Below are 144179 nucleotides of genomic sequence, written 5' to 3' on the forward strand. Positions count from 1 at the left end.
GAATGCGGGTTCCACGACCACCACTCCCAAGAGGAGGAGGAGGGTGGTGGTGGTCGGGGACTCCCTCCTCAGGGGGACTGAGTCATCTATCTGCCGCCCTGACCGGGAAAACCGAGAGGTCTGCTGCTTGCCAGGAGCTAGGATACACGATGTGACAGAGAGACTGCCGAGACTCATCAAGCCCTCGGATCGCTACCCCTTCCTGCTTCTCCACGTGGGCACCAATGATACTGCCAAGAATGACCTTGAGCGGATCACTGCAGACTACGTGGCTCTGGGAAGAAGGATAAAGGAGTTTGAGGTGCAAGTGGTGTTCTCGTCCATCCTCCCTGTGCAAGGAAAAGGCCGGGGTAGAGACCGTCGAATCGTGGAAGTCAACGAATGGCTACGCAGGTGGTGTCGGAGAGAAGGCTTTGGATTCTTCAACCATGGGATGGTGTTCCAAGAAGAAGGAGTGCTAGGCAGAGACGGGCTCCACCTAACGAAGAGAGGGAAGAGCATCTTCGCCAGCAGGCTGGCTAACCTAGTGAGGAGGGCTTTAAACTAGGTTCACCGGGAGAAGGAGACCAAAGCCCTGAGGTAAGTGGGGAAATGGGATCCTGGGAGGAAGCACAAGCAGGAGAGCGCAAGAGGGGAGGACTCCTGTCTCATGCTGAGAAAGAGGGACGATCATTGAGTTATCTTAAGTGCCTATACACAAATGCAAGAAGCCTGGGAAACAAGCAGGGAGAACTGGAAGTCCTGGCACAGTCAGGGAACTATGATGTGATTGGAATAACAGAGACTTGGTGGGATAACTCACATGACTGGAGTACTGTCATGGATGGATATAAACTGTTCAGGAAGGACAGGCAGGGCAGAAAAGTTGCATTGTATGTAAGAGAGGAGTATGACTGCTCAGAGCTCCGGTATGATACTGCAGAAAAACCTGAGTGTCTCTGGATAAAGTTGAGAAGTGGGAGCAACAAGGGTGATGTCGTGGTTGGAGTCTGCTATAGACCACCAGACCAGGGGGATGAGGTGGACGAGGCTTTCTTCTGGCAACTAGCAGAAGTTGCTAGATCACAGGCCCTGGTTCTCATGGGAGACTTTAATCACCCTGATATCTGCTGGGAGAGCAATACAGCGGTGCACAGGCAATCCAGGAAATTTTTGGAAAGCGTAGGGGACAATTTCCTGGTGCAAGTGCTGGAGGAACCAACTAGGGGCAAAGCTTTTCTTGACCTGCTGCTCACAAACAGGGAAGAACTAGTAGGGGAAGCAAAAGTGGATGGGAACCTGGGAGGCAGTGACCATGAGATGGTCGAGTTCAGGATCCTGACACAAGGAAGAAAGGAGAGCAGCAGAATATGGACCCTGGACTTCAGAAAAGCAGACTTTGACTCCCTCAGGGAACAGATGGGCAGGATCCCCTGGGAGAATAACATGAAGGGCAAAGGGGTCCAGGAGAGCTGGCTGTATTTTAAAGAATCCTTATTGAGGTTGCAGGAACAAACCATCCCGATGTGTAGAAAGAATAGTAAATATGGCAGGCGACCAGCTTGGCTAAACAGTGAAATCCTTGCTGATCTTAAACGCAAAAAAGAGGCTTATAAGAAGTGGAAGATTGGACAAATGACCAGGGAGGAGTATAAAAATATTGCTCAGGCGTGCAGGAGTGAAATCAGGAAGGCCAAATCACACTTGGAGTTGCAGTTAGCAAGAGATGTTAAGAGTAACAAGAAGGGTTTCTTCAGGTATGTTAGCAACAAGAAGAAAATCAAGGAAAGTGTGGGCCCCTTACTGAATGAGGGAGGCAACCTAGTGACCGAGGATGTGGAAAAAGCTAATGTACTCAATGATTTTTTTGCCTCTGTCTTCACGCACAAGGTCAGCTCCCAGATTGCTGCACTGGGCAGTACAGCATGGGGAGAAGGTGACCAGCCCTCTGTGGAGAAAGAAGTGGTTTGGGACTATTTAGAAAAACTGGACGTGCACAAGTCCATGGGGCCGGATGCGCTGCATCCGAGGGTGCTAAAGGAGTTGGCGGGTGAGATTGCAGAGCCATTAGCCATTATTTTTGAAAACTCATGGCGATTGGGGGAGGTCCCAGATGACTGGAAAAAGGCTAATGTAGTGCCCATCTTTAAAAAAGGGAAGAAGGAGGATCCGGGGAACTACAGGCCAGTCAGCCTCACCTCAGTCCCTGGAAAAATTATGGAGCAGGTCCTCAAGGAATCAATTATGAAACATTTAGAGGAAAGGAAAGTGATCAGGAACAGTCAGCATGGATTCACGAAGGGGAAGTCGTGCCTGACTAACCTAATTGCCTTCTATAATGAGATAACTGGCTCTGTGGATGAGGGGAAAGCAGTGGATGTGTTATTTCTTGACTTTAGCAAAGCTTTTGATACTGTCTCCCACAGTATTCTTGCCACCAAGTTAAAGAAGTATGGGCTGGATGAATGGACTGTAAGGTGGATAGAAAGCTGGCTAGCTCGTCGGGCTCAACGGGTAGTGATCAATGGCTCCATGTCTAGTTGGCAGCTGGTTTCAAGTGGAGTGCCCCAAGGGTCGGTCCTGGGGCCGGTTTTGTTCAATATCTTTATTAATGATTTGGAGGATGGTGTGGACTGCACTCTCAGCAAGTTTGCAGATGACACTAAACTAGGAGGCGTGGTAGATACACTAGAGGGTAGGGATCGGATACAGAGGGACCTAGACAAATTAGAGGATTGGGCAGAAAAAAACCTGATGAGGTTCAACAAGGACAAGTGCAGAGTCCTGCACTTAGGACGGAAGAATCCCATGCACTGCTACAGACTAGGGACTGAATGGCTAGGTAGCAGTTCTGCTGAAAAGGACCTAGGGGTCACAGTGGACGAGAAGCTGGATATGAATCAACAGTGTGCTCTTGTTGCCAAGAAGGCTAACGGCATTTTGGGCTGTATAAGTAGGGGCATTGCCAGCAGATCGAGGAACGTGATCGTTCCCCTTTATTCGACATTGGTGAGGCCTCATCTGGAATACTGTGTCCAGTTTTGGGCCCCACACTACAAGAAGGATGTGGAAAAATTGGAAAGAGTCCAGCGGAGGGCAACAAAAATGATTAGGGGTCTGGAGCATATGACTTATGAGGAGAGGCTGAGAGAACTGGGATTGTTTAGTCTCCAGAAGAGAAGAATGAGGGGGGATTTGATAGCAGCCTTCAACTACCTGAAGGGGGGTTCCAAAGAGGATGGAGCTCGGCTGTTCTCAGTGGTGGCAGATGACAGAACAAGGAGCAATGGTCTCAAGTTGCGGTGGGGGAAGTCCAGGTTGGATATCAGGAAAAACTATTTCACTAGGAGGGTGGTGAAACACTGGAATGCGTTACCTAGGGAGGTGGTGGAGTCTCCTTCCTTGGAGGTTTTTAAGGCCCGGCTTGACAAAGCCCTGGCTGGGATGATTTAGCTGGGAATTGGTCCTGCTTTGAGCAGGGGGTTGGACTAGATGACCTCTTGAGGTCCCTTCCAACTCTGATATTCTATGATTCTATGAAGAAAGCCTCGTCCACCTCATCCCCCTGGTCTGGTGGTCTATAGCAGACTCCAACCACGACATCACCCTTGTTGCTCACACTTCTCAACTTTATCCAGAGACTCTCAGGTTTTTCTGCAGTTTCATACCGGAGCTCTGAGCAGTCATACTCCTCTCTTACATACAACGCAACTCCCCCACCTTTTCTGCCCTGCCTGTCCTTCCTGAACAGTTTATATCCATCCATGACAGTACTCCAGTCATGTGAGTTATCCCATCAAGTCTCTGTTATTCCAATCACATCATAGTTCCCTGACTGTGCCAGGACTTCCAGTTCTCCCTGCTTGTTTCCCAGGCTTCTTGCATTTGTGTATAGGCACTTAAGATAACTCATTGATCGTCCCTCTTTCTCAGCATGAGACAGGAGTCCTCCCCTCTTGCGCTCTCCTGCTTGTGCTTCCTCCCAGGATCCCATTTCCCCACTTACCTCAGGGCTTTGATCTCCTTCTCCCGGTGAACCTAGTTTAAAGCCCTCCTCACTAGGTTAGCCAGCCTGCTGGCGAAGATGCTCTTCCCTCTCTTCGTTAGGTGGAGCCCGTCTCTGCCTAGCACTCCTTCTTCTTGGAACACCATCCCATGGTTGAAGAATCCAAAGCCTTCTCTCCGACACCACCTGCGTAGCCATTCGTTGACTTCCAAAGTGGGGTGTGCAGACCCCAGGGGGTGCGCAAGAGGATCTATTGGGGGACGCGGCAGGAGGAGTGCCACCAGGGCAAAAGGGCAGCAAGGCAGGAGAAGCGCCGCTGGGGGAGGAGGGGGGGGAAGGGTGGCCGGGGGAGCGCCGCCCTAAGATTGGCCAGAATGCCGCCCCTTACAGTGTGCCGCCCCAGGCACGTGCTTCCTACGCTGGTGCCTGGAGCCGGCCCTTCGAGGTATCCTGAGGGAAGAGTGGGAGTTCCACAACGCGGAGGGGTTGACAGTGGCACCCTCACTCATTCGTTCACTTTCAGCGTATTGCGATGTATTGCAATTTACGTGTACCCGTTTAAGTGGATTTACGGATCATATTATCTAGTTTTAACTAAACTAACCCTCACAAAATGGACAAGTGGCTTAAAAAGATTCCTGCAAAAGAAACCGCGGATTGAAGATAATACTAATAACTCGCGCACAAGCGAACAAGAAAATGACAGAGCTGACAGTTCTCCTACTCCTAGTACGAGCTCTTCATCAGCCACATTACGAGGTAAAAACAATGCCGATCTAATCAGATCTGACAAGAAGTTGGCCAAAAAAATTCGAAATGATCAAGAAGACTATTTGAAATATGGTATATTGTGCCTTGAGATATTAGCTAATGATAGAATGAAGCCATCACGATTAGCAAGACATTTAAAAACTAAGCATCTAGAACATGAAGACCTCTACAATTTTTTCAGCGATGTTTAAAGTCATGCAATACTCAATCCAGTACTTTACAAAATTTCAACAGTAAATGACTTCTTTAATAAAAACAATGTTTTATGGAAAAACTGTCTAAGTGTAACCACTGATGGAGCGGCTGCTTTGACTGGAATAAAGAAAGGATTCCAGGGTAAGGTTACAGAGAGAGCACCACACGTGAAATTAATTCACAGCATCATTCATAGGCAAGCTATTGCAGCAAAGAAGTTGGATCCAGAAGTGCACAAGTGCTACAGGATGTCATCGATGTGGTTAATTTTATAAAAACAAGACCTTTAAATAGTAGAATCTTTACAATACTTTGTAATGAGATGGGGAGTGACCATGAAAATGTTTTGTACCACACAGAGGTTCGCTGATGATTTAGTAAGTGAAGCCAACAATGCACTTCTTCCATTTGGATCTACATATCTTTGTGAGGCATCTTTTTCAGTTATGACAGCCATTAAAACCAAGGTGCGAAACCAGAACTAAGAACCAGACCTTAGAATCGCTGTATCACAAAGTGTTAAACTAAGATTTTCAAAAATAACGAAGCATATTCAATCACATTGCTCTCACTTATTATTAATAATAATATTTTTAGTGAGAGCAAAAAGGTTTTTTGTACCGTTAATAATAAAATAAAAAGATATTTTTAAAATATTGTTTATTTCATCTTTATCTCATCCTTTTTTAATGTCTATTTTTTTGTGTATGTTTTATAATGTACATAATATATTAGTACAGTAGTATATGTATATAATTTATACATAAATAAATATACATATATTGGGGGTGCGTGCTCAAAATTTTTTACTGATGGGGTGCGCGGTCAAAAAAGCGTGGAGAACACGGCCCTAGAGCCCCATTGCAATGTATCTGCAGCACCATGTATGGACAAATTCATGGCATCTCTACACTGCTGCTCTGGTTAGGCTGGGATCACTGCCCCAGAATTCTCTCCATTGGTACCATTGTTCAATGCCACTGGAGGGTGCTGTTGCACAGATTGGGGTTAGCCACTTGTGCGCTTCCTGCCATTTGCCATGTTGCACGGGAACACGCCCTTGGGCAGCAGCACGTGGCTGCATAATGGCCAAAACACAGCGCTCACGCGCAACCAGGGAGTGGCTGGTGGAAAGCGCCTTTCAGCTGCTTGCTTGGACTGGACAGAACCAAAGCTACTTAGGCCTGGTCTACACTACGACTTTAATTCGGATTTATCAGCTTTAATTCGAATTTACCCTGCAACCGTCCACACAACGACGCTATTTATTTCGATGTAAAGGGCCCTTTAAATCGATTTCTGTACTCCACCCCGACGAGCGGAGTAGTGCCAAAATCGATTTTAACATTTCGAATTAGGGATAGTGTGGCCGCAATTCGATGGTATTGGCCTCCGGGAGCTATCCCACAGTGCATCATTGTGACCGCTCTGGACAGCAATCTAAACTTGGATGCACTGGCCAGGTAGACAGGAAAAGCCCCGCGAACATTTGAATTTCATTTCCTGTTTGCCCAGCGTGGAGAGCACAGGTGACCACAGATAGCTCATCAGCACAGGTAACCATGCAGGCTGATAATCGAAAAAGAGCACCAGCATGGACCGTGAGGGAGGTACTGGATCTGATCGCTGTATGGGGAGAGGATTCAGTGCTTGCAGAACTTCGTTCTAAAAGACGAAATGCCAAAACTTTTGAAAAAATCTCCAGGGGCATGATGGAGAGAGGCCACAATAGGGACTCAGATCAGTGCTGCGTGAAAGTCAAGGAGCTCAGACAAGCCTATCAAAAAACAAAGGAGGCAAACAGTCGCTCTGGGTCAGAGCCGCGGACATGCTGCTTCTACGCCGAGCTGCATGCAATTTAGGGGGGGCTGCCACCACTACCCCACCTGTGATCGTGGATTCCGGGTCGGGGATAGTCTCATCAGCGACACCTGAGGATTCTGCCGATGGGGGAGAGGAGGAGGAGCTTGCAGAGAGCACACAGCACTCCGTTCTCCCCAACAGCCAGGATCTTTTTCTCACCCTGACTGAAGATATCACTCCTGGTAACCTGGTTGAAATACGGGAACTTAATTAAGGGGACAGAGGTGGCCGTTCCTACTGGGCTGTTTGCCTGTGGCGGAAAATAAATCCTTCCCTGCAGTTAGCCAAGCGCAGATGGGAAATTGGCCCTGAGCTTTTCGCGTTTGGCTAGCAGGGATCTTCCCTGTTACCAGCCACGCGGTGGGGGGAGGGGTACCGTGATCATCCCAGAGAATTCATGGCGGGAGGGGGGCGGCGGCGGGGGGTGGTGGTTAGTTTGGTTCCTGCAGGGATCTTCCCTGATACCAGCCACGCGGTGGGGGGGAGGGGTACAGCGATCATCCCAGAGAATTCATGGCGGGGGGGTGGGTGGTTAGTTTGTTTTCTGCTGCTGCTGCTGAATGTTAACAGAAAAACCGCAGCACTCTACAGGCTATGCTTGGTATGTGGGAAAGGAGGGCGCAGAAGCTGTAAGACAATGGCTTACCATGGCCGCATGCAAGCCGAATTCTGTTGCCCAGACCTGTGATCTCTAGCAGCAAAGCCACAGGCACTCAGCATTAAGAGGCAAAATGCGACCTTGCACAGAAATCACATGTGCTATGTAATGTGAATAGTGTTGGTCACCGTGAAAGAGTATAAGCATTGTTCTGCAAAATGTATCTTTTTAAACAATTCTCTCTTTTTTCCCCTCCCTACAGCAGCTGCAAATTCCTCAAGCCTCCCTCCTCCATCCCGAAGGCTATCACAGATAAGGCGTCGTAAGAAGAGAACGCGAGATGAGATGTTTTCTGAAATTATGGAATCCAGCCGCAGTGACAGAGCTCATCTGAATGAGTGGAAGGAAACAGTTTCAAAGTATAGGAAAGAAGCCAGTGAACGTGAGGACAGGAGGGACCAACGTGAGGACATGAGGGACCAACGTGAGGAGAGGAGAGACGCTCGAGATGAGAGGTGGTGGCAGGAAGATCAGAGGAGGCAGGATGCAACGCTGGGGCTGCTGCGTGAGCAAACAGACATGCTCCGGCGTCTGGTGGAGCTTCAGGAACGGCTGCTGGAAAACAGACTGCCGCTTCAGCCCCTGTTCCACCCTCCCCCCTCCCCATGTTCCGTAACCTCCTCACCCAGACGTGTAAGAACGCGGAGGGGGAGGCTCCGTACACCTTCCCATTCCACCCCAGTAGACAGCCCAAGGAAAAGGCTGTCATTTTTTTAACCTTTTCTTTGTGGCTTTTTCCTTCCCAGCAATCCTCCTCCCAAATATCACCCGGGTTCCCTCCCTCTTTTTCTAATCTATTAATAAAGAATAAATGATTTTTAAATGATAGTGACTTTATTTGGTTTGAAAGAAAGCTGGGGGAAGGGGGAGGGTGGGTTCCTTACATAAAATCAGTCAATAAAGGGGGCGGGTTTTCATGAAGGAGAAACAAACAGATATTTCACACTGTAGCCTGGCCAGTCATGAAACTGGTTTTCAAAGCTTCTCTGATGCACAGCGCTTCCTGGTGTGCTCTTCTAATCGCCCTGGTGTCTGGCTGCGCGTAATCAGCAGCCAGGCGATTTGCCTCAGCCTCCCACCCCGCCATAAAGGTCTCCCCCTTACTTTCACAGAGATTGTGGAGCACGCAGCAAGCAGAAATAACAATGGGGAGATTTCTTTGGCTGAGGTCTGAGCGAGTCAATAATGATCGCCAGCGACCTTTTAAACGGCCAAATGCACATTCTACCACCATTCTGCACTTGCTTAGCCTGTAGTTAAACAGCTCCTGACTCCTGTCCAGGCTGCCTGTGTATGGCTTCATGAGCCATGGCATTAAGGGGTAGGCTGGGTCCCCAAGGATAACTATAGGCATTTCAACATCCCCAACGGTTATTTTCTGGTCCCGGAAGAAAGTCCCTTCCTCCAGCTTTTGAAACAGACCAGAGTTCCTGAAGATGCGAGCATCATGTACCTTTCCCGGCCATCCCACGTTGATGTTAGTGAAACGTCCCTTGTGATCCACCAGGGCTTGCAGCAGCATTGAGAAGTACCCTTTTCGGTTTATGTACTCGGTGGCTTGGTGCTCCAGTGCCAAGATAGGGATATGGGTTCCGTCTATCGCCCCACCACAGTTAGGGAATCCCATTGCAGCAAAACCATCCACTATGGCCTGCACATTTCCCAGAGTCACTAACTTTCGTAGCAGCACCTGAGTGATTGCTTTGGCTACTTGCATCACAGCAGCCCCCACAGTAGATTTGCCCACTCCAAATTGATTCCCGACTGACCGGTAGCTGTCTGGCGTTGCAAGCTTCCACAGGGCTATCGCCACGCGCTTCTCAACTGTGAGGGCTGCTCTCATCTTGGTATTCTGGCGTTTCAGGGCAGGGGACAGCAAGTCACAAAGTTCCATGAAAGTGCCCTTACGCATGCGAAAGTTCCGCAGCCACTGGGAATCATCCCACACTATGCGGTCCCACCAGTCTGTGCTTGTTTCCCTTGCCCAGAATCGGCGTTCCATGGATAGAATCTGCCCCATTAACAACATGATCTCCAAAGCACTGGGACCCGTGGTTTCACAGAATTCTGTATCTGTGTCCGTGTCCATGTCCATGTCAATGTCCTCATCATGCTTGTCGCTGCGCTGCCGCCGCCGCTGCCTCCTCACCTTGTTTTTCTGGTCCTGGCTCAGCATAAACTCCACGAGAACGCGCGAGGTGTTTACAATGTTCATGACTGCTGTCTTGAGCTGAGCGGGCTCCATGCTTGCCGTGGTATGGAGTCTGCAGTGTTCACCCACCCAGGAAAAAAGGCGCGAAATGGTTGTCTGCCGTCCGTTGCTTTCATGCAGGGAGGGAGGGAGGGAGGAGGTGAGGCTGTACCCAGAACCACCTGCGACAATGTTTTTTGTCCCATTCTGGGATCTTAACCCAGAATTCCAATGGGCGCGGGAGACTGCGGGAACTATGGGATAGCTATGGGATAGCTACCCACAGTGCAACGCTGCAGAAATCGATGCTTGCCCCGGTACTTGGACGCACACCGCCGAATTAATGTGCTTAGTGTGGCCGCATACATTTCGACTTTATACAACCTATTTTTCAAATTCGAATTATATAAATTCGGATTAATCCCGTAGTGTAGACATACCCTTAGACAAGGCTCCTGGACTGGGGCAGGTCCTGAGGAGATCTGTCCTGTCCTGTCCAGCCAGGCAGGAGGGACCCCAGGAGAGTCTAGAAGGCGCTCTGAAGGAAGCAGAGCAGCACTGGGGCTAACAGGGTTTCCTTAGCTTAAAGAAGCTCCTTGTTCAGTGTTGGAAGAAAGCTTCACTACAGCCAGGCATAGACTTGTAATCTTGATAATACCAAGAGCCTGGCAAACAATAACAGCGGCAGGAGCTAGAGACAGGTGAAAAAGGGAATTTCCCACAAAAACATTAAGAAGGAAACAAAACTTGTTTTTTTCTGAAATTTTCACTGAATTTTTAAATTTTCAGCAAACCCTCCCCGCCCCCCCAGTAACAGCTTGTGACACCCAAACGTTTTAGAGTTTCCATCAGTAAGTGGGAATATTTTTAAAAAATGAAAATATTTTGCAAAAGTTTTGGAAAACCTATCAAGAAGCTGCAGCAGTCCCAGAGCCCCAGAGCCCTTAATGTGGCCAGACGGAGCTTCACGCTGCCAGGGACGTGCCCAGCTAGAGGAGCACAGGACATTGCTACTACTGGCTATTCAGAACAAAAGCATGGGGCTCTCTGGCTGCCTGCCGCAGACAGGCAGTGCCAAGAGACCAGCCCATGGGAAGGGCAGAGGCTGTAAACAAGGCAACATTAATTCGTTTTGCAGGTTTTAGTCAAAATGTTGTAAAATGCAGGAAATCGCAGCTGGCATTTCAAATATTATTTTCATTGTTTTTATGGCAGAAGCATTCAAGGGCCCCAGCAGTACTTAGGTGGACGCATGGCCTGAGCCACTCAGTCAGGCCTATGTACTCTAGGGCCAGTGACTTCCTTCCGCCCTTTTTGAAAACACCCTTTTCTGAAGCTGGGTGTCCCTATACTATGGAGTGGAGCATTTCCTTCCGCAACAATGTTCTCTTTAATTATAACCCGCAGCTCGACTCTGTGTCCAACTGATTCCTGCATAACTTGGCAGCAGCGAGAGCAGCCCCTGCTGGGCACCAGGGCTAGCTGTTGCAGAAAAGCTGGGCAGGGATATCCAGGACCAGCTCACCAGAGTTTTAAGGTACATATTTAATTCAGAATTTCCCAACTGGTTAATTGCCTAAAAACTCGCAATTCATGAAGAAAAGGCTCAGAATGCTCCTCAGAGAAACTCTCAGCAAGACAAAGTGGCTTGATCATTGGCTTAGGTAGATGATTGCCTCCACCTCTTGTATTGTCTCAGTCCCATCCCTCATTGCTTCCCAAAGCTAGCTCCTCTGGTCCCTCTCCGCTACCCTGAAGACAAGATCCATGCACAGAGGGCTCCGTTGTCTTCAGCAGACAGTGGCTGTTGGGACATACTACACGGAGCTGTATTCTGCAGAGCCTCTCCCCCTCTGTCCTCTCTCTAACTCTAGTAACTCAGCTAAGGGCTCCTATTGGCTTTTATCATTTCACTTCGAACTGTTCAGTGCCTCTTTCCAGGTTCCAAACTTAAGCTCTGCCTCCGCTTCTTGGCGTTTACATTCTAATCTTCCATTTTCTCTTCCTACTCTGTGGCAGACCAGCTCTGTAAATGCTCTAGCCCAGCTTAGAGGGATTTTTACTGCTATTTAACATTACCAGGCTGCACTTCGCCGTTAATGCAGAGTCCTGGACCTACACTTAGGAAATTAGGTTGATATAACTAGATCTAAAGGGTCTGAAAAATCCACACCCCTGAGTGACAGAGTTAAACTGACTGAACTGCCAGCGTCAATGGGAGAATTCTCCTGTCAGTCTAGCTACTGCCTCTCGGGGAGATGGAGCACCTACAGTGACAGGAGAACCCCTCCCATCCGTGCAGGTAATGTCTTCACTAAAGCACTACAGTTACACTGCTGCAGCGTTTCAAGTGTAGACAAGTCCTTTGTCACTTATCGGGAGAGTAGCTAGTGAGCCCCAACAGCAATCAGGACCGCAGGGTGCTAGGCGCTGTACACACCCATACCCACGGCAGTCCCTGCCCTCAGAGACTTCCCATCGAAGATGAGACACAGCAGATGTCTGTAAGACAGAGGCGGGAAACACAAGCTAACAGTGAAATGACTCTGATTTACATGATATACCCTGGTCACAGCACCCCAGCCATTGGCATGGTCCACAAGTACCATGGCAGAGTGGAGCTTTAAGGAGAGAGCTGAATGTAGTGTAATTGGGGGAAAAGTTAATAGTCTGGGGGTGTGTTAACAGGAATGTCATATGTAAGACGCAGGAGGTAATTGTACCGCTGTACACGGCACTGGTCAGGCTTCAGCTGGAGAACTGTGTCCAGTTCTGGGTGCCCCACATTAGGCGAGACGTGGACAAATTGAAGAGAGTCCAGAGGAGAGCAAAAGAATTATTAAAGGTTTAGCAAACCCGAGCTATGAGAAAAGGTTAAAAACCTGGGCACGTTTAGTCTTGAGAAAAGACAACTGAAGGACAACTTGGTAACAGTTTTCAAATACGTTAAGGGCTGTTTTGATAGCAGGCAGCCATTCTTCACGTCCTCTGAATCACAGAATATCAGGGTTGGAAGGGACCTCAGGAGGTCATCTAGTCCAACCCCCTGCTCAAAGCAGGACCAATCCCCAACTAAATCATCCCAGCCACGGCTTTGTCAAGCCTGACCTTAAAAACCTCTAAGGAAGGAGATTCCACCACCTCCCTAGGTAACCCATTCCAGTGCTAGTAACACCACCCTCCTAGTGAAAATTTTTTTCCTAATATCCAACCTAAACCTCCCCCACTGCAACTTGAGACCATTACTCCTTGTTCTGTCATCTGCTACCACTGAGAACAGTCTAGATTCATCCTCTTTGGAACCCCCCTTTCAGGTAGTTGAAAGCAGCTATCAAATCCCCCCTCATTCTTCTCTTCTGCAGACTAAACAATCCCAGTTCCCTCAGCCTCTCCTCATAAGTCATGTGCTCCAGACCCCTAATCATTTTTGTTGCCCTCCGCTGGACTCTTTCCAATTTTTCCACATCCTTCTTGCAGTGTGGGGCCCAAAACTGGACACAGTACTCCAGATGAGGCCTCACCAATGTTGAATAGAGGGGAATGATCATGTCCCTCGATCTGCTGGCAATGCCCTTACTTATATAGCCCAAAATGCTGCTAGCCTTCTTGGCAACAATCATAGAATCATAGAATATCAGAGTTGGAAGGGACCTCAAGAGGTCATCTAGTCCAACCCCCTGCTCAAAGCAGGACCAATTCCCAGCTAAATCATCCCAGCCAGGGCTTTGTCAAGCCGGGCCTTAAAAACCTCCAAGGAAGGAGACTCCACCACCTCCCTAGGTAACGCATTCCAGTGTTTCACCACCCTCCTAGTGAAATAGTTTTTCCTGATATCCAACCTGGACCTCCCCCACCGCAACTTGAGACCATTGCTCCTTGTTCTGTCATCTGCCACCACTGAGAACAGCCGAGCTCCATCCTCTTTGGAACCCCCCTTCAGGTAGTTGAAGGCTGCTATCAAATCCCCCCTCATTCTTCTCTTCTGGAGACTAAACAATCCCAGTTCTCTCAGCCTCTCCTCATAAGTCATGTGCTCCAGACCCCTAATCATTTTTGTTGCCCTCCGCTGGACTCTTTCCAATTTTTCCACATCCTTCTTGTAGTGTGGGGCCCAAAACTGGACACAGTATTCCAGATGAGGCCTCACCAATGTCGAATAAAGGGGAACGATCACGTTCCTCGATCTGCTGGCAATGCCCCTACTTATACAGCCCAAAATGCCGTTAGCCTTCTTGGCAACAAGAGCACACTGTTGACTCATATCCAGCTTCTCGTCCACTGTGACCCCTAGGTCCTTTTCAGCAGAACTGCTACCTAGCCATTCGGTCCCTAGTCTGTAGCAGTGCATGGGATTCTTCCGTCCTAAGTGCAGGACTCTGCACTTGTCCTTGTTGAACCTCATCAGGTTTTTTTCTGCCCAATCCTCTAATTTGTCTAGGTCCCTCTGTATCCGATCCCTACCCTCTAGTGTATCTACCACGCCTCCTAGTTTAGTGTCATCTGCAAACTTGCTGAGAGTGCAGTCCACACCATCCTCCAGATCATTAATAAAGATATTAAACAAAACCGGCCCCAGGACCGACCCTTGGGGCACTCCACTTGAAACCGGCTGCCAACTAGACATGGAGCCATTGATCACTACCCGTTGAGCCCGACGATCTAGCCAGCTTTCTATCCACCTTACAGTCCATTCATCCAGCCCATACTTCTTTAACTTGGTGGCAAGAATACTGTGGGAGACAGTATCAAAAGCTTTGCTAAAGTCAAGAAATAACACATCCACTGCTTTCCCCTCATCCACAGAGCCAGTTATCTCATCATAGAAGGCAATTAGGTTAGTCAGGCACGACTTCCCCTTCGTGAATCCATGCTGACTGTTCCTGATCACTTTCCTCTCCTCTAAATGTTTCATAATTGATTCCTTGAGGACCTGCTCCATAATTTTTCCAGGGACTGAGGTGAGGCTGACTGGCCTGTAGTTCCCCGGATCCTCCTTCTTCCCTTTTTTAAAGATGGGCACTACATTAGCCTTTTTCCAGTCATCTGGGACCTCCCCCGATCGCCATGAGTTTTCAAAAATAATGGCTAATGGCTCTGCAATCTCACCCGCCAACTCCTTTAGCACCCTCGGATGCAGCGCATCCGGCCCCATGGACTTGTGCACGTCCAGTTTTTCTAAATAGTCCCGAACCACTTCTTTCTCCACAGAGGGCTGGTCACCTTCTCCCCATGCTGTACTGCCCAGTGCAGCAATCTGGGAGCTGACCTTGTGCGTGAAGACAGAGGCAAAAAAATCATTGAGTACATTAGCTTTTTCCACATCCTCGGTCACTAGGTTGCCTCCCTCATTCAGTAAGGGGCCCACACTTTCCTTGATTTTCTTCTTGTTGCTAACATACCTGAAGAAACCCTTCTTGTTACTCTTAACATCTCTTGCTAACTGCAACTCCAAGTGTGATTTGGCCTTCCTGATTTCACTCCTGCACGCCTGAGCAATATTTTTATACTCCTCCCTGGTCATTTGTCCAATCTTCCACTTCTTATAAGCCTCTTTTTTGCGTTTAAGATCAGCAAGGATTTCACTGTTTAGCCAAGCTGGTCGCCTGCCATATTTACTATTCTTTCTACACATCGGGATGGTTTGTTCCTGCAACCTCAATAAGGATTCTTTAAAATACAGCCAGCTCTCCTGGACCCCTTTGCCCTTCATGTTATTCTCCCAGGGGATCCTGCCCATCTGTTCCCTGAGGGAGTCAAAGTCTGCTTTTCTGAAGTCCAGGGTCCATATTCTGCTGCTCTCCTTTCTTCCTTGTGTCAGGATCCTGAACTCGACCATCTCATGGTCACTGCCTCCCAGGTTCCCATCCACTTTTGCTTCCCCTACTAGTTCTTCCCTGTTTGTGAGTAGCAGGTCAAGAAAAGCTTTGCCCCTAGTTGGTTCCTCCAGCACTTGCACCAGGAAATTGTCCCCTACGCTTTCCAAAAATTTCCTGGATTGCCTGTGCACCGCTGTATTGCTCTCCCAGCAGATATCAGGGTGATTAAAGTCTCCCATGAGAACCAGGGCCTGCGATCTAGCAACTTCTGCTAGTTGCCAGAAGAAAGCCTCGTCCACCTCATCCCCCTGGTCTGGTGGTCTATAGCAGACTCCAACCACGACATCACCCTTGTTGCTCCCACTTCTCAACTTTATCCAGAGACTCTCAGGTTTTTCTGCAGTATCATACCGGAGCTCTGAGCAGTCATACTCCTCTCTTACATACAATGCAACTTTTCTGCCCTGCCTGTCCTTCCTGAACAGTTTATATCCATCCATGACAGTACTCCAGTCATGTGAGTTATCCCACCAAGTCTCTGTTATTCCAATCACATTATAGTTCCCTGACTGTGCCAGGACTTCCAGTTCTCCCTGCTTGTTTCCCAGGCTTCTTGCATTTGTGTATAGGCACTTTAGATAACTCAATGATCGTCCCTCTTTCTCAGCATGAGACAGGAGTCCTCCCCTCTTGCGCTCTCCTGCTTGTGCTTCCTCCCAGGATCCCATTTCCCCACTTACCTCAGGGCTTTGGTCTCCTTCCCCTGGTGAACCTAGTTTAAAGCCCTCCTCACTAAGTGTAAAGCCCTCCTCACAATGGCACACTGTCGACTCATTTCCAGCTTCTCGTCCACTATAACCCCTAAGTCCTTTTCTGCAGAACTGCTACCTAGCCATTCGGTCCCTAGTCTGTAGCAGCGTATGGGATTCTTCCGTCCTAAGTGCAGGACTCTGCACTTGTCCTTGTTGAACCTCATCAGGTTTCTTTTGGCCCAATCCTCTAATTTGTCTAGGTCACTCTGGACTCTATCCCTACCCTCCAGCGTATCTACCACTCCTCCCAGTTTAGTGTCCTCTGCAAACTTTCTGAGAGTGCAGTCCACGCCATCCTCCAGATCATTAATGAAGATATTGAACAAAACCAGGAGGTAGGACAAGTAATGGGCTTAATCTGCAGCAAGGGAGATTTCAGTGTGATATTAGGAAAAACTCTCAGGGTAGTTAAGCTCTGGAATATGCTTCCCAGGGAGGTTGTGGAATCCCTGTTACGGGAGATTTTTGAAAGCAGGTTGGACAAACAGCTGTCAGGGATGGTCTAGGGTTACTTGGTCCTGCCTCGGGGCTGGATTTGATGACCTCTCGCGCTCCTTTCCAGCATGACATTTCTCTGATTCGAAGAAGGCAGATAGCTCATGGGTGTAGGGATTTTTACACCCGTAAAAGGGTAGCACAGAAAAAAAGCACAAAGGTGGTTGTAGGGAAACAAAGCATAGAATGACTGCCTGTGTGAAGCCCCTATCTCCCCCAGACAGATCAGAACAAAATGCAGCAGGGAATTGCTTCAACATCTGGTTCAACTTGAGAATTGTAAGATGTTTTGCTGACATTTTCTTCCCAGTAAGAAAAAGCACCGTCATCTCCTAGCTGCCAGAACAGACCCCCTTGTCCTGCACAGGACCTAGGACACCATGGGCATGTTTACATAGCAAATAGATACCTGCAGTTGGCCTGTGCCAGCTGGCTCGGGCTGCAGGACTCTCACTCTGTGTTGACTGCCCAGCTCGGGCTGTAGCCCAGGCTCTAGGACCCTGTGGGGTCAGAGGATCCCAGAGCTTGAGCCAGGCAGTCTACACAGTGATGAAACAGCCCTGCAGCCCTAGCTCTGGGAGCCTTTGTCAGCTCGTATGTGAAGTTGCTGTATGGACAACTGTGAACAATCATTGTCCAGGACCTGCTGGTGATTCAAGGAAGAGTGTAGAGCAGCCTGCTGGGGGCAGCTCAAGGCTTTGACCTTGATCTTCAAAGACCAAGATGGTTTCGGTCCCAAAGTGCTGAGAGCACCCAGGCTCCTGAGAACTGATAATGGCCCTGGCAAACATGCAGAGCCGCTGCCCCCCAGCAGCCTACCTAAGCCTGCATTTAGGGCAAAGCCGGACCAACCCACAGTGTTTTTGATGTTAGAGGCTTATTTGGGGGTTGTCTGATTTTATTTTGGGAACTACTTGCATAGAGACAAGCACACTGCAAGACATGAGAGAGCAAGAACTCGTGGGCAGCTGCTCAGCACGGGAGAAGGGGGAGCCCCACTCCCATGGGAAGGTGCTTCTCCGAGTGGGTATAAACAACACTGACAGACTGCAGAACAGTAGCTTCGGAGCCGACAAGGGCAGCAGCCAGTGTGCGCCAGCGGTGGCCTGTGGGGTGTGGGTTTCCCTCAATTAACATAGAAACCTGGTAGTCAGGACAAATGGGTTCCCTTCGCAGCCTCCCTGTGTTATGGTGGCTAAGGCACTGCGCTTCCTCTTCCCTCCGAGTAGCGGTGATGGAGTTAGAGCCCAGCCTTCTGTGCAAGCCCCTGCCGTGCAGCCATAGGCTTACTCTCCAGCCATGCTGGTTACGCCAAGGGAGAGGGCTCATGGGTCAAGCCAAGCAAGGAACGTGCAACATTTCTCAAGGGAATTCAGTCTTTTTCCAACAGCCAAATCCCCAGGCAGACAGCGCTCACATCAGGCAGCTGTCTAATCCATGGCTGGGTAGTTTTAATTCTCTGGATTGGTTACAGACTGTGCCAGGTCCTCAGGTTTGTTGTTATACATTCAAGGTGTGATTGGCTGACTAAAGCATGTGCTATGTCTGTGTTATTGGAGGAGCAGAGCAGCATGTCCAGTGCAAACTCTCAGGTACGCCATGTTGTCACATGGCGACTAAGGCAAATCCTCTGCTTCTCACCTGACAGGTGCAGTGTGTCAGAGTCCAGCAGCAGGCTGGGCCTTTGCTTTTATTTCGTCATACAAGTGCTAGGATGAGAGAGGCTATTAAACCCCAGGCACAGTGCAGAGCTGATGGCTAGGGGCTCCTGGCAGATTACTGATCACCCTCCAACAAGGAAGTGTGGGAAGTTCTGATTGGGGGGGCGGGGGGGGAGACCTCAGGCCCAGAATTTGTGCATGCACCAGGCAATCAGATTTCTCTGGCTATGCCAGTGCTAACAGACACAACGTCCGCCTCACCTTTGCTCTCCCAGCAGTGTCTGCACACAGGGCCCAGCCCCATGGCCGAGATGTGAGTGAATTCCAATCAGTTTGCTGATGAAGGTGAGCAACGCTCAAACATTGAACAAGACCCAAGCCCACCATCTGTCCTCTCACTGCTGGAGCTGGTCACACAGAGGGACTCACCCAATCCATCACTGGGTGCTGCAGTGTGGAATTTATTTTGTTCAGATATTAGGAACCGATACATAAATTCAAGACATTAAATTTAAAAAACTAAAATGACTCCACTGGTAAGAGCACCGGGGTGGAACTGGCTGAACAGCCAGTAAAGCGCACACATTCCCCTGTCCTGAGAGCGGGAAACTCCAGCATAGCAGAGTTGTGCATCATGTGTGGGGGCTTAAGATAATGGGTGCTGTTGAACTTGCCGCATACATCAGACTGTCTGCAACCGCTGCTACAGGAATGATAATGATGTCTGGGCTAGACTTTGATTTCATTTAGATTCATCAAAAGAACTGCTCTGGATACTCACAGGGGGAGGAGGAGGGACAGACAGAATGATTTTCTTTAATTACAAAGCAAAAAACAGCTCTTCTGCTTTGTGCATGTGGAGAATTGGAAAAAGCCAGGGCTCACCATTCCTTTGAATCCCCTATTGGGTAAGTTATCCTCTGCCCAAACAAGTCACACCGTTAAAAGAATCTTCACTCTTTATTGAAGGAGGCAGCAGAATAATCTATGAACATGAGAACATTTCAGCTGAACCTCTGTTTACCCAGCACCAGTTTGGATTCTGTGTCAGTTAACCTCCTCCAAGCTCTGCAACCAGCACACAGGTTCCACTGAGAAGCCAGGTGTGCACCTCCACCTGCAGCAGGAGACTGTACCCGTCAATTCATATAGAGTAGGTAAGTGAATCATACCCTTCGCACTCAGTCTTAACAATAAATAAGTGGGGATGCGTGGGGGGTGGTGGCGGCTATGTTCCAAGTTGGTTTTGCACCTTATTTGCTCTGTTGCACCTACAGCAGATAATGCCAACTGCTTGTGTCTATCCCTCTTGGCCCTGGTCAGTATTCTACAGCTCCGCCCCTTTCTCTGTCACAACTGGCACTCTGCCCAGGTAAGTACAGCTCATGTGACCACCCGTGGATCTGGGGAGATTCAAACACAGACTCTCAAAGCAGTGGGTCCCACCTGCATCAAAAGAGAACTGTACGTAACACAACTGGGAGCACTCCTCACTGCTACAGCCAGGTCTGCAAACCTGCTTGGCCTGTGTTGATATGGCCCCGCAGGACTCTGCGGAAGGTGCATGTGTGGAGGCATGGGTGCATTTGGTTTAGTAAAGTGCATGACACTGCATCAACAGAAGGCTTATTGGTGCAACCTAGTAAGAGAGGAGCTGAGACCTGCATGTCCTGAAAGAACTTTGAGAGCCTTTTGGGGGGGCTGCCTCTGGATTACTATAGATGCTGACATTGCAAACGATACATGTCACTTTGCTACTGCCCAGTACCCACCTGGGTCCATGTCAGGAAGCACTAGGGAATAGGGGGAGGAAAGAGGCCAGCCTCCTCCAACCAAGATTTAAAAAGGAACCAACAGCAGCTGCTAGTGTCTTAAATCAGTTACACTTAAATCTACTGCACATTCTTACAGCGTAAAGCTAGCGCCGTGCCCAGGGTAGTCGTGTGGGTCCCAGGCAGGTCACATCAGGGACTGGTAAAGTGATGGCACACCCAATAGCTACCTCTTCTGAAACAGAACCAACACAGACTGTACCCCACAGCTCCCTCCTTACACTGTAGGTTGCTGCAAGTTCAGACATGGCACTGGTGCAAGTGAGAGGTATAGGAAGCTCTTGGATGGCATTCTTAGAGGGCCTGCTCTGTGCTTGAAAGAGACACGTCCAATAACCTCCAAGCAGCATATGGGTTGAGCTCATCCTGGTCTCTGCAGAGCGCCCACATATACACAGACCGGAGAACTTTGTTCTGAAACAAAAAATCACTTGTTAGAACTGAAACTACACACTGCAGAGAACACAGCATTTCTGTGGGCTACAAGTCACTCCCCTCCTCCTCTCACAGAGAACATAGCACCGCTATCGGGCTAGGAGTCACACACACACACACACACACCCCGCATACAGAGAGAACATAGCACCGCTACTGGGCTAAGAGTCAACACCCAGCACCACCACACACAAAGAACAACATTGCTGTTATGTAAGGCTTACACTGATGTTGTCTTTATCTTTCTTGTTTTTTATCTGCTTTAGTTAAGGTTACCAAAATGCTGGATATCATAAGCTCACTTTCTCTTGTGCAGCCTTTCAAAAACGTAACCTTTTGGGCTGAATATTCCCTGATTAACTTTTGCTCCATAGGGTTGTGATGCTTGAAAATTTGAACCACGCAGCCATTTGAGTTATATGGCAACAAGCACACACCCCCATTTTCCTGTTCTGACAACCAGTTTAACCCAGATAGCCCAGGAGCAGCTGAACTCTACAGGGAATCTCCTGCAGTTAGTGCCTCAGATTTCATAAAGCTGAGAGTATTTGAATATGGACTTGTGTGCATGCAAACACCTAAGTACGCAATCTCCAACAGCCTTGGGCTGACTGGTGCCCATTAGGAAGCATGTTTGCCCTGCTCTTCTGTCATTTTTAGCCTTTTAACTTTTCCCCATGTCTCCCCACCCCCTGCCCTTCCTTCTCTCTTTAGTAACTGAGGAAATTCAATACAAAAACCTCTTAATACAAGTTTAACCTGCACTATGAAAAGTCACAAAACCATTACGTTTCTATCCAAATCAAAGCCCTGCACACATGTAGTACTCACTTGAGTCCTGTTATCCTGGGTCAATATGTATACAGTAGAACCGCAGAGTTGTTTGTAACTCTGAAACACTCATAATACTGAACAAACCCAATGGTGATTCTTTCAAAAGTTTACAATTGAACATTGACTTAATACGGCTTTGAACTTTACTGTGCAGAAGAAAAATGTTGCTTCCCTTTTTATTTTGTTAGTAGTTTACATTAACTCAGTACTATACTGTATTATTATTTTTTAAATCTCTGCTGCTGCCTGATTGTGCACTTCCGGTTCCAAATGAGGTGTGTGGTTGACTGGTCAGTTCGTAACTCTGGGGCTCTACTGTAGTATTTTCTTGAAGAAGTCTGTGCGGTTAAGTGTATAAACATATAAGATGGGTAATGGGGCTGAGTTAATTGCCACTGAAACCTTAATTTGCATTTTCTAGCTATCTGTGACATTCAAACTCCATTTTATTACATTCTGTAATGAAAGAGGCAAACTAAGAAAGGAGAAAATTGGCACCAAAGCTGTGATCTAGCTGGAAAGATTTAGACTCCTGAAAAATAGAGTGTTTTATTGGAAGTGTGGCAGACAACTACAGGGATCTTAAAAAACAAAAACAACAAAAAAACAGGAGTCCTTGTGGCACCTTAGAGACTAATACATTTATTTAGGCATAAGCTTTCATGGGCTAGAACCCACTTCATCAGACGCATGGAGTGAAAAATACAGGAGCAGGTATAAATACATGAAAAGATGGGGGTTGCTTTACCAAGCGCAAGTTCAGTCTTACGAGATAAATCAATTAACAGCAGGATACCAAGAGAGGAAAAATAACTTTGGAAGTGGTAAGAGTGGCCCATTACAGACAGTAATGGGACATCACAGAACAAAAAAACAACAACCACCCGTTACCTGCACTGTGGGAGTTCTGGGTGACTGATTTTGCATGTTTATTAATAGAGCTACATCCTAATCTTGGATGTGCAGTGCATGTTGCTGCATATATTCAAAGAAACTGGGACTGCAACCATCTGTGGACTCCCAGAAGTGGATTTCTAAACTGTAGTTAGAAGAACAGGAGTACTTGTGGCACCTTAGAGACTAACAAATTTATTAGAGCATGTTAGTCTCTAAGGTGCCACAAGTACTCCTGTTCTTTTTGCGGATACAGACTAACACGGCTGCTACTCTGTAAACTGTAGTTATGCATTTAAGATTAAAATTTGTCCCTTATTCCCATGGGATGCTGTGACAGGCACCACAATCTCTCAGGATTAATTTTAAAGAGGATTCCTTGAACCTTTTGAAAGTGCTTTGCTGGATGGTTAAAGGCCTATTTCCCCAGATCATCTGTGCAAAACTCCATAGGCATCTGTCCCCTGCTCTCTTTTTAAAGTGGCGTATTTGCTAGAACACCTGGCATAATCATTTCAGATGCTCCCAAACCTCCTATGTATCCCATTGAGGGTGAGTTTGCAGCACTGTAGTGGGTGAGTGCAAACAGGGCAATACTGCAGCAGGAACAAGCACATGATTTCTATTTAGCGAGTTTACAACTTGAAGCTCCATTTTACCTAGAAGGTTATTTGCTCATGACTCCAAGGCACTGCAGAAGTGCAACAGTAAAACAATCATGGCTGCCAGTCGGCCTGCAGCTGACACTGGATTAAAACTAAGGTTTCATTTCCTTTACAGCATTTTAATGCATCTCCTGGATTTATTGCTGTTCTCAAGGAACCAGACAGAAAACGGGCTTTGATATCCCCTTTAATAAATCAGCCCATCAATACCCATCTTTTACCAATGGGCTAATTCAATACGAGAAATCACAAAATAGACCTCTCTTCCCCCTGAGGTCAATATGACAGGCTGCAAATCAGTCCAGATGGGCCCCATCGTTAAAATTAGTCCTTTTTTCTGTAAACCTACAGTCTGGGCTCAGGAGAATGGCTGAGAAAAGCCAATATTTATTAAACACATGTATTAATTTTAATGGAAGACTCCTGGAAACTGCCAGCTCCAGGCTCCTCACAGTGTCACCTATTATACATCATTAAACTACTTAAACATTGCCCAGCACACCGAGAGCCTGCCACTCAGCCACAAAGAGATTTCCAGAAGATTTCACAAGCTCTTAAACCCATGTGTCATTAACTCCCAAAACGAGCTTGACAGAACTTATCCGCAGATGGTGCTTAGGTGAATGACAGCGATGCTTTCTACAGCTTACATGGACAAATGAAACCACTGCAAGAAGTGATTCACACACAGATTCCAGGACAGGGCATGGTCAGTCAGGCATCCCCAGAGTAGCTTTCAGAGGTCCCAACACAGGACTGTGCCATGTGCAGTGTCTAGCACAGGGGTCTCAAACACACAGCCCGTGGGGCTATTTCCTGCAGCCCGCCAAGCGGCCTGCACCCACTCCCCCGGCCTACCTCCAGGCCAGGGGTGGGCAAACGACACCCGCAGGATTGCCCCCTCAAGCCCCGCGCCGCTCCCTGAAGCGGCTGGCATCACATCCCTGCGGCGGGGAAGAAAAGTCCGTGTGTTGCCCTGGTTTTCAGGCACTGCCCCCTCCCCCCCCACAGCTCCCATTGGCCGGGAACGGGGAACTGCGGCCAATGGGAGCTTTGGGGGAGGTACCTGGAGGCGCGGCAAGCAGCATGCGGAGCCCTGCGTCCCCCTCCCCCAGGGGCTGTAGGGACATGGTTCTAGCTACTTCCCAGAGTGGGGCCAGGGCCGGCTGCCGGCCCCGGTATGCGCCGCTGCAACCCCACCCAACTCCCTGCCCTGAACCCCCTGCCTACACCCCACACCCCAACCCTGTGCCCTGAGCCCCCTGCCTGCACCCCAACTCCCTGCCCTGAACTCCCTGCCTGCACCCCAACCCCCTGCTGCATCCCACACCCCTTCTGCACCCCAATCCCCTGCCCTGAGCCCCCTGCCTGCCCCCCAACTCCCTGCCCTGAGCCCCCTGCCTGAACCTCAACCCCCTGCTGCACCCCAACCTTCTGCCCTGAGCCCCCGCCACATCTCACACCCTTCCTGCACCCCAACACCCTGCCCTGAGACCCCTGCTGCACCCCACACCCCTCCCCTGAGCCCCCTATTGCATCCCACATCCTTTCTGCACCCTGAGCCCCCTGCCTGCACCCCAACCCCCTGCTGCACCTCAACTCCCTTCCCTGAGCCCCTGCCATGCCCCTCATGCACCCTCTGGGGGCAGGGAGGGGGCGGAGTTGGGGTGGAGACTTCAGGGAAGGGGTTGGAATGGGGTAGGGCCTCATGGAAGGGGTGGAGTGGGGGCAGGGCCGGGGGCAGCGAGGCGGGGGTGTGTGTCAGTGATGCGGCCCTTGCGCCAATGAACTAGCCCTCATGTGGCCCTCGTGGTCATTTGAGTTTGAAACCCCTGGTCTAGCACGAGGCGAGGAGAACAGTTTACCTGGTTTGAGCCAAAACCTTAGTACAATTACAGTGGATCCAGAACCTAAACTCACTGGGCTTGAGATTAGTCTCCACCACTCTTGCAATTTATTAATTTTAATTTCTCCCGCTTCAATTCCATTTTGCTAATTTCTGCCCAAGTGCCCAGAACCTCTGGGCTCCTCACACCCAGAGGTCCCGCTCATCAAGGACGGAGAAAGGCAAGAAAGCATGCATCCAAAACATATAAACAAACAAATTAAATAAAAAAACAGGAAACAGCCCCACTGGGAAATGAAGGTCCTAATGTTCCGATTTGTTGTTCCCCCTTTGTGCCTCAGTTTCCCCCATCTTTAAAATGGGGATAATGATACTGACGTCCTTTGCAAAGCGCTTCAAGACCTAATGGTGAGAGCTAGATATTACTTACAGCTGCAGTATAGAGCTACCACCACAGGTAGCTGAGAGCATGTGTGTGGAGCAGCCGTCAGAACGGTTACCACAATATTGCCACTCCCTTTTCATCTCTCCTTCCTCCCAGGTGCTCACAGCAGCTCCTAGCTCGGCACCATTCTCCTACTTAACAAATGGGCTTTCACTGCTCCTTTCAGATGGCCCTACAGGGCCCCAACCAGATGCCGTTATTATTCATAATTATTCTTTCGTGATGGTTTCTCTCTCATGAAGAGTCACATGAGACTCTCCTATCAGACACTTCCATGCAGTCCAGAAACATCAGAAACAACTGATCCAAGACCACCAGGTACACACAAAAGCCAAGTGCATGAAGAACAGACCAAGCATATGAAATTCTGGTATCTATGGGTATGTCTACACTATGAAATTAGGTTGATTTTATAAAAGTCGATTTTTAGGACGTGATTTTATACAGTCGATTGCGCATGTCCACACTAAGCGCATTAAGTCAGTAGAATACGTCCTCACTACCGTGGCTAGCATCGACTGTGGGTAGCTATCCTACAGTTCCTGCAGTCTCCACCGCCCAGCGGGTTAAGCTCCCAATGCCTGATGGTGCAAAAACATTGTCGCGGCTGGTTTTGGGTACATGTCGTCAGTCGCCCCTCCCTCTGTGAAAACAACGGCAGACAATTGTTTTGCGTCTTTTTCCTGGGTTACCCGTGCAGACGCAATACCACGGCAAGCATGGAGCCAGCTCAGCTCACCGTCACCGCAGCTGTTGTGGGCAAGTCTACTGTGGGGGCTGCTGTGATCCAAGTAGCCAATGCAATCACTGACGTTCTGTTATCAAAGGTAGTGACTCTGGGAAATGTGCGGACCTTTTTAGATTTTAGGTGCATCATATTCTTGTCCTTTGTCACTGGTGAAGAAGTCTTGCAGCCGTACATTCCAGTCCAGTCAGCGCTGTAACACTCCATAGCACTTCTGTGGTTGACACATGTAACCGCTCCAGGGCTCTTGCTCTTTTGCCCTGGCACCTTGCCCTACCTGGACCTCCAAGCATTCGACACAGAAGCACCTGTAGCAGCTGGCATTGCTACACAGAAGCAGCTCCTTGCCTTCGCAGCAGACGATGCAGTAGGACTGCTAACCGTCGTCCTCCACCGCTTCCACTGCAACTCTCCTCTCCAGCAACGAGCTCGGGGGATCTGTTCTGGTCCTCCTGGGTGCTGCTGGCAGTAGACGGTGCAGTAGGACTGGTAATCGTCCTCGTTGGACATGTAGCTTGGCCGGGGGTTCTGGGAACGTCTTCCCTGCCTGGCTCCTAGCAACCTCCTGGGCATGGTGTACAGCTCTATCACTTCCCCTGCAACTCTGCTCTCCTGCTCCCCAGCAACGAGCTCGGGGGATCCGTTCATGAAACCTGGACAATAGTAAGGAGCAGTTCAACTACAGGCTGAGCAAGTGCAGAATGGTGGTTGAATGTGCCTTTGGACATTTAAAAGCTTGCTGGCGCTGTTGGTCAGACCTCAGTGCAAGCAACATTCCCATTGTTATTGCTGCTTGCTGTGTGCTCCATAATATCTGAGAGTGTAAGGGGGATACATTTATGGCGGGGTGGGAGCTTGAGGCAAATCGCCTGACTTCCGATTTTGAGCAGCCAGACACCAGGGCGATTAGAAGAGCACAGCAAGGCGTCCTGCGCATCAGAGAGGCTTTGAAAACCAATTTAATGACTGGCCAGGCTTCGGTGTGACACTTGCGTGTGTTTCTCCTTGATGCACACCCGCCCTTTTGTTGATTTTAATTCCCTGTAAGCCAACCACCCTCCCCACTTCGAAATAAAATAACTATTGTTTTGAAACCATGCATTCTTTATTCATTAAAAAAAAAAAAAAGATAACAGACAAGGTATTGTAGCCACACTAAAAATCAAACTGTTTGAATGACAGCCTTTGGGCCATCCTCTAGAGTGGAGTGGCTGGATTCCCGGAGCCTTCCCCCCCGGCATTCTGGGGCATCTGGGTGAGGAGGCTATGGAACATGGGGAGGAGGGTAGGCAGTTATACAGTGGATGCAGCGGGGGTCTGTGCTCTTGTTGGCTTTCCTGCAGCTCCAACAGACACTTCATCGTGTCAGTTTGCTCCCCCATTAGCCTCAGTATCGCGTCCTGCCTCTGCTCTTCGCGCTCACTTAATTCTTTCCTGGCCTCTGCCACTGAATGCCTCCATGCATTAAGCTGTGCCCTATGAATGCAGGAGGACTGCATGAGCTCAGAAAACATGTCATCGTGAGTGCATTTTTTTCGCCGTCTAAACTGCGATAACCTCAGGGACAGAGATGATAGGGGGAGCATAGAAACATTCTACTCTCTACAATTTTGGGGGAACTGCATGGTCACCTGTGCTACTGAGTTCGCCACTCTGACCAAAGAGGAAATGAAATTCAAAAGTTCCCAGGGTTTTTCCTGTGTACCTGGCTAATGCATCGGACTTCAAAGTGCTGTCCAGAGTGGTCACAATGGAGCCCTCTGGGATAGCTCCTGGAGGCCAATCCCATCAATTTGCATCCACACTACACCAAATTCGACCCAGCAAAGTCGATTTTAGCGCTACTCCCCTTGCTGGGGAGGAGTACAGAAGTCGATTTTAAGAGCCCTTTAGGTCGACGGAACGGGGTTGGTTGTGTGGATGCATTCATTTTTAAATCGACCTAATGCGGCTAAATTCGACCTAACCCCGTAGTGTAGACCAGGCCTATGTAAAGCAGCCACATTAAGAAGTGATTAGCTGATTAACTGAGGCATGTTGAGTAAGGCTGACCCTCTAACTTGGGATGGGGGTGTTGTCTTTCCCAAAAGGTTTTTAATATGCAATTTTTTTTTTTTTTTTTGCTCAGAAAGGTCCTACAACATTTCAGCCATGACGTGACAGGATGTATGTGATGGAAGTGAGATTGTTTGTTCAAAATCTACACCACGATGACAGTCCCCAGCAGGGAGATCCATAAAGGTAGCACCCCCTGCTCCTCTCTGCACTCAATCCTGGAAAGATAGTAACAGCCCTGCTTATTTCCAATTTGGCTTGAGCCACTGCTGGGACTTTCCACCCACTAAATTCCCGTTGTCTAGCAGCTGTCATTAGACTTTAAAGCAATGCAATCAAGCAGCATGCTGTGAGTGATTCTGTGTAATCCTCTAGGTGCCTTGCTGCCCATGGCACTCATCTCCTCGGAGATGAGAATTTCACAACCTTCTCTAAACCATAATCCCGTCCTTTGCTACTCCCCACTGCTGCCCAGGATCCCTGGGCCTTTCAAATGCACCAGCACAACGATCTCAGGCAGTGTACCTGCCACCCCCTGCATCTGACCAGGACAGAGCGCTGAGTGGCTGAGCCAGGCCAGGCACAGGAAGGGAGCAGGTGTACCAAGGGGCAGGGACCCACTGTGCTAGATGCAACTGGATGCTCTGCCCTTTCATTATTTGGTTCCATGATTTCACCTGGGATTGAAGTGCAACTTATTGAACCCAATCACCATTTCCCACTATAAAGACCCAAATCCCATTAGCTCTACACCAGCTCATTACACCTTCCTCATTCTGAGCACTTTTTAAGATGGCTGCTAAGGGTCCTACCATCAGATATCTTGTTTTTCCAAGTACTCCCCTCCAGTTTTTTCTGTTGGTGGATTTTTTTAAAATCAATTGCTCCATTTTCTAGACCTCCATTAACAGCAATGAAAGCATCTGAGTTCTGGGACATACAGGAAGTCTGGACATGCTTACAGGGCAAAGGTTTCATGTGTGCTTTGAGTGCAGGACTTGTTACTTCACACTGGTGATACGGAGACCCATTGTGAAGCACTGAACTTCATCTATTAGTAAGTGAGCACCCTAAAGAAAGCCCAGTTCTCCATCACAAAATGAACTTGTTCATTTATTTGACAAGCTTAGTTTTAATTAGTGATGTTCTAGCAAACATACTGAAGTAATGAGAGCTCAGTAATGCCAGACCTGTTGCTAGAGCACTATTTCATCTCTGCTCAGAAGCGGAGAGGGCATGTGTTTGTGGGGGTGAATTATGGATTAGTTAAATGCGCATTAGCCAGGCTCCATGGCAGATATGTGTGTTACACAGCGATGACTGGATTAAAAGTGAATGCACACAATCTCACTAGAACTGACTGCAAAGCACTTCATTTTTCACACACAGTACAGGGCATCTGTGATAAATGAAAGGGGGAGGGGGGCCTAGCTCCCTTTTATGGACCCAGACAGCCAGTTAACTATAAAATCCCTCTTAGTAGCTGTTCTCTACTTGCTTTACCTGTAAAGGGCTAAAAAGTATCACTGCTATGCATAGGTAAAAGGAAGTAAGTGGGGCACCTGGCCAAAAGAACCAATGGGAAGGTTAGAACTTTTTGAAATTGAAACAAGACTCCCCTTTTGTCTGTCTCTGGTTGTTCTCAGAGAGCAGAGACAGGGCTGAAACTATGCTGTAAAAAGCTTGGGGCCAGGTATGAAAAATCATCAGTATCATACCTAGAAACTACTCATTTGAAATCCCAGATATGTAAGCAGATCAGGAAATGTTTAGGAAGACGCGATCAGGTTTATCTCCTTTTATTTCTTTATGGCTTGTGGACACCTCTGTGCTAACCCCAGGTGCTTTTGTTTTGCTTGTAACCTTTAAGATGGACCTCAAGAACTATTCTTGATGCTTAATCATTGTATTTGCTCTTTTTAAATCTAGTAATAGCCTGAGTTTCCAGATGTATTTTCTTTCTTTTTGTTTTAATAAAATTTATCTTTTTTAAGAACAGGACTGGATTTTTGTGTCCTAAGAGGTTTGTGCACATGTTGTTTAATTAGCTGATAGCAACAGCTGATTTCCTTTGTTTTTCTTTCTCAGCTCTTCTCCAGCTGGGGGGGGGTGTGTGTGTGTGTCCTTGAGGGTACACCACAGGAAGGAATTCCCAAGTGTACCTTCCTGGGTTCTCAAAGGGGTTCTGCACTTGGGTGCTGGCAGCATCTACCCATCCAAGGTCAGAGAAAAGCTGTAACTTTAGGAGCTTAATACAAGCCTGGAGTGGCCAGTATTTATTGCTAGAATCATTGCGGGCCCCCACCTTCTGCACTCAAAGTGCTAGAGTGGGGAATCAGCCTTGACAGCATCACTTACCGGATCTCCTTCTACCACCTCTCCTTTCTGATTTTTAATCACCCAAACAAGTTGAGCCTGGAAAGTGATAATTAATACGGGTCCCTGCTCCATCATCTTCCCCACAAGAAGCTGTAACGAGAAAAATTTTCTATTAGAAAGTGGAGATGTCTTTCTGCATGTTAACATCAGGAGAATTTAAAATTACTACTATGACTTGCACAGTAAATCATTAGCCTGTAATCCCTTTCAAGGCTGATTCTGTCTACTATACTGAATTATACCAGTTGTGCTAGTACAATTGCTTGAGTCAATTGTACTAGCACACCGTTCCAAAATGTTTCCACATTGTAATCATGTTTTGAAATACTTATACTACACTTTCGGAAAAAATGGTCCCTTTTGGGCAGAAATTTTCTTATGTGCCTGAGGGCTGAATTTTTTGGAAAATGTGAACAAGAGCTATTCAGCTATTGCTGAGTTATGAGAGGATGATTAAAAAAAGTCCTGCTCTTAAAAAACAGCAGTATACTTTTCCCAGGGGAGTAACTCAAATCCAACTCCAACTTTGACACTTCCCACCTAGTAAGTAAATAGCCCGTAACAAGGTAAGTCCTAATGCACTGGGTAAAGGAACTTTTAAATGGAATAGAAACCATGAAGGCCATATATATATATATATAAAAGTTAAGGCAAGTTGCTGGAAGCCATTTCCCACCTGCGTGTGGCACAGAGGGCAGGCAAGTGACTCACTGTACATGTCCTTCCCCTTAAAACAGCCACTGGCTGACTTCACCCAGGAAAGAGGGCAGAGAACTCTGTCATGCTCTATGGAGTAACAACGTTAGAAAAGGAGTCTCTCTCAGGCTACATCTTCACTACAGGGGGGAGTCAATTTAAGATACGCAAATTCAGCTACGTGAATAGCATAGCTGAATTCGACGTATCGCAGCCGACTTACCCCGCTGTGAGGATGGCGGCAAAATCGACCTCTGCGGCTTCCCGTCGACGGCGCTTACTCTCACCTCCGCTAGTGGAGTAAGAACGTCGATTCGGGGATCGATTGTTGCGTCTAAATCGATCCCCGAGAGGTCGATTTCTACCCGCCGATTCAGGCGGGTAGTGTAGACCCAGCCTTATTCTGCCAAGACCAAGCTCAGCACTTCACCTGCCCGGCAAGTGAAGCTTTCCTAGTTGCACTTGAGCCTAAGAGTATGTCTACACTAGAAAGGTAAGTCAACCTATATTAGGTCAGCTTACAGCCACCACATTAATTCTGCCAGTGGGGTAGATCCACACGACCTTCCTTGGGTCAGTGGTGCACGTCCTTACCAAGAACGCTTCCACTGACCTAACAGGGACAGTGTGGGGAGCAGAGAGCCTGGTCTCAGCTATGCTGGCAGCTCCCTCCCAGGAGTCCAGCTGCCCCACAGGCTCCCGGGCTCCCAGAGGCCGCCCAGGGTTTCTCGCCTCTCCATTCCCCGCTGGAGCGGGGAGGAAGCCATCTGGGGCTTCTTGCCCCTGGAGAGCAGGCCCAGCTTTCTTGTCAATTTCACAGCAAGTGACAAGACACAGAACAGCCGATGTAAGTAAGCCTTACACCTCTCGTGGAGGTGGAGTTATGATGTCGGTGTAGTAGGGCACTTATATCTTCGGGAGGGAGGCTGTGGCGTACACCAGCCCTAAGTTTCTAGCACAGCAATAAATCATATTGCCACCTCTCCACCAGCTCAGCCAGGAAACCAGACTACTCAGTGATAAACATTCAGCTCTGAGCACTTTCATTCCATGTGTCTAAAGCCAGACGTTAGGGCCATGTGCCAGTTCAGGAATTCAATTGGATAGCCATTTTCTGCTAATGCAGACGGTGAGGTATAACTTTTCTGCCTTAACATAAGCCACAGTGCGTGCACTGAATTTCATTATATGTGTATGTAACATCTAAATTTTAATCATAATTCTGTACTAGTATGGCTTTTTGCATTTAATTTTTAGTGTTTTTAGCAAAAAAGAAAACTGTCTCCAGTCAGTTTGTTATGTTACATACTTCTAAGTCAACATTTTGAAACGTGAGTTCCTAAAGTTGCACATCTAAATCCATATTAAGGCACTTAAACAAGAGGTCTTCATTTGAGAGGTGCTAAGCACCAAAAAATCCCATTGAAGTCAAAGGAAGTTGTAGGTGCTCAGCATCTCTGAAAATTAGAATGTTTGTCTAGGTACCTCAAATATGTATTTAGATGTCTACGTTTGAAAGTGTTGGTCTTAAGTTTCACTCTTCTCATGTACATGAGAATTGCATATTCAAATACAGATGGAACATTACTTCACTATGCATGTATAAAACGCTATCTGGAGAATCATTTTGCACACACAATCCTGTTTTGGAAGTGACATGCTGCAGTTTGCTATTTTCATTCTAAATGTTCTTTCCCAACCATAGCAAAGATGCCATTCTGATTTAAAACACTGTCTGTACATGCCAACATAGAACTTTTCCAACAAAATAGTCTGTTTTCGAAGAGTAAAAAAGTATCAAAAGAATGTCTGACAATACCTTTCAGTTCAAAGGTCGCAGAAGAATTTTATTAAATATCCCCTTGCCTATTCACCTTTGGGCTAAGAACAAACAAAGACGACCCCAGGGTAATATTTCAAGAAAGTTGTGAATGGCTGAAAACAGACACATAAAGTGCCTCTTCAGCCAGAACTCCAGCCCTGCTACCGTGACATTGTTCTATTTAGGGATAGCTCAGTGGTTTGAGCATTGGCCTGCTAAACCCAGGGTTGTGAGTTCAATCCTTGAGGGGGCCACTTAGGGATCTGGGGCAAAAATCAGTACTTGGTCCTGCTAGTGAAGGCAGGGGGCTGGACACGATGACCCTTCAGGGTCCCTTCCAGTTCTATGAGACAGGTATATCTCCATAACAGAAGGGGGAGAAAAAAAATCTCAACTTTCCTCCCAGGAGTTATTATTCAGCACACCATGAAGTCATGTCTCTTGGACACAGACTTTAGACTGGACGTTCCTAAATTAAGTGAGATGTTTAGAATAAAGTGATAGTGTTTATTACTTCAATAAAGTTCATTTGATTAGAATGCATTGTTTATTGCTGGAGATAATCAAGGGAATTGCAGCTGTAATGGGCAGACTCCTGCTTGGTTGGCACTCTCATTTAATTCTTCATGTTACAGAAAGGGCAGGAAAGGTTTCCTATTATTTCAGAGGAGTTGGTGTAAGGGAAGGAGACAGTCTGGTATCCCAGGAGGCCCTCAGATTACTATGGCAATATGGTCCTTGGAAGGAGAGGGAGGGGTACAGTTCTTTTATAAGAATTGCCCCACCGACCAATGCAGTTATGGGAGTGATGATGATGATGTTTGGTTCACAGAAAAATATGCTCATTTGAAATCAAGTTAGAGGAACCCGAACATTCTTTCAAAGTACAATCTGCCATGTAGTACTATGGCATCAGTTTCCCACTGCTAGGTTACAACCAATGGCATTATGAGTACTAGAAAAAGGAACACCACGAGCTCCGTTTCTTCCTGTTTTGAAAAGGAATGTGGGGCACTGGCAGTTCGTGTAACATTGAGGTATTATGAGGGACGATAGTTTCCCACATGCAGCTCTGCCAATGAACTTCAACTGCTCCCCTGCTATTCCAGTCCTAGAATGCCACACAGCTCAAAGCCCAGGAGCCTCAAACCTTAGCTCCCTGTGCCGCTCCCATCATAGTCCTCTCAAGAGGTTATTGGCCATCACAAACTGCGCAGCAGTTCAGTGGTTCAAGAAACAGGAGGAAACTACCAAGTTCCTTCCACCAGCTGGCCTCTGTTGCTAGGGAAACTGACTTGCCTGAGGAGTTTTGGATACATCTGTGGTATTTCTAACTTCACATCTCAAACTGAACTGAAAAGAACTGCAGTTATTACCAGTCCTGTATATTGGCTGAGGCCTGGTTTACACTTAAAAGTTAGATCAACCTAACTACGTTGCTCAGAGCTGTGAAAAAATTTGCACCCTAAGCAACATGGGTAGGTTGCCCTTGCCCCTAGTGTAGACAGTCTCAAAATGGCTTTTCAAATTTTGGTCTTTTCAAATGGCTTTGCCCTGTCAAATATACTGCACGGTCAGTTACCTGCTACTGGGTCTCTGTAGCTTAAGTTGTCTTGTAGTGTGGACAGCCGGAGAGTTACAAGTATTACAGCAGCCGAGCCACAGCTACATGACTACAGAACTTGTAGAGTAGACGCGTCCTCTAGCAACAGACGGGGTTCTCCCTAGCGACGTGCACAATCCACCTCACTGAGGAGCAGTAGCTAGGGCAACAGAAGAATTTCACCCAGCTCCTCCAGTACTGAGCCCAATAACTTGTATCTGACCAACGTTTAACTTCCAGAAAGGCATTCTTATTTGAAGACCTCAGGCGATGGAAAAGCCATCATTTCTTTGGTAGTTTGTTCCAATGGTTAATCATCCTCAGAGTTAAACATTTGTACCCAATTTCTAATGTGAATTTGTCTGGTTTCAGCTCCCAGACATTGGTCCATGTTCTGCTTTTCTCTGTTACATTAAAGAGCCCTTTAGTAGCCAATATTTCCTCCCCATGCAGGTACTTATACAGTAACTCCTCACTTAAAGTCGTCCCAGTTAACGTTGTTTCATTGCTGATCAATTAGAGAACATGCTCGTTTAAAGTTGTATAATGTTCCCTTCTAACGTCGTTTGGCAGCCGCCTGCTTTGTCCACTGCTTGCAGGAAGAGCAGCCCGCTGGAGCTAGCTGGTGGGGGCTTGTAATCAGGGTGGACTGGCAGCCTATCAGCTCCCCGCTCCCCTTAGTTCCCTGTGCTGCAGCTGCCCAGCAGGCTAGCAATTGCCAGCATTGAGCTGTCCCTCCCCCACTGCCATGTGCTGCTCCTGCCCTCTGCCTTGGAGATGCTCCCAGAGACTCCTGCTTGCTGTACGGGGAGAGGGGGGAAGTGGGGGCTAATGTCAGGGTGTCCCCTTCCCTCCAGCTCCTGCACTCCGCTTATGCCATTTCCATAGAGCAAGGGGTACACACAACAGGGTTCAGGATGGAGGGAGCTTCCAGGCAGCAGCTGCAGTCTCAGCAAGCTGATCTAATTAACAAGGCAGTGTACTTAAGACTGGGGTCAGCTACTTAAAGGGGAAATGTGCATCTCTCGCTCTCAGACACACGGTGTGTGTCTCTGTCTGCTATGCTCTCTCCCCTCCCTCCATGCCTTGTAGAGTGACGTTACATTAACAACCAGTTAACCCTTGAGGACTCAGCCAAATGCTAGTTCATCATTTAGCAGTAAGGCATTCCCTGCGAAATATCCCACCCTCTGACTTCACCACCTCAACCCAGCTTCACAATCATCATCGCTGTGTACCAGTATTAAATTGTTTGTTTAAAACTTATACTGCGTGTGTACGTACACAGTAAGGTGTGTATATATATATATTACACACACACACACACACACTTACTTCCTTTTGTCTGGTGAAAAAAATTTCCCTGGAACCTAACCCCCTCATTTACATTAAATCTTATGGGGAAATTGGATTAGCTTAACATTGCTTTGCTTAAAGTCTCATTTTTCAGGAACATAACTACAACGTTAAGTGAGGAGTTACTGTACACTGTAATCAAGTCACTTCTCAATCTTCTTTTTGGTACGCTAAACAAATTTAGGGTTACCATACGTCCTCTTTTTCCCGGACATGTCCGGCTTTTCGGCAGTCAAACCCCCGTCCGGGGGGAATTGCCAAAAAGCCGAACATGTCTGGAAAAATGGCGGCTCTGTTTGAGAGCCGGGCTGCCTGAACGCTACCGGCTTCGGGCAGCCCCGTGCCTCCAGACCCTGCGCCCCCAGCCGGGCACTTCCCCTCCCGGGCTCCGGCGGCGCAGGGTCTGGAGGCACGGGGCTGCCCGAAGCCGGTAGCGTTCAGGCAGCCCGGCTCTTAAATAGAGCCGCGAGGGCTGGAGCCGCCGGGGCTGTGTGTAACTGACACAGTGTCAGTTACACAGAGCCCCAGCCGCTGGAGGCTCTGTTTAAGAGCCGGGCTGCCCGAGAGCTACCGGCTTCGGGCAGCCCCGTGCCTGGAGACCCTGCGTCGCCGGAGCCCGGGACGGGAAGTGCCCGGCTGGGGGCGCAGGGTCTGGAGGCATGGGGGCTGCCCGAAGCCGGTAGCGCTTGGGCAGCCCGGCTCTTAAACAGAGCGGTGGCGGCTGGAGCCTCCAGCCGCCGGGGCTCTGTGTAACTGACCCAGTGTCAGTTACACAGAGCCAAAGAGGAGAAAAGCCTCCAGCCTCCTGGGCTCTGTGTAACTGACACAGGGTCAGTTACACAGAGCCCCAGCCGCTGGAGGCTCTGTTTAAGAACCGGGCTGCCCGAGACCTACCGGCTTTGGACAGCCCCCTTGCCTCCGGACCCTGCGCCCCCAGCCGGGCACTTCCCCTCCCGGGCTCTGGCGGCGCAGGGTCCGGAGGCACGGGGGCTGCCCGAAGCCGGTAGCGCTGGGGCAGCCCGGCTCTTAAACAGAGCCTAAGAGGAGCAGAGCCTCCCGCTGCGGGGGCTCTGCTCCTCTTCGGCTCTGTGTAACTTATACAGTGTAAGTTACGCAGAGCCGCCGGAGCCCCGGAGGGGAAGTGCCCGGCTGGGGGCACAGGGGCTGCCCAAAGCCCGAGCGCTACCGGCTTCACGGTTTGCTGGGCAGCCTCCAGACCCTGCGCCCCCGGCTGGGCGCTTCCCCTCCCGGGCTCCAGCTGCGCTGGGGAAGCGCCGGCCGGGGGCGCAGGGTCTGGGGGCTGCCCGGGAAACCGTGATGCTGGTAGCACTGGGGCAGCCCTTTCCCCCTGGCTGGGAGTGGGAGGGAGGAGGGGGCGGAGTTAGGGTGGGGGAAGGGGCGGAGTTGGGGCGGGGCTAGGGGTGGGGGAAAGGGCGGGGCCATGGCCCGTGGAGGGTCCTCTTTTTTTATTTATGAGATACGGTAACCCTAAACAAATTGAGGTCTAAGTTTTCCCAATAAGGTATGTTCGCCAGTCCTCAAATCATTTGTTTTTTTTTCCTGTACCCTCTCCAATTTTTAACATCCTTTACGAACATGGACACTAAAACTGGACGCAATATTCCAGCACTGTTCTCATAATGCCGTATACATAGATAAGAAATGGTTACTGACTGTAACTGTGGTCCTTCGAGATCTGATGCAGGCATGTATTCCACTGGGGTGTGTGCACACCCAGTGTACAGGAGCTGGACAATATTGCCTAGTACTACCCATAAGGTGGTGGCGCTTGCGCCTCATGGCTGTAGCCCCTCTCCTGACTATATGAGGCAGCACCAGCGCAACATCCCTCAGTTTCTTCGCACCCAATGCCAGGAGCACAGACTCCAATGCAGAGTGGGCAGAGGGTGGGTTATGAACACGCGCCTGCATCACATCTCGAAGAACCAGTTACAGTAAGGGACCATTTCTTCCTCTTCGAGGAGATGCAGCTGACTCACAAGCAGCACCTGCAGGAAGCGGGACCCGGAGTCTACTTCAGTGGTTTTCAAACGTTCTGTAGCGGTGACCTTTTTCGCAGAGTAAGCCTCCGAGTGTGACCCCCCGCTTATACATTAAAAATAGGGGGAGGGTAATTTAATGGTGGCTGGGAGCTGTCAGCCCCACAGAGGTGATAGTTCAGGACCACCAGGTAACCGCCTTGCGACCCCAAGGGGTCATGATTCCCAGTTTGAGAACCCCATGTCTAACTTAACCAAGGACTGCTCCTCCAAAGTTCGCATCTGCTCTGGATGCCACGGTAATTGCATAATGGTTGGTAAACAGATGTGCAGATGACCAAGTGGCAGCCCTGCAAATATCCAGTACTGAAAGGTCATTTAAAATACCTTTGAGGGAGCATAGCTTGTGCTATTTCATATGCAGTCTTGATGCAGGAAGCTATCTACCAGGAGATCATCTGCGAAGAGACTGCTTGTCCCTTCATCCGGTCTGCAAACGACACGAACAGACGAGGCTAATCACAAAAGGGTTTAGTCCGGTCCAGGAAAAAGACAGACAGCACCTGACATCCAGCAAATGAAGCTGCTGGTCCTCCAGGGCTGAATGCGGCTTAGGATAGAACACAGGTAGATACACTGCCTGGTTCATATGAAACTAACACCACTTTAGATAAAAGCTTCAGGAGCAACCTCAAGGTCACCTTGTCTTTAGAGAATCGCGTATAAGGAGGCTCTGCCATCTAAACCAGCAACTCTCATACATTCCTTGCAGATGTTAGGGCCATCAGGAATGCAGTTTTTGACACAGAAGATGAAAAGATAATGATGCAAAAGACACAAACTGAGGTCCCGTCAGAGCCATTAAGACTGTACTGAGGTCCAACAAAGGAACTTGTTCTTTTACCGGCAGGTGGCGATGAAGGATTCCATTCAAGAATCTTGTTGTCATGGATTTGAAAATATCAGTCTCCCCTGAATGGGCAGATGAAATACCAAAATTGCAGTCAAGTGGCCTCTCAATGAACTGAGTGCAAGAGCTGAAGTCTGAAGATGCAACAAGTACTCCAAGATGTCCTGCCTCCCTGTCAACCTCGGATGAACCCTATCAGCAGACGACCACACCAAAAAACGTTTCCATTTGGCCAAACAGGCCAATCTAGTAGATGTTTCCTACTATTAAGTAACACCTGTTGAACAGCCTCAGAGTATTTTTCCTCCTCCTCATTTAACCATGGAGCAGCCATGCAGTGAGATGTAGAGAGCTGAGTGCAGGATACAAGATCTGACTGTGGTGCTGAGTCAGTAGGTGGAGATGAAGTGGGAGAGACATGGGATGCTGAATTGATAATGCCAGGTCAGAAAACCAACGCTGCTTCGGCCACACTGGAGCAATGAGGATGACCTTGGCATGGTCCAACTTGAGTTTGATGATTACCTGCAGGATGATTGGAATCAGAGGGAAAGCATACAAGATTGCAGATTCCCAACTTAGATGAAGGGCATTGGCCAGAGAGCCCGGACTAAAGCCCCGCTGAAAGCAAAAGAGACATTTCTTCTTGTCTCTCGTAGCGAACAGATTTATCATAGGAATGCTCCAAATTGTAAAGATGGACTGAAGGACACTGGACTTCAGAGACCACTTGTGAGTCAAGGAGAAATTGCTACTGAGGTGATCTGTGAATTGATTCCAGGCTGCAGGTAAGTGATCAGCCACAGTAGTAATGTTCTCGCTGATGCAAAACTGCCAGGTCGGATTGTTACCTGACACAGCACTTTCAAGTGTGTTCCTCCTTGTCTGTTCACATAATACGTCACAGTGGTATTGTCCATAATAATGTGATCCACTGATTCGATATCAAAAGGCAATATGCGTTGTAAATGGCTCAAAGCTGCAGAATGTTGATATACCTGTTCTGACCATAGACCCTGGACTCTGTGACCACAAATGCACTCCCCAGCCTAGCGAGGAGTCGGTGACAATGGTCCTGGTGAGCGGTGACTGAGCAAAGAGAATGCCCTGGCATACAGTGATGGATAGTCCAGAGCAATGTAAGGAGTCCAGGGATCAGTGGAGGGCACAGGATCAATCTGTCCACGGAGTGCTGGGTTGGACGAGAAATTGTCCTCAGCCACATTTGGAGAGGCAAAGATCGAACCTGGCAAATTAGGCCAGCTGCATGCAAGCAGCCATGTGATCCAACAGCCCCAGGCACATTCAAGCTGCAGGCTCAGAGTGCAGCTCCACACAGAGGACGAACTGCCTGAAAACAGTCTGAAGGCAGAAGCGCTCTCAAACTCTGGTCAGCGTATCTCAGCCGATTGCAAGGATGTCTTGGCCACCAAACAGGCCTTGACTATCAATGCTCAAAATTCCTCCCTGGAGGTTTCAGGTAACTGAAATAACTACAAATTTAGACATAGCTGTCAAATTAATAACCTTGTACTTGGACAGCAATGCCTGCTGGTTCACAATACACATATGCAGGGAAGAGAAAGTATAGATTTTCCAATGCATTAAATCCACCCTCTTGGACTCCCTGGCTTTGGATGCAGACTTACAGGGCCTATCATTCCCGGCAGTCACAACCAGGGAATCAGGGACAGGGAGAGAATAGAAACCTTCAAAACCCTGCACACGTACAAAATAGCGTTTCTCTGAACACTTTGCATCAGGCAGCACTGAAGCCAGAGTACTCCAAAGAACCTTTGCAAGCTCTAGGAGCGCATCGTTAATACAGAGGCCTACCCTCCCTGGGGCAGATGGCTAGAAGCTATCCAGTAGTTTGCAAGTATTCTTGTGCAGGAACTCTGACTGTACCGGGGAGCAGCTTGAAGGACCTCCTCCATCCTGTGTGTCAGCAATAGCACAGTGTCAGTCCATACTACTTTTAGACAAAGAGTAAGAATCTCCATGAGACCGGGAGAGGTCCTGATTGGCCTTATGAGACCTCTTCCACCAGCGCACTTGAGGAGTCAAACAACTTCTCCATCTCTTCAGAGAGATGCCAGTCCTGGAATGCAGACTGCATCAGTCACTGAGCGAGAGGGCGACCTCCAATCCGATGCGGGCCGTGGAGCCGAACCAGGCCTCACGGCTGCTCGAGGAGGTGCTGCTTCAGCTCGAAGGCCTCTAGCCACCTTTTAGTGAACAATTTACAAACTGAACACCGCTCCTTGGTGTGACCCTCACCCAAATAGAGCAAGCACATTGTTTGGGGGATCATTAATGGGGATCGCCTCCTTTCTTTCTCCGCCCCCGAAGATAGTCAGTGTCTGAACCTTGGTGAGGGCATCACCCAGAGCAACTAAGTAGGGTACTAACTATACAACTACATACAGAGAAAAATCTCAGTAACAGAAAAGGAATTGTGAGGAATTGTGTAGTGAAAACCACAGAGCTCTGATTCCAGCCACTGGTGGTGAGAAGAAAGTGAGGGGTGTTTTATTTTAATATGGTATACTAGTATTTTTTAATCAGAATATTGTGCGTACAAATCCTTTAAAAAGTAAGTATATTACATCTACACAGCTATCAAAAAAACTTCCGATTTCATTCTCTGAAGAGATTATAAGACCTATTTTCCATAAAACCATGTTGACTAGTACGAATTATACTGCTATCCTTTAATTCTTGATTCACTGAATCCCGTATCAGTTTCTCTATTTTGTCTGGGATTGATGTCAGGCTAACCAGCCTAAGGTTACTTGAGTCATCCTGCTTGTCCTTTTGAATATTGCCACAGCATTAGCACTCTTCCAGTCTTCTGGAAGTTCCCCAGTATCCCAAGATTTATTAAAAATTAACATCAGCGGGCAACAGATCTCCTCAGTCAGCTCTTTTAGGACTCTTGGTGCTGGTTATCTGGGCCTGCACCCTGGAGAGGTCAATCCATAAATATATTTAACCACTGATTCCATATCTGATACTACATCTAGTAAGAAAACGGCTTCACTCACAACCATAAACCTCCCTCCCCAACAAAAGTCTCTGGGAATTACAGTAATTTCTCTCAGGCAGGTTTTCCTGTACTGCATGAACCTGATCCACTGAAATGTTCACCAAGAATGATCATTCACAATGAGCACCAACATAGCCATCTGCACACATGCACTGGGTCAGTGATATTTGCCTTTATCTTTAGTCTTTCTAAATTGCCGGGGTATAGATTTATACCAAGGTGCCTTTTCAGGAATGGAACAAGCACTCCTGCAGTCTGTAACCAGGTTTTGATCACAATAGGAAAATATTCTTGCAATTCTGTCTCACTGGGCCAGTGGTTAAGCAGAAAAATGGCAAGTGTCAGAACAGAGCTCCCTCTGGGATGTTTCACACAGTGGAACTGCTAACAGAGCAGGATACTGCTGCTAAGAAGCAAACTCAATGATCCTCTCCCACAGCCTCTGTTGGTTGCTGTATTTCTCCATGGTTCTGCATCTTGATGTTAGCAAGATTAATGGCAAATCCTAGAGCAGCTGTGGAAGGGGTGAGTCACACCACCATGTGTGAAATACTTGCTGAAGAGAAGCAGAAAACCCCCTCTACATACACCCAGGGAATCACAAATACCCATGCATCATATAGCTATATTTTAGCTGTAAATAAAGCTGCAGCAATTTTACTGCATACAGCATTTTCTGAGAGAAATGGAAACCCCAAGGACAATAAGACAGCAGTGGTGTAAAACCTAGCATAATCCAGCAGCCTTAAACCATCCCCAAATCCAACAGAATTGTAAAAAAGGGAGCATGAGGAATGGAGTCTCTTCTAGGCAATTTAATAAACTATAAAGCAATGATACCGGGCCACATTCTGAGGTCTTTCATATGCAAACTACTAATGAAGTTCATGAGAGGTACAGTGGTGTGGTACTGATTCTCTTCCTTTTTGTCTGTTACGTCAATTTAGATCATAAACTCTTCAGGTAGGAACAGTTTCTTGCTAATGTGTATGTACAGCACCTAGCACAGTGGAGCACTGATTTCAGATGGAGCCTCTACATACTGCCATAATACCAATATTAATAGGAATTTGCCCATGTGAGAAGGCAAGTCTGAGCCGGAGCTCAGGATTTGACCCACCTCCGAGGAGGAACAGAAAATGGGAAACTTACATCAACGTTGTCAATGTCAAGAATTCTGGAGTTGAAGAGATGACCCATTGCTTTGGCTTGTTGGATTGGATGAGCAAGCTGACTGTAAGTCTAAATAAAGCAATATAAACTTTGGTTACATGTTTGAACTTTTCAGATCCTAGGAAATCCGTGACAAAGGAAAGGAAGAGGGAAGATTCTTTACAGTGAACATTTCAAAAGAAACAAACCAAAATGAACAATCTTGGTTCTTTGAAAATATGCTGATTACCATATTAATGCAAATATCAGGTGGTTTCATTAAATGCTCTGGGAGGTGGGGAGTCCTCAATCCAGCCCTGTCTGGGACTCCCTCTGTCATGCAGCTGGACATAAAATTAATGACATAGAACATATGCATTGAGAGCACCTGCTAGCCAAAGTATTTACAGTTCTGATCTGACAGCAAACATGGAAACAGTCTGGGAAGCAAGTGAACTTTCTAGCCATTTCCCCAGTACACAGAACTTGGAGATTAGCCCAGTTTTTCCTGGCTCCTTTTTGGACGCACATGCTTCATTATTATTTATGCATCAAAAACTGTTGTCCTGGATGCTGACTTGCTATTTGCTTCCAGCAATATACTAGGTGTAGGTCAAACAAAAAGGAAGGCACAGTCTGTGCCTTGAAAAGCTTCTAATCTTCATCACAAATCCTAAAAGTGCAAATAACCTGCAGAAGCTTACTGGTAAGGAGGTTAGACTAAAAGGAGTCAAAGCAGAGGGTTCTGAAGGGAGATTAGACAGGGAAACCTTACTGAACCAAGAACTGCACCCTGAGAGCTAGTGGGTGCTATTTAATTATTCTCAAACCTGATTTGAACATTGGCCAGTTGTTTATCAGAGTTTTTATACACACAGAAGTCTGCACTACATTTATTATACTGGACTTTCACGAAGGATGAATCATTAGCACAACAAATAAGGCAGAGTCAGAAAAGTTTTAGAGGGGGTAATTTGTTCTCTTCCTGTTATACCTCATGAGAGTTTGAGACCATCCCTGGGAATGGCTATTTCCCTAGTTCTCTATAAATTAGCACATGGTGCTGGTTTGCTACAAATAGCGATTTGCACAATTGCATTTGAGACCTCCCCCACCGATGTGCTAGATTCTCCCATCAATGGGACACACTATTCATTTCCTCAGCTGGTTTTGCAGCTGACTCAACTTGGCTAGTTTTATTTTTAAGTTTAAAATAAAACACGTAGGAAACGCTTGCCTCTCAGTATTTCAGGCATGGGGGTAAGCCTGCTGCCTCCTCTACAAACTTTTCAAGAGGGCTGTCCTACAGAGTAAACTAAAGTACTTAAAATCAGTGCTGAAATGCTTGCAGAAGGCTTTAAACATCCCACTCTGTTATACCAAGGTATTGATAGTTTTATTCTGAATAAAGACACAAACAATCAAGAGACTGAAGCCCTATGAAAAGGATCTGCCCAGTTCAAAATGCAGAAGATTCCCTGCACAAGCTTATCTGGTTTATGTGAATTTCCAGCCCTCTTGTGGTGGAAATTGATGCAACTTTAAAACATTAAAAATGATGAGCAATTAAATTTCCTTTTTAAGAAAAAGGATACAATTTTCTGTGCATTGTCAACAGCTCAATTATTCTGGAGCAGGACAGGCAGCAGAAACAGACAGCATTTAAAGGACAAGAATAAATGAATCTCCAGACAAAGGTTGCTTCCACAAATTTAAAAAAATGTGATGATGGAGCTATTGCTGAAGTTACAGATCAGATACAGTTTACATACATTTGTGTTTAGAGAAGTGGACTCAATGCTGAAATTCTATCATACTAGACAGCTGGGAAAACATCTATTTACTATTTTATAGCACACATGATCAAGGTAGATATTTCTCAGAAGACCAAACAAAGGGGACAAACATGAGGGAGGGGCTGGGGAAAGGAAGGACAAGGCACACAGCAGTATCATAATGGGGATGGTGACTGTTTGGCCAAGGTTAGGGCGGCCATGCTGAACCTAATCTTGGGACATTTCAGGCCCAAAATTAACACTAGAGGGGAATCCCAGCCTTTAGAGACTCAATATTAATCTTTATACTTACTGCTTCATAGCACCAATCTTTGAGGACATCCAGGTCTCCAGATGTCATTGCCTAAAAAGGAAGTAATAAATAAGCAATACAAACATGGGAACTTTTAAAACATCTGTCAAACTATCAGCTCTTGAAAAGTGACCTTCTTTAAATTCTATATTATGCCATGACACCTTTCTCCTAACCTGCCTCAACGTGGAGTGAGATGAAATTTCAGACATTAAGGTGATGAGCAGTACAGAAGTACCTATCAATACATACTGCTTGAGATAATCACAGATCTTAGGCTTAAGTAGGTAACATGCACCAAACTGTTAATACCTTCCAGCAATTTTCAAGTTTGGGGAGATGTATTTTAGCAGGAACACAGAAGCAGGTGCAAACAGCAGGAACAAATGGTCAATTTTCAACATGGCAAAAGGTCAACAGTAGCACATTCAGTTAAACTGAAAGGCAATAATACATTTCCAAATAATGAAAGGATTTTTAAAAAAAAATATTGCATAATTAACTTGTGGCACCTACTCCTATAAGATATTATTGAAACCAAGAAATTAGCTGGATTCAAGAGAGAACTGGACATAGATAGATAGATAGAAGGAGTATATGGGGATAGATAGATAGAGAACATCCAGAGTGTCATTAGGCAGGATAACTTTCAATGCAATAGATATAATAAATCTTCAAGCTTCAAGTCATAAGTGAACTTACTGCCTAGAGTTAAAAAGACCCTTCCCCATGGGCAGTCTATTCTATAAGTGTCCATCTAAGGGTTTCTGCACCTTCCTTGTAGCATTTAGCATCGGCCACTGTTAGAAGCAGGATAAAAGGTGGTCCAATCCTGTGTCACAATTCCTATATTCCTTAGTTTTAGGCTCTGTCTACACTACAGATACAGCTATGTGTTTAACCAGTTTGAGAGACACTCAACTGATCAGTTATTACACACAGATGTGACCACACACCTGCTTTCAAAATATACCACCTCCTCACTGTGGATGTCCTGCTTACCCATAAACATCAAATTCTTTTTTGATCATCCTAAGCAACTGGCTCAATGAGCTCTTATGGCCGCGAGCTCCAGACAAACTGTGAAATGTGTTAAGGAGTATTTCCTTTTATCAATTTTAACTACACCTCTTGCACTATAATTGCACATCTCCCTGTTCTTACATCATAAGAAATAAAGAATAGCATTCTTATTTAGTCTAACATCCATGGGTTTATATACCATTCTCATTTTCCTTCTCTAAACAATCCCAATCTTTTCAACTTCTCCTTACAAAGTCATTTCAAGCCGGTAATTCATTTTGCCACCCCGCTTGTCAACACTATATATTGTCTGTCGTACTACCCAGAACGAGGTAATATCTTTTATTGGATAAACTTCTGTTGGTGAAAGACAAGTTTTAGAGCTCACACAGAGCTCTTCTTCAGGTCTGGTCCAGTTCAGATCCAGACTTGCAGAAGAGCTCTGTGTAAGATCGAAAGCTTGTTTCGTTCACCAACAGAAGTTGGTCCAGTAAAAGGTATTATTTCACCCACCTTGTCTCTAATAACCTGGGACCAACACAGCTACAACAACACTGCATACAATACTACCCATTCATCTAACTATGTTAGGTCCCTCTGGAGCTCTTAGCATTCGTCACTCAGAGAGAGAGGCAGTTTGTTTTCCAGTCTGGTCAGGGCCTAAAACCTGCTAGACTGGGTGGGGTTGTTCTCCTGACCTGAGATTCATCACTCCTTACACTAAGTCATTTCTTCCAGTTCGTTAAGCTGGGCTGGAACCCTGAGTTCGAGAGGCAAAAAGCCAGTCACCCAGCACTGATTTTTATCTTTAGCAAAATCAAACAGTCTGAGTTGGAAGCCTTCTGTGAGACTTTAAGGATAGAAATAAGTGCATCATGTCCCTGCCCCTCTAACTCACCTCCAGAATATTGGGGATTATGTCTTTCTCACATTGGTTTAGAAACTGATCCTTGTCAAAAGCTGGGTCCACTTTGAGAATCTCTGTCAAAACCTCTGACATTTCTGTCTTCGAGAACAGCCCACCTGACAAGGCAATTCAATTTAATGAGCCTTTGTTGGCACAAGTGTTGCCAAAAGGTAAGGGAGACACACAGCCTTCACATATCTATCACATAAGTCAATTCTGCCAGGACAGAGCTAAACATTGTGTTTGGGGTTTTAATTTTATCCCCATTTGTCATTACTGCCCACTCCTGAGCCAGTGGCTGGTTGCTACAACATTCCACAAGACACATATATGCAAAATGTCAGGAAGCCCCAAATTCCTTCCCAAAGGCTAGTAATACCCGGAGGGCAGCAGCACTAATACTCCCCCATTGTTAATCCTGAGTCTCAGCTATGTGTCACGTAACCCTCGAGAGACTCTTCTCAACAAAGATGAAATGTTACCTATTAAACCGGTGACTTTGTCTGTAACAGCTCTAGATGCCCGAATGAAGGCGTTATCACTTTCATCATACTTCATCTTCATTTCAAAAAACCCTGAAAGAAGAGGGGAGATCAGCATCATTGCCTTGCCATTTCACTCTTGTGCATCTTAAATTGGAATTAGCATGTTCTAGTTCAAGACTGGACAGGTCTGACTGAGGGGTTTGGACTTTACCTATGAAGTCCTTTCCGGTCGTATGCTGTAATATATTTCAATACTTCAGTGACAAGAGTTTTTTCTGTCATTGCTTTCCCACAATTAGGGATAAATTATCTTAACCATTAATCTTTTTCCATAGCTTTTACAGATTGGTTTCTCCTCTGCATGAGCGTCAGAGCCCAAAGATCATACAGCTGACATTCTTCTGGCCTAGGAGAAATAAAGTATCTGCCAACTCAGCAAATAGTGCTCCTGAATCATCCCAGCAGGTTACAGCATTGGTGCAAGGCCTTCCATCCCTCCCCACAGCACACCACTTGCACCCAGAAAGCCAGTGTCCAGGAACATAATCCAAAACCACGTCAGTGGCAGTGCAGGATACTAACATTAGGCTAATACCTTTCAGCAGGTTCCTGGTCCAAGAGAAAACCTTGCTGATTTAGGTCTGGGAAAGTACAGTAGAACCTCAGAGTTACAAACACCAGAGTTACGAACTGACCAGTCAACCACACACCTCATTTGGAACTGGAAATGCACAATCAGGCAACAGCAGAGATCAAAAGAGAAAGAGGAAAAAATAAAAAAGCAAACAGTACAGTGCTGTGTTAAATGTAAACTACTAAAAAAGAAAAGGAAAGCAGCATTTTTTTTCTGCACAGTAAGAATTTTTTTTCAAAGCTGTATTAAGTCAATGTGCAGTTGTAAACTTTTGAAAGAACCACCGTAATGTTTTGTTCAGCGTTACGAACATTTCAGAGTTACGAATATCCTCCATTCCGGAGGTGTTCATAACTCTGAGGTTCTACTTTAGAGCAAGGACAACAAGGTTCTAAGCAGCAATGCACTCCCAAACCTCGAGGACAAAGATAAGGCCTAAGACAGAAATAAATCTCCTGGGATGAAGGGGCAATATCCACCCCTCTGCTACAGCTCTTTGTAGCTGTTCTTAGGAAACCAGAGATCAGAATTATTTTTGGGGCATTAGTGGAAGGAAGGAGATGAGATCCTGCAAAGCAGAGTCTCCAAGATAGATATAGAAGCGGGTGTTAAAAAAGTAGGGAATTGATAGTGTAATCCCATTGCAAAAACAGATTAAAATTGCCATACCACATATCCCATCTAGTCCAGTATTCTATCGCTGACAGCAGCTAGTTCCAGAAGAAGCTGCATTAGGTAGTTCTGGGAAAGCCTGCCCACAGTGGAGGTTTCTTCCCAAAGCATATTAGTCAATGGTTGGCTTAAGCTCTGAATCTTACTCCTTATAAAAACTAGTTTTACTATCTGATATCTTCACATACACAGTATATAAAGGGAGCAACAACTAGCTTTGCTCTACATAGCCTGGGCACAACCCCACCGCAATACTGTGCGCGGCTCTGGGTCCCACAGTTCAGGAAGGACAGAAAAACTAGAGAAAAGAACAACAATCCTGCATCTTGGTGGGGGTTAGACACCCTTGCAGTCGCTTCTAACTCTACGATTCTAAAGAAGCAATTCATCTTCAATCACTGCACAATCTGTGTAACATGAGGGGAATCTGAAGGAGCTAAATGTATTGTCTAGCAGAGATTATTCTGGGGATTGTCAGGGCGACCAATGAATATTTTCAAGAGAATCCTGTCTCACAAGAGAGTGGGACAAGGAGCAAGTGAGCAAAAAGATAAGGAAATATTCAGGCTAAATATTAGGAAAAAATTCTTAACAGTCAGAGCAATGGAAAGGTTAAAGGATTTTGTGATTTATCTTGGAAAACACAGGGGCAAGCTGGAAACCAGGCAGCCTTCTTTGAACCAGTTATTTCTGATTATTGAAATATGTCTTCAGCATGCTCTCTTTACTCCTTTCAGCCTTACTAACAAGCCAGACTATTATCATGTATTACCCAATAAGCACAGGATGCAACATGGTCAGCTAATGGTGCTGATGGGAAACTGGGATTACAAACAGTCCAAAAGAGAGATGAAACGCCCACAATCCCACAGATGGGACCAATTCAAAAAAAGAACTTGGCTTGCTGCAGGCAAGACTCTGTGGCATACGCTGTGTGTCAGAAAGAAGCCCACAGTCTGCCCACTATCAGATTACATGAGTTACAGGCTTCATGCCACTCTCAGGTTGCATACAGTGCTCTGGCTGCTCCTCAGTGCCAGAATGCATCTGATTAGAAAGACCATGTTCAGAGTTCAGTATTCTTACGGCTGTCAGTCACAGCCATCTACAAGATGGAAATACACAGTGGGGAATTCCGATTTCAAGAACTGGGAGCAGTGGAAAAATATCTTTCTGTTAAAGACTGCGGGGGTGTCCCAACACAAATGGAGCAGCCTGGAATAACTGCAGTGTCAGCAGCTACACCTACTTTCCATCTCACACCGCCTCACAATAACAGCAATGACAAAAGTGGCCAGGATTTGTATTATGTTGAGACTAGTTGCACAGATGGTAAGAGAGCAAAGATAACTGGAAATTAAGTTCTGTCCCTTAAGCTTTGGGAACACTTACTATTGAAGACCACATTGTTGTCTTTGAAATCTTTCCACTGCTGATACCATTTGGAATCCTTGTGCAGCACCACACCCATCGCCTCCCTAGGGAAGAGCAAAAGGCAAGTATTTCATGAATCAACAGCCGAACTCTTAATGAGACTGGAGACAGGGAGAAAGATAGTGATGACCATTCACTGTGCAGACTGCAGCTGACACCTGGGACACACATTGTGTGAGCCTGAGTGAATGGGTGGAGCGGAGAGGGGTTGGAAGGAAAGGTCAGGAGTTCAGATTTGATCCCATTAAGCTAATGTTGACAGTGAGACATCCAGGAAATATCATAGAGACCTGCTCAAATGTCTGAGGTGAGGAAGACAAAAATACTAGAATACCCATATCAAAATTTCAAGTCAGAACAATATATTCTTTGTTAATGCACAAAGCAACAGAGGGTCCTGTGGCACCTTTAAGACTAACAGAAGTATTGGGAGCATAAGCTTTCGTGGGTAAGAACCTCACTTCTTCAGATGCAAGTAATGGAGATCTCCAGATGCATTACTTGCATCTGAAAAAGTGAGGTTCTTACCCACGAAAGCTTATGCTCCCAATACTTCTGTTAGTCTTAAAGGTGCCACAGGACCCTCTGTTGCTTTTTACAGATTCAGACTAACACGGCTACCCCTCTGATATTTGTTAATGCACAGTAACTCAAACATCTGATGCATTTTCTTTCAACTTTGCAGAAATATTGTATTTTGCCTTCAGAATAACCTTGCCAATCTTCAGGTCAAACCAAAGTTATAGGAGGAATAAAATATGGCTTTCCAACAGAAGCTGGCTGCAATCTTGATTAGGGAGAATCTACCAATCACAATAACTGCACCACCCCTCTTACCCATAGAAATGGAGTGCCACTGAGCTTCTATCCCTGCCCAGCTTCTACTCAGAGAAGATCACTCCCTCAAACCATCCCTTATCCCTGCAGCCTGACCTCACCTCTAGACTCCACCTCCCAATCTGTGCCCCAAGTTTGGAAACATTCATCAGATAATGTTCAGCAGATCACATATGGCAACAGTCTCTTTTTATTCAATACATACTCATTAGCTTCAAATATTCTCTCTTCGATCTTCTCTCCAGCAAATTCCGTTCTTTTCCTAAGTCGCTCAGGACGTCTGTAAGGACCCGTCTGCCCTATTTCCTTCTTCATTGTTTCTACTCCCTGAAAGGAAAACCATTCCTGTTAGAGTGGACTTGTTGCAGAAATCCATCACCTCAGTTGAAAAGAAGATAGAGTATGTGGGTCACGTTCAGCCCTGTTATAAGCAAATACACCATCACTTAAAACAAGGTTAAATGTGACCCTGCATTTGGGAAGTTAACAGCAGATATACAATAAAACAGCTGTCTGGATCAGGCTGAGAATAAAACGGTGGAAAGGAAACTGGGGAACTGACCAAACTAACAGACGCTTGGTAAAGAAGTCTCTGCAGAGAGGAGGAGTGGAAACCCTGGCAATTCAGGTGAGAATTCTTACTGAAAGATAGTGCTGACTTGCCTGGCTTTAAGGAAGAATAAGTTCCTAAGTCCTGAATGCTATGATTCCAGTTAGGAAGAAAGGAGCTACAGGACAGCAGAAAATGCAAGAGAGCAGGACTGAAATGACAAATATATCTGATATTAAGGACAGGGAGAGACAGCCAAAATTATAGGAGAGCATATTTTCAAGGTCAGCCAAATCCAGTTCTCAGTCCCAGACCCAAGCAAGAGAAAAAGCTCTGAGTCATCTGAAATGTGCATCTGTAAGCCAAAAAACCAGGCAGGTAAATTATTCACAGCAAACTGGATCACCATTGGTGAGAAAACAGGTTCTGGGACTGAATTCAAGTCATGCTGCTGGACCACATGGAGTTGTGTGGAGAAGTCTCAATAGTGCATCTAAGCCAGAGGAAGAAGTGGTGGATATCAACTCTCTTGGTTGAGTTTCTGTTTAGGGAAGGGACTTTCTAGCCTCAGACACAAGTAAACTTTAGGCAGCCTCTGCCAAGGAGAGGCCTGTTGTGATGACTGGACCTTAAAATTTACCCTCGTTTTGTAAGCTCAAATGTAAAAAGTATGTGCAAGTTTGTAAAATGTCACAATAACTTCACTTTTTGCCTTCTTGAAAATTAACCATAAAAAATAGGTTGAGTTGTTTTCCATAATAAATGCTATAAATAAGTGCAATAAAACAGACAAAAAAATTAAATTAGTCCAAACAAAAAGGGCATGCTAATATGGTTCAAGAACTGTTAAAATCTTGCTTGGTAAAACACAGAAAATGTGGGGTGGATGTTAGGCCTAATTTGTAAAAATAAAAATAAAAATGAGGGGATAAACTATGCCACCCACTTATTCCTTTTGGGGGGCTTTTAAAGAGACTTTAAAGTGCTCTCCCTCCCAACGCATTCCAGCTCATCTCACCTTCCCTGGCCCCAAGACAGAAGAAGAGCAAATGGAAAGACTGTCTTCCTGAGAGGAAGGCCTCTTGTTCAAGGAACTTTGTTTTTCACTTGAGAAAATCATTATATTATTCCGACATCCAGACTTCGGCCCATCAGTGGGAATAGCTAATTGCCAGCACCGTAAAGGCATGCAAGATACTGTTCTGCCTCCCTTTCTTTTGGATTGCTTTCTGTTCCCCCTTCCTTCCTCCTGTTCTATAACTCACTCTCTCAGCTTTTCATCAAATCCTAAAACCAACTGCACTGCATCGGCACAGCGAGATGACATGACCACAACCCTATCCTGTTTAAGGAGAACTCAACCAGACAACATCCAGATTGTGAACCAGGGTCCAAGCAACAGGTGCTTTGATAGACCTGCCAGCCAAAGCAGCCATTCATAAGTGACCAGCCATGCAGTGTTCCGAAGATATTAACAAAAGCTGTATCTCCCCCACCTTTTCTATCCTCTCTCTCCTCCACCTTGCCACTGTTACTCCTGGGGGAATTCTGCATCACTGCGTGTGCACAGAATTCATGTCCCCCAGATTGCTTTGCTTCCCTGCAGAAAAATGACTTCTGATGGGGAAGCCGCAAGACCTGTCACATGCCCCTCCCCAGCAGTATAGGCAGGTTGATTTGGGCGCCCGGAGCAGCCAGTAGAGATATAAATCACCGCCAAGGGAGTGAAGGGGCTCGGCAGTTGTGTGTGTGAGGGACACACACTGTTCTTCTCGCTCACTATTGCGGCAAGTTCCGCATGGAGGGGCAAGACTTCGGGGTGTTTCTGAGGAGGTAGGCATGGTTCAGGCTCCGTCCCCTCAGGCAGAGCAGAATGTAGCAGCCTGCCTGCTTAGTGAATTGTTCCCATTGTCTCTGTGAATTCCCCCAGAAGTATAAAACAGATGTAAAATTTTTAAGGCTCCTTCACATTGCCAGAGTGGTATAAAGGACAGTATGGCCTTAGAAATGCTTATGGTGCTTTAGTGATTAGAACTGGTCTACATTTTTGGACTGAAAAAATTTCCTATCAAACTGTGCTCCATGAACTGTTTGGTACTGACCTTTCTGGAGATGATCAGTAGCCAATATAAATTGTGAGTTTGATTCCTCAGTCCTCACTTGCTCTTCAGCTGCCTATGATGTAACACTGAGCATATGGCTGCATATATTTGTTGAGTAATAACTAGAAATAAACAGTCCAACCTAGCTACAATACTATTGGGTAACGGGGTTTGGAAGTTTCCTCCAGTGCTCCCATTCTCCATCCATTGTACTGTAGTTTAAATAAATTACTGAAATAATTGAAACCAGAGTGATTATATTGCGTTATTTTGACAAATAAAATATGCAGAATTTTAAAATAGTGTGTACAGAATTTTTAATTTTTTGGTGCAGAATTCCACCAGGAGTACACTGTCTGTTAGGGCAGGAGAAATGAACACCCTCTGCACATCAGAACTGACAGTAAAATTAAAAGAAGAACAGGAGGACTTGTGGCACCTTAGAGACTAACAAATTTATTAGAGCATAATTTGTTAGTCTCTAAGGTGCCACAAGTCCTCCTGTTCTTCTTTTTGCGGATACAGACTAACACGGCTGCTACTCTGAAACCTTTCAGTAAAATTAAACCTTTCCTTTTAATCAAAAAAGGTTGTTCCAAAAAAATCAGACTGATACTTTGCTTCCAAAGGGAGAGAGACTTCAAAGTGTTTTGTATAATCAATCAAAACAATCACTCAATTTCAATATACATGCTTGTTTTAATTTCCTGTTTTCTTATGTTTAATCAATAAACTTTCAACTGTAAAGTAAGTGATTTTGGCTATTTGCCAAGAAATTAAGTAAACCATGGTCTCTGTAAAAAAGATCTTTGTATCATTGTTTTAATATTGAACAGTGAAAGTTTGTCACCTTTAACTTTTTTAATCCTTGAAATTAATACAACATTAAATGTCTCAGATCTCAAACAGTTAATACAAACTGGCAATTGGATTGCTTGGCAAACTGAATGGTTTCATAATTGAATGTGAAAAGTAAGAAAATAAAAATTAGTTCAAAGCATGCAAAACCATTTGTTTCACTCAGTGTTACAGGATTTTATTTTTGTTTCAGACATGTTATCTGATTACCTTGTTTTAATTGTGTTTTAATTTATATTCTAGTTTTTCCTTCCACGATCTCTGGTTTTTATTTTTGCATTTTAATTCTGGCCCTGGTTATCTCCTGTTTGGTTGTTTAGGGTCTCTTAGTACTTGTGAGTTAAAATGTTTTCCAAAAAGATCCCTTGAAAGAACAATGTTGGTAATGGAACTTTTCCCATTGCCCCCAGGTGCCACGCCTTTAGATAATTCCAGGAGCTTTAGTTCCAATGAAGCAGTCCCCCAAGAATTAACTATCATAAGGGATGATGGAGTGAATAAGGATTTTTTAGAAAAAAAGATGGAGATTCTAGCTTGGATGTATGAGATCATTCCAAGAAATATACATTCTTTTGAGGTATGGCTCAAGCATAAAAGGAAGTTTGCAGCAGGAGATTTAATTGAAAGGAACTACTGTATGCATATTTGGAAAAGTACAGGTTGTGTAAGAAAGAGAAACATCTAATTTCTGTTTTAACAATATTGTCTGGAAATACCTGTTTTATTAATTTGAAGTAAAGATCAGATACAATCTGTGTCCAGAGTTGAATGGTTTGTTGGGAAAAACATTGCAGGTTCTGAGGAAATGTGGGTACATTGCAAACAGACTTATAAAGGATGTCACAAGCAAGAGATAGAGAAATGAATTCTATGAGAAATATTCTCAAATAGGTACAGAAGGGCCTAGTTTAAAAAAAAAGTATATTAACTTGGAATCTAAAAAGAACATGTTTAAAAGTGAGAGAAAAAAGTATTTTATCTGGAAAAGAATTGGAGTATCAAACTGCAATTCAGGAACATGATGAGTTGCTACAAAACATCGCAGTCAAGGAATCAAACTATTTAAGCTTAATAAAGGAAAGAGATAAACATCAATTAGCGTAACTGCAATTGGAAATAGAAAACAGAGTGCCGAGATTAAATTAATCAGTAAAGAAAATGCAATAATTAAAAGAGTAGAAGCAAGGGAAAAAATTAACTGGTACTAAAAAGAAATTGCAGAATACTTTGCATACTCAAGTGAGACTAAGAGGACAGCTAAGAAATTTAAGAAGGAAGTTACTTTTAAAAGTACAGTGCTGCAAGAACAAGATAACATTGTTAAAGTTCAGCAAAAATTTGAATTTATTTCACCCTTTACATCCTCCTAAAATTGTAACCTGGGAGGTTACAGAACGGATGACATCTTTAACAGAGTGTCAGCAGAGTTTTAAAATAATGTTGCTTGCTTGCAGGAGAGAATACTGTATCTTCAAAAACTCCTTAACAGCTCGACAAATGGCTTATAATTAAGGCTATGATTATGTCACAGAAGTCATGAAATCCATGACTTCCAGAGAACTCCATAACATTTTCTGCTTCAGACTCAGGGCCACAGGGCTGAAGCTGTCAGCCAGGAGGCCCTAGAGCTCTCAGCTGCAGGGGCCCCCACAGCTCCCAGCCCTGAAACTCCCAGCCACGGGACTCCTAGTTCCCAGCTGCCACAGGGAGCTCCCAGCTGCGGGGGGTAGCCCCCAGAACTCCCAAATGGCGCCAACGGAGGGGGGACCCCGAAGTTCCAAGTGGCGGCTAGGGCCCTGCAGCTCCCAGCCACCAATCCTGGAGCTCTGGCCTCCGTGGGCAACAGGGTCCCTGCTGCTCCCAACCGCCCTGAGCGGCAGCAGTAGTGGGTGCTGGATCCCCCATTCTGTCACAGCTATTTTTAGTAAAACTCACGGACAGCTCATGGGCGTCCATGAATTTTTGTTTATTGCCTGTGATCTGTCCGTAACTTTTACTAAAAATAACCGCGGCAAAATCTTAGCCTTACTTATAATATTAAATAGGAAGGACAAAATATTTCTAAGTATATAAGAAATTAAGGCAAGCCTATTTTCTGCAGGACAAACATCCTCAGGGTGAGCAGTGTTATTTTTAGGTGCTTTTTATCAGGGGATTAAATTCTCCAATACAGAGTCCTCTGCTTGGATGGGTAAAACCCTACGACAAACTCAACACATGAAATCCTGAAGCAGGCTAGAGAGCTGTGTGAAACCATCTAAGTAAACTAACCAACAGAATAAAGGGAAGGAGACTGCTCAACTCCACTGTAAAATACACCAATCGCTTCCCAATAGCTGGGAAAAGAATAAGCACTAACTAAAATAAGCAAACTGAACAAAAAGATTTCTGTTGTGGAAAACACAGGACCTGGCCTTTTTCCTGCTCTACCCCTCTTTTTTTCCTCCTTCTCCCCCTCCTTTACTTCCATCCAGGATAAAACACAATTCTGCCCAACCAAACTAATTCTGACTCTCACCTCGGGTTCCACAAAAGAAATGCCTATGAGGGAATAGTGGTACACAAAAAGTTAAAGAAAATAACTTGGTAACAGAAAAAAAGAATTATTTAATTTAACAATCCAAGGTAATAGCCTATAAGCACTATTAGACTGTGGAGCTGAAGAATGTTTAATGAGTTCCTTTGTTTTCAATGCCACTGCAAAATCCTTGACTCCTAATACACCACTCCAGAAAAGGAAATGTACATTGTCACGCAAAATTTTAATACAATCAAGTTTTCAATTAAATTTGTTTGTGATTTAATGTTGTGTTTTCAGGAGTTCAAAGTCTCTCACCCCTTTTATGTCTTTAAAGGTTCTAGAGACAGCATTGTTGTGGGGACAAGTTTCTTTACCCACTTTAAAGCACAAGTGGATTGGGAAGACAGGGTTTTACAATTAAAAGTAAAACCTTCTTCCTATAGAAACAAAAATGGTTTTAAGTCCATTTGATAAGCCAGACATAAAAGTTTAAAAAATGTCTGTCAAGGAAGGAGGAATTTTACCTCCCCAACCAGAGAGGAGAAAGTGTATCCAAAAAGTAAAAGAAATAACTGAATTCTCTCATATAAACTTGCCTCTCCCCCCACAACTGTCCATCACTCCTCTTTTCCATAACCCCTCCCCTGCTTCACCCTTGACCAACCTCATCTCCCAGCCAACCCTTCTTCTTGCAGTCTGTTCAAGGACAAATTTGTTCAGAGTAAAAACAACGTGTAAACTGCAGTTTTTGTATTTTGACAAGAAGTAATTCAGAAGTTTTTTTCTCTCCTTCCTAAAAATTCTTTAATAAATAAGAAAATGTATAAACAGTTATACAGAAGTGACCCAAATTTCTGCCTGGTTAGGAAAGGGTTTTCTTTCATAATCTATTTGGGAAAGCTCAAAATTTTCAGGTTTTGGGAGTAATTTGCTACCCATTCAAGTAGGGGTCACAAAATTCACCCACCGCTCTGGTCTGAGACCTACCATGTATGTAGGAATAGATACTGGTACAAACAGCTACAGTTTTGGGTTTTAAACACACCCAGATTTTCATCTATTTGGAACACAATCCTGTGTCCTTGAAGCCCAAAGACCTGTTAAAATCTGGTCAAACAATTCCTGAGGCATTGTATGTAATTGATTCCTTTTTTTTTTATAGAAATTCCACCTTTTGTAGAGAATTTCCCTGTAAACGTGGTAATTCAGAAAGGACAAGTGTGAAATTACCCTATGGATTACTTCCATCCACGCAACATCTCCAGAAAATTGGTCCAATGTTAGCTAAAGTTGTTCATCTCTTGGATTTTAAGGAGGGTAATTCCTACCTTTGTTTTAGTGCATAATCCATTGTCTAAAACTATTAAAATGTAATTTAGGTACTGGAAAGGACAGGACGTAATCCTGCCAGTCACCACAATTGGGAAAGTCCCAAAATTAAACTCTAAAAATCTGAATAAAGAGGGTATGTTGTATACTGTACCTACCACTCTTTAAACTTGGGATTTATTCTAGAAGGTTATAAAATTCGTTCTACACCTGGCTAATTGTATAGCAAGAACTGGTGTTATATAAAGAAATCACTAACAAAATCCTGTTTAATTCTCATAAAATATCAGTTCAACAATCTCACATACAGAGTAAAGTTGAAGAGAAAACAAATTCCTCCCCCAGAACCTGCAAATGACTTTCCAAAATAGGTAAAGAAAATGACATGGAAAAAATTTTTTGGATTCCCTGATGCAGAGGAGAATTACAAAAAAATGACGTTCTCTGCATAATGCACCACTGTGACCAATTCTAAAACAAGTCTCATTGATAGAGGTTAACAATTGATTATAGACAACTAAATAAAAACTCCTAAACAGGTGGCCCATGCAATGTAGAAATCAAAATTTAGCCATGCTAAGTGGAAAAAAACATTTTACACCCCTTTTGATGTGGTGAAAGGATTTGGACCCTGGACATGGTCCCATGGTCAAACATGTGGACAAGGGGGATCCAGTGGACATAGTGTACTTAGATTTCCAGAAAGCCTTTGACAAGGTCCCTCACCAAAGGCTCTTATGTTGTTATAGGATAAGAGGGAAGATCCTTTCATGGACTGAGAACTGGTTAAAAGACAGGGAACAAAGGGTAGGAATAAATGGAGAGGGGTAACTAATGGTGTTCCCCAAGGGTCAGTCCTAGGACCAATCCTATTCAATTTATTCATAAATGATCTGGAGAAAGGGGTAAACAGTGAGGTGGCAAAGTTTGTAGATGATACTAAACTGCTCAAGATAATTAAGACCAAAGCAGACTGTGAAGAACTTCAAAAAGATCTCACAAAACTAAGTGATTGGGCAAGAAAATGGCAAATTAAATTTAATGTGGATAAATGTAAAGTAATGCACATTGGAAAAAATAACCCCAACTATACATACAATATGATGGAGGCTAATTTAGCTACAACTAATCTGGAAAGAGATCTTGGCGTCATCGTGGATAGTTCTCTGAAGACATCCATGCAGTGTGAAGCAGCAGTCAAAAAAGCAAACAGGATGTTAGGAATCATTAAAAAAGGGATAGAGAATAAGCTGGAGAATATCTTATTGCCCTTATATAAATCCATGGTATGCCCACATCTTGAATACTGCGTACAGATGTGGTCTCATCTCAAAAAAGATATAGTGACATTAGAAAAGGTTCAGAGAAGGGCAACTAAAATGATTAGGGGTTTGGAACGGGTCCCATATGAGGAGAGATTAAGAGGCTAGGACTTTTCAGCTTGGAAAAGAGGAGCGTAAGGGGGGATGTGATAGAGGTATGTAAAATCATGAGTGGTGTGAAGAAAGTGAATAAGCAAAAGTTATTTACTTGTTCCCATAATATAAGAACTAGGGGCCACCAAATGAAATTAATGGGCAGCAGGTTTAAAACAAATAAAAGGAAGGTCTTCTTCACATAGCGCACAGTCAACCTGTGGAACTCCTTGCCTGAGGAGGTTGTGAAGGCTAGGCCTATAACAGTGTTTAAAAGAGAACTAGATAAATTCATGGAGGTTAAGTCCATTAATGGCTATTAGCCAGGATGGGTAAGGAATGGTATCCTTAGCCTCTGTTTGTCAGAGGGTTTGCAGATGGATGGCAGGAGAGAGATCACTTGATCTTTACTTGTTACGTGCACTCCCTCTGGGACACCTGGCATTGGTCAATGTTGGTAGGCAGGATACTGGGCTGGCTGGACCTTTGGTCTGACCCAGTATGGCCGTTCTTATGTTCTTAATAAGAAAACTAAAAAGCTAATAAAGAATTTAAGAAACAAACCAGTACCAGCTTTAAAAATTAAAAAAGCAATTGAATTCCAATATACTGAATTCCAACATTTTAAAATGATCAAAAAAACACTAGGTCAAGCTACTACCAAAAAAATCAAGCTCTATACAACAACTGTAACCTATAGGCTAGGAAACGTAACACCAATTTATGAAAAGAAAGAAAAATTGGAAGTTATCTTTATTGTCAATGTACCTCATGTCAAAGCTAAAAATATTTACTCCCTCCAAGTAGTTCACAAAGTGATGGTGTAGCAAAGTTCTGTGGACATTAAGATGGTTACTCCAGACTTGGTTGCCTACTGTAAAAATGTAACCACCATACAGAACTATCTAGTTTCTGATCTAAAAATTATAAATGGATAAATCCAGTAAACTAAATACGTAAAGGTAATCCATTTGTAAAAAAAACCTGTGGTCTCAACACTCAAGAAACCAAAGAAACGTTGGCCGGACAGAAATGTTAGATGGGTCCACCCCTGCAGTTCCAGTGGGAGCTGTGGAGCCGGCACTGGGGGAGTGGGGGCAGCATGCAGCACGTCCCTGATTGCTCCTCCACCCGGGAGCTGGGGCACACCGAGGCTTGGGGCTTCTGGCCCATGGCGCGGAGACTTGCCGTGGGCCGGATTAAATTAAGCAGTGGGCCGGAGGTTCCCAACCCCTGGTCTAACTAATCACTATATTTGGGGTTGGGAAGAAATTTTCCACCAGGACAGACTAGCTGAGACGCTGGGTTTTTTTTGCCTTCCTCAGAAGCATGGGGCATGGGCCACTTGCTAGTTTGAAGTAGAGTAAATGGTCGATTCTCTGTAACTTGAAGATGTTAAATCAAGATTTGAGGACTTCAATAACTCAACCAGAGCTTATGGCCTACTCCAGGGGTGGATGGGTGAGGTTCTGTGGTCAGCCTCTGCGATGTGCAAGTCAGACTAGATAATTGTGATGGTTCCTCCCTGACTGGAATGTGAACCAGGGTCCAAGGAATAGGTGCTGTGGTCGACCTGCCTGCCAAAGCATCCATTTGTAACTGACCAACACTCCAGTATTCCAAAATCATCATCAAAAGTCATATTTCCCCCACCTTTTCCAGTCTCTCTATTCCAAACTGTGCGTGTCTTAAAAAATAGAGGTAAAATAAGTTAAAATAGAAGCCCCTTTACAAATCAGAACTAAAAGTAAAATTAACCCCTTTCTTTTCATCAAAAATGTTGTTCTAAAAATAAGACTAGTATCTTGTCTCCAAGAATTTAAAGGTTTTGTTTTGCACAATCACATAATTTCCGTTTCAATATAAACGTGTTTTAATTTCTTGTTCTTTCTTATATTTAATCAGTAAACTTTACATTTTAAAATAAGGCCCGGTCTACATTAAGAATTTACACTGATATAGCTATATCTCTCAGAGGTATGAAAAATCCACACCCTGAGAAACATAGCTATATCAACTTAACCCCCAGTGCACACACAGCGTTAGGTCGACAGAAGAATTTTAAGATGCCTCTTGGGGAGGTGGATTACCTACGTGGATGGGAGGGATTCTCCCATTGGCATAGGTAGTGTCTACACTAAAGCACTATAGTGGCACAGCCACAATGGTGCAGCTGCACCACTGTAGTGTTTTAAGTGTAGACAAGCCCTAAATGCTTTTGGGTGTTTGCCAAAAAAACAAAAACCAAGGTCTCAAAAAACAAACAAAAAAAGACCTCTTTGTATGTATCAATATTTCATGTTGAATAGTAAAAGAGTTTATTACATCTTTAATACTATAGACCACACCCTGCTCCCAATGAAGTCAACAGGAATTTTGCAATTGACTTCAATGGAAGCAGGACCAGGTCCTAAGTTTGGCCATTGTAGCCATCACAGAAGAGTGATGGACACGAGCACACATAAAATTCAGTATACAGTAAGACTATCAAATCCTGCAAAATGTCTGCTTGCCTGGAAGGGATGGCCTGGTAGCCTGCTTTGGAGAAAAACAGCAGGCAGGTCTGAAAAGGGAGTTTCTTACTGCAGCAGATGTAGCTAACAGGCTTCATTATAGAAATGCCACTGTATAATATCTGCTACTGCAGCTGAAGCTGACCTTTAGCAGATGACGTCTTATTAGGAACACAAACACAAAAATTGGCATGACTGATGAGATCAACGATCCAGCTCGCCTAGTACCCTGTCCAACAGCCGCTAGGATCAGATGCTTCTCTATTTGCAATACACCTGTAATGAGAAATTTCTTCCAACCCAGTCAGTCAGTGGTTAGCTTATAGACTCAGACTTTAAGGCCAGAAGGGACCACCATGATCATCTAGTCTGGCCTCCTGCCCATTGCAGGACACAGAACCTCACCTACCCTGAAATAGACCCCTACCTCTGGCTGAGTTACTGAACTCCTCAAATCATGATTTAAAGACTTCAGGTTACAGAGAATCCACCGCTAACGTTTATGCCATGACACAGGAGTATTTACATCCCTTCTAGGAAAAAAAAAAAAGAGGGGCCCTGCCTGGTGCTGAAGTAAGGTTCAGTGGTAGGTGGGACAAAGTGAGGCTTTTCTGTAATATTTTTATGGAGCTGGTGTGTGCCTCGGTTGCCCTGTCCTTTGCATTGCTACCCTGGGGGGGGGGGAGGGTTTAAGTCTGCTCTCAGAGCAATGCAGGACATGAGGTGTGGGTGTTGCTTTTTTGTCTGAGCTGTAATGAAACTGATCCAGATCAACAGAGGGCCCAGAGGAATAACGAAAAGCCCCAATGACTCAACAATCGACACTCAACACCGGGAAGCTCCAGCAGACGGGGTTGTGAACATAGGATGGCTTTGCCTGGAGACAAAAGATTGGGAGGTAACCAGCAGGTCAGGAAGAGAGAGAGCCTGAGATGGAATCCACTACAGCTTGGCTGGGGTCTGTGCTGGCTTGGCCAGATGGACTATGTTTTAACCTTCATTTCTTTATCCTAATCTAAGGACATCCAATGCTGTGTTCCAGTTGACTAATAAAGCTTACTCTGTTTTTAAAACACAGCTTGGTGTCACTGCAGATACTTGCTGAGGTGCATTAATCCTTGCAGAGCGTACAAGCATCTGACGAGGAGTCTCATGCAGTGTGGACTCCCACCCCACAGCGAGAAGCAGGAGACCTGATGCTTAAGATTGTTCAGGGCTCTCAAATCATCCAATCCTGGTGATTTACAGCTCTAACTTATCAGTTTATTCCAGCACCTCCTAAGTACCTCCTGTATGTTAGAAGAGTTTTGCTCTCAAAACTACATTCACTTGAAGGTGAAAAAAGCAGCATAATGCTGAAGAGTGCAGCAGAATGACTTGACATTTACGGTTTGGGAGGGGTTTTTTTTGTTTGTTTTTTTCCAAACAGCTTTCTTGTTAGTGAACGTGGTGCTGCATGGCAGGGCACCAAAGAAGACATGTCACCTGCATGTGTACCTGAGAGATTGCTTTAAATGCTGTGGTCTTGCCCAGTTTCTCCCCTCCTTTGGTCACTGATTCTGCAGACTGCTTTGCTGTTTTGGCAGCTTCTTCCACACCTTCTTTTATCTTCCGACCAATATCACTCTTACTTACTTCGTCCAAACTCTGCAATAATATGGAAGGAAAATGATGTGAGAAACATGGATCATCACCTGGATTTGAAAGAGATTCCTCTTTTTGGCTTTTAGAGACTTCCCAAGTCACCACCAGGGAAAATCAGCAAGTTAGTAGGTCAAGGTCTGTAGGACCAATAATTGATTTGTCTTAAGCAATTACAGTTTCAACAAGCCGGACTTTTGTGCTGCAGTGTTAGCAGTAATCCCAGAGCTGTGCTGTGATCATTGGTGATGAAAATATTTTTGGCCAGATATAGAACTACATATGTTGGACTGGCAATTATTTATACACAGTGAATGCCACTTAACAGCAACCTCTCGGTTCCAGCAAAAAGTTGCTATTATCCAAAAATTGCCAATAAGTGGAAGGTAGGTTTGCGGGGCTGCAGTCAGGGAAAGAATCTTTGGGACACAGCAAGCCCAGGGCCCCTTGTGCCAGGGCAGGACACCTCCCGGACAGCACAGGGAGAGATACTGTGCAGCCCTGGAGCCCCTGCTCCCTGTGGAAAACCCCAGTTTCCAGGCTGCAGGTCCTTCCTCCCAGCTGCTGACCTGCCTGCAGCCTCTCCCCACTCCACAGCACCAGGACTCCTGCATTGCCCAGAGGCCGCCACATGCTGCTGACAACATATTGGCTTTTTTTTTTTTGCTGCGCCACCTGGCAGTTAAAATACTCTAGACCTTTCCTTTGAAATACCCACATGCTTGTTAATACTCTAAGAGATAGAAAGAAATGCAGTCCAGGCCAGTGCAACTCTGGCGGAGACAGCTCTGTGCACTAATTTTTGATCCACCAGGAAAGAAGTTCCAAATACTCTCTTTCACTCCAACAAAATAAGCTTTACATACACCTGCGAGTGCCTGGGGGGTGTGGTGCTACACACAGGCTGTGGCAGGCCAGAGGTTAAAACTTCTCCACAAACAGTTGATCACCATTTCACTCCGAACCAGCACGGCTGGCTTAGCAGGTGCTCTTTGTAGGGATGTCAGAGGCTTCACTGGCAGTGGGCAGCTGATTCTGGGATGGGTGGGAAGACAAACCCACACAGAAGGGGTTGCCAGGTGGACAGTACCACTAGGTGTTTTCCCCATCAGCCAGCCGTGCTCCCCTGCCCCCTCAATCAGCACTCCTTGACTTCCTCTCTGCGCCCTGGTTGCCAGGGAGTTGCCATCGCAGCTGGGAGTGGGTAGGAGTGCACAGACCAGGCACCCCTGGCCCAGCAGCAGTGACAGCACAGACTCCTGCCTCCCCCATCCTTTCTGGGCCAGGCTGCTGGAGGCTCATTTCAGCTCTGCCAGCCCTTGGACGCTGGTGCCAGCGGCAGGGACCACCTTCACCACAGTTAGCGCCATGCGCCCAGGGACTCAACCATGAACAGCATCTCCCCACCTAAATGGCGCCCTCAGCCTTCTTTCCCCACCCTCCCTACCAGCTCGAGGCTTCCACAGCACCAAGAGGAGCTGTCACAGGATCCAGCAGGAGGGCCCAGCAGGTAAAACAGGACCCAGGTGCTAGTCGACCCCCTCCAGAAACCCTGCTTCCTCCACCCACTCTGTACCCTTCCTCCCTGCTGCCTCAAAGCTTCCTGCCGGTCTACAGTGCTGAGAGCAGCTGCCTTCCGTTCCAGTAGGTTGGGGACCCAGGTGCCAGCCACATGAGATGTACAGCCAGTCCTAGACTGCTGCATAGCCACACATGTGCACAGCTCAAGCACAACATTGCCCCTAGCCATGTTTCCCAAATGGGTACTTCCATGTTGGTACTGGTATCTGACTTGCCTATGCCCCAATGAAGACAAAGCCTTGAGGCATTTTCTCTTCTGCAGCTATCAGATAGTCAAACCCCCACGTACACACCCATCTACCCTGCAGCAAGGAAGAAACACGGGGTGCTGATACTGCCTGCACATCTGCTGTCACACTAGTCACACCAAAAAATTCTTCAGCAGTTACCACTGCAGGTCTCTTTAGTGACCCTGGCCTGAAAGGGCAGCAATAGTTACCCTCCTTCAACTAGAATAAAGAGATAAAGGACATTAATTCAATGCAGACAAAGTGCAAATCACAAGTAAACTGACAGATTTTTGCAAGGTTATACTGTACCTCTTTGACTGATCCTGTTATTTCTCCAAGCTTCTTTTTAATCACTTCAGAGGTCTTAACTGTTTCAGATTCAATAGTTTTCTGCAGCACAAGCAAAAATTTTATGTTAACAGGAACCAATGCATCAGTCAGAATTATAACCACATGAGGATTGTATAGCACTGCATCAATACAGTCCAGCATACAGCACTCTTTGGGTGACATACTACTGTAGGACAGAAGAACAGCCCCAGTTAAACTCTGTCCTCAATAGGATCCATGGACTCTTCTAACTATCTGAAGTGAAAGGAACAGAAATGGGGATCAGTCACATGGAAAATAAGAATATAATGTTCTATTTTTAGACGTTTAAAATTTGTGCCCAAATCAATGCCGTGTAAACCAATAGCTGCCTTAAATATGAAAGAGAGATAATGAAGGAGGCAAACAAGGTTAAGTGGTGTAAGGGCTTCAAACGGAATAGGAGAAAGGATCTAACAGCCAACCAGTTACAAGTAACTTGAGAGCTCTGAGGTCCCATAACAACCAGATTCAGGAGAGAGAGGCAATGGCAGACCGTAGTGTGAGGGCTGTGGCGGAGGTTCACAACTATGGCCATCAGCATTGTGAAGCGATCCCCCAGAAGGAAAGCACACATTGCAACTGAGTCGAGTTGCACCCCAATGAAGTTGATTGTCGGCATAGGTATAAGCAGAGATTTCTCTTCAATGATGCAGACACCCAAAGAGGTCAGGAGAGCATGAAGGGTAAGGATGGCAGAGGAAAGCTCGTCAGGATAGCGCAACAAGAAGCCAGTCACCTAGGTAGGGGTATACCTACTAGCCGAGACGGCTGCCACCACAGCGAAGACCTTCGTGAAGACTCTCACAGCTGTGGCGTCGCCGAAAGTCAGGACTCAGAATTAGTAGTGGTGCTCTCCCACCTGGAATTGGGAGAAATTTCTGGTGGGCCGGGTGGATGTCTACATGTTCATGTCAAGAGCCACGAACTTGACCCCGATGGATACCACTGAGGGAAAAAATGGTTACTAACCTTTCTGTAACTGTGGCTCTTCGAGATGTGTTGTTCATGCCCATCCCACATTAGGTGTGCGTGCGCACCATGGGCACCATAGCTGGAAATTTTTCCATTAGTGGTATCCGTCAGGGGGGTTCCAGCACTCTCTGATGCTGCGCGCTCATGCGCTGGTATTAGGGGCACAACCAGCCCTGCACCCTCTCAGTTCCTTCTTGCTGGCTAACTCCAACAGGGGGCAGGAGAATGGGTCATGGAATGGACACAAGCAACACGTCTCAAAGAACAGTTACAGAAAGTAACTGTTTTTCTTCAAGTGATTGCTCATGGCCATTCCACATTAGGTGACTCACAAGCGGTACCCAAGGAGGTCGGCTCGGAGTTCATGGACATGAGGATTGCAACACTGCTCATCTGAAATCATTTCTAGCTTGCTGGGTGATGGTGCAGTGGGCAGAGAAGGTATGCACTGACGGCCAGGTAGCAGCCCTGCAGATGTCTTGGATTGGGACCTGGCTAGAAACGCTGCTGACAATGCCTGTGCTTTTGAGGTACAGGTAGACCTGAACACCTCGCCATCTGAGGAAAGACGCTACCACTGCCATGCATTTCGTGAAAACCCTAGGTGCTGATGACAGACCAAAGGGGGGGGATGGTGAACTGGTAATGGGTCTGGTTTACGATAAATCTGAGGAACCTCCTGTGGCCTCAAAAGATGGAGATGTGAAAAATAGGAGTCTTTTAAGTCGAGGGTGGGATTCAGGGAGGGAATGATGGAGCCCAGGGAACCCATGCAGAACCTCAGTTTCTTGAGATAGTTGTTGAGGCAACACAGGTCCAGGATGGACCCAAGACCCCCTTTGGCCTTCGAGATTAGGAAATATTGGGTGTAAAACCCCTTCCCTCTTAGGTTCTGAGGCACCTCGTACACTGCCCCTACCTGCAGCAGGGCTAGCACCTGAAGACGGAGGGGGGGTGGGAGGAGGGATGGAAGAAAACTGAAGGGTGTAACCTTCCTCCACCATACTCAGCACCCAGCAATCCAAGGTTATGAGGGACCACACTGGGCTGAAGTGGGAGAGTCGGTCTGAAAACAAAATGTGGGAACTAATAAGGCCCTTGGGTGCATCTTCAAAAGTTCTCTTTGGGCCTCCCAGGTCTGTGAGAGACCCTGGTGGTGCGGTTGAGGTGACAGGGAGCAGTTGTCTAGGCTTGTAACCCCTGCTCCGTTTCTTGAACAGGTCCTGTTGAATCATAGAATATCAGGGTTGGAAGGGACCTCAGGAGATCATCTAGTCCAATCCCCTGCTCAAAGCAGGATTAATCCTCAGACAGATTTTTGTCCCAGATCCCTAAACAGCCCCCTCAAGGATTGAACTCACAACCCTGGGTTTAGCAGGCCAATGCTCAAACCACTGAACTATCCCTCCCCAGGCAGTGTGGCCGAGAAGCAGGCCGGTTGCTGTAGCCTAAAATGCTTCCTCGGACGGTGAGTAGAGGCCCAGGAATTTGGGGTGGCCCTGGAGTCCTTCACATGCAGCTTTGTGTCTGTTTGCTCCGAGAAGAGGGCAGTACCCTTGAATGTGAGATCCTGGATGGTCTGTTAGACCTCAGGTGGAAATCCCGAGGATTGAAGCCAGGAGCATCGCCTCATGACCACTGCAGAAGTCATTGTTCTGGCCGCTACATCAGCTCCATCCAGGGCCGCTTAGAGTGAGGCCCTGGCTACAATTTTCCCTTCCTCTATCAAAGCGGAAAACTCTTGCCTGAAGTCCTGAAGCAGCAAATCTTTAAACTTTGCCAAGGAGTCCCAAATATTGTAATCATACCTCCCCAACAAGGCTCGTTGGTTGGAAATACAAAGCCATAACGCCCTTGAGGGACAGAGCAACCTTTGACTGGGCTGCTGCAGCCAAAACATCAATGAGACTACATGAGGACTCCTTAAATACCTCACCTCCAGACCCAGGTAAGGCGCATAGAGCCGGGGGCAGAACTGCTGGAGCTGCTGCTTGCGACACGGGGCTGTGGGCTGAATGGCGTCATTATTGGGGAGTGGCACGCTTGATGGTCCCCAAGGGTGGAGGATGTCCAAGAGCTAGTTTTGCTGGTCCTGAACCTCCTCCAGCGATATGCCATGGTCTGCTGCCACCCTCTGTAACATGTCTTGGTATTGCCTTCGATCATCAGGGGGAGATAGGGATGAGCACCTCATCCGGTGATGAGGAACCAGCTCTACATCTGCATCTTCCTCAGAGCCCAACAGTGAAGGAGCCTGGGCCGAGTGGTATGAGGCTTGGGAGGATGGGTATCGCTGGCGATATGGGTCCCAGAATGCCCAGTGTGGCTAACGGGTCGGGACCTGGGGGTGTGGCAAGCCCAAGAGGTACCGGAGCCCAACTGTTGCTGCCGGGCCATAAGCTGGAGGATAAGGCAGCCAGGGATGCAAGTCCGAGCTGTGCCTGAACAAAGGGGAGAAGGAGGGCTCCAGCTCAGAAAAGTATTCCTAGACTGAAGATGGCTCGGATAGTGATGGAACAAACAGAGTGGGCCAGCCACACTGCAGAGTCAGCAGGGGCGGTCCGGAAGGAGCAGGAGCAGTTGTCCTCCAGAGTAGGAACCTCGCAGGTGAGTGGGGAACCTGAGAGAAGCGGAGAAGGCGGGTAAGGTATCTCCAGTTCCTCTGGCAAGAGAAGGGGCTCCACACAACCAGGAGTCCGGGGAGTGCCCGTGGAGATGCCGGAAGACCAAGGCAGGGTCCATGAGGCCAGCTGGACCAAAGGACGTGGAGGTGGCAGCAGGACAGATGGTGTATGCTCCAGGGACTGCTCCAACAGGGTCGGTACCAGGGCGACCAGCTGTACCGCTGGATCCTTCTTGTGCTTTGCTTTACTCTCGATGCGAAGAAGCTTGGGTGCTGGTGCCACAGTGTCTGGGCACGACATCTCACCTGACCTGGCCCGGCTCAGGGAGGAAATGCTGCACTTAGAAGTAGTCCTTAACAGGGACTTGCTCCTATGCCCATGACAGTGCTTCCTACCCTCACATCTGGATTTCTCCTTGACCGCTATATCCAGGGCATGAGAAGTGCTGGAGGAAGCGCTCACCACCAGTGATAGACACTGCACAGATGGTTACAGATCCGAGTGGGTGCACAGTCTCATGGCTTCCCCCATCCAGTATTTTCGGAAGCAGAGCTTCTGCACTTCCCGAGTCTAGGATGGGAAAGACTTGCAAATCATGCAACGAGTGACGATGTGAGACTCCACGAGGCAGTAAAGATGCCACTGGTGCTTGTTGCTCATGGAGAATGAGCATGGGAAAGAATCAGTTTTTAAACCCTGGAACACACGGCATAGACCCCAGCGGGGCAGAGGGAGCGAACCCCAATTGGGGTAGACTAACATTAATTTCTATATACAACTAGCTATCTACAAAAAAAACCAAACAAGAACTATACACAAATGGAGCAGGTCACTCTCTTAGCTAAAAGACTAAGAGCAGGAAGGAACAGAGGTTCTAGCCATGCAGCAGTTAGATCAGTGGTTCCCAAACTTTTAACAACCTGTGAACCCCTTTCACTAAAATGTCAAGTCTTGCGAACCCCCTCATAAAAATGAATATTTCCAGGGATTTTCTCCTTTACCGGAGTATAAATTATAAAAGCAGTGATCTTGGAAATATAAAGTTTGTTTTTATGACATGCTTATTACACACTATTTATGATTAATTATTAGTTATTACAGTATTTTTATTACATTATGAAAATTCACTTTTGCAGCTTGTATCACTTTGAATAAGCCTGTTATAAGACAAGGCTCCTATGTTTCATCACGAGTACCAGATGTGAAACAGCATGAAGGCATTTAAGAAGCCAACTCAAAGAGTTCCTCCTACACAAGCATTCAGGTCTTGAGCAGTCCAGGCAAACAAGGCACGTTACAACAAAGCTTAAAATTGTTCATAATAATTTTAAAAACAATATTAACTCCCTATTTAATTTTAAAAACAGCACAAAATATCCACCTCCCTTTCCATTTCTTACAAGGAGTCTTGAAGTTTAAATCTCCTCAGTGGGATAGCTATGCTTGCTTTGATCTGCTTAGATCTTGGAAGTCCAGGGGCTTCGGGCTGCCCTAGGGACGGCTCTGACAGCCATTAGAGAATTTTTCCCCCCCGAGGACCCCCCGTAAAATTTCACGAACCCCAGTTTGGGAACCACTGAGTTAGAGGGAACAGGAGGCGTCGACATGCACGGCTCCTAGCTAACCTCGGCTAGGAGCACAAGGGGACACATGACACACATGCAGGTCAACAGACACTGCTAGGAAAAACATCTGGCTCCAGCACATGACACACATGTACACCCATATTTGGAATACATATAGGGACCATCACTCGAAGAAGAAAAATGTTAAGAGACAATAATATAAATGTGAAGCAATTCAAGATTATTATTAATTCCCACTTCCCTGGTTCCTTCACTGTACTGAATCTGGCCACTGAAAGAATGTTCAATGCTGTCATAACAGACTTCAGTTCCTCATTAGTGCAATGAAAGCACTTTCTCTCTAGTAAAGTTGTTTTATAATGCATTAAGAATGTGATTATGTCTAATCAATACAATAAAAGTGAAAAAGCCTTAATTGGATCTCCATGTCTATAGATAAGTGACTTTTTACCTGCTTATTATTTATAATTTCTATTAAAATGTCTGTTGGAAAGAAATTCCACTAAACCTGTAGAAATACTTAACTCTCTACACTAGTTCATTGCACCTACTAGTGTTTCCATCAGTCAGTCCAGATCTTTCCTGAATACAGCAAACACAACAGCTCATTTGCACAGAAGCTTAGGTTACAATACTCTAAATTGTAATAGACTACTGACTGGCCAATGAAGGTGTGGACAACGAAATAATTCATGATGAAGACTTACATATTTCCTCCTTGCTTCCTGGAGCGCATCAGATTCTTCTAGCTTTTTAGCTTCATCCCGGAATTTTTTAATATTTTCTTTCATCTCTTTATTTTTTGCTAATTCCTGTTTGAGGTTGTCCACAAAACCTGATATAAAGCCTTTTCTGCCTCGTGAAGAATAGTATCTAGACTAAAAAAAATAATTATTAGCATCTGTGCAATCTAAAGAGACATTAAGTATCATAGCCAGGTAGATTTACACTTCATGTCTGCCATGCAAAAGGATGTGGAAATTAGTCATCTTGAGGATGGCCAAAATACCATGGCCAAGGAACACTGTGCCTTCAGAATAGCAATGAAATCTCACATGCACTGCACAGAGCACTAGAGGTAAATGTACACTCAAGTAAAAAAGTTACTCCCTCAAGTGGTAAAGGAGTCACACTGTTCTGACTGAGCTGCTAGGTTTCAATAACCAGCCAATTTCTTCTGTTGAAGACCTCTGCTTTTGGTGGCTGCACACACGACTGGAGCCTCACTACTGGATTTTATCAACTGGGCTCATTGCTGGCAATCAAATATATGGAGGGAAAGCTGGTATCTTACAAATCCAAAAAAAAAAAAAAAAAAAAAATTGTCACATCTTTGAAAGCCACACTGAAGTCAACAACCTGGGGTGGCCACTTGTCAGAAGCATATCAATTTCTAGTAGACCCCAATACTCTTATCATTACTAAAACATACTTTCAGTCTAATGCATGCATAAAACCCTGCCCATCAACATACCTGCTGTAGCTCTAAAACTGGCATGCCCAATCTATAAACAATGCCACTAGGGAGTACTGGAGCTGGGCATCTTCCATATATAAGCCTTGTGCCACTGACAAGGCATTTCTGCAAACAGAAACAAAGAACAAACACATTTTAGCAAAGAATAAAGAAATAATTAAACCTGCTTGGGTCACTCTCAGTGCCCAAAAAGCCAGTGGAAAAAGGGAAGTAAAGAACACAGCAAAAAGGGGCATTTCTGGCTAACCTTTGTGGAACAGAAGCTGGGAGCTATACCGGAACTTCTCACTCACCAGAGCTTGGATACATAGAACAAACCAGCGCATTGCAACTTTATTATGAATGAAAGCACTGCCGCATCCCTATCACTCACTTGTAGAAAACGTGAGGGTCAGACTGTAAGCTATCCCCAATATGGGTGGGCCTATTTGTCATTATTTTGGGAATTGGGTGGATACAGTACTGCTCTAAGTGCCACCCACCATCCCAGAGTAGCTAGATGTTTCTGCTATTATTAGCAGTTAAAAGCTCATGTGCAATTTAGTTTGCCATCTGTAATCTTCAGAGCTAACATCCATATGGGATGAACAGGGAAGTTCACACCTCAGAATAACTTTTTCTATTTGCAAACTCAGTCACTACTTGTTTAAGTGATATTTGGAACATTTCTTTGCAATTTATAGGGCTAGAAACATTTTTTTAAAAGAAAAACTAATTGTTTCTGCTGAAATGCAGTGGGACAGCCTATTACTGCTTGCAGCTTCAGTCCTACACCCACCACTCCTGGGGAAATTCTGTGCCACTGCGCAAATGCAGAATAAATGGCCTCTGCAAATTTTTTTTTCCCTACAGTATAACTGATTCTGATGGGAAGGTGTAGGGAAGCAACCAGAGGGGTCACATTGCAATAACACCTTTTGCCCACCATGGCCTGATGTGGCACCAGAAGAGAGAGCAGCTGGCTCATGGGCCCGAGCATCCAGCCGTGGAGAGGGAGGGGGCAGAGGATGCCTTCCTCACAGCGCACTGCCTGCGGGGCCAGATGAGGAGGAATGGGGGATGGACATAGTAGGGCACATGAGGCTGCTGGGGGATATCACAGACTGGGGTTCAGAAGGCTAGTGGGGGGACAGACTGGGGTGAGGGCCACATGGGAGTGGGGGTGCAGGGCCACATGGGGACAGAAGGGTGGGGGTGTAGGGCCACATGGAGACGGGGGCAGCTATGCCTGGCTCAGTGTGGGTGCAGGGCCACATGGAGATGGGGGGACAGAGGTACGCGGACACACGAGGAGAGGGGCAGATGTGCCTAACTGAATGGGAAAAGCTAGGGGTCAGCCAGGGTCTGTATGGCGGAGGCTCCCCATCTCCCTAACAATACCTCTCCCAAAAACTTGTTCCATATATTTCTCCTACCCACACCCAACAGCCCTGCAAGTTAACTCCCAGGCCACTGCCCGGCAATAACTTCCCTCTCCCTCAGCTCCTCCGTTACCCTGACTCCCCGAAGCCTTTGCACTGCTTCTGAAGGGTGTGGGAAATAAGTTTCTGTATTGTAGTTTAAATGAATTATTACTCAAAGATCTGTATTAATATTTCCAGTAAGGAATCTATTTGTCGAAAAACATTTCCTGAATCTTTTTTGTTGTCTGTATTGTTACAGACATACTTGCTGACAGGTATTTTGAAATAAATTGCCAAAATAATTGAAACTGGCATGGTTATATCGTGTTATTTTAACAAATAAAATATGCACAATTTTAAAATCTTGTATACAGAATGTTTAATATTTTGGTGCAAAATTCCGCCAGGAGTAATTCCCTTCTTAGACAGACACATGCCAAATTCCTGATTTCAGAAACCAGCCTGTCCCCCTGCTGACATGTGAGAAGGAGCCTTCTACAGCTTTATGCTAGTGGCAGGGAGACAAGGCAGCCTGACCACACGGAAAAAAACATTTTGAGCAGCAATGAACTTGGAGTGGAGGAAACAACAACATGCTTTCTATTCGGAGATTTCACAGCAGTTAAACAAGCCACATTATCTCTACTTCATTCAAATACAGAATAGTGAGAGTCTGTCAGAGCCTGGAACGGAACCCATGTCTCCTGACTCCCAGCACCAGAGTCTCAATACAGTAAGCCTGGGGGAAGACAGGGTCAAGCACTGTCTCCTACCCAAAAGGAAGGATGAGGCCCCCATGAGATAAGTAGTGAGGCCAGGAACAACATCCCACCTCTGTGAGCTCTCTGTTGGTGGAGGCCAGGAACAAACACCTCTTGCTTCCTGAGTTACAGGGAATGGAAGAGAAGCACTTGAAGTATAAATACAGCACATCCCTAGCCCACATAATTAACCCTTTAATTCCGTCATTCCATTTAAGCTGCACACCGGAATCAGCTCAGAGATCAGCATATTGCAAAGCTCTCTCCATGCTATGATTCCCATCCCTGAGCCAACCTTCTTTCCCAAACACCAAGGCATGCTCCTTCACACTCAGCCAGCACAAAGCTGTAGCTTCTCCCCAGACCAGCCAGAAGCTCTTAAGGAGCCCCTACCTGCTCAATTTTCACAGCCAATACTGCTTCTCCACATGACTGCCTCTCTAGAACCAAGTATCAGAGGGGTAGCCGTGTTAGTCTGAATCTGTAAAAAGCAACAGAGGGTCCTGTGGCACCTTTAAGACTAACAGAAGTATTGGGAGCATAAGCTTTCGTGGGTAAGAACCTCACTTCTTCAGATGCAAGTAATGGAAATCTCCAGAGGCAGGTATAAATCAGTGTGGAGATAACGAGGTTAGTTCAATCAGGGAGGGTGAGGTGTTCTGCTAGCAGTTGAGGTGTGAACACCAAGGAGTCCTCCTGAGGGTCGAAATGACAGTCTGGACCTATACATAGAATGCTTCCGCCGACATGCAAAGGCAGAAATTGTGGAAAAACAACATTGCTTGCCTCATAACCTAAGTCATGCAGAACGCAATGCCATCCACAGCCTCAGAAACCACCCTGACATTATCATCAAAGAGGCTGATAAAGGAGGTGCTGTTGTCATCATGAACAGATCTGACTACCAGAAGGAGGCTGCCAGACAAGTCTCCAATACCAAATTCTACAGGCCACTTTCCTCAGATCCCACTGAGGAATACACTAAGAAACTGCACCATCTACTCAGGACACTCCCTATACTAACACAGGAACAAATCAACATACCCTTAGAGCCCCAACGGGGGTTATTCTATCTACTACCTAAGATCCACAAACCTGGAAATCCTGGACACCCCATCATCTCGGGCATTGGCACTCTCACTGAAGGACTGTCTGGATATGTGGACTCCCTACTCAGATCCTATGCCACCAGCACTCCCAGCTATCTCCGTGATACCACAGATTTCCTGAGAAAACTACAATGCCTTGGTGACCTCCCAGAAAATACCATCCTAGCCACCATGGATGTAGAGGCTCTCTACACAAACATCCCACACACAGATGGAATACAAGCTGTCAGGAACAGTATCCCTGATGATGACACAGCACAACTTATTGCTGAGCTCTGTGACTTTATCCTCACGCACAATTACTTCAAATTTGGTGACAATATATACCTCCAGACCAGTGGCACCCGCATGGCCCCACAATATGCCAACATTTTTATGGCTGACCTGGAACAACGCTTCCTCAGCTCTCGTCCACTCATGCCCCTTCTCTACCTACGCTATATTGATGACATCTTCATCATCTGGACCCATGGAAAGGAGACCCTGGAAGAATTCCACCATGATTTCAACAGCTTCCACCCCACCATCAACCTCAGCCTGGACCAATCTACATGGGAGGTCCACTTCCTAGACACCACCGTACAAATAAGCAATGGCCACATTAACACCACCCTATACCGAAAACCCACCGACCGCTACGCCTACCTTCACGCCTCCAGCTTCCACCCCGGTCACACCACACGATCCATCGTCTACAGCCAAGCACTGAGGTACAATCGCATCTGCTCCATCCCCTCAGACAGAGACCAACACCTACAAGATCTTCACCAAGCATTCTCAAAACTACGATACCCACACAAGGAAATAAAGAAACAAATCAACAGAGCCAGACGTGTACCCAGAAGCCTCCTGCTACAAGACAGGCCCAGAAGAGACACCAACAGAACTCCACTGGCCATCACCTACAGTCCTCAGCTTAAACCTCTCCAACGCATCATCAGTGATCTACAACCCATCCTGGACAATGATCCCTCACTTTCACAGACCTTGGGAGGCAGGCCAGTCCTCGCCCACAGACAACCTGCCAACCTTAAGCATATTCTCACCAGCAACCACGCACCGCACCATAACAACTCTAACTCAGGAACCAACCCATGCAACAAACCTCAATGCCAACTCTGCCCACATATCTACACCAGCAACACCATCACAGGACCTAACCAGATCAGCTACATCATCACCGGCTCATTCACCTGCACGTCCACCAATGTTATATATGCCATCATATGCCAGCAATGCCCCTCTGCTATGTACATTGGCCAAACTGGACAGTCACTATGCAAGAGGATAAATGGACACAAGTCAGATATCAGGAATGGCAATATACAAAAACCTGTAGGAGAACACTTCAACCTCCCTGGCCACACAATAGCAGATGTAAAGGTAGCCATCTTACAGCAAAAAAACTTCAGGACCAGACTCCAAAGAGAAACTGCTGAGCTCCAGTTCATTTGCAAATCTGACACCATCAGATCAGGATTAAACAAAGACTGTGAATGGCTATCCAACTACAGAAGCAGTTTCTCCTCCCTTGGTGTTCGCACCTCAACTGCTAGCAGAGCACCTCACCCTCCCTGATTGAACTAACCTCATTATCTCCATACTGATTTATACCTGCCTCTGGAGATTTCCATTACTTGCATCTGAAGAAGTGAGGTTCTTACCCACGAAAGCTTATGCTCCCAATACTTCTGTTAGTCTTAAAGGTGCCACAGGACCCTGTTGTTTTTCTCTAGAACCACTCCACCAAATCACTATGCCCATGCTAAGCCAGACTCCTTTCAGTTAACACAACTCTAATAGACTTTATGGATGGGGAATGTTTGATCTTGCCCTCAAGCCTTGTAGTAGGGGACCTCAAAGGCTCTGGGCTCCCATCTTTTCACCAGGCTCATAAATGCTCAAGATCTGTCTTGAGCAGCCTGATTGTTTTCCCTTGCTGCCGCTGCTGCTATGAAGGAGCCTCATCCCAAATATCACCAACTGAAGGCAAGGCTTATTCCTGAGAAAGGGTACTCCATAACTCCCCAAAAATATCTGTTACAAAGATCCTTGTAACAGGGTGACTGACAATTAGTTTCCATATTTGCAACGAGACATCATCTTTCAACTCAGAACCCTGCTATTTACTTTTTCTATCCAAGCTCAAGAGGACAGCTACAGAAACTGAGAAATAATACATTTAACCCTGATAAAAGGAAATAATTTTCTATGTCTTCTGCCTATGAAACTCACTGCCATAAGATATCACTGAAGAGCCCAGCAGGTTTTAAAAAGCATTAGATATTTATATGGATAATGGAAACATCCACAGTTACATTAAATAGAGGAGATATAAAACTTTATTCTTCAGGGCCTAAGCCAGTGACTCTCAAACTTTTGTACTGGTGACCCCTTTCACATAGCAAGACTCTGAGTGCACTTTTTAATATATTTAACACAATTATAGATGCTGGAGACAAAGCAGGGTTTGGGGTGGAGGCTAACAGCTCACAACCCCCCCATGTAATAACTTTGCGACCCCTTGAGGGGTCCTGACCCCCAGTTTGAGAACCCCTGGCCTAAGCCAACCACAAAAAGCTTGAAGCTTAGAAAAATCTTCCCCTATATGGGCAAGTTATCCCACTGCTGTCCTTAACAAGGTTTCTTGAACTTTCTTCTGAAGCAGATGGTACTGGAAACTGTCTAAGGCCTGGTCTACATTAGCAAATTAATTCAGTTAAAGTATGTCGCCCAGGGGTATGAATACTCCACACCCCTGAGCAGAGTAGTTAAACCGACCTAACCCCCAATGTAGACAGTGCTAGGTTGACAGAAGACTTCTTCACTTGATTTAGCTACCGCCTCTGGAGGATAAGGATTACCTACGCAGAAGGAAAAATCCCTCCAGTCGGTGTAGGTAGGGTCTAATAATAATAATAATATATGGAAATATCCTATCTCCTAGAACTGGAAGGGACCCTGAAAGATCATAGAGACCAGCCCCCTGCCTTCACTAGCAGGACCAAGTACTGATTTTGCCACAGATCCCTAAGTGGCCCCCTCAAGGACTGAACTCACAACCCTGGGTTTAGCAGGCCAGTGCTCAAACCACTGAGCTATCCCTGCCCCTATACAGAATTGGCACTGCTACAGAGGTGCAGCTGTGCCACTGTGGCATTTCAGGTGTAGAGACACCCTGAGACAACCTGGCTACTGTACTATATGACCCATTGGGCTCATCTGAAACAGGGTGAAAAGTCCAATCAGCTCTTTGTATCTGGGGTCACCAAAAGAGTCTCTTGAATGCAATTTCAAACGCCCCAGAGCAATTTGATAAAAGAAACTTGTTTCATTCATTCATTAACTAGCTGAACACAGGGAAAGCCTCAGATTTGGAATGTAACATTTTTATCAAAGGTCATCAAAAATCAGTCTAACAACACGAAAAGTGATATTAATTTCTTCCATGAGATGACACGTGTACACAGCAACCCATTTGGAGAAATAAAGGTAAACCGAGGCAGCCGGTTATATTTATTGGATGACAGCCAAGAATGCTGAGGCAGGTGAAGCAGGGCCACCCAGAGCACAGTGCTGAGCCACTGGGACTGTGACAGCCTCTGACCTTCGCCTTTTGCCTTTGCCTCCCAGGGGGGTCAGGCCGAGCCCAGCCGCTCTCGGGGAAAACACCCTCCGAGCAGAACAGCGCCTCCCCCGCTCCGCTCTGGAGAAACCAGACCTGGAGGTTTTCAGCTCAGCCCCTGCAGCTGGTCTCAGCGCCAAGGGCACCGGCGGGGACTCGGGGCTTCTTGTTCCCGCCTCTGTCTCCTGCCCTCGGGACCCGCCGCCCCCCGACGCGCAGGACAGGCCCCGCCGCACGAATCCCGCCTCCAGCGCGGGCCGCTGCCGGGGACTGGGGCGAGTTACAGCCACTGCTGGTCTCCGCCGCCTCCCGAGGGCCCGGCGAGGAGACCCCGGGGCAGCGCCCCGGCCCGCTCCGCTCGCTCAATCCCCGGCCCGGCCCCTCGGTCAGCCCCCTCCCCGTCCCGGCCCGCTCCCCTCCCCCGGCCCGCTCCCCTCCCTCAGCCCCCTCCCCCGGCCCGGCCCGCTCCCCTCCCTCAACCCCCTCCCCCGGCCCGGCCCGCTCCCCTCCCTCAACCCCCTCCCCCGGCCCGGCCCGCTCCCCTCCCTCAACCCCCTCCCCCGGCCCGGCCCGCTCCCCTCCCTCAACCCCCTCCCCCGGCCCGGCCCGCTCCCCCGGCCCGGCCCGCTCCCCTCGGTCAGCCCCCTCCCCCGGCCCGGCCCGCTCCCCTCGGTCAGCCCCCTCCCCCGGCCCGGCCCGCTCCCCTCGGTCAGCCCCCTCCCCCGGCCCGGCCCGGCCCGCTCCCCTCGGTCAGCCCCCTCCCCCGGCCCGGCCCGGCCCGCTCCCCTCGGTCAGCCCCCTCCCCCGGCCCGGCCCGGCCCGCTCCCCTCGGTCAGCCCCCTCCCCCGGCCCGGCCCGGCCCGCTCCCCTCGGTCAGCCCCCTCCCCCGGCCCGGCCCGGCCCGCTCCCCTCGGTCAGCCCCCTTCCCCGGCCCGCTCCGCTCCCCTTGCTCAACCCCCGGCCCGGCCCGGCCCGCTCCGCTCCCCTCCCTCAATCCCCTCCCGCAGCCTGGCCCGGCCCGGCCCGCTCCACTCAACCCCCTCCCCCGGCCTGGACCGCCCCGACCCACTCCCCTCGCTCGCCGCCCCCGGCCTGGCCCGGACCGCTCCGCTCACCCGGCAACCCCAGGCCGCCGCCGCCATCTTGGGAGCGAAGCGTGTGTGAGACCTGCCCGCCGCGCCGCGTGATGGCGTCACCCGCTCGCGCCGGGGGGCGGGGCGCAAGAGGCCGCTCCAGAGCCGGTAGTATCTTGTGGCAGCGAGTTCCACAGGCTGCCGAAGGCGGGCGGGGGAGCTATGGGCCTGGCCTAGGCATGCAGAGCAGCTGGTAGCGCCCCGATTTTATAGGGACAGTCCCGACTTTTGGGTCTTTTTCTTATATAGGCTCCTATTACCCCCCACCCCCTGTCCCGATTTTTCACATTTGCTGTCTGGTCACCCTAACCCCGGGGCTGGGGCCCACCTACTGCAGGGATAGGTGGGCCCGGAACCGGTCCAGGGTCCCGCACACAAACTGCAGGAACGCAGCATTAGTGCCCTTGCAAAGTCAAGTATGCCAGAATTAATCAACCTTAACTCTGCCTCCTTGAGCACATGCAGCATGGTAAGGGCTGTGCAGCAGAACCTCAGCGGTCCTGACACCTCGGGAATGGAGGGTGTTCAGAGCTCTGAACAAAACATTACAGTGATTCTTTCAAAAGTTTCAGAGTAGCAGCCGTGTTAGTCTGTATCCGCAAAAAGAACAAGCGTACTTGTGGCACCTTAGAGACTAACAAATTTATTAGAGCATAAGCTTTCGTGGACTACAGCCCACCTCTTTGGATGCATATAGAGCATACGAAAGCTTATGCTCTAATAAATGTGTTAGTCTCTAAGGTGCCACAAGGACTCCTGTTCTTTCAAAAGTTTATAACAGAACATTGAAGCTTTACTATGCAGAAGAAAAATGCTGCTTCCCTTTATTTTGTTAGTAGTTTCTGTTTAACACAGTCCCCTTTTTTTTTCCCGTCTCTGCTGCTGTCTCGCTGTGCACTTTCGGTTCCAAAGGAGGTGTGTGGTTAACTGGTCAGTTCGGAACTCCGAGGTTCTACTGTAATTGTTCACATGCTAGCTTTTCCACAGGATGCGTTCATTCAACGCACAGGACAGACGGTGCCCACTTCATGAGCTGTTATTAAATATTGTGTTTTCTCTTCTTCAGTATTTGGCCTCAGGCCTAAGGTACTGAACTTTGCTCTGAAGACACAATTATTAATTTCCTCTGTGGTGCTCATCACTATAATATCTAAGTGCTTTACCAACCTTAATTTCTTTTCACAACACCCCTGTCAGGTGAAGGGGTGGTATTATTCCCATTTTACAGATGGGAACTGAGGAACAGAGGTTATGGTCAAGTTTCCACTAATTATGGGTGTTCAATTTGAGATACCTAGGACCTTTTTATTCAGAGTGCATATCATTTTATATGTTCAAAGCAGAGCTCCCCTTGACTTCAGTTATCGCTGTGAGCACTCAGCATGGCCAGAAAAACAGACTCCATGGTCTCAAGTCTGGCACCCAAAAAATGAGGACAACGCAATGAGTGACCACCTGTGACAAGTCTGGTGACTCGCCCAGCATCAGCTGCAGGGACAGAATCCAATTCTCCAGGGCAGCATTCATTTGACTTGACCAACCTTTCTCTTCCTGCAGTTTACTGCCTCCTGCGCTACACAAACCTGCTCCATCCCAAGAGCAGGTCCATTCTGTGCAATGAACGAGGCAGGGGCCCGATGGAAAAAATAGTGTGTGATCATGCATTTGCAGACTATACCATAATGCATGCACCAAGGGGGGCAAATTAAGGTTTCACAAGGAAAGGACAGTTACCTGTTCCGTAACTGGCGTTCTTCGAGATGTGTTGCTCAGGTGTATTCCGCTATAGGTGTGCGTGCTCACCACATGCACCGGTGCCGGAAGTTTTTCCCTTAGCAGTACCCGGACTGGGGGAGAACCGCTGCGACCCCTGGAGTGGCGCCTATATATCACACCATAAAGGGGGCTGCGTGCTCCCCCCACCCTCAGTTCCTTCTTGACAGACAACTCCGACAGAGGGGAAGGAGGGCGGGACGTGGAATACACCTGAGCAACACATCTCGAAGAACGCCAGTTACGGAACAGATAACTGTCCTTTCTTCTTCAAGTGATTCCTCATGTGTATTCCACTATAGGTGACTCCAAGCTATACCTGATGGAGGTGGGTAGGAGTGTAAGGGTTACCCGAGCGGAGCACCGCCCTACCAAACCCAGCGTCATCCCTCGTTTGGGAGATGATCGCATAATGCGAGGAGAAGGTGTGGACAGAGGACCACATAGCAGCCCTACGTATGTCCTGAATAGGGACATGAGCCACATAGGCCACTGACGAGGCCTGAGCTCTCATCGAATGAGCCTTCACTATAGGAGGCGGGGGCACCCCTGCCAGGTCGTAACACGTGCGAATGCACGAGGTGATCCAGTGGGAGATCCGCTGGATGGACACCAGTCGCCCCCTCATGTGCTCAGCTGATGCAATGAACAGCTGGGGGGACTTCCTAAAAGGCCTGGGTCTGTCTAAGTAAAAGGCCAGCGCTCTACGCACATCTAACATGTGCAGGCATCGTTCCTCATTGGAGGAATGGGGCTTCGGACAGAGGATCGGGAGGAAAATATCCTGATCCATGTGAAAAGCCGAGACTACCTTCGGCAAAAAGGCGGGGTGAGGGCGCAGCTGAACCTTGTCCTTGTGGAAGACCATATACGGTGGTTCAGAGGTCAGGGCCCTGAGCTCAGAGACCTGGCGGGCTGAGGTGATAGCCACTAAGAACGCCACTTTCGACGATAAGTGGGACCACGAACACGTGTCTAGAGGCTCGAAAGGAGGCCCTGTGAGGCATGAGAGCACTAGGTTCAGATCCCAGAGCGGGACCAGGGGTCTGGCGTAAGGAAATGCCTGATCTAATCCCCTTAGAAACCGGGATGTCATGTGATGTCAGAACACCAAAAAGCCTAGCATCGGGGGATGGAAAGCTGAGATGGCTGCTAGGTGTACCCTGATAGAGGAGGGCGCCAGCCCCTGGGTTCTAAGGGACAGGAGGTAATCGAGGACAAGCTGGATAGATACGGAAGAGGGAGAGGAATCTCTATCCCTCGCCCACATGGAGAACCGATACCATTTGGCTAGGTAGGTTCGATGCGTGGAGGGTTTCCTATTCTCCAGCAGGACCTGTCTCACATCCTCAGAACATCTCCCTTCCTCCTCATTCAACCACGGAGCAGCCACGCTGTCAAGTGGAGCGCGGCCAGGTTGGGGTTGAGGAGACGACCTTCCTCCTGGGAGAGGAGGTCCGGGCGGAGCAGCAGCCTACGAGGGGGGGGCCACCAAGAGTTGTAGTAGGGTCCCGTACCAATGCTGACAGACCCAGTCCAGGGCTATGAGGATAACCAGTGTGCCGTCTGACCTCACCTTCTGTAGGACTCTGCCTATCAGGGGGAAGGGCGGGAAGGAGTACAACAGGGGTCCCGACCATGGGAGTGGGCTATACAGAACTCCCACAGGAGCTGGGCTTCAAAAACGCCGTTTCCCTGGCCTCTTGGCGTTCAAGGGCCCAGGTCGTGGGGGTGCTCTCTGCCTCTTAGGTGGGGGCTCGTATCTTCCCCAAGCCGGAGGAGCGGAGGTTGGAGGCCTGGTCTTGTCCTTGGAGGACGGGATATACAGGCCTAGCATCTGCAGGGTCGTACGGGCATCCTTCATCCCATGCAGACGTGTGTCCGTTTGTTCTGCAAACAGAGCCCTGCCGTCGAATGGCAGGTCCTGCATAATGGACTGGGACTCCACTGACAGCCCCGAGAGCGAGAGCCACGACGCCCTTCGCACGGAGACGGCCGCAGCCATCGAACGGGCGGCTGTGTCCGCTGCATCCGAAGCCGCCTGGAGTGCCATCTTTGCCGCCGCCGCACCCTCGTCCACCAAGGCCTGGAACTCCTTCCTGTCCTTGTTTTGAAGGAGGGGTTCAAACTTGGGAAGGGACCCCCAGAGGTTAAAATCATAGCGGCTCAGTAGTGCCTGGTGGTTGGCCACTCTGAGCTGGAAACTTGCGGAGGAATAAACCTTTTTTCCAAAGGCATCGAGTCTCCGACCCTTGGGGGTGGGAGCGGGCTGGCCGTGCCGCTCACGGTGGTGAACAGACTCTACCACCAAAGAGTTCGGAGCTGGGTGGGTGTATAGGTACTCGTGTTCCTTCGTGGGCACAAAATACTTTCTTTTGGCCTTCTTGGAAATGGGCCCCAGGGAGGCGGGGGTCTGCCAGAGGCCAGTGGTGATATTGGCCACCCCTTGATGCAGTGGAAGGGCCACACAACCCGGTGCCGAGGAGGTGAGGACATTAAACAAAGTGTCCGAGGGCTCCTCCATCTCCTCGGCCTGGAGCTGGAGGTTTGCTGCCACCCTCCTAAGCAGCTCCTGGTGCGCCTTAAAGTCCTCCTGAGATGCCGGAGGCGGCACCGCAACTGAATTGCCCAGTGCCAGGGAGGTAGGTGGCACAGTGCCTTCAGCGACCGGCAGCATCTGTGGCTCGAAGTCCGGGCCCTGGCCCGGGGTCGGTGCTGGTGGTTCGGCACCCGTGGCCCGATCATGGTGCCAGAGAGGCGACACCGAGTGGGCCTGAGAGGCTCCCGTCACGGAGTGGGCTCCTGGCTGTGCGGGTGCCTGAGGCCATGGTGTCCACTGGCACCATTGTCCTTGGCAGGGAACCGCCCGGTACTGAGACGTATAGGGGCCTGGCAGAGCCGGTTGCTCCTGTGGTGCGGAGCGGCCCGGGGAGGGATGGCTGCACGCCGATGCTGAAGTCCTGGACGAGTGCACGGTGCCGTATGAACGACTGGAGCGGTCTCTACCATGACATCTCCGGCCCCAAGACTTCGACCTGGATGATGAAGACAGGTAGATGTCAGAGGAGCTGTCTCTGGATTCCCTTCGGCGCCCGTGGCCATGGCGCCTCTGTGCGGGGACTCTCGGGACGCACTCTGAGTACGGTGTCTCTGGCGGCGGGCACTAGAGTACGAGCACCGGTGCCGACAGCGGCGAGACCTGTTCCTCTCAGGCTGGCTCCAGGAGGAACGGCGTCGCCTCTTGTTACCTCCTCCACGGTCCCCGAGACCGGAGGAGTTACACTTGCTCACAGAAGACCCGGCTTGCGGAGTAGAAGTGCGTCGTGGGCCTCGGCTCGGCCCTTCCACCCGGGAAGGCACCTCGACCTCCGATACCTCCGGGGAGGGCTGATGGGCACCCAAGGGCAGCTTCCCACGGAACCGGGTGCCCGACTGAGGTGGCGCTCCTGGCACCGGAAGGGCTAAGATGTCACGCGCGGCCTGGGCTGCCTCTGGCGTCAAAGGCATCCGCGCTTCTGTAGAGGTTCGCGCGGACGGGACTGGACTGTTCCGCTTAACCCGAGTTGGAGGTCTCGGTCCCGACAGGGATCGTGGGCTGCCCAACTCAGGTCTGGCCTCACCCCTCTCCTTCTCTCGGCGCCACTGAGTCTTGCCCTGCTTCTTATTCGGGGAGCGGTGCCAACTCGTCAACGGTGCCTTGCTACGCCCGGCACTGGGTCGGGTCGACGTGCTGGTGCTGGGGCCAATGCCGACTCCATTAGTAGGGCCCGGAGTCGGATCTCACGCTGTCTCTTCGTCTAGGGCTTGAAAGAGTGGCAAATCTTACAACGCTCACTAACGTGCCTCACCCAGACAGCGAAGACACTGAGAGTGAGGATCACTTCTGGGCATACAGTTGCAACAAGAGTCGCACAACTTGAAGCCTGTGCCACGGGGCATGCCCCGAGCCAGGCAAGAACGAAAGAAAAGTTCACCGAACTGGATACTACTAAAGGCTATAAGCGCTGCACTCAAGGCTGGAACAAATTCCGACTACCTTCACTGGCAGCAAGAAGGAACTGAGGGTGCGGTCCCCTTTATGGCGCGATATACAGGCGCCACTCCCGGGGTCGCAGTGGTGCTCCCCCAGTACGGGTACTGCTTAGGGAAAAACTTCTGGCACCGGTGCATGTGGCGAGCATGCACACCTGTAGTGGAATACACATGAGCAATCACTCGAAGAAGAACCCTAATTCTGACATTTCATAGCTTTTGAATACTTGACTTTGCAACACTAAACGTTTTTAATGTAGCTTTTTGTGTCTCCTACGTTTTTAAAAAAGCAAACTGAAAAACCAATTTCTATCATGTGACATGATACTGACACCCACAGGGTCCATCACCAGGGTTGGAACCCTTGGATCTACCACTTGAGCTAACATTGTAAATGATAACAGCAGGTTATCTTCTATGTGGACCAGCACTAGAGGATGAGACACTTTGTCGAAGGGTTTCACAGATATTTGCTGACGGCAGAGCAATGACTAGACTCAGGAATCTTGGATTCCATTCCCAGGTCTAGAGGGGAGTGTGCTCTAGTGGCCACAGACTCATCTGCCCATTTCCCCAAAGCTTGACCTCTTCTTCCCTCCAACCTGTCGTCCCCATGACCGACTCCTCATCCCAGTCCCATTCTCCTCACCTAGCCAGTCCCAGTCCCAACTCAAGTTTATCATCCCAATCTTCCCCTCCAAGCTTGTCATATTTGTTTTTTTTTCTATTATACAGTTCAGCGTTTTGTAGTATTCTCTCATGCACCTTCTTACTCCTTTCTGCACAATTCCAACTTTTTCATTTCCTCATGACATGAATGTCTTTCCAGACCTCTAATCATTTTCCTTGCTCATCTCGACATCCTTATTTCCTTTTTCAGACAGTGTTTGATTTATATAATGGCATAACTTTTTCAGTATTATTTTTCCATTGCATTCCTTATGCAGCCTAATGTAATTCACTTTGACTGTTGTTTCACTTGTTGTTTCAGCAATAATAGACAAGTCTTTTTCTTCAGTATTTAAATTTTGAACCCAGTAATATGTCTCAGTAGTTCAGAGTATTATTTCCAATGTGCATTACCAGGCTTTTATCAGCAATGAATTTCATCTGCCATCATGCTACTCCGCTGAAGTCAGTTCGAGATACTTCTCTGGTCTCAATTAACCTAGAGATGGTTTAGGCTAGATATTTTCCCTATTGTCCTTTGTGGTAATGACTGATGCAAAGAACTGACGTCCTTGCTATGTCCTTCTCTTCCTTAATTTCTCCCTTTATGCCCTTGGCAGTCCAGCAAACTCAGAGCATGTTACCTGCTTCTTATTCTGATATATTTTGCACAAAATTGAATTGCTCTTCAGATTCCTTCTAAATTCTTTTTTATATTCTACTTACCATAGTTTACAATCCTTCATATAAGCTTGCTAGGATTGGACTTCCTTTTCCTGAATACCTGTTTGGCTTGAATAATCTCTTGTACCTTGCTGTTTTTCTTGGTCTTTTTACTTCTTTGGATGAATAGTCATGGCAATTTAAAAATCCTTTATCAGCCTGGAGGGATATGCTTATCTCCTCACTCTCGTCTAGTTTCCTCTTTTGACCTCCTCCTTTCTAAAGTGTTGGGGCACTGTGCTAGTTTGATACAATTCTTCACCATTGCCAATATCAGAGGAGCGAGTGTGGAGACAGCCAAACAAGCATTTAAATTCGTGTTGTCCCTGGGGTGGAGATCCTTTTCTGTAGCTTAAGCTGGTTGTAAAAGTTTTTTTTTTCTATTGCAGAAGGGCAAACCCTTTTTCAAAAGGTGTAACACCATCTCAGTTTATAGTCTGGGATTATTATAGCATTAGTTGGCCACTCAATCCTCACCATAGCTGCTAGCAGCCTTAGTAAGATGTACTCTATCACCTTTGCAGAAGGTAGGATAAAATTAGTGTGCTCTCTGCCTTCAACCCATCCAAAATAAGGTTCCTGTGGAACATGATGCAACTCCAGATGAAGCAGCAGTTACCCAGTCTCTCTCTTCTGCAGGGATTAGTGTGGCAGGAGAAACACTTAAAATTACCTAGTTAAATCTTCGTGGCCAGAGGGAAAAGATGGGCTTAAGTATTTAGAAAGTTAGCAACTAGGGTCCAAGGCCCTATGTGTACTTTTTATGAATGGGGAATTTTGTTAGTAGTTACAAGTCTCTTGACAAAGTTTTATACACCTGGCTGAATTTCCAAGTATAAAAAGCACCCAGAATTCTCTATATCACTTTGACTTTTCCAGCTCAGTACTCAGGGAGACCCTGGATCCACAACGGGACTGGAGCATTGCAATGCCTTACTTTTAGGTGCCGAATACCACTGGACCAGTGTACTCCGGAAGGTACATTAAACATTAACATTAAACATTGTGCCAAAAAATTAAAATTCTGCCCACATTTTAAAATTCTGCAAATTGTATGTGTCAAATGTGGAGGCTCCAGCATGGCACTGGGGAACACAGGCCAATGGCTGCACAGAGGTGGGAGATCACTGTGCAGCTCCCCTGACCCTCCCAGGACACGGACTCAGTGGTGAGGCTGCACCCAACCCTGACACAGCGCAAGGATGGCCTGCCCCAGAAACACCCCAGGGCCCTTCCCCTCCATGCCAGGCACAGCAGGTATGGGTGGGCAGGCTCAGCAAGGCAGGATCCAAGTGTGGAAGGGCTTAGTATGGGGGGATCCAGGTGCAGGTTGGAGGGTTCTGTGTGGGGTGGCTCAGTGGGGGATCTAGATGCACAGGGGCTTGGGGGATTTTGGGTGCAATGGTAATGGGACTTGGTAAGGGGGTCCAGGTAAAGGTGGTTGGGGCTCAGTGAGGGGGGTCCAGATGCTGGGGGACTGGGGATCCAGGTGGTTCATCAGGCTGGTCCAGGTGCAGGGTGTGTGTGAGGCTCATCGGGGGATCTGGATGCACAGGGGAGCAGTTCCCTGTACAGGGATCTCTCCCCTGCAGCTGAGGAGTGATGGGTGCAGGAAGGGAGGCAGGGGGAGCTTGCGGCAGTCGGGGGAAAAGTCTGACCCAGCCCCAGCTGCCATGCAGGGGAAGAGGAAGTCCCATCCTCCCCAGCCCAGCTGGGACTAGCAGCTGAGCCCAGTGCCAGGTAGGAGCCAGCAGTTGGGTCTTCCCCAATCCCACCCCACAGTGATTTACCTCATTGCTGGCTGCCCATGGCACCTGAAACATACTGCTGGGGAGGGTCGTAGGACTGCTCTTGTTGTTTCCCTCTGTTTCCCCACCAGAAAGTCATTTTTCTGCAGGGAACAAGTTCCGCGCATGTGCAATGGCACAGAATTCCCCCAGGCATAAACAGTGGGACAACCAAGCCCAAGTTAGGCACCTAAGCTCCCTGTATAATCAATGGAGTGAGACAGGCACCTAAGATTGGAATCCACAACAGCTTGCATACTAGATGGTGAGCCACTTAAGGTAGTCAGTTTGAGGGCTTATGAAAGGGGTGTGTCCTAGGCCTTGCACCTCTAACAGATGCCAAGTCTGTGCTGCTGGGAGGCACTTATCACTGTTTGCAGTCCACAGTGGAGAACACTGTCCTGGTGTCAGGTGGCTTATGGAGTTTATTCCAGAGGTGGTAGTACAGGGGTTCTCAAACTGGGGGTCAGGACTCCTCATGAGGTTATTACATGGGGGAGTCACAAGCTGTCAGCCTCCACCCCAAACCCCACCTTGCCTCCAGCATTTATAATGGTGTTAAATATGTAAAAAAGTGTTTTTAATTTATAAGGGGGGCACACACAGAGGCTTATTAGGTGAAAGGGGTCATCAGTACAAAAGTTTGAGAACCACTGATAGTACTTCTCTTAACTTTTATCCCAGTGGTCAGATCATTCACCCAGGATGCAGAGACACAGGTTCTGTTTCCCCCTCTGCCTGACAGGGAGAAGAGCCCTGTTCAAACCCTACCTCTCAGGAGAGTGCCCTAACCATTAGCCGATGGGACATTCTGATGGGGGGCTCCCAGTTGAAGCTGTTCCCTGTTCCAAACCTAATTTTTACAAGGTGGAACTGGACCTTAGGTCTCCTACTTCCCAGGCGAATGCGCTAACCACTGGACTGAAAGTTAAAGGAGGCAACACTACATGTCTGGCCAGATGTTGATCAGGGCCTGAGCTGGTAGGCCTGCTCTCAGCATGCCTAAACAGATTGGGTCCTATAGAGAAGCTTGGGGAAAGATAGGCAGAGGAATGCCTCTTTCCCCAGTTTGTGGATCGCAATGGGGAATAGGTAGGAGACAGGCCCTTGGGCACCTAGAGTAAAGCAGCAGTGCGCATGTGCAGAGGCAGGAACTTTTGACAGAAATTTAGGTGCTGAGTGAGTTTAGGCACTTACAAAGTTGCAGCTGCTGAACAGGGGTTTTGTGGATCACAGTGGTACCTAAAACTGGGACTTGGCACCTAAATCCCTTTGTGGATCTGAGCCAAAGAACCAGACAGTAACTATTCGAGTGAGAATCAGTCTCACAATCTATTTCTCCCCACCCCATCTCAGACAAGTTTTCATCTTCACACACTGGGAGACAGCTAATTTGTTGCATTTTACTAGAAGTACCTCCTAGCTTTAGCTGTGCTACTATCACACTTCACTACTTAGTCAATATCTTAGACAGAAATAAAGAATGGTTTCCTTTCTGCTCTGGGTATGGTTGGAACAACAGCATGCTGCAACATGGTCTAACTCCCTTAAGCCTAGGGAATGGCAAGAAACGCTGTTCCCTGCAATGCACTTCTTGGACAGATCATCCGGTTACTAGATGTCTCTTGAAACTATGGCAGTTTCCACTTGGGTTCCTGCTTCCAGCATGAGACAGAGTGAAATCCACTGAGGTGGGGTCACCTGTTCTCCAAAGACATTCAGCTATTGAGGCTAGTGTGCAAAAACCAGGATTATTTTAATGTTCTCATGTTGTGCTCACACATCTTTGAAAGTTTTAAAAGCTAGTTTAAGACATTCCTAGGTGCTTCCAGACATGAGCTATATTTCACAGCACATGCATTCTAGGTTTCTGAACTACCTGCTCTATTTATACCAAGACTTTTTAAGCACAAGATTTGCTGCCAGTAATTGATGGATCAATGATTGACAGCTTTCAGTAACCGGCATTTATTATCAAAGTCATACCGTATACATCTGTAATGTCAACAAGATGCCACAACTACAAAAAAGATTGTGCACATTGCAGTTTCAATGCAAAACAGTAAAATGCAAATCCATTTGTTAAAAAAAGTAATTAAAATTACCCCAGAAAGCAACTGAATTTTTGTAATGTCTTTACATCCAGTCAAATTAAAATGGTTAACAAGAAAAATACAAATTCAAAAGATCTGGTATCGGTGTTTAAAAAGGCAACTAATTTAAGCATTTCTATCAATTCGCACATCAATTTCCCTGCCACGAAGCTGTATCCCATTCATCATCCGGCAAGCTCTCTCAGCCACTTCTGGGGACTCAAATCTAACAACACCACAACCTTTGGACTTCCCATTCTCCATCTTGATGTCTGCGTACAGCACGTGACCTGCAAAAAAAGGGGTTGTGTTTAGTGTAATGAAATTACTGCATGAAGCTCGATACCTAACCAGATTCCTACATGAAATGATCTTGTGATTAAGACTCTGAAAGGTCTCCAATAGAGCATTCCAAATACAGTGATAAAAAGTTGTACATTTAGAACATATTTTGGAGTCAAATGCAGCAGAAACATTTCAGGTGTGATTGATTATAAAGGACTGTTCTCAAAATTAAACAATTTGCCTCACTTAAGATATTTGATTGGAATCTGTTTCTCTTTCCACTGATCTACCCCTTTCAAGCATTTCCCAGTTTTAAGAAGATGCAGCTTGACACTCAGTTTTGAGGGAGCCAGACAAGACTTGCCCCCCTTTTTAAGGAGTTCACAGGAATGGTGCATTGATGCTCCTCTCTATTTTGTAGTGAAGGCCACAGTGCAGTATTATTGTTATTCACTGATGGAACTAACAAGGAGTCAGCATATGGGACTAACTATAGGTAAGTAAAACTCAAACTCAAACAGCTTCATATCTGGCATCCCCCTCCCAAGATATCCTTACAAAGCCATTCCAGCAAAATACATGAGCCACATCATTGTAAGATTAATCTGTTGGATTGATCTACCCACATCCAGAAATCCTTCCAGCACAGCAGGGAAAATGTGACAATTAACTGAATGGTTCTAAACCTAATTTGTGTTCTGAAATATTTCTACATGTAAGGCATATCATCTGTGCCAGCAGTTCTCAATCTTTTCCTCTACATAATAAGAGGAAGAATTTCTGACTCTGCCTCCCATCTAGTCCAAAAGACAAGTTCTTCTGGACGTACTTGAGACCTGCCACCCTCTCCATGTTGAGACCCCATGATGTACATAATGAACTCTTGTAAATGAAGCCATTTCCTCCTTTCACTTTAGTGTTACATTCCTTTAATCTTTAAATCATCTCCAGTAATTTGGTTACATTTCAACAATCTTTTATTGGATGAATCTGGTAAGAGACAGGACTAGAGTTTTAAAGTGAAGAAGAGTCATGGAATGTTGGTATTAACCGATAACCAGCAAGTGGCATGCTGGGCTCATGGCTCAACACTACAGGAGACCGTCTCTATTTTAGTATTGAGAAGGTTTGGGGCTTATTTACACTAAAGTTTCCCATTAGAGGAGTACTTCGAATGGTCTGATCTATTAAACCCCTGTAAGAAACGATTATTTGCAGTTACTGGTAGGGATTGGATTACTAGTAAGGCCTGATGTACCTAGGCAGTCTCCAACTACAGCAAGAAAGATGTACAATTATTGCATGTTACTTTTGGTGGAGAGTATTGCCACTAGAAGGCACAATTATTGGGAAGGATAAAAACCTGACACAGGTGAGGACTGTGCAACAAGCATTTATTCAAAATACAGGTTTTTGCTAATATCTAATATTTTCCTAGGTTTGTATGAAGTTTTGGTTAAGTAGTACAGGCAGCAGTTGAAGTTATGATTCAGAAAGAGAATTTCTGATATGTTACATAATGATTTTGTCGTACAGTAAGTTGTTTGGAGGTTCTTCAGTAGTATAAAGTAACTTACCACACTCATTAAATTTGTCCTTCAGCATTTTCCATGTGAAATCAAAAGGAAGCTGGAGAAAGAAAGCAGTCACTCACTGAGAATCTGTTCCATAGTTAATCAATATAATAATAAAGAGTTGCTAGCACCGAAGTATAAAATGCATAGAACACATAGCATTGCACTGTCCGCACTTACAGGTGTGGAGGGTTGTGTGTCCAGTTAGTAGCAATTAAATGAAAGATTTTTCTACTCAGACCTTATAACTGTCCCATGCAGCATTAATACATTTGATGGAGACTACACAAATACTTAAGATAGTCTAACTGAAGCCATCAAAATGTGCAACAACTTAGTACTAGCATTTCTTCATCCTCTAAGCACCAACACAAGAGTTCTGTGCAGTTATTTAGATTATGAAAGGGTTACTCACATTTCTCACAAATATCTGGCAGGCTTTTCTGGCCACCCCAGCTGCAGGTCCTCCGGTTCCTCCAAGAGTGCCTGCAAAACTGCCTGCGAAGTTTCCACGATCCATGTCCATTGTTCTTTCAAAACTGCTTCCCATTGCAAGTCCCATCCGATCTATACCTGCCCCCATTCCCTGCCCCATGGTAGGCCCCATTCTCTCCATATTAGTGGCCCCCATGCGATCCAATCCCATTCTGTCCATACTAGTGGCCCCCATGCGATCCAATCCCATTCTGTCCATACTTGTGGCCCCCATGCGATCTAGTCCAGTTGGCATTCTATCTATAACTTGACCCATTCCAGTTCCCATTCCAGCAGGTACCATACGATCCATACTTAGACCCATCCTATCCATGCCAGAACCCATGCGATCTACTCCTGAGCCCATTCTGTCCATAGTGGTACTAACACGATCAATAGCAGTACCCATTCTATCAATACCAAAACCTATTCCAGAACCCATTCTTTCTATACCAGAACCCATTCGCTCAATGGTTGGGCCCATTCTGTCAATGCTGGAAGCTATGTGGTCTATGCCCAGAGGGGCCATTCGATCAATTCCTGGGGCCATTCGATCTACATTAGAACCCATGCGATCCAAAACAAGACCCATTCGATCTATTTCAGACCCTACTCTCTCCATCCCATGTCCCATCCCAGAAGGTATTCTTTCTATTCCCGCACCCAGACGATCAATGCCGGGTGCCATCCTCTCAATTCCAGGAATGCTGGCACTTCCACCTAGAACACAATACATTAAGATGTCATTACCTGTGATCGTGTGAAGAGGATATTAAATTTGATGCACCTGGATATTCTTGATGTTTGAAACTGTACAATTTGTTAGTGTACAGTAGTGTGTGTATTCTGTAGTTGCAGATTCTGAAGCAGAACTGTGCTTGAGAACCTAGGGCGGTTTTTTTTTTAATGAGAAGTCAAGTTTCTAGCTCTTACAAATAAAGCTTTCAAATGTGAACCAAGTGTAAAGAGATGCAGCGTTTGAAGCCGGCAAATTCAAGAGAACAGTTGTTGGATTTGTGTTCACAGCTCACATCAACAATTTAAGTGTAATTTCAGCTGTCAAAATGTAAGCCTGCTCAAACACTAGCAGATATTGGGGTTGGGCAGTGAGGTTGCTAGTTGCTGGGAGTAAACTGAGTTCAAGACCCTTCTCCCAAAAGGATCGGAATAGACTCTGCTTCTGCCAGCCAGAAGTGGTAAAGAGATGCAAGCCAAGAGTTTTAGCTTTTTCCTGGTGCCAAAACCAACAGATTCCAGTGCAATTATTCACTGCCAAGGCAAAAGCCTGCAGTATATTTAGCTTTTTAATGTGGAGAGAAGCAAAACAATATTTTAACTATTTCTTTGATTTGAGTGTACTGATCGTATCATTGCCATGCATTCCTCCATTTCTGAACACTCCTAAATCTGCTACAGAATTGTGTCCGTTACAGAAACCAGATCATTTGGGTGTCACTTACTATGGAATACAGGGCCTCATTAGTTGAGTTTATAGAGAACTAAATTACTTTTTAAAGTTCTGTATGTTGCCAAGTGTATATTAGGGTTGCAACCAAGGCCTAGTTTTGTCACCAATAATTTATGCTTGGAAAATCTGTTTGGCCTGAAAAGTGTCAGGTTTATTGTTAACACTAGTGACAAGTTTTCTACAAACAGGAGTATAATTTCAGTTACCATCCATGTCTAAAGTTTCTTTGAGCACATCTAGCCCCAAAAATCAGCTATGCCACTCCAAAACTTTCCCTCATCTCCTTGAAAAGATGTGCTAGAAAGCAAGCTGTGATTAACTTAACAATTGTTTGACTTTTGGCAACTGTCTGAGCAGGATTAGGCACTATCTTATGCATTTGTGTGAGCATGCTGCCATCTATTGAGCAACTGTAGCTTAACAAAGAACATATGGTATTTATACTGCTGACAGCGGACATCTTCAGCTCATGCCTAGGGAGTAGTGTCAGATAGCAGGTGTTTTATTATGAAGGGATAAGCGCTTGGTATTTAAATGTTGCATGCTCATTTGTATCTTAAGACATTTGAACCCCACTGTGACTCAAAAAGGGGAAAAAAGGCATGTTTGGGCTCACGCTCATTTACAACTTCCCAATATTTCTGAAGAATGATTATGTACGAGATGCTGATGTAGTCTGACATTTTTGCAAACAGTGCTGACATCATAGTACACCACAAAATTTGAACAGTAATAAAAGGGCCTGAAGTTTATTTGGACTCGCTTTCTGGGCTTGAGGTGCAAATGTGGTACAGATAGCACAACGTGCCGGGGAATGGTTCTCCCTGAATCATTTTAGACATCCGATAGGTGCGTGAGATGCCAGCTGCACCGCTTGAATTAGTGTTTCTTCACACTGGGATCGTGCATACTGAACAATAAAGCTGCCCTTAAATTTACAATCCAGTCTAAATCTAAACTAAACATTCTAAAAACTGACTACTAACTATAAAACTTCAACTAACATAACCTAAGGTAAAGGCAGTACATAGGTGGATCAGAGTGGTTCAAATCCTTTCACTGATGTGGTTAGCAGGTAGATTTTAAACAACATGAACTAATTTAAAATGAAGATTGGTTACTTGTAACCAGAGTTCTCTGACAGCAGAAAAACTAGGGTATTTTAATTTGGACTCCATAGGAATAGGGAAAGGGTGTTGGGGTGTGAATATGCAGAGTCCATCTCAAAGAACTCCAATTACAAGTAACCTATCTTAATTTCTTCAAGTCTCCTCTGCGTATTCCCACTCTCGGGACAGTCTGGCAACCAACATAGTAAATTGGATGGAGCGATGTGGAGTTCTACTGGCACAAGGATTGGAGTACCGATCTACCACGCTGGGACTGGATGCCATATCCAATGCATAATAGGTTATGAAAGTGTGAAATGATTTCCATATACCAGCTCTGTATATCTCAAAATAAGGGGAATGTGTTTATAAAAAAAAAAAAAAAAAAAAAAGTAGATTCTACTAGAGCCATAACAATGAGCTCTAAATGGACTAGGATGGACACTCTAAATGGACACTCAAAAATCTCATTGTTATATCATTAGAAAATATAGAACGGTTGTCCATGTGAGGATGGAAAGCGGATATTGCTAATAAGTGAGAACTAATTGCCAAACCCTGATGTTTTAGGTGCAGTAAGTTATCCACGAGATGCTGAATTGAAGACTGCATTGGCAAAAGACCAGATGGAAAAACACTTCCACTTCAACATGGTGGAGGACTTTCTACTATTCAACAAGTCATTTGCTTGGAGCAAGTTCACAGGCTTGTCTGGGATTTTAGCCATAGAGCATCCAGGCTGTTAATTTAAGTTCCTGCCCATAGGTTTGGGTGCAACAGCTGACTGTGATCTTACAAGATTAAGTCTAGGTCCAATGGAAACAAAATCAGAGCCTCCAGTGACAGATCCAGGGGAGCGGGGAACCAGTGCTGCCGGGGCCACTCTGGGGCTATTAACATAGACGGCATGATGCAGTTTGATCTTTAGCAACACTAAGTGGAATTGGGAAAACATAGTAGGGTTTATCCAGGGTATCAGGAAAGTGTCTGATGGAAATGGGACTGCCACCTGGTAGATAGAAAATTGATGGCATTTCCTGTTGGGTTTTGGTTGCAAGTAGACCTATATGAGGATTCCTCCACTCTGGAAAATGCGTCTGGCAACATCTGGTCGGAGAGACCACTCGTGAGGACTCGTAAATGATCCACTTTGGCAGTCTGTCCACTCATTCTGTGCCCTAGAAGGTAAGAGGCTTCAAGAATGAATGAACTGGCGTGCCAATATTCCAATGCCGAACTGCCTCGACACAGTGGGGAAGAGCAAGCTTTTCCCTGCCTGTTGAGGTAAAACATTGCCACTGTGTTGTCAGAGAACAGACTTTTCCACTGACAGGCTAGGCAGACAGCCTGTAGGTCCCTGATGCTGATATGTAGAGCGAGGTCCCCTTGAGGGACATAAAACCTGAGTATGGAGGGGAACAGATGAGCCGCTCACCCCAGGGCAGACATGTGCATCAGCAAAGATTGAGGGTGGACAAAGGCAACGCCTGCACAAACACTGACTGGGTTCGTTCACCAGTCTAGAGAAGTCAATACTCAAGAGGGCACATTTAGCGGAGTCCCGATGTTGAAGATTTGATGAATAAACAGAGGTCAGACATCTCTGAAGAGTCCTGAGATGTAGGCTGGCATGCTGGACTATGTATGTGCCATATGCGCCAGCGCCTCATACAGTTTTGAGCTGTTGTGGGTAAGCACTGAGATCAGCAACAAGGGATCGAACCGTTTGGAACCTTATATCGGGAAGGAAAGCTCTGACCTGAGTAGAGTCCAGCACTGCTCCTATGAACTCTATCCTCTGATCTGGGCAAAGTAGCTTTTTCTAAGTTGATCAGCAGACCCAGGGTTTTACAAATTGACTACATGAGAGATAGACTGGACAGTACCTGAACCTTGGACTGGCCTCTGACTAGCCAGTCATCCAGCTCAGGGTAGACTTGTACTCTGAGCATCCTCAGAAAAGCAGCTACCACTATCATACCTTTTCTGTCAAGTATCAAAGGGGTAGCGGTGCTAGTCTGGATCTGTAAAAGCAGCAAAGAGTCTTGTGGCACCTTATAGACTAAGAGACGTATTGGAGCATGAGCTTTCCTGAGTGAATACCCACTTTGTCGGATGCATCATCCGACAAGTGGGTATTCACCCACAAAAGCTCATGCTCCAATACGTCTTAGTCTAGAAGGTGCCACAGGACTCAACAAGCTGCTGAAAGAACAGGAGTACTTGTGGCACCTTAGAGACAAACAAATTTATTTGAGCATAAGCTTTTGTGGGCTACAGCCCACTTCCTACTATATTTTCCACTGCATGCATCCGATGAAGATATATAGATAGATAGACAGAGAGATATACACACACACACACACACCATGAAACAATGGGTGTTACCATACCCACTATAAGGGGATGATCAGTTAAGGTGAGCTATTATCAGCAGGAGAGAAAAAGAACTGTTTGTAGTGGTAATGAAAATGGCCCATTTCCAGCAACTGACAAGAAGATGTGAGGAACTGGGGGGGGGGGGGCGAAGGAGGAGGAAGAGAGAGAGAGAGAGAGAGAGAGAAGCATGGGGAAATAGTTTTACTTTGTGTAATGGCCCATCCACTCCCAGTCTTTATTCAAGCCTAATTTAATGGTGTCCAATTTGCAAATTAATTCCAATTCAGCAGTCTCTTGCTGGAGTCTGTTTTTGAAGGTTTTTTTGTTGTAATATTGCGTCTTTTAGGTCTGTAATCGAGTGGCCAGGGAGATTGAAGTGTTCTCCAACTTGTTTCTGAATGTTATAATTCTTGACATCTGATTTGTGTCCATTTATTCTTTTATGTAGAGACTTTCCGGTTTGGCCAATGTACATGGCAGAGGGGCATTGCTGGCACATATCACACTGGTAGATGTGCAGGTGAATGAGCCTCTGATGGTATGGCTGATGTGATTAAGTCCTATGATGGTATCCCCTGAATAGATATGTGGGCAGAGTTGGCAATGGGCTTTGTTGCAAGGATAGGTTCCTGAGTTAGTGTTTTTGTGTGTGGTTGCTGGTGAGTATTTGCTTCAGGTTCGGGGGCTGTCTGTAAGCAAGGACTGGCCTTTCTCCCAAGATCTGTGAGAGTGATGGATCATCCCTTCAGGATAGGTTGTAGATCCATCCTATGACTGTGTGCAGAATGCACACATGTAATCACTTGAACCACTCAGTTTGGGATACCTCCCATACAGCTCATGAGAACATGTAGTTTCTCAAAAGGCATGGTTTCAAATACATTTTAGGGAGTACTTTTGACTAAATTTTAGTCAAAGTTGCAACTAGATTCTCATACCACAGCAGAAGAGATTATTCCAAACCTTACTTGTCACTATTGTAAGCACAATTCAGATGAATAGCGCATAGCACAAATACAGCCTTTGTTTGCTTACCTATTCCCCTGTCCAGGGCGTCTCCAAAACTACGAGACATTCCCATCTCATTTCTTCCAAAGTCTCTGTCAAATCCTCCACCCATCGCACGATCCATCTCTGCAGAAAGTATTAATTTAGTAGATTTCCAGGACAACTTAGACATCCTGAAGAGAACATGTCTCTTGTAATATTTTAGCAGGTGAACTGTGAAACAAGTGTTTTTGCCATGTATTGCTTCTTTGAGATACAGACCCACACACACACGGAGGCTTTTTGTGTGTGTTTTTACACACACACACACACACACACACACACACACACACACACACACTGAAATTTCAGATCCTTGTACTTCCTTTTCCTAGTGGAGATTGGCAAGGTGTTTGGAGGACCTGTATCTATGGATTACATAGGACTAACCTAAGCTCCTGCTCTGTCCCTTAACAGAACATCAACACTCCTCTCTCAACCTATTTACAATGATGAGGAAGCCAAACCTTTTCAGGTACAACTGTAATATCACTCTATCCAGGTCCTCCCAAGAGCTAGCCAAGATTTCCTCAAAGTTAGGATTTAATATTTCAGTGTTAGAAAGTGGTCAGGAAAAGCTCTGGAAAGTTTAGGCTGTTTTATACCCCATAAGAGCAAACAAGTGTTTATTTTTAAATGTGAATCTGCAAGGGAAAGATTGATTGTGATCATTTTTGCTTCTTCATGATGAATAAAGAAAGGCTGAATCAGTTTTCAAAACTCAAGGGTTTTCCTAATTTTAATTTACATGTGAAGGCAAGGTCTTCTCCATCCCAGAAGACTAGGGAACTGAGTAAAAAGGGCTATCACAAGTGAAACCTGAGCAATTGAGAGGGGAAAGGAATTTTAATCAAGCTGGTTGGAACTGTCTGTTGGCATCTTTAACTGAAATGTTTAACAAGTGGAAAATGAGATCTTTGTTGAAGATGCATCACTCCCATTTAGACAAGAAAAGATTGAGAAAACTCCAGTTTTTTCCAGGGAGACCTACAGCAAAAGTTAAACTTGACACTGCGGTTACGGCTAGTGGTAAAAACAAGCAAAAAAAAATAAAGCTTTCAGGTTCTCTTTACACAATATAAAGGAAATGTGTTCTTTTCCTTTCTTTTGTAGGTAGCCTTAAAGCATATGATGCTCCAACAGGATTACCAATCATTACTAATTCAATTAGACCATCCAAATTGGGGGGGGGGGGGAGGGGGGGGGGAGGGAAGAGTTCCATGACAAGACATTCACTGAGGCTGGGGATCTATAATGTAGGAATCAGTGCCTCACCACTCATTCTGCCCATATTCATTCCAGATGGAAAGCGACCCAGGTTGTCCATGCCACCAAAAGGACCCTCCATCCCTGAAACAAAAGTATAGTATCTCTAAGATAAAGGTGACATTAAAAAGTGCATTTCAAATAAGTCACCACACTAGATCAGAATGTGTTATTCCACCTATTTACTCTTTGGTAATATTGCTAGGAATATTCTAGGAAAAGCAGCCACATGTAAAATGCCATCTCAAAACGGTACACCTTGGAGGCATAAGGGAATGTTTACAAAATTAAAACTAGCATTAACAAAGAAATTCTTTGTAACCGAACAGTTCAATTTAGTCTCAAGATGTAATAAGGCCACAAGCCCATGCTCTAACTTTTGTAAATATCCAGCAGCAGTCGTTAAGAGTCATAAGTGGTTAACATCTTGGTTTATATTTCATCTGAAGATCTCACCCCTCAAGGAGCACAATACCTATTAGCACAACATATGGCAATTTATTACTGCTTTAAAAACAAGCATCACTACTGACTCAGTGACTGCTTCCAAGTAAACAAATGCTTATCTGGCACTATTCTCCCTAAATTAAGATATTTCCAGGGAGATGTCAGCCTACGTAAATGTTAGCTAATACCAAAGACAGATAAAGATATATCTATATATGAAAAAGCTATTTGCATTTCAGAACTGCATGTACAGTAGCTTACCTCCCATTTTATTCATTCCAAAGCCCATGCCTTCCATTCCCATTCCTCAAAATAAAAAAAGAAAGCTTTATTTACAGATGGAATTATACATGCATACAATCAGTCTGATGTTTGAGCTTCTCAAGTTACTTTGCAGGAATGGGGACTTAGATTTTGGTTTAAAAGCTTATACTGAGAAAAGTAGTGAATGAGCGGATCTACTAACAAGAGCTCTTTGGGGGAGTAGATGACATGGAATCCTTTCTAAAAGGACAAAGCAGCAGAAAAATCATGAGCTTACACAAATTGAAAGTTGTTAGATATGCAACTTCTCAATTGGTTCATTCACAGTAGCATGTAATGAATCCAGCATTCATTTTCCAGACAACTTAGAATTATGGATTCTAAATGGAGGTCAAATTAACAGTTACTGATGTTTGGTATCTAGTAGGAAGCCACAAATCACTTATGAATTATGACAATACTTTGAAATGTAACACCTTCAGGTATCTGACTTGGAACTTGTGTGTTCTATTTTGACAAGAAGCATTATAGCCTCAGGTGAAGTGCCACTTCCCTATTGGACATAAAAAGAAAAAGCCTGACCCAAGCACAAACAATCCCACTTCAGAATATTACCATAGAGGAACACTGATAAGAGGGAACACTGTATCAAGTAGTTTGAGGGCTAAATGTAGATTTCTGAAATCAAAAGGCTTTCCAAACTCATTAAGAAGTTTTCAACAGAAGACTACTTTGAAAGTTTAACATCCCCTTGTACTGTTTGCTCCTAGTGTACAAGAACCAGAAAATGAGATATGTACTAGACAAGGGGTTCCCAAAGCGTGGTATATGTACCACGGGTGGTATGTGAGCTTGATGTTCCAGCCATTTATTTAGAATTTAAGGTGGTACATGAACCAATAGAATTTAAGGTGGTACAGAAATCCATTCTAGTTTGGATCATCAAGGAGGAAAAATACTTACTTTAGCGGTTTGGATTTTTTGAAGCATGTTTTGGGTTCTCTTTACTGGAAAGACAGCAACCCTAAGGTCATATGAAAAGCTAGGAAAAAGACTTAATGAAGCGTACACACAGTAAGAAGTGTGATTTTCTTACCTCCAGGTCCCATGTTGGGCATTCCCATGCCTTTGTTTAAATGATTTGCATCAATAGGCTGACCTCCTGGTCCTAATCCCATGCCAATACCACCAAGCCCATCTAGAGAAAAAAGTAATTTATTTTTTTTTGGCACAGATGATAGCAAGCTTTGTTCTTCAAGTGACAAAATTACTATTTTGTTCTGAAGATCTCAGTGGATTCCCACTCTTGGTTCTGTATTTCTAGCACTTAAGTGTGAACTCTCAAAGCTCTGAAGTTGGATCTAAAATAGCAATGATAGGTGGTGTGAAACCACCTCTCTCTACTTCTGCAAGCATCTCCCTCCCTCTCCCCATATAGGTACTTTCAAAGGTCAGCCCTTTAAAGCTGAAAGTCTTCTAAACAACAAGATGGAAAAAAGAATGAACGTTTACTTTTGGATGATGGAGGATAAGAAATGAGTCAATATAAAAGTTAACACCCCTCAGTTTGAGATCAGTGGGAATCCAGTGGGGAACATCTCATCCTTTTTAGAGTATTGTTCTTGATCATTCAATAGCCAAAATAAGGAAACAGCCAACTTCCGTCCCACATACAGATGCACTTACTAGGGATTGTAGATGCATCCCTGTGGATACTTAAATGCTATACAGTCCAAAGCACAAAGCCAGCCTCCTTCCTTTAAGAGGCATGATGTTTCCAGACACCATCTTGACCTTCCCTTGACCCAGAACTGATTGAGGGATCCCCAAACCACAGAGGCTAACCCTTCCTGGTGCCTTGAGTATTAGGGAGTACCTGGAATAAAAGCCCTTCCCCACCTCACCTAGCAACATTAGCTTTATGGCACCATTCCTGCAGTATAGCAAACTGAACTCCTGCAAGCTAAAAATTCAAGGTGTTAGTTTTAAAGAAACTTACGAGGAAGCTGTTGAGGTCGTTCTGGAGGGAAGAAGTCCCCCTTTGGAAAGGCTCGCTCATCCTGAAAACAGTTAAACAGTGTTAAACCCCACACGCGAGATTACTGGCAGCACCTTTTAATGGAACCAACACTCTGAAAGCTATGACAATTCCTGGCAAACAACATCCATAACTGTACTATGGACTTACTGCCAAGTAGGTAATTCATAAATATGGCCATTTCCTGACGTTACATTTTGGGGGATTACCCAAGAAGAGAATTCTCTATGGGCAAGGCACTGGCACTTTGGCCTCCTCAATGCAGCTTGAGAAATAGCAATAGGGGAAACTTGGAAATCTGGATTTAGCTACACTAACAAGATCAAATGTATTTAAATAGTTTAGGTGCTTGCTGATGGCATAAATAAAATTATTTTAACCTGCACTAAAGCATTCTGTTAAAGCAATTGCAGCTGTCCTCAAGAGTGCTCTACAAACAGCGATCCTATCCATAAGACAGATATGTATCAGTAAAAAAAATGTTACTCCAGCTTTGAGTGATGAAACTAGTTCAAAATCCAGATTCATTTGATCCTTTGTCTCTGTTATGCTGCCACACCACCATTCTATGGTAGCTGCTTGTGTTTCCTATATGCTTAGGCTGGGTTTGAAGCAGCAGCACGATTGTGAACAGTTCTGAGTGCTTAACCAGTCTGATGACCTCTCACATTTCATCCTACAAACTAAATGTGATGAAAATGCTCACAGTTGCATTTCCATTTCTCTCCTTGCCTTCCCCTGCCACACCAGATTAACACATTGCTTGGTTCTCAACTTGTGAGTGTTCAATGGACCACAGTTTGAATGCCAGCCATAAGGTATCCAACACAAGTTCTGATATCACATTACACAGTAAGAGAACTGAATATACTTACCATTTTTACATGCATTGGTCTGTCAAAAAGCAGCTGCCCGTTGAACATTGCTAATACTTAAGTTAAGGATGTTTTTTTCAAAATGTTAGTCCAAAAATCTTACTGCTAAAAAGAACTTAAAGTTAACAGCAGTACAGCTTCAAATGTCTGGCAGTGTATCAGCCCCACCCTACAGCAGGGAGGCTCTTAAGCAAAACAGGCAGACATGGAATAAATGACTGGTAACTCGTGTATCAGTAACAGGTTAAGAGATAGGACACAAAGGGTAGGAATAAGTTTTCATAGAGGAGAGAGATAAATACTAGAGTCCCCCGCAAGGATCTGTACTGGGACCAGTGCCGTTCAACAAATTCATAACTGACCTGGAAAAAGGGGTAAACAGTGAGGTGGCAAAGTTTGCAGACAAAAAATTACTCAAGTCCAATACTGACTGTGGAGAGTTACAAAGGGATCTCACTAGACTGGGTGACTGGCAATAAATTGCAGATTAATTCAATGTTGATAAATACGAAGTAATGCCCATTGGAGGTAGCCATCTTACAGCAAAAAAACTTCAGGACCAGACTCCAAAGAGAAACTGCTGAGCTCCAGTTCATTTGCAAATTTGACACCATCAGGTCAGGATTAAACAAAGACTGTGAATGGCTATCCAACTACAGAAGCAGTTTCTCCTCCCTTGGTGTTCACACCTCAACTACTAGCAGAGCACCTCACCCTCCCTGATTGAACTAACCTCGTTATCTCCACACTGATTTATACCTGCCTCTGGAGATTTCCATTACTTGCATCTGAAGAAGTGAGGTTCTTACCCACGAAAGCTTATGCTCCCAATATTTCTGTTAGTCTCAAAGGTGCCACAGGACCCTCTGTTGCCCACTGGAAAACAATCCTAACTACACAAACAAAATGATGACGGGTACATTAGCTTTTATGACTCAAGAAAGATCTTAGAGTCATTGTGGATAGTTCTCTGAAAACACCTGCTTAATGTGCAGCAAAAAGTCAAAATGGTTAATGTTAGGAACCATTAGGAAATGGATAAATAAGACAGAAAATACCTTAATGCCACTATATACATCCACAGTACGCCCACACCTTGAATACTGCATGCAGTTCTGACCGTCCCATCTCAGAAAAAGGTATTAGAATTGGAAGAGTACAGAGAAGGGCGAAAGTGATTAGAGGTATCGAACTACCACATGAGGACAGATTAAAAAGACTGACTGTTCAGTTTAGAAAAGAGTCGACTAATGGAAGAAACAATAGACGTCTATAAAATCATGAGTGTTGTGGAGAAAGTCAATAAGTGTTATTTACCATTTCACATTACACAAGAACCCAAGAGTCACCCAATGAAATTAACAGGCAGCAGGTTTAAACATAAGGAAATACTTCTTCACACAACCTGTGGAACTCATTGCCAGGGGATGCTGTGAAGCGCAAAAATATAGCTGGGTTCATGGAGGATAGGTCCATCAATGGCTATAAGCCAAGATGTTAAGGAGCACACCACTGCTCTCTGGGTGTCTCTAAACTTCTGACTGCCAGAAGCTGGAACTGGATGACAGAAGATGGATCATTCAATTATTGCCACGTTCCGTCCATTCCCTCTGAAGCATTGGTCTGACCCAGGATGGCCATCCTTGGTATCCCTCCCTGGAACTTAAAATCCATCAGTTGAAGCTTCAAAAGTATCTTAATCAGTGGTTTTTGGTTGGGAAATATTAAAGATTATAAACATATTTAATCCTAACCAAAAGAGTCATTAAGACATTATGACAGGTTCAGAGTGGTAACCGTGTTAGTCTGTAGCAGCAAAAAGAACGAGTACTTGTGGCACCTTAAATTTGTAAGACATTACGTATCATTAAAAACTATGCATTTGAAAGGCGAAGACAGTTTAAATTTCTCCAAAATCAACTCTACTCCAGAAACTTTAGCAACTTTGCTCAGTCCTGAAACTCTCAAACTCCGACATGTCCAGTTTGACACATGTACCTCTACTATAAGATGCCATAGTACTTAGTCTTATGTGAACCTCATTCCTGACATACACCCCATTCTAAAAAGGATGAGATGTTCCCCTCTGGAATCCAGTGGTCTCCACACTTTTTTGATCACGCACCCCATAAGTAAAAAATTTTTGAGCACGCATCCCCAATATGTATATTTATGTATAAATTATATACATGTACTACTATACTAATATATTATGTACATTATAAAACAAAAAACATTAAAGGATGAGATAAAAAACAATATTTTAAAAATATGTTTATTTTATTTTATTATTAACGGTACAAAAAAACCTTTTTGCTCTCACTAAAATTTATTATTAATAATTTTTAGTAAGAGCAATGTGATTGAATATGCTTCATTATTTTTGAAAATCTTGGTTTAACACTTGGTGATACAGCGATTCAAAGGTCTGGTTCTAAGTTCAGTTTATTTCACACCTTGGTTTTAATGGCTGTCCTACCTGAAAAAGATGCCTCACAAAGATATGAAGATCCAAATGGAAGAAGTGCATCGTTGACTGCACTTACTAAATTATGATACTCATTTTTCAGTCCCATCCACCAATTATGCAAAGGTTTTTGTTGAAATTCGGCTAGTAAATTTCCATCTTCCCTGATATCAATCAATTGTTCTTGCAAACTAATCAGAAGGTGTTGCATTTTTATATTTTTAACAAATGGGTTCAAAACCCACTGAAACTCTGTTTGGAAGATTTTTAAACAGGTTAGAAAATTCTATTTCCAAGTTTAAGTGTGCAGATATGAGAGTTTTTACAGGTGACACACTTACATCGTTTTCGGCAACAAAATCACATAACGATGGAAACATTTCCAAACATCCGTTTTCAAAATGCTCTCTCCATAGCACGAGTTTCTTTCGAAAAGCAGTTACTTTCTCACTCATTGTTAAAACGTCACCTTTACCTTGAAGGGACAGTTAAGTGTGTTTATTTTTTTGAAAATATCTGCTAAGTAGCATACTACTGACAGCCACTTGTCAACACAGAAAAGGCCAGCAAATTTGGAACACTTGTCTTTTTGTAAAAGAAAAATGCGTAACTCATCTTTAAGTTCGACAACTCTTTTAAGCACTTTGCCACGAGATAACCAATGAACCTCTGTGTGGTACAAAACGTTTTCATGGTCACTCCCCATCTCATTACAAAGTATTGTAAAGATTCTACTATTGTAAAGATTCTACTGGTCTTGTTTTTATAAAATCAACCACATCGATGACATCCTGTAGCACTTGTGCACTTCTGGATCCAATTTCTTTGCTGCAATAGCTTGCCTATGAATGACACAGTGAATTAATTTCACATGTGGTGCTCTCTGTAACCTTACCCTGGAATCCTTTCTTTATTCCAGTCAAAGCAAGCCGCTCCATCAGTGGTTACACTTACACAGTTTTTCCATAAAACATTGTTTTTATTAAAGAAGTCATTTACACAGCTTTCCTTTAGTGGCTCACAAAAAAAGTAGTTCTTCATGTATTTCATTATTGAAACAGAATCTAGCAAATACCATAAGCTGAGACATGTTAGAAACATCTGTATTTTCATCCAACAGTATAGCAAACCTCCCACACTGTGTAATTTGTTCTAATACTTGTTTCTTAGAATCTTCAGCTATGTATTTTATGCGTCTTCCAACAGTATTTGCTGACAAAGGAATGCATTTTAGTTTGTCGCCATATTGTTTTCTGTGTATTATTTCATCCATTTTTACCGTGGCAGGAAGAACAAGTGTTTTCCCCAATGGTATGTGGCTTTTTGTCTTCCGCTATTAAGTAAAAAACCTCAAGAGAGCTTCTAAACATTTATCATTAAGTTTAGTGAAATTTTGTAAAGTACTGGATTGAGTATTGCATGACTTTAAACATCACTGAAAAAATTGTAGGAGGTCTTCATGTTCTGGATGCTTAGTTTTTAAATGTCTTGCTAATCGTGATGGCTTCATTCTATCATTAGCTAATATCTCAAGGCACAATATACACTTAGGGAGAGGTTCATCGTTAACGATAGTGGATGTAAATCCATATTTCAAATAGTCTTCTTGATCATTTCGAATTTTTTTGGCTGACTTCTTGTCAGATCTGATTAGATCGGCATTGTTTTTAACCTCGTAATGTGGCTGATGAAGAGCTCGTACTAGGAGTAGGAGAACTGTCAGCTCTGTCATTTTCTTGTTGTTCGCTTGTGCGCGAGTTATTAGTATTATCTTCAATCCATGGTTTCTTTGCAGGAATCTTTTTAAGCCACTTGTCCATTTTGTGAGGATTAGTTTAGTTAAAACTAGATAATATGATCCATAAATCCACTTAACTGGGCACACGTAAACTGCAATACAACGCAATACGCTGAAAGCAAACGAACGAGTGAGGGTGCCACTGTCAACCCCTCTGCGTTGTGGAACTCCCACTCTTCCCTCAGGACACCTTGAAGGGCCAGCTCCAGGCACCAGCGTAGGAAGCACGTGCCTGGGGCGGCACACTGTAAGGGGCGGCATTCTGGCCAATCTTAGGGCGGCGCTCCCCTGGCCACCCTTCCCCCCCCTCCTCCCCCAGCGGCGCTCCTCCTGCCTTGCTGCCCTTTTGCCCCGGCGGCACTCCTCCAGCCTTATCACCCTTTTGCTCTGGCAGCACTCCTCCTGCCACGCCCCCCCCAATAGATCCTCTTGCACATCCCTTGGGGTGCATGCACCCCACTTTGGAGACCACTGCTCTAATCCACCCTCCCATTGTGAGCCAGCTTCAAAACATCATAGCTATCAAATCTCATCTCTCCCCTTTATCTGGATGCCTGATTTGGAAGACAGTACTCTGAATGCTCAGCCTTTAACTGAAAAGTTGAATTGTAAAATTCTTTCTTCCTTTATTTGTTACAAGTGCTCACAGAGAAAAATATGAATAAAATTTGTTTCCCCTCTGCATCAGGATCACTTGCTTGGCACCTGTGATTATCACATTTATTAGCTGTCTTCCAAGAAAGCAAGGGTAGACAGGACCAGTATAAAAAGCAGGTACCTTTAAAAAGGTCCAGATCTTCATACATCATAAAACAGGGAATGCCACAAACCTTTCTCCCCCAATCTCCCTCACGGGTCATCCATAAAGGGATTTAAAATAAATCCCTCTAGCAAATCCATATTGTGTTTAATTATTAGGTAGACCCAAGAGGCAGCTGTGTATATTCCCAGCCAAAGATATGCAGTATGTTGTTGCAAACTGGAGCCCCTTTCCAATACGTTCTTGTTTCCTCAAGTCAACAGTTTACTTAAGCTAGACAAAAATAAAGTTTCATTTACACCCAGGTTTCTTCACCGATTTTCTCAGTGTCTACGACAGGGTGCCAACGTATTACCACGAGGCAAGAGGATGGTGCTTATTTCAATATGAGAGACAGAAGCACTATCAGAGTTTCTTAACTAATGCCAATTCTACTAGTCTGCCATTTGCTTTCACACAAGAAATCAGATGGTACATGATGGACTGGAAGTCTTGTCTGGTACCTAGAAAAACCTAATTTTAGGGGTCTTTGCTTCACTATTGCAGAATTTCTTCAGAAAGGATACATATAGCCTGAACAGCTTCAATAGATTGTTCAAAAGTAACAGTGCCAATCCCACGACTTTTGCCATCTTTGTCTTCTAGTATGTCAGCTCGAACAACCACGCCAGCCATGCTGAACACTTCCTTCAGTTTCTTCCAGCCAACTTTGTAATCCAACTGAAAGAAAAATACAGTTTGAAACATTCTGTAATGTTTCTCCCAACAAGTAGCTACAAATATTGTTTATTGAAAGCTTCCTGAACTAGGTACTATAGATTTGAGAATAAATTCAATAATCTTTGCAAAAATGGCAGAAAGTGTTAACTCAAAAGATAGTCAGCTATGAGAGTTTCAAACCAGAGCCAAGTGAATACAAGCCGTTCACGCATAGTGAGTACCTTAACTCTAGAAGAATCCCGCTGATCAGTATTAGTGACAGAATACCTTTTAACTGAGTTACTGAGTTTTGCTACAGTGTAAGTGCACAGCAAGAAGTATTCTATAATAAAGTGATAGGTTTCTTTATACAGCTAGATGTCATTTAATTTATACTTCGTAATTCTGGAGATTCAGTGCAGGGTGCAGTACTGAGGTGTCATTATGTGGAATGTGCACTTTTTGGCTGTATGTCACATGAATACTGTATTTCATCTAAGGCATGATACGGTCACCCCTACTCATGTCAGGTATGTAGGCAACATTGTTGTAGCCGTGTTGGTCCCAGGATAGAAGGTGTGTGAGGTCAGATCTTTTATTGGACCAACTTTTGTTGGTGAGAGAGACAAGCTTTCCAGCTTAGACAGAGCTCTTCTTCAGGTCTGGAAATGTACTCAGGGTCACCGCTAAATACAAGGAGGAACAGATTATTTAGAATAAGTAGTTAACACATTTCAAGGGATCATTCAAGGTAAAGTGGTCCCAATAAATGCACTAAATGCCTATGTGGGTGAAACCAAACCAATCACCATGCGAGTCTAGAAATGAACTCACACAGGAAAATGATTAAAAAAAAAAAAAAAGACAAAAACACCATGTTACCTGTGGGCGAACGCTTTTCACAAAGCGATCACTATCTCTGACCTATTAGTCTACATCCTCAAAGGAAACCTGCACAAGACTTTCAAAAGATGAGCCTAGGAGCTTAAATTCATAAATTTGCTAGACCCTAAAAATCAGGGGCAGAATAGACACTGGTTTTATGGCTTATTACAACAATCTATATTCCACTAACTATATTCCCTCCCTTACCTCCAATGACTGGAGGGGTGTTAACGGACCATTTCACCTTGAATGGTACCTTGAAATGTGTCAACTACTTATTCTAAATAATCTTTTCCTCCTTTTATTTAGCGGTGACCCTGAGTTTCCCACACCTCAAGAGCTCTCTGTAAGCTCAAAAGTTTGAATCTCTTGCCAACAGAAGTTGGTCCAATAAAAGATAATACCTCACCCATGTCAAGTAGTACTTTCCTCAGCAAGTAGTCCAACTGAAGACGACAGGACTAGTTACAGAGTAGGACACTAGATGATCGTGATGGTCCCTTCTGACCGTAGTCTATTAATAGTCTGATTACTCAAAGTAAGTAAATTTGCCAGAATAGAGCCTGATCCCTGTCTGAAAGCTCTTCATTTGGAGAGCAGTACCTAATCCAGTTAAATCCCAAATCTTCTGCCCAGACACCACACTGTACTTACATTTGCAACAAATACTGTACTTCCAAGTCTCCCAGCCTGTAAAGCATGGATAATCTCATTGGGTATGTTGGGATTATTGAGGATGCTGGGTGGTATATTGATCATTCCAGGGCCTCCTGGTCCTGGGCCAATACCCATGCCACCAGCTGCTGCCATGGCCTTCTGCATTGCTCTCCTGGCATGCTCGCCATCAGGATCCTGCAAAACGGTAAGAGTAACATGTACAACAAGATGGCAAAACTCACTAAACTCAATATGGACACTACAGAGCCAACACTTTACTCCCAGTAACACAGGGGGGTTTAATGGCAAGACTCCCATGATTCAATAATAAAGTCATCAGTAAAAAGTAGTTCATAAGCCTGTATCAGGGCACCCCCTCACTGCTTGTTTTAGAAAAAAGTTAATAGGTAAGAGGAACAATCTAATAGTGACTCAAGAATCATACTTGAAAAGCTCAAACTGAATTGAACATGGGTTTCACTGAACGCTGTCTGAAGGAGCATGAAGGGCAATAAATGACAGCAGATTCCAGATAGCAAGGAGGGAAAACCTACCTACTCAGATACTTGGGATACAAAATTATAAATGCTTAAATGACCTGGAACATTGGTTAACAGCAAGCTATATGTGCAAAGGATACTAAATTGAGAGCGTGAATATCAGTGTAGATGGATAACAGGGACCCAGAGAGGCAGGAAATTAAGATTCAGTATAGAATAGAGGCCCTGTCTACATTAGTTTTAGCCACTGGAGCAGTTACACCAATATTGTTGTACTGCTGACTGAGCACCTTGTGAAGACAAGCCAAAGAAAGCTTCTACTTGAAGAAAATCCAGAAGAGAATCAACATGGGGAAAGCCACAATGAAGAAGATCTATATAGGAGACTGTGGACAGCAAGTTGTAGATACAGGCTTGTGATGCAATATGGAACAAGAGAACTAGTGCACATGTAACCCAAAATTACAGAGGCATAGCAAGCTATGCACCAGAGGAATGAGATGTAGTACATGCAGAAAATAATTAAGTGGATTAGGGGACTGGAAAGGTTAATTTGAGAGGAAATACAGTTTAAAAAAGCCCAAGACATTCAAAGGCATATAAATGCTCAGTTAAGGTCACCCAAAAGAATATAATTCTGTCTCTAACAGTGACAACTAGAAACAGACAACCTTATCCATTGATTCAAAACCCTGATATTCTATGATTCTAACTGTGCTTTAGTATTCGTGGTAATATTGGTCTTTCACTGGTTTTGAAAGGACTCTTCGGCTTGTAAAATATTACAGAGATGTAGCTAAATCTGTTCCTGAGATATGAAGAGCCAGAAGCACATTGGGAAATTTAATAAAAATGAATCTTAGCTGAGATTTGGAACCCTCAGAGCTATAAAATACCTTGTCTGTTCAGCATAAAAATCTAACTCAGACAAATATGGTGTGTACAGTTTCAGGTGGACTACTTTGGTTTTAGCATTATTAGGGAAAGGTGGTTAAAAAAGACTTACCAGAATAGCTTCAATGTTAACTATAGAAAAGCTTGTTTGTCTCAATAATGACTTGGCTACCTACTAAAGAATACTTGTACAGTCAGACTTCAAGGAGGGCAAGAACACTTTTCATCTGATGATCTCAAAATGTTTTAGAGGACAAGTATCATTAGCACCATTTTACAGATTTGAAATTAAGGCAGAAATGATTAAGTGATTTGTTCAAGTTCACTTAATAGTTAATAGTAGTTTGGACTCCCAGCTGCCTAAACAATAACTAAATGTAACAAGATGACAGAAAAGAGGTGGGTGAGATATCATATTTTATTGGACCACCAGTGATTTCTGGACCACATTTTAGATTGCACAGAATGTAGGTCTTAAAAAGCTAATACTAATTAAAAATGTTTTGATTATGGAGGTTTTTTTTAAATTCCAATAGCTACTTCCTTGTAGCGAATGGTAATTTGAACACTGCACCATTGCACTAGTGTATTAGAAAGTGAAATTGACAAGGGGGAGTGTTCCACCAAATACAGAACTCAAAATGACAAAGACCCCTCTAGTAATTAAAGGTTAGTTCATTCATTCAGCCTACAAGACTTCCAGTAAGGGGCCCTAATTTATATCAACTGGGAAGGTGGATTTTTCTATGTTAACAACTAATCACTGGTAACTGAAGTGAGACCAGACAGCAGTCAGATGGCAGCAATTTCACCAACTCCTGTGCTGGACCAAATTCAAATATATGGAGATACACCTATCTCATAGAACTGGAAGGGGCCTTTAAGGTCATCGAGTCCAACCCCCTGCCTTCACTAGCAGGATCAAGTTCTGATTTTGCCCCAGATCCCTAAGTGGCCCCCTCAAGGATTGAACTCAATCCTGGGTTTATCAGGCCAATGCTTAAACCACTGAGCTATCCCTCCCCCCAAACAGTCACCCATTTATCCACAGAATGTCAGCTCTGCTTTGGAGGATAGGATTAAAATTCAAAATGATCTGGACAAACTGGAGAAATGGTCTGAAGTAAATAGGATGAAATTCAATAAGGACAAACGCAAAGTACTCCACTTAAGGCAGAACAATCAGCTGCACACATACAAAATGGGAAATGACTGCCTAGGAAAGAGTACTGTGAAAAGGCATCTGGGAGTCATAGTGGACCATAAGCTAAATATGAGTCAACAGTGTAACACTGTTGCAAAAAAAAGCAAACTTCATTCTGGGATGTATTAGCAGTGTTGTAATCAAGAAACGAGAAGTAATTCTTCCGCTCTACTCCGTGCTGATTATGCCTCAACTGGAGTATTGTGTCCACTTCTGGGCACCACATTTCAGGAAAGATGTGGACTAACTGGAGAAAGTCCAGAGAGAAGAGCAACAAAAATGACTAAAGGTCTAGAAAACATGACCTATGAGGGAAGACTGAAAAAACTGGGTTTGTTTAGTTCGGAGAAGAGAAGACAGAGGGGACACCATAAGTTTTCAAGTACATAAAAGGTTGTTACAAAGAGAAAAATTGTTGTCTTTAACCTCTGAGGATAGAACAAGAAGCAATGGGCTTAAATTGCAGCAAGGGAGGTTTAGGTTAGACATTAGGAAAAACTTCCTGTCAGGGTGGTTAAGCACTGGAATAAATTATCTAGGGAGGTTGTGGAATCTCCATCATTGAGGATTTTTAAGAGCAGGTTGAACAAACACCTGTCAGGGATGGTCTAGATCAGTGGTTCCCAAACTTGTCCCGCCGCTTGTGCAGGGAAAGCCCCTGGCGGTCTGGGCCGGCTTGTTTACCAGCCGCGTCCGCAGGTTTGGCCGATCGCGTCTCCCACTGGCCGCGGTTCGCTTCTCCAGGCCAATGGGAGCTACTGGAAGCGGCACGGGCCGAGGGACGTACTGACCGCTGCTTCCAGTGGCTCCCATTGGCCTGGAGCAGCGAACCGCGGCCAGTGGGAGACGCGATCGGCCAAACCTGCGGACGCGGCAGGTAAACAAGCCGGCCCAGACCGCCAGGGGCTTTCCCTGCACAAGCGGCGGAACAAGTTTGGGAACCACTAGTCTAGGTAATACTCAGTCCTGCTATGAGTGCAGAGGACTGGACTAGATGGCCTCTCGAGGTCCCTTCCAGTCCTATGATTCTATACCAGCAAGAAAATAGCAAAGTTTAGACGGCAGAGTTTAACTGAAAGTTAGGAAAAGAGGTAGTCAAAATATGTGTAAGGATGAAGATAGCATTTCCATGAATAGTTATCCAGGGGGCAACTTGATTTCTTACCCCAAGAGTTAGTACTAATGTTGAAGCTACATTCCCATATCTGATTAAATTAGACTCAAAGACAGATTCAGGTTCTGCAATGCTAGAACTATACTAATGGCAAATAACTCATAATTGAATATTAGTTACTGTACCAAAACTCTGAATATCTGTAGTATTATTTTCTAACTGTGAAATTATATTTAAAATGGCAATAAGTCTCCAGTGACCTACAGGAACATGCTTACTCGGTGTTCCGATTCACATGTTTTACAAACACTTCCATAACATTCTCTGGAACAGATTTATGGAAAGATTCAGAGAGTCAAGAAAAGTACATACATGTTTTGCAAGTCAAAACACAGAAGTGTACAGCAACAATGGCCACTTTTGCTTGGTATCTTTTTGTCAATCAGTTCTGAATTGACACATTCAACACCTAGACTTTAAATTTGGCCAATGCGCACATGTTCATTTTTACCTGAATTTCAAAACAATGCCTCAGGTTAAGTAAAGCATATACCTACAACTAAAAATTTTGACAGCCCAGATCTTAGTTGGTAAACTAATTTCATATAGGGGTTTTAGTTTATTATTTTATGTACATACCCTTTCGGTGATTTCATATCCCAATTACCCAAGCATAAAGTTTATTAGATTATGAACAAGCACTTTAAAAACCAAAACAGAGCAGATTTCAATCTTACTTCTTTCACTTTCAGAGGTCTTCCACTGAGACTATGCTTGTTCAGAACCTCGGCAGCCTTCTTCATGCTTTCTTCCATCTTAAATTCAACAACACTGAGGAGACAAGATAAATTATTAAGAAGGTTGCTTGTAATTTGAAATTGCCCATCCCCGTAATAACTGATAAACTTACGCGCATCCCTGGATGTGGTGATTTCATGGACGAGTAAGAAGGAGGGGAGGAGGGAAAGAAAGAGAAGAAAGTAAGTAAAGCACAAAATGCCAAAAGTTAACTTTAAAAAGATTTAAAATTCATTAAAAGCTACTTGGTTTATAATTTAACTCTAAAAAAAAATAGTAAGAACAAAATACAAGCTTACCCAATATAACCTTCGTTACCTGGATTCCAAAAAATATTAACTCCTACACATTATCAGGATTGTACTGTAATTTTTGAAGTTGTAATAAGCAAAACTAAGTCCAGGTTCTCCAAGAAAACACCACACACTTAACATTTCCTGTTCTCTGTAGCCTGTCAAAATCCTCACCATGTTCCTTCATCCTCAATCCATATCCTTTCAGTACACTTAAGTGAGTTCCTATTATGATTTTGCTAAAACATTCCTTCACTTAACAGAAAGTAGCTTGACACCTACTAAAGCTATGCATGTCTTAAGTTTAGAGATTTGCCTTATATTAACTAGCATGGGAAGTGTCATGTTTACAGAACCTGCTTTTGCACACTGAACTTATAAATTCAACAACTACAAATGACGTTTTACGTTAACATACCACTGTAGATACTGCTAGGGTCCATGCATAATTCACTCACAGCCAACACCGACTGAGCACAATGCTGATACTATCTGCACATCCCTTCCCACCTCCTCCCCATCCCACAAGGGGCTTTGGGCAGTGCCTAGATATATAGCCACTATCCATACACACTACCTTCTTGATTTCATTTGGTTCCACGCCACCATACAATTACATTTGTCATGTAGTAAAATCCACAGAAGAAATTCTCTCAATCACTTACCCTTGACTTTCCTTCAGCGTCCATTAAGAGCTCCACGTATGTTACCTCACCAACTACAAATCAGATTCCAGACGACACATATACCAAGGGAGAAAAGCCAAGAAAACAATGGGAATTTAGAACAGTCAACAACCTTGTATGGAGCCTCTGCCTTATAAGAAAGCCCAGAAACACTCCATATTCTCTAAACCACCAAGCTGGACATTACAGGTGTGCAGTAAAGTCTTAAAAAGGTAATTAAACAGGTTCTTGATTTTCCTCCACTCAAAAACAAGCTATTTCCACAATATCAGTTTCCTCAGCCTTTAATACTCAAATCACTTGTGGCAATCCAAATCCATGGGAAATTGTCTGCAATGATAGTTTTCCTTTTTCCACAAAAATAATCAGATTTCTATTGGAGACTGACAGAGTATGTAGCCTTCTGTCAAATATTCCAGACGTTAACCAGCTACAGGTTCATGTTTCACTCTGATTTCTACAAGGGACAGTTAGAGGGGTCTCCAAAACCAAAACTGTACCAGCTATTTAAGTGTCAGTGACTCAACTAGGTGTTTACTTAGGCTAGATTATTAACCTCCCAATTAAATTGAAGGGGAAAGCGGACTTCATTTTTAGATCGGTTACGTGTTTAAATTTGACTAACTTCAAGATAGTCTTCATTAGGAAAGTCGTTGCAATTTTCATTCCCAAGACAAGTAATTAACTGAATGTTTAGAATCTGTAGCAAAGAGTACAATTTGTAGGAAAACTAAATCTGCATTTCTCCACAAAAGATTAGGATTGCCAATTCATGATCACTTTAACCAGACTGTATACCTCCAAAATACCACTACCAAAATGGCTGCTGAGTTTGAAGCAAATGGCATACAGAAGTAGAGCTGAAGAAACCCATTTAGGCTTGCTTTTCTGGCTTATTTATAAAAAAATGAATGTATCCAAACAGACTTTAAATTCCTAGCAAGACTACTTACAGATTAACCCTAAAATGAGACTTTAGTAGGATCTCTAAATCTTGAGAGATGTTATTTCACCCTCTCCTTCATTTGGATTGATCAAAAACTACCAGGATCAGTAGTCAAAATTGAAAGGAAACTAAAAAAAAGATTTTAAATGAATACTGATCCATTACTGATTCTATGATAATGTTAGAAGTGTAGGGCTGGAAGGGACCTCAAGAGGTCATTTAGTCCAGCCTCCCCATGCTGAGGCAGAGCCAAGTAAACCTAGACCATCCCTCACAGGTGTTTGGACTAACCCTGTTCTTAAAAGCCTCCAATGAGGGGGATTCCACAACCTCCCTTGGAAGCCTATTCCACTTCTCAACTGTCATCATTAGAAAGGATTTCCTAACATTTAAGCTAAATTTCCTTACTGCAGATTGTGTGTCGTAACTTGAGTGGACATGGAGAACAATTGATCACCATCCTCTATAACAGCCCTGAAGATATTTGAAGACTTATCAGGTCTTCCCCTCAGTCGTCTTTTCTCAGGACTAAACATCTCCAGTTTAAAGACTAACAGATTTATTTGGACATAAGCTTTAATGGGTAAAAAACCCACTTCTGCAGATGCAGATTTTTTTTACCCATGAAAGCTTATGCCCAAATAAATCTGTTAGTCTTTAAGTTGCCACTGGACTCCTTGTTGTTTTTTGTGGATAAAGACTAACATGGCTAGCCCTCTGATACTCCTCTCCAGTTTGTTTTTTTAACCTTTCCTCAGAGGTCAGGTTTTCTAAACCTTTTATCATTTTTGTTGTTCTCTGGATTCTACAGTTTGGCCACATCTTCTTTAAAGTGTAGTGCCCGAAACGAGACTCAGATGGAGAACTGTGGCCTACTGGGCACTGTGAAAGCAGAATAATTACCTCATGTCAATACACCCCAGAATTATATTAATTACTGTGAATCTAGTAGAAGCTTATAAACAAGTGTCTGTTTATAGCCAAAGTTCTAAGCTACATTACCATTCTCATCTTCAGTATTTGGACCATCTCTGAAGACTACAGTTGCCAACATTTGGATCCAAATATCCAGGTCACTTAGATCAAGAGCACCGTAAATCTAGAGCTGAAGTCTCTATGGCCTACACCGCTGTACTGGGGGGGCAGCCTCCACTTGCTTTGTGTACACACTAAGCACAGTCTTTGAGTGCTCCTGCCAATACAGCCAAAAAATAGTTTCCAACTACTTTGGGCATAAATATTCAGCATGACCAGGAAATTCTGAAAGCCATTCGTTTAAACAACAGCAGCCAGAGTCCAACCACACTGTTTTTACAAGAATGCAAATTTGATCTGAATTTATGTAGTTAAAAAAACAAAATTCTCAGATGACCTGCAACAGACAATCCATTTCACAAAGGCCAAAAGTTGAAGTCACAAGGTTAGAAAATCGGCAGTGACCTAATGCTCCCAGTAGCACTATTGGTCCATTGGAAAGATATTTCTCTGCACTCCAAACTACTTATCAAATCAGCTGCAACTGACACAAAAATCTACACAAACTCCTCCAAACAAGCTTTTTTCCTTGGTCATTGGCTCAACACAGTCAGAAGCTGATTTAACATTTGTCCCTGTAATCAGCCTAATGGCCTTTACAGGAAGTTCTGACCTTTGAACCACAAAATTTACTGAAGTCTTCTTTAGTGGCTATTTCATATCTTACAGAGAACCTTAAAGTTTGTACCAATTTTGCTCCGAGCTTTCAGTGTTCAAGTTTTATACATTCACATTTTAAAAAGTCACCTGTATCACAAGTTACACTTAAAAAAAGCCTATTTGAGCCTCCTTCTAGGAGCAGCCAAATTTCAGAATAGGGACACCATGTGACAAGTAACATGGTAGCCCAACATCCAAGATAATAAGTCCAGATTACAGAACAAAAGTGAGAGGTGCATTCTGCACTTAGTAAGTCATGTGGTATGGTCCAGGTGATGTTCTTACAAGGGAAACTATGGTGGATATGAGATGGCATAAAAAAAATCCAGTTCCTAGAACCTGAAAGGTAAAGAAAAGGCCCCCTTGGACCCATTCTAGACACAAAACTAAGCAATATTTTTGTTAACATGAAGTCTGTTTATTAGAAGAGCAGACAGGCATCAGGGATAAAAAAAAATTACTGGCTAGCGAGTAGCAGGCAAGTACCACTTGCAAAGTACAGAAGAGTGAGATGGTCAGTCATGGAAGTACTCTTACCATATATCAGTACACCATTTCCTGGTCCAAGGACTGTATTTCCTTTTCCCTTGTTGGGAGTGGGTGAGGAGAAAAAGGAAAGGCAAAAAAAATACAACTATATGGGAACGAAGAGTCACAATGCTCTCCTCTGCCAGTAGCCAGAAAGTCAGACTGCACTGGGCCACCAACTCAGAATGGTACATGAACCCCACCCTTTCAGCTAGTGTACAGAGGCAATGCTATCTGATCAGTGTTTTTCTGCCTGAGTGGTAGACTAATATACTATGGGACCTGGCAGAAGTTTTTTTGTTTGTTTGTTTTAAAAAGGTTCTAACAAAGATTAAAATAAAGTTGTTCACATAGGAAAGAATCACTGCATGCACAAGTACTGAGTTAAGAAATATCATACAAGTAAGTACCAGATAAGGATATGCGAGGGTTACTAAAGCTTATGGACTAGTTCCAGGGGATAATAACCTACACTTTCAAAAAGGATGAGCTCAGTGATCAAACAAGTCTTGCCCAATCTAGATATATTTCTACTACCCCCCTGTTTGATACTTGCAAGACTTTAACTTGGAGTAAGAATCTGTTTTGAATACCATATTTTGAAGAGAAACTGGGCATCTCAATGAAAGGAACTAAAGTGTTATGAAAATGCAAAATATCAAAGTTTGAAGAAAGACTTCTTATAGCAACTGAAAATACATACCCCAGGAATTCTGCATTTATAACAAGTTTAGTGAGTATGTGGGTATTTGCTATTGTCATTTTTGGCAGAATTTAACTTTTTATTAAAAGTTAGTTTCCAAGTGGCAAAGATTCTTCCATGTAGGAAATAAGTTTATTCTACAAAGAGCCTAGCTCTGAGAGGCATGAACTGACAATCATCTTGGATTCATCTGAAAGGACATGTAATATGAAGTTTAAAACATTAAAGAATCAAGTTAGGGCACTCTTTCAAAATTTGTTTGTTGTAAGTTTTCAACATAAGAGTTTGGAAAGGAAGGGGTAACCTTATTAAACATGAAATAACAGAAGACCTAATAGGTCTGTTCCATCTCCCTGCCAATAAAGGATTATTACCTATTGTACATTTGTGTTTTGTTTGGAAAGAAGTAGTCTGGGGGAGAACGAAGAGGATGCAGAGTCATTTTTATTTTGAAGTCAATAGAAGATTTTATTAAACAAGTGTGTTGATTCATTTGAAATTTGCTGTAGAAGACAGTCATGCCAATTTAAGTTTCCACAAAATTTGGCCCTTCCCACAAGATGATGGCTCAGAAATAATCATTAAGCACAAAGCCTGCTCTGAGCAAAATGGGTGCAGTTCTCTCTTTTTTTTATTAATAAAAAGGACATTTCAGCTTCCTTTTCCAAAAAAAATCTGTCCACTATTCTATATAAATCCAAACTTTTAGAAAACTTCAAGATTTCCTATTACATTTGATCCATAACGAGTCCCATTATAAAAACAGCCCTCATCTCATTATGGCTTGATTTAAGATATTTTATTGAAGCTCTTTTTAAACAGATGCCATAGATATTAATTAATTAATGACTTCCAAGATATACATAATCACTGTTTTGTAGTGTGCAACTCCATAGGTAGTTTGCATTATGATTTCCAATTAAAGCAGGGCTAAAAATCATATTATGTTTTACTTACTTATTGATTGAATGCTGTCTCCAAGCTTGGCACTGAATTTTTCTTTGATTTCTGAAGTTTAAAATTGTCATTTTTGTAGAAAAAGCCTTTAAGAAGTGTTCTTTTAAGACACGTTTGACTTTTGCAGGGTCTTCCTAACAAGTTTTGCTAGATCTCATCCATTAATTTTTAGACTATCCCAGACACATGCAATATAGTAAGAGCTGAAATAAGGTGTTATTTCTAGAACTGATTACCAAATTTCATGGTCTGAAGCAGGCAGACATGAGAAGTTATAATTACATATTCCAGAGGCACTGCTTTTATAAAAGGTTGATATCTAATCCACCTAAGCCCTAATGGTGGTTTAGCAAACCTGAAAACGAGAACCTTGGTTATACTTGGTTCATTTTTCAGCCATGAAGGTTATAAAGGTTTAGAAAACTTGACATGAAAGCCTAGATCATGGAGCATTCTTTTGATGACAAATATCCTTACCAGAAAATTTGTCAACTATAATCATGATGTTATGACCAACAGTTAAGTCAGAGTCCCATTTAATAAACTTCCAAGTAAGCAAAAACTATGGTATTGATACTGTCCAGAAGCAAATCAGTTTGACCATGTCTGAGTTTGTTACAGAGCTCCAACAGAGAAGTCCAAGTATTGCTCAAGCAATTGCTAGATGGTGCTCAAAGCTTTTCATGCTCCCCCAGTTTCATTTGAAAAGCTTTGAGCATCAGATAAAGGAAAGGTGAAATGTGTTACCATAAAAAGATTCATTGATTGAGAATCAGTATTGCCCAAACATTCTTCACTAATAAAAAGGACAAATTGAAAGCAGCAAACCCAACACATTCATGATGGGAGTACACTAAAACTGGTACTGTGTTGAATTAAACTGTTTCCTTAACTTGTGATTTCCTTGATTTTTAGGATTTGTGATGAAACACTTATGCAAACCTATTTCTCAAGTTATGAGGGCATTTTAGGTCTTTGGAACTGCTTTAAATTCCTGAAGCTAGCTATCCCAAAATTTTATATATTGATAGTGTAATGAGACTTACTATGGCTACAGATGTGTCTACATGAATCTTTACTGCATGGCAAGCTGGGCTATCTACAGAGCTCCAGTTTCCACACATTTACTATTTATGTGGACCCTACCACTGCACACTACAAGTCCCCTAGCATACAATGACCACAGTATGTCAAAGGGGTATAGAGTATGATGTTTCAGCCAAGATGCTGGTTTCCAAGGTTAACAGATGAAAATACATTTTAGAAAACTGATTTATTTCAACAAAAGAGGGATAGGCAGGAGTTAAAAACAGGCTAGAGTTTAAAATTAATAAACTGTTTTGTTGGTTTTTTAAACAAAAACACAACCACCCACAAACCTGGGGCATGAGCTACATCAGTACATACTGAGTCAGGAAGAGAAAAGCCAACAAGAATATCTAAGGGGTGATGGGGTGAGTGGGGAGACAATATTTAAACAATGACGTTTCAGTGCATGTTCGCTCTTGGAAATTTATGCATGTTTACTCATCTACATAGATCTATTGAATATATCTGATCAAGAAACAGTTTTACATATGGCTTCTCTTCCTACCCTGAATATAAATCCAGTGTGTTATTTCTTGTAATTAGGAAAAAGGATGCAGCAAGGGTTACTGCAGGTGTAGTCAATGATTCATAACAATTATCTACTGCAAATATGACTTGAGGGTACTTCTAATTACAGCTCTTGCCAGTTTGCTTCTTCAACAGATAGTTATTTTCTCTTAAGTTCTTATTAACATACTGTGGCTCCATCTCGCAATTGAGAGTACTAGCCAAGTACTTCCTCCCAGTGTTAGAAAATTGTATTAGAAAATTTAGTATTTTAGTAGAATCAGATCAAATATTTCATGTCAAAGTGAGTTTAATATGTTTCATGTCATCACACCCCAGATGAGAAAGTTAGTAACCTGAACTGCTAACAGCTCTGAGCCACTAATTGCTCTGAAATATCAGATGAAAAGGAAAACTAAATTAGCTTTTCTCTCCCACTTTCATCTGTTCGGTGGACAGGATAGAGAGCTATTTGGCATTCAACCTTTTTCAATTTTAGACTTCACATACATACTAAAATGGCATTTCACTAAAAGCTATATGTAGCCTCACTCATCTGCAGAACCTTTTTACCATGTACAATGCTACTGACATCAATTTAGCTCAACAGGGTTTGTTAATCAATACAAGGGAGTTTCAAACAAGAACATCTGTGAGCTTTATTAAAAATGGTGATACTGCACACCTGTAATCTAAGTTTCACCAACAAACAATACACTGAAATAACTGAACCAAGGCATCACTCTTCAGAGCGATATGCCACCTTTTAAAGATTTCAGATGTACACATCTGAAAACCAATTTGGAGAGATGAGCAGACCTCAAAGCTCGTGTCTCCTAAACCATACTTACTGGCACAAAACAGCTGATTGAGGTGAATTGCTTCTACGTTCAGCAACCTGCTATGCCATTGTTGTGAATAGCTTTAAAATCTTCTACATGATTGCTGAGTGATGGAGCCGTAAAAACGTCACCTACATTTATCCTTTATGTTCAAAGCTGTTCCACATGCTCCCAAAACATTACATTTTGGGCCTGTAATTCTTACACATACAAACCAAGAGTTCTAACAGAATTTTCAAAGCCACATTCCTGGTTCTTGGAACTACTACGCCTTGTATCAAGAAATACCAATTCAGCAAGTTCAAGCACAGCACAAGACCACCAATTTGGGTAAAATCAATGACTAGTTAGAATGGATCGCAACTACACAGCAAATCTAAACTGTTAAATATTTTTGAGCAGTCCCAAAAACCAAGAACAATGCATCTGGATATTTAACATGACAAGCCCTGCAGACAGAATGAAGAGGTTTTACTGTTCCCCTAGGAGCATTTGCAGGAATGAATAGCTGAACAGCAAGGCAGGAAACAATCTCACATCGGACTTTTCCATCCACGTGAACTGGAGAAAAACCACAAGACACTTGGAACGGAATTCAACATAATACTTAAAGACATCTACACATAGAGACAGTCCTGTTACCGAATGTTTCTTGCACATCCAAGAAAAATTATACAGTTCTAAAACATAGGATCATTCATAATTAATGTAACAATGCTACAGGCAGGCAAAGGCAACTGAAAGGAGAGATATAACTAAGATTACTGATAGTAGTTCAGTTAAATTCAGGTACCACTATTTTATTGTTTCAAGTCAAGACATTTAATTATGAATGTTCCCTATGGCCTACAGTCCTTAAGATTTAATTATATGCATTCAATTCCAGTTTTCCTCCAAAGAAAAAACATTTAAGAACCTTTTGGAAATTTGTATTCCCTTTCATTTAGGCCACAGCCCGTCAGCACATTACCTAACATTCCTTACCTAGTTTATGCCACAATTAAACATTGGTCACTAATTTGCAAGACATATCAATTTATGGATCATTCTCTTGCTATGTATTTAAGAAGTGACCTACAAGAGAAAATGATCTGCATGCTTTTATGCATCTTTAAAAAATTGGAGACCTGTACATCATAAGTAGGGAGTCCCTACTGTACTACATTAAAAATTCAGATCTTGACTCCTCCGCTTTTCCAGGAAGACTGGAAATGAGTAAGTCCAATATCAATAAAAGCAAACAAGTAAAACTTGAGTGGAAGCATTTTAGAATATTGGCAGAAGTTTAAAGTAATTCAGATTTTTTTCACCTTTGAGGAGGTAAGGATGCTGAATCTATCAATGAGAGAATTCCCAAATACACAAATCAGTCATTCAATATGAAAAAAGGTTTTGGGTGGGGGTGAAAAAGGGGAAGCGTAACATGAACATTTTTTCCAAGGCCTCCTTTAATGCAGCAAATGCTGAGGCACAAACTAATTTTTCCTCCTTTGTAGGTCACCCTTAAATACATTTGAGTTCTCCTGAATATTGTACAACAATACGGATATTATCTAAACACAAGTCAGACTATTAAATTTTGATTCTAGGACACAACTACATATACTAAATCAGCAGTAGATGGACAACCTACATTACCCAAAAACGTTACATGCTTCAGAGCACGTTATAGTACCTCAAAAACAAGTCCTGATGTAGAAAGTCTGACGTTTTCCATGAGACAATGGCACCTTTCACGCTTTGATGAAGCACTATTAACCACATGCCAACATGCCTACACAGGAACTATCCTGTGTGGAAAGCTGCCTAAGAACAGATATCATGCAACACCAAAAAGGCTTTAATCTAGACCCCTTACAAAGCTCATGTCACTAATTCTATCCAGAACAACATCAACTAATAAATTAAAATTTTTGGGACAAAGTCAGCCACTGTTAAGATGACAGACACCACTCTGCCACCCAAAGCAGCCATTACCTTTCTCTTTGACCAGGTCTTTGAGAGATTGCCACTTCACATCAAATGGAATATTTGTGATAAAAGCTCGGTATCTTTTAGCAGGGTTGGCATATGGCTCAAAACGATTTCCCCCTCTTTTGACACTTTTCTCTTTCCTTTTTTCATTCTGGCTTGGTCGTTCACCTTCACTGCAAGAAAAATACAAGCATTCAGACATCGTATTAGCAATTCAGGGGTCGGCAACCTTTCAGAAGTGGTGTGCCGAGTCTTCATTTATTCACTCTAACTTAAGGTTTCGCGTGCCAGTAATACATTTTAACGTTTTTAGAAGGTCTCTTTCTATAAGTCTATAATATATAACTAAACTTTGTTGTATGTAAAGTAAATAAGATTTTTAAAAAATGTTTAAGAAGCTGCATTTAAAATTAAATTAAAATGCAGAGCCCCCCAGACCAATGGCCAGTACCCGGACAGCATGAATGCCAATGAAAATCAGCTCATGTGCCGCCTTCGGCATGCGTGCCATAGGTTGCCTACCCTTGAATTACAGCATTAGATGAAGTCAATACATCATACCTTCAAATACACAGGGAAACAGTTCTTGCACATACACCACTATGAACCCCTCAGTCTGGAGCCCCCATGCCTCCGGACCCAGTTCCCTGTAAGCTGCACAGCTGCCTATTTAGCGCCACACAAGCGCTTAGGGAACCTACCTGGGGGAGGGGCACCCCTCACCCAACCCGGACCCCAACCTGCCACAGGAGGGGCGCCCCTGCCCCAACTCATCCTATGACCCAGATCCAGCCGTGGCCAGAGCAGCACGGACCCAGGCACAGGCGGTGCGGCACAGCCTGACCCCAGAACAGCTGGGGTGGCGTGGAGCAGTATAGGCACCCCGCGGAGGAGGGGTGCCTATACTGCAGTCCCAGCGCGCCCACAGCAGGGACAGGCACCTCTCCCCCCCCCCAGCCCGGGTGCTGCTGCAGGGAGTCCTCTCGCCTCCCTGTAGAACTGGAGCACCCTCCTGCACCCCAAACTCCTCATCCCTGGCCCCACCCATAACCCACAGCCCCAGCCGCAGCCCTCACACCCCTGCACCTCAACCCTCTGCCCCAGCCCTGAGCCCACTCCCACAAGCATTCCTCGGCCCCACCTCCACCATATGAATTTTATTACGTGCACATATGAAGGTGATGAGTCGCATCACTTCCATATTGGTGCACATAATAAAATTCATTCTGCACATGGGTGGGAAATATTAGAGGGAACACTGCTCTAGACCTCCACCCCTGCAGCCAGACCACCCCCTACTGGAGCATCCTGCACTCAAGTCTGCCACCCTGATGCCTCACCCCCTGCATCACCCTGAGCCCTAACATCCAGACCCCCATGCCACTGACCCCCCCTGCCCAGGCCCACTCTCCTAGCATCCAACCTCCCCCTGCTGAGACCCCCACACCCAGACCCCTCCACTGAGCCCCAACCACCTTCACCTGGAAGTCCCTGCAGAGTCCCATTGCTCCTGCACCTGGAAACCTCCCACCCCCCGCCCCCCCAGAAGCCTCTGTGCACCCAGATCCCCCCACTGAGCTGTCTGAACCCAGATTGTCCCACACAGAATCCTCTGACCCCATACCTGGAGCCCTCCATACAGAGCCCCTCCACACTTGGATCCTGCCTGCCCGAGTCTGACTGCCCCACACCTGGTGCAGAGGGGCAAGGCCCCAGGGTGTTTCTTGGACAGGCCCAGGCCATGTGCTGTGTCAGGGTTGAGTGCAGCCTCACCACTGAGTCCATGTCCCAGGGGTGGGAGGGCGGCAGGTTGATCTCCCACCTTTGTGCATCCAGTAGCCTGTGCTCCTCACTGTCATGCTGGAGCCTCTGCATATTTTTATTCATAAATAAAACTTGCAGATTTTTAAAATATTGTGCACCATTTTTCATTTTTTGGCATAGAATGCCCTTAGGAGTATAACATGTATTTGACCAAGCCATTTGGGAGATGAGCGTCACTGGATTCAGCACCTTCAATCATGAATCTTCAATCAACATATAAGCCAGCCCACTAAAGCAACAAAATGTAACATTACTGGTTTAAATTATGCTTTTGCCAGTATTTCTAGGATAAAAACTGAAAGCCTTCCAGGCCTTCCTTATGCTTCAACAAAATCTTAGAGGAGAGCATAGCCCCAATGTTTTCCTGTACACATCATTTAACTCTGACACTAAATCTGTAGAAATAGTAATATGGCATACTTATTTTGAAGGGTTCTACTTGCCTTAGGTTTCCCATTTTTCTGCTTCAAATCTTGAAGTACACAAGGTATACAAGACAATTTCACTATCACTTGTTAAAATGCATACTACTGGAAAGGTGGGGGAGAAAGAAGCCCTTTATACCTACAATTTTGTTTCAACACAACATTGCAGCTTGAACCTGACCAAAGCTTGAGACTGCATCTGGGTCTAATTCCATTAAGAAAAATGGAGAATAGAAAGCAAGCAAATTGCAGGCTTTAAGCTCCTATGGGGTTAAAGCAATCTATATTTAATTACATGCACACAACAAATTAGAGTTCATGTTACCTAGTAGTTCCTTGTGCCCATTCATAAGTGAAGAATGGATAAAGAAACCTCAAAGCCAGGAAACACTAAGTTAAGGTACATATTACCCTGACATTGAATATTAGATTCTGCTCTCTTTCAGCACCTATTAGTACTCTGCCCTTACAGATGCTACTGAACATTTTGGCCAGTATGTGAGCTCTGTATAAGAGTCTAAGGCCTGGTCTACACTACGGGTTTAGGTCGACTTTAGCAGCGTTAAATCGAATTAAGCCTGGACACGTCCACACAACGAAGCCCTTTCTTTTGACTTAAAGGGCCCTTTAAACCGGTTTCTTTACACCACCTTGGACGAGGGGATTAGCGATAAATTCGGCCTTTGCGGGTCGGAATTGGGGTAGTATGGACGGAATTCGACGTTATTGGCCTCCGGGAGATATCCCACAGTGCTTCATTGTGACCGCTCTGGACAGCGCTCTCAACTTAGATGCACTGACCAGGTAGACAGGAAAAGACCCGCGAACGTTTGAATTTCATTTCCTGTTTGCCCAGCGGGGAGAGCACAGGTAACCACGCAGAGCTCATCAGCACAGGTAACAGTGATGGAGTCCCAGGATCGCAAAAGAGCTCCAGCATGGACCGAACGGGAGGTACGGTATCTGCTCGCCATATGGGGAGATGAATCAGTGCTAGCTGAACTCCGTAGCAGTAAAAGAAATGGCAAAGTATTAGAAAAGGTCTCCAAGGCCATGAAGGACCGGGGCCATAACAGGGACACACAGCAGTGCCGCGTGAAAATTAAGGAGTTACGGCAAGCCTACCACAAAGCCAGAGAAGCAAATGGAAGGTCCGGGGCAGAGCCGCAAACTTGCCGCTTCTACGTGCAGCTTCATGCCATTCTAGGGGGTGCAGCCACCACTACCCCAACCGTGTGCTATGACTCCGTCAATGGAGAAACACACAGGGAAGAGGATTCGGGGAACGAGGAAGATGAGGATGGAGGTACTGTAGGTAGCTCACAGCAGCAAGGAAGCGGAGAAACCGGTTTCCCCAACAGCCAGGATATGTTTGTCACCCTGGACCTGGAACCAGTAACCCACGAACTCACCCAAGACCCTCAGGGCACACAGGAGACCTCTGGTGAGTGTACCTTTGTAAATATTACACATGGTTTAAAAGCAAGTGTGTTTAATGATTAATGATTAATTTGCCCTGGCAATCGCGGCCAGTACATCTACTGGAAAAGTCTGTTAACGTGTATGGGGATGGAGCGGAAATCCTCCAGGGACATCTCCAGAAAGCTCTCCTTCATGTACTCCCAAAGCCTTTGAAAAAGGTTTCTGGGGAGGGCTCCCTTATCCCGTCCGCCATGGTAGGACACTTCACCACGCCAGGCCAGTAGCACGTAGTCTGGAATCATTGCATAACAAAGCATGGCAGCGTATGGTCCTTATCTCTCTTTGTTATCCTCAGGAAAGTGATATCATTCACGGTCACCTGGTTGAAATGGGGTGATTTTATTAAGGGGACATTCAGAGGTGCCCGTTCCTGCTCTTCTGAACAGAAATGTTCCCCGCTGTTAACCACGCGGTGGGGGGAGGGGTGAAGTGATCATCCCAGAGAATCGGGGGTGTGTGTGTGTGTGGGGGGGGTGGTTTACTTGGGTTTGTGCTGCATGTTAACCCGGAAACCGCAGCCCCTCCTTTTACATTGAAAACCCATTTTAAATGGCCAACCCAATTAATCCTTGATATGGGAAATGCGCTGCTGTTTGAAACCTTTCCCGTATGTTAAGAAGGTTAAAAAAGCCAAAAGACTGTGGCTTACCATGGCTGACTGCAAGCCGAAATCTGTTGTCTGGCACTGCATGAGTGATCTCTCATACCAAACCGGCAGGCAGAGGAAAAATGCGACCTTGTAACCAAAGAGTGTACCCATTGTTCTCTAAAATGTGTCTTTTTTAACCACCTCTCCCTTCTCCTCCACCAGCTGCAAATGTTTCTCCTTCGCAGAGGCTAGCGAACATTAGAAAGTGAAAACGGAGGACGCGGGACGATATGTTCACTGAGCTCCAGATGTCCTCCCATGCTGATAGAGCGCAGCAGAATGCGTGGAGGCAGTCAATGTCGGACATGAGAAAAGCACAATATGAACGAGAGGAGAGGTGGCGGGCTGAATCGCGGGATGAAGAGAGCAAGTGGCGGGCTGAAGATGATAGGTGGCGTCAGCTTGCAGACAGACGGCAAGAGTCAATGCTCCGTCTCCTGGAGCATGAAACTGATATGCTCCAGCGTATGGTTGAGCTGCAGGAAAGGCAGCAGAAGCAGAGACCGCCGCTACAGCCCCTGTTTAACCAACAGCCCTCCTCCCCAAGTTCCATAGCCTCCTCACCCAGACGCCCAAGAACATGGTGGGGGGGCCTCCGGCCACCCAGTCACTCCACCCCAGATGATCGCCCAGGCATCAGAAGGTTGGCCTTCAATAAGACTTAAAGTTTTAAAATGCAATGTGTCCTTTTCCATCCCTCCTCCCCCACCCATCCCAGACTACCTTGGCAATTATCCCCCTACTTGTGTGAGGAATTAATAAAGAATGCATGAATGTGAAAAAACAATGACTATTGCCTCTGCAAGCGGTGCTCGAAGTGGGGAGGGGAGGGTGGGGTGGTTGGTTTACAGGGAAGTAGAGTGAACCGGGTCGGGGGGGGGGAGGGGGTTGGAGGGTTCATCAAGGAGAAACAAACAGAAGTTTCACACAGTAGCCTGGCCAGTCACAAAACTAGTTTTCAAAGCTTCTCTGATGCGCACTGCGCCCTGCTGTGCTCCTCTAACCGCCCTGGTGTCTGGCTGCGCGTAATCAGCGGTCAGGCGAGTTGCCTCAACTTCCCACCCCGCCATAAATGTCTCCCCTTTACTCTCACAGATATTGTGGAGCGCACAGCAAGCAGCAATAACAATGGGGATATTCTTTTCGCTGAGGTCTGAGCGAGTCAGTAAGCTGCGCCAGCGCGCTTTTAAACGTCCAAATGCGCATTCCACCACCATTCGGCACTTGCTCAGCCTATAGTTGAACAGGTCCTGACTACTGTCCAGGCTGCCTGTGTATGGCTTCATGAGCCATGGCATTAAGGGGTAGGCTGGGTCCCCAAGGATAACTATAGGCATTTCAACATCCCCAACGGTTACTTTCTGGTCCGGGAAGAAAGTCCCTTCCTCCAGCTTTCGAAACAGACCAGAGTGTCTGAAGACGCAAGCATCATGTACCTTTCCCGGCCATCCCACGTTGATGTTAGTGAAACGTCCCTTGTGATCCACCAGGGCTTCCAGCAGCATTGAAAAGTACCCCTTGCGGTTTATGTACTCGGTGGCTTGGTGCTCCGGTGCCAAGATAGGGATATGGGTTCCATCTATTGCCCCACCACAGTTTGGGAATCCCATTTCAGCAAAACCATCCACTATGGCCTGCACATTTCCCAGAGTCACTACCCTTGATATCATCAGGTCTTTCATTGCCCTGGCAACTTGGATCACAGCAGCCCCCACCGTAGATTTGCCCACTCCAAATTGATTCCCGACTGACCGGTAGCTGTCTGGCGTTGCAAGCTTCCACAGGGCTATCGCCACTCGCTTCTCAACTGTGAGGGCTGCTCTCATCCTGGTATTCTGGCGTTTCAGGGCAGGGGAAAGCAAGTTCCACGAAAGTGCCCTTACGCATGCAAAAGTTTCGCAGCCACTGGGAATCGTCCCACACCTGCAGCACGATGCGGTCCCACCAGTCTGTGCTTGTTTCCCGGGGCCTGTGCCTTGTGAGAGGTCTATGTCCATGTCAATTTCCTCATCACTCTCGTCGCCGCGCTGCAATCGCCTCCGCGGCTGGTCTGGGTTTCGCCTTGGCATGTCCTGGCTCTGCATATACTCCAGGACAATGCGCGTGGTGTTCATAGTGCTCATAACTGCTGCGGTGATCTGAGCGGGCTCCATGATCCCAGTGCTAGCTATGGCGCCTGGTCTGAAAAAAGGCGCAAAACTAGTATCTGACGGACCAGGGGAAGGAGGGAGGGCGGGCCGAGTGACGACATGGCGTACAGGTACAGGGAATTAAAATCAAGAAAGGTGGCTGTGCATCAGGGAGAAACACAAACAACTGTCACACAGAATGGTCCCCCCAAAGATTAAACTGAAAACCCTGGGTTTAGCAGGCTGTTGATTTGAAGGCGTGAGGGGGAAGCAAATGAATACAGAACAAATCTATTTTTTACATCTTAAGACGATGGTGCAGCATGACTGATAGCCCTCGGCATCTTCTGGGCGCTTGGCAGTTAGTGTACTACGATGGCCTTCAGGCCTATTGCACGATCTGCTGCTCAGGGAAGACTCTGCTAATGTGCGATGATCCAACTTGTAATAGGACGGTTACCAGTCGTAATACACCATCTACTGCCAAAAGGAAAGGGGCTGGTGCAATGCAGCCCTACGGCTGCCAGCCCCACAGCTGCCAGCACCCAGATCGCCGATGAAGGCTACCAGTCTACTGCACCGTCTACCGCCAAAAGGCAGTTAGCTGCTGCTGCTGCTGCGTAGCAATGCAGTCCCACGTCTGCCAGCACCCAGATGACATATGGTGACGGTGAGCTGAATGGGCTCCATGCTTGCTGTGGTATGTTGTCTGCACAGGTAACCCAGGTAAAAAGGAGCGAATCTATTGTCTGCCGTTGCTGTGACGGAGGGGGAGGGGCCTGACGACATGTACCCAGAACCTCCCGCGACACTGTTTTGCATCATCCGGGCATTGGGATCTCAACCCAGAATTCCAATGGGCGGCGGAGACTGAGGGAACTGTGGGATAGCTACCCATAGTGCAATGCTCCGGAAGTCGACGCTAGCCTCGGTACTGTGGACACGGTCCGCCGACTAGAGCACTTAGAGCATTTTATGTGGGGACACACACAATCGGCTGTATACAACCGATTTCTATAAAACCGGCTTCTATAAATTCGAACTAATTTCGTAGTGTAGACATACCCTAGGTCTTTTTTACCAAAAGGAAACTCAGGTTTAGGTCTGGCACAGCAAATAGGATATGCCTACAATCAAACACTGACCCTATTTCACACAAAGCACAGACTTGTACCACCCCTTCACTCTGATCTTGAGGATTCCTTCTGAGACATTAGCTTCACTTAACCCTCGCTAAGTCCCAGAGACCACTGTCATGTTAGACTACAAATATCTACGCCAAGAAAACCCCCAGGCACCTCTGACCACCTATAGAACTCACTGCTGAAATAAGGTATACACATCCCCCTCTCTTTATATCACAGTGACAGCTCTGCCAACCTGCTCTAACTAATCCCTCCACTATTCAATACAGCTACCCCTACAGTGAACACAGATGGAGTTCTGCACGCAGATAATCACTGGAATTCATGTCTGCAGAACACACTGGGGGAAAAACAGGACATTTTCTTAGTCCTTCCCATCTACTTATTACAGATTTAGTTGTTAAAAGCTAGAGGGGGACCATCCGATCCCTAGTCTGACCTCTTATACAATAGGTCAGAAAATTTAATCCAGTTACCGACTCCTGTTCTGAGTCTAATAACTTGTCTACACCCCTTCCAGAAATGCTTCCAGTTTCTATTGTATTTGAAGACTCCACAAGATGGAGAAACCACCACTTCCTTTGGTAGCTTTTTAAACTTTTGCACTCCCATTAATGAATCATTCCCGGGGCTACTGCAGAGCGGAGGTTGTGTATCGTAACTCTTCATTTGCTGGTTTTCAGAGGTTTAAGTCTAGCTGCTCTCTTCATTCTACAAGACAATGAGGCACCACTGGCCAATCTTAACTGTGTTTAAGTTTGGGGGTATTTAATTCCCCCCCCCCCCTTTCTTTTTTTTAAAAAGGTATTTCTCATTACACCCACCCCGCTACCCCCAACATACCATTGCTCTCTCACTTCACTGCCTCTGGCTCCTTGAAACTGATTAATCTAGCCACAAAATGCACTGGCTGAATGTTAAAAGAACAGGAGTACTTGTGGAACCTTAGAGACTAACAAATTTATTTGAGCATAAGCTTTTGTGGGCTACAGTGCACTTCTTCGGATGCACAGAAGTGGGCTGTAGCCCACGAAGGCTTATGCTCAAATAAATTCGTTAGGCTCTAAGGTGCCACAAATACTCCTGTTCTTTTTGCGGATACAGACTAACACGGCTGCTACTCTGAAACCTGGCTGAATGTTAGTCCCTTTACTGCCCCTGCATCATCTCCTTGTCCATTTTTCTGCATGTCCAGCATGGGCTGGTTCTGCCTCTTCCCAAGCAGTCATTGGCATGAGACCCACAGGTTGAAGAGCGGGATAGAGGATGCAGGACCGTGTAAGGAATAGCATGGAGTTGGTGAAGACTTTTTTGAAGGGAAGAAAAGTGGTATAATCTGCCTCCAATACTGCCTCCTTTCCACTCCATTTCCCCATGCTGCTCCAAAAAACCTCCTATGTTAGAGGTGCTGTGTATCAGGAACACCTTGGCCAAGTGACCCTACAACTTGCTTTTCTTTGATTACTTACTTCTATTGTTCGGGATGATTATGTTACCCTGATTGCTTACTACTACAGTCTTTAGAGAGACAAGGTGGGTGAGGGACTATCTTTTATTGGACCAACTTGTTGGTGAGACAAGATTTCATGCTTACACAGGGACCTGAAGAAGAGCTCTAAGCTGGAAAGCTGGTCTCTCCCACCAACAGAGGTTAGTCCAATAACCTTTGTTATCTGATATTCTCTCATCTACCCAGTCTCTCTAGTATCCTGCAACCAACATGGCTACAACAACACTGCGTTCTAGAGTCTTTAGTTTAATTAATGCTAATTTCCTTGACAATACTATTAAAATAAAATTGGAGTCTGCATTAAGATTTTAGAGCACTTACAGTAGTCCACCTGGAAACAGAAAGTAGCACTTAAACTTAACTACAGCAGAGAGGCAGCTCTGCTATAACAGATATTAAAAAGTAAGCCTGAAGATGGCATTTTTCTGGTAAACTAGGTTAACATTTAGGCCTAAAATTCACCCTCCATGCTATATTAATATAAGGCTAATTGCCACTGATCAAGTGTTAGTTCAAAAAGCCATTTAAGAAAGCCATAGGATTGCAAGCAAAAAGGAGATCAATTTAAGAAGTCACTCCAGTGTGAAATGTGTAGTAATCCTGGATGCAAGTAGGCAGTTGCACAAAATAAACTGGAAAAAATATTTCTCATTTGACAGCAGTGTTCAAAGAGAAAATGGAAAGAAAAAAAAAGTTGTGAACTACAGAAATTGGTAAAAAGACAAACATGTGTATCTTCCATAAATTTTAATTCTAAAATTGAGCGACCTGTCTCTTTAATCACCCCAAATTAAGGTTTGTACAAGTAACCCTAGCTTTTTCCTCCCACAGATGTGAACTTGTGGAAGTCTCCAATATATACTATTCCATTCCATAGGACCCCCATGTCATTTGGTGCACAGGTTGGATGTTGTGTAGTGAAATAAGCAAGCATTTTATTTTTTTATAAAAAGCAACAGCGGGTCCTGTGGCACCTTTGAGACTAACAGAAGTATAGGGAGCATAAGCTTTCATGGGTAAGAACCTCACTTCTTGCATCTGAAGAAGTGAGGTTCTTACCCACGAAAGCTTATGCTCCCTATACTTCTGTTAGTCTCAAAGGTGCCACAGGACCCTCTGTTGCTTTTTACAAATTCAGACTAATACGGCTATCCCTCTGATACTTTATTTTTTATGTCCACATTGAGCAGACCCCTAGTACTATGCTCTCCAATCTAATCAGTTGCACTGGTGTATATCAGAAGTAAAATAATTTCAATACATTTCTTCCATTTACAGTTTTAACTGCAAGTGAGGCATAGAGCCACAGGACTCCTTTCAACTGCTGCACACCATCTAGCCTCCATACCTAATCAGGCAGGAGTACTGTAGAAACGAGGGTTGGAAGAGATTTGTTAAACAAAGTGAGTTACGGCAGAAGTGTCTTATTTTCTCTTTAGTGTTTGTGCTTAACTAAAAAGTATAGTTTGAGATGTATGTTTCTCTAGAATACTTTTCACTAAACTTTAGGAGGTGCGGCCTCAGTAAGGATTGCAATTTAGTTTCAAAGTAGTATTCTCCTTTAAACTTTGGCTAGGGCTCAAAACTTTCTTTTGAACTCCACATTCCTACTTTGTATGGAAAGCTTTGAGTATTGGCACAAGCTGGAATACAGTTGCAGTTTTTAACACCATGAGTGCTCAATTTTAGATGGCATAGCTATTGCTTCATCAGCTTCTCAGCCACTCTCCAAATACTATCCAGATACCTTTCATTTCCCCCCCCCCCCTGCATTACAAGCAAGCCCAGTTTATACTTCTAAAAACTCAAGTGCTTCAATTTTACAGCTGCAAGGTTTCATTTGCTAAGACAAATCCCAGTACCTGTGACTGTAAACACTCCTCCTCCCTTCACAGTAAGGGTCTGAGTCTGAGGTATAAGCTGCAACTTGATGTATCTACGTTAGCCGATGAACCTAGCTCACTAAAAATAGCAATATAGCAGCAGCGGCTAGTCCTGCCCGGCATGATGGTTATACTGATATTTTTAGCGTGACAGCTTGATCAGAACTAACATAGGCATGTCTCCTCAAGGTGGGATTTAGATCTCAAACTCAAAGGTGTAGACATACCCATAGGCCTTGTCTACACTACAAAGTTTTGATGACCAAAAAAAAAAAAAAAAAAAAAAAAAGAGTCAGCTTTTGTCGACAAAACAGTGGAGCTGTACACACTACAATGCTCCTTCTGCCAACAAAACTCTCTGCTTTGCTGACAAAATAAAACCACCTCGACGAGAGGCAGAGCTTTTTGCAGCAAAGTTATATCGACAAAGTGTCAGTGTAGACAACGCATTTGGTTATGTTGCTGTAAATGGCCTCCAGGTGTCCCAGAATGCCCATCCTGGCCGCTCTGGTCAACAATTCATACTCCACTGCCCTGCAGTACCCAGGCTTCTGCCACTCCCCCTTTAAAGGTCCAGGAATTTTTGAAATTCCACTTCTGTTTGTTCGGCATGGACAGCTCACATCACATCTTCCCAGATGACCATGTAGCAAATACTCTCACACTTGGAGCACACTTGTGTTGTTGGATCTGCTGGCACAGTGGGGAGAGGAAGCTGTGCAGTCCCAGCTACACTCCCCCCAGGAACTTCAACACCTACAGACAGATTTCTCGTGGCATGTTGGATACAAGCTACGAACGGGACATACATCAGTGCTACCCGAAGATAAGGAACTGAGGCAGGCATACCAGAAGGCAAGGGAGTCAAACCGTCCCTCTGGTGCTGTGCCAAAGACCTGCTGCTTCTATAAGGAGCTGAATGCCATTCTCAGCGGCGACCCCACCTCCACCACCAAGAGCCCCATGGATACTTCGGCAGGGCTGGAGACAGCGAACAGCAGACTCAATTCCAAGGACGAAGAGGTTGAGTTGAAGGATGATGTGGAGCACGACATGGTCATCCGGTGGCACGGCAAGTCAGGAGGGGTCTAGCCAATCCCAGCAGTCCATCTCTGGCGCACATGATGCAGGAGAGAAGATCCCTGGTAAGTGATCTTTTTTAATTGATTCCACTCAGTTATATGAGGTAGAAATATCCTTTGCTTTGTATATTCTAGAAGTGGGTGAAGGGATAGAAATGTACAAGACTAGGTGTGTTTGCATGTGCTTCACATTCCACTGTGCAACTAAGCAATGTGGCAGAACAGTGTGTTAATGCACACAGAAATTTCACAGGAATCCTTCAGAGAGATCTCTAGGAAACTTTCCTGAAGGTACCCACCAATCCTCTGCCAAAGATTCCTTGGCAGAGCTGCTTTGTTCCTTCCCCGATAGTAGGAAACTTTCCCATGCCAATCAGCACTCATTTGTATAGGGACCAAAGCAGTACACAGGCGAGCAGCATAGGGATCTGGTCTGAAGCTACACACATCCTTGCTTACCCTCAGGAGTGACATATTGGCTTCAATGACCCATACCTGTGGCAAATTGTGGCAACATTTACAATATTGTCCCTAGTTGCCTGCAGTGATTAAAAAAAAAAAAAAAAAAAAAAAAACACGAAATCCTTTGCCCCCTCTTGAGCACCTGCTTCCCTCCTACCCCCAAATTCACCATGCTTAGGGTGTTCACCGAAGCTGTGAGCTTGCCAAGGGACAGTGAGAAACGGATTATGTAAAAGAAAGAAAAAAAGGGGGTGCATTTTACTATAATGGTTTGATGTGGTGCATGCACTAACAATCATGATTCTGTTTATTGTTTCTTGTGCTTCTGCGCATGTGGCCTTCAGGGCCTTCCCTACACACCAGTGCCTCTGCCAGATAAGGAAGCGACGAAGGAGGACGTTTCAAGAGATGCTCTAATCCTCAGAAGCCGAAAAACAAGAACGCAGGGCATGGAGAGAGACTTTAAAAGAAAATTATAAAATAGGCAGAACAGAAAAGAGCCAGGAACAAATTTTAATGGGCCAGGAATGGATGATAAAAGTGATGGAGGAGCAAACTGAGATGTTGAAGTCCCTAATCACGTTGCAGGCTGAATTCATGCGCGCTCAGCCCCCCTGTAGCCAAAACAGAACTGCTTTCCATGCCCTCCCTAAACCCCTACCACACATTCCTTGCAACTTCCTGGCCCCTCTCGGTACCCCGCTCTTTCCAGCCCTTCAGACATCTTCCAAAATGATAGCTGGACTTACACACAGCTATAAGAGCCTACACTGCCCTTCATTGTTATCGCTCTTCCTCAAAGCCTTGTGTGTGTGTTAATTGGTATTTAATAAAAATATACTCTCTGAAAGATAACCAATCTTTGTCTCCTACACATAGCGGTTGTTGCTGGAATTAATACCCAGTGGCAATTTGATCATTTGCCGAGTACAAATCATGGTGAGGAATCAACATTTTCATGCAAGGTGGCAAGTTAAAGCATTGCAGAGTGCTGTACAGAAAGACATGACTGGAGCTCATTGTCAAAATGGTGCCTCAAAGCCTCCCTGATTCAAACAGCCCCCAATTGTGACCCTCTAATAGCCCTGGTATCTGGCTACTCAAAATCAGCTGCCAGGTGATCTGCCTCTGCACACCACCGCAGGGAAAACTTAAGAACGTAAAAATGGCACTATTGGGTCAGACCAAAGGTCCATCTAGCCCAGTATCCTGTCTTCGGACAGTGGCCAGTGCCATATGCCCCAGAGGGAATGAACAGAGCAGGTAATCATCAAGTGATCCATCCCCTGTAGCTCATTCCCAGCTTCTGGCAAACACAGGCAAGGGACACCATCCTTGCCCATCCCGAACAACAGCCATTGATGGACCTATTCTCCATTAAGTATCTAGTTCTTTTTTGAACCCTGTTATGATCTTGGCCTTCACAACATCCTCTGGCAAGGAGTTCCACAGGTTGACTGTGCGTTGTGCGAAGAAACACTTCCTTTTATTGGTTTTAAATCTGCTGCCTATTAATTTCATTGGGTGACCCCTAGTTCTTGTTTTATGAGAAGTCGTAAACAAACACTTCCTTACCTACTTTCTCTACACCAGTCATGACTTCATAGACCTCAATCATATCTCCCCTTAGTCGTCTCTTTTCCAGGATGAAAAGTCCCAGTCTTATTAATCTCTCCTCATACAGAACCCATTCCATACCCCTAATCATTTTTGTTGTCCTTTTCTGAACCTTTTCCAATTCCAATATATCTTTTTTGAGCTGGGGCGACCACATCTGCACACAGTATCAAGATGCAGGCATACCATGGATTTAGAGAGGCAACATGATATTTTCTGTCCCATTATTTATCCCTTTCTTAATTATTCCGAGCATTCTGTTCGCTTTTTAGACTGCTGCTGCACACTGAGTGGATGTTTTCAGAGAACTATCCACAATGACTCCAAGACCTCTTTCTTGAGTGGTAACAGCAAATTTAGACCCCATTATTTTATATGTATAGTTGGGATTATGCTTTCCAATGTGCATTACTTTGCATTTATCAACATTAAATTTCATCTGCCATTTTGTTGCCCAGTCACCCAATTTTGAGAGATCCTTTTGTAGCTCTTCGCAGTCTGCCTGGGTCTTAACTATCTTTAGTGATTTTGTATCATCTGCAAATTTTGCCACCCCACTGTTTACCCCTTTTTCCAGATCATTTACTAATATGATGAATAGGACTGGTCCCAGTACAGACCCCTGGGGGACACCACTATTTACCTCTCTCATTCTTAAAACTGACCATTTATACCTACCCTTTGTTTCCTATCTTTTAACCAGTTACCAATCCATGAGAGCACCTTCCCTGTTACCCCGTGGCAGCTTACTTCGTGTAAGAGACTTTGGTGAGGGAACTTGTCAAAGGCTTTCTGAAAATCTAAGGACGCTATATCCACTGGATCCCCTTGGTCCACATGCTTGTTGACCCCCTCAAAGAATTCTTTTCACCCTTAACTTCACAAACATTATGGAACACACAGCAGGCTGCTATGACCATGGGAATATTTTCCTCATTTAGGTCTAACCTACAATAAAGGAAGCGCCAGTGTGCTTTTCATCTGCCAAAGGAACATTCTACGGTCATGCTGCACCTGCTCAGCCTATTATCGAAGTGCTCCTTGCTGCTGACCAGGTTTCCCGTGTAAGGCTTCATGAGACATGGCAGTATAGGGTACACTAGGTCTCAAGATCATTATGTGCATTTCAACATCCCTCCCCCGCCCCCCATTAGAATCTTCTGGTCTGGAAAGTAAGTGCTTGCTTGGGGCTTTCTGTACAGGCCAGTGTTCCTGAAGATGCATGCGTCACGCACTTTCCCAGACCACCCCATGTTGATGTCAGTGAAACCATATATGCAACACCATAGAGAAGTACCAATTTCTATTGATGTCCGAAAGTTCTGCAGCCACTGCTATAGGGATCCAAATTCTTTGAGTGAGTGCAATTGTGGCACACATGCTCAGCTCTCCTAGAAACCAATGTCTGTTCAGACAACCAACCTCAAGGAAGTGGCTTCAACTACTTGCTTTAAAGTGATTTAGGAAAGTTTAACTTGATGCTCTGAAGTGGGGAACATGAGCAGGGATCCATTTGGGCAGTCTAAAAGTCAGTAACTATGGTATTTAAGAGTTATTTTCCTTTAAGAACTGTCCCCATGAATCCCCAACTCTTGGAAGAACAAGCCATAGTGACCCCCCCCCCCCCCCGCCAGGAGGTGAGTTTGAGTACCTCCAACCCTCCCTGAGACATCACTATTACTGCAAAAAAGCCAGTGAGGAAGGTAAGCTGGAAATCCCAATAGCAATGTTCCTCTTTCATCCCCAACAGAAGAGAATCTTTAATATTCTGAGGTACTGTGGCCCAGGTATCCAAGTGGTTATGGCAGTACACCATGCAGACTCCCAAGATGTAGCCTGGTAAATAGTGTCACACGAACACAAGGCTTACCACCCGTACAAAAAAAAGCTACAGGTTTACGATGGGAACCTCTCAAAGGACAGTCTCCCCAATGGTATGAAAAATCCTCTTAAGCAAGCCTCTTAAGGCTCCAGTGAATTCAGCCTTTTGTGGTGGAATGACAGTGGACTTGTTTAGGCAAACCCTAAGAACTCAGGATGCTTTACACACTTTTCTGAGGGCTTGTCTACATTTGGAATGCTACAGTGGCACAGCTGCAGCACTGGATCTATGCCATTATACCACTTCAGTGTAAGCACTTTCCCCATCAGCATAGCTAATCCACCTCTCTGAGAGGAGGTAACTAGGCAACGGAAGAATTCTTCCGGCAACCTAGCACTATCAACTCCAGGGGTTAGGTTGGCTTAATTATGTCATTCAAGTGTCTGGATTTTTCACACCCCTGAACAACCTAGCTGGGTTGACTTAACTTTTGAGTGTTGACCTGGCTGGCCTGAGGTACATCTTGCAGTGTGCGCCCTAGGTACAGTCAGATACAAATATCCAGACACCCAAGAAAGCCCGTTGCCACAGGCAGATGTTTCATGAAAAGCTGGTGGTGAAGACACCAAAGGTTAGAAAGCAGTATTAGTAGAGTCCTTCGCCTGGACAAGGTTGGAGATATATTCAATAACTGTGACTTTCATATCTTGACTCAACTTTGCTGTATGGAGCTTGATCCAACTGATGACCTGCCCCTAGAGGCAGAGAACCTCCCTCTGGGAAAAAAGTTCAGTCTCACATGA

The 144179-nt window shown here is 45.2% G+C and overlaps 3 protein-coding genes across 4 annotated transcripts in view; all 3 read right to left on the reverse strand.

Moving 5' to 3' along the window:
- Positions 1–19388: 19388 nt before the first annotated feature.
- Positions 19389–81184, reverse strand: TIMM44 (translocase of inner mitochondrial membrane 44). Its single transcript, XM_005283775.4, has 13 exons — positions 81030–81184; positions 73014–73121; positions 72247–72417; positions 66295–66375; positions 64031–64180; positions 51451–51572; positions 50367–50452; positions 47666–47758; positions 47175–47299; positions 45254–45304; positions 43166–43255; positions 30557–30667; positions 19389–20693 (listed from the first exon to the last, which is right to left on the reverse strand). The coding sequence occupies exons 1-13, from the start codon at positions 81054–81056 to the stop codon at positions 20574–20576; spliced, it is 1335 nt and encodes a 444-aa protein (XP_005283832.2). The 5' UTR covers positions 81057–81184; the 3' UTR covers positions 19389–20573.
- A 10799-nt stretch (positions 81185–91983) lies between these two features.
- LOC101951024 (heterogeneous nuclear ribonucleoprotein M) lies at positions 91984–117378 on the reverse strand. Of its 2 annotated transcripts, XM_042841385.2 has the most exons (13): positions 117239–117378; positions 117066–117159; positions 112614–112811; positions 110942–111095; positions 105351–105400; positions 104437–104497; positions 103534–103635; positions 102435–102479; positions 101736–101810; positions 100449–100547; positions 94399–95177; positions 93987–94038; positions 91984–92414 (listed from the first exon to the last, which is right to left on the reverse strand). In XM_042841385.2, the coding sequence occupies exons 2-13, from the start codon at positions 117141–117143 to the stop codon at positions 92251–92253; spliced, it is 1857 nt and encodes a 618-aa protein (XP_042697319.1). In that variant the 5' UTR covers positions 117144–117159; positions 117239–117378; the 3' UTR covers positions 91984–92250. The 2 variants fall into 2 exon arrangements, with proteins under 2 accessions (XP_042697319.1, XP_065434345.1); XM_065578273.1 differs by lacking the exon at positions 102435–102479 and having other exon boundaries at positions 117239–117374.
- Positions 117379–118035: 657 nt separating this feature from the next.
- LOC135977417 (heterogeneous nuclear ribonucleoprotein M-like) overlaps positions 118036–144179 on the reverse strand; it is a 30604-nt gene continuing 4460 nt past the window's right edge. The window contains exons 2-3 of the mRNA XM_065578277.1: positions 127350–127519; positions 118036–118137 (exon numbers count right to left, since the gene is read on the reverse strand). Of these exons, the coding sequence (XP_065434349.1) occupies positions 118073–118137; positions 127350–127519 (235 nt within the window). The 3' untranslated portion in view covers positions 118036–118072. The remainder of the gene's footprint in view (positions 118138–127349; positions 127520–144179) is intronic.

This window comes from Chrysemys picta, chromosome 25, assembly GCF_011386835.1.
Source record: "Chrysemys picta bellii isolate R12L10 chromosome 25, ASM1138683v2, whole genome shotgun sequence".
NCBI classification, from domain to species: Eukaryota; Metazoa; Chordata; order Testudines; family Emydidae; genus Chrysemys; species Chrysemys picta.

Excerpts from the sequence above, each read along its gene's own strand:
- LOC101951024 (XM_042841385.2), bottom strand. The coding sequence starts at position 117,143 with ATGGAAGAAAGCATGAAGAAGGCTGCCGAGGTTCTGAACAAGCATAGT. Across the intron at positions 100,548-101,735 it reads GAATATGGGCAGAATGAGTG|AGATGGATCGTGCGATGGGT; the intron begins GTGAGGCACTGA and ends TACTTTCTGCAG. Across the intron at positions 92,415-93,986 it reads GGACAAATTTAATGAGTGTG|GTCACGTGCTGTACGCAGAC; the intron begins GTAAGTTACTTT and ends CTTTTTTTGCAG.
- TIMM44 (XM_005283775.4), bottom strand. The coding sequence starts at position 81,056 with ATGGCGGCGGCGGCCTGGGGTTGCCGG. Across the intron at positions 47,759-50,366 it reads CAACAATGTGGTCTTCAATA|GGTTTTTTGAAATGAAGATG; the intron begins GTAAGTGTTCCC and ends CTCTTCTTTCAG. Across the intron at positions 43,256-45,253 it reads AAGATTGGTGCTATGAAGCA|ACTTACAGTCAGCTTGCTCA; the intron begins GTAAGTATAAAG and ends TGCTTTATTTAG.